Source organism: Rhinopithecus roxellana, chromosome 18, assembly GCF_007565055.1.
Source record: "Rhinopithecus roxellana isolate Shanxi Qingling chromosome 18, ASM756505v1, whole genome shotgun sequence".
In the NCBI taxonomy this organism is placed as follows: domain Eukaryota; kingdom Metazoa; phylum Chordata; class Mammalia; order Primates; family Cercopithecidae; genus Rhinopithecus; species Rhinopithecus roxellana.
The window spans coordinates 10325978-10470156 of NC_044566.1; the positions used below are offsets into that span (position 1 = coordinate 10325978).

The 144179-nt window shown below is 39.1% G+C and overlaps 2 protein-coding genes across 13 annotated transcripts; one reads left to right on the forward strand and one right to left on the reverse strand.

The window, feature by feature from the left end:
• The first annotated feature begins 1911 nt into the window (after positions 1-1911).
• On the forward strand, positions 1912-14028 carry METTL21C (methyltransferase like 21C). Of its 2 annotated transcripts, none has more exons than XM_010353088.1 (6): positions 1912-1952; positions 2566-2683; positions 4217-4355; positions 7787-7938; positions 12720-12837; positions 13355-14028. In XM_010353088.1, the coding sequence occupies exons 3-6, from the start codon at positions 4226-4228 to the stop codon at positions 13747-13749; spliced, it is 795 nt and encodes a 264-aa protein (XP_010351390.1). In that variant the 5' UTR covers positions 1912-1952; positions 2566-2683; positions 4217-4225; the 3' UTR covers positions 13750-14028. The 2 variants fall into 2 exon arrangements, with proteins under 2 accessions (XP_010351390.1, XP_030778140.1); XM_030922280.1 differs by having other exon boundaries at positions 2566-2660.
• Positions 14029-20262: 6234 nt separating this feature from the next.
• On the reverse strand, positions 20263-111343 carry TPP2 (tripeptidyl peptidase 2). 11 transcript variants are annotated; one of them, XM_030922066.1, is made up of 31 exons: positions 111077-111343; positions 103475-103603; positions 94245-94340; positions 91936-92040; positions 89607-89731; positions 85426-85589; positions 81614-81768; positions 80533-80609; positions 71621-71748; positions 71047-71146; positions 66386-66534; positions 64732-64847; positions 63729-63897; positions 62891-63048; positions 61811-61887; positions 59761-59867; positions 56291-56445; positions 54984-55100; positions 54646-54746; positions 53272-53368; positions 52358-52495; positions 50677-50921; positions 50333-50411; positions 48453-48491; positions 42176-42327; positions 35685-35781; positions 34497-34627; positions 31698-31823; positions 24949-25156; positions 23021-23140; positions 20263-21177 (listed from the first exon to the last, which is right to left on the reverse strand). In XM_030922066.1, the coding sequence occupies exons 1-31, from the start codon at positions 111239-111241 to the stop codon at positions 21088-21090; spliced, it is 3915 nt and encodes a 1304-aa protein (XP_030777926.1). In that variant the 5' UTR covers positions 111242-111343; the 3' UTR covers positions 20263-21087. The 11 variants fall into 11 exon arrangements, 8 of the variants coding, with proteins under 8 accessions (XP_030777926.1, XP_030777931.1, XP_030777927.1 ...); XM_030922071.1 differs by lacking the exon at positions 111077-111343 and adding an exon at positions 109789-109891; XR_004054661.1 differs by lacking the exon at positions 31698-31823 and having other exon boundaries at positions 34486-34627.
• Positions 111344-144179: the final 32836 nt, after the last annotated feature.

Sequence of the window (144179 nt, forward strand, 5' to 3'; positions counted from 1 at the left end):
TGGTCTAGCTCCAGGCAATAGAGCTCTGATTTGTATCTTAAAGCAGCTATCTAAAAGATGGCTTTGAAGAAAGTATTAAAAAGGAACTCTTTTTACAAGTTATTTATTTATTTATTTTTATTATACTTTAAGTTCTGGGGTACACATGCAGAATGTGCAGGTTTGTTACATGGGTATACATGTGCCATGGTGATTTGCTGCACCCATCAACCCGTCATCTACATTAGGTATTTCTCCTAATGCTATCCCTCCTCTAGTCCCCCACCCCCCAACAGACCCCGGTGTGTAATGTGTCCCTCCCTGTGCCCTTATGTTCTTATTGTTCAACTCCCACTTATGAGTGAGAACATGCGATGTGTGGTTTTCTGTTCCTGTATTAGTCTGCTGAGAATGATGGTTTCCAGCTTCATCCATGTCCCTGTAAAGGACATGAACTCATCCTAAAAATAGGATGCTAGGTTAAAGAGGTACATGTTTCTATCAAGTCACACTTTCAGTAAAATAGCTTTTAAAAAGTTTATGCAAAAAAAATAAAAAATAAAAAGCCTAGAGGTTGATGCAAAAACAATGTTTGTGAGGTTTCCTTCTCTAGATAGTAGAATCAAAGGAGATCAACATTTTTTCCTTTGTCCTTTGCTTAATTTTAAAGCTTATAGAATGAATGCGTATGTGTGTCTATGAGTGTGTATATATGTATATAAATATATACACACATATTCACATACATTGCCATCAGTTTTTAAAAGATTTTTGTAAAATTGTACTGATGAACATCTTCTTGCTGTTTCTCTTAGGGACTGATGACACCTGGAAGAAATAAGTCACAGAGATGCAGAATATGATCACAGAACTAGAAGCATTTGGGGAATAAGAAAGCATTAGAACGATAGAGCTAGAACAAATGCCGGGTCATCCCCCATCATTTAGGAAAGTGGGAAAGGTGATTTATATGGGACCACAGCACATCTACATGAACATCCTGAGTGAAAAGAAACTGACATAAAGAACACAAAATAGTGACACCAGAGAAACGAGTACCAAGGGTGGGTACACAAACAAAAAAGGGCTTTTATATCTACTCAAGTTAAAACACCATTCATCCAACTCCCTGGCTGAATGCAGCCTATCACAAATGATTCTTTAATTCCCATTTGTCTGAGGCTTTACTTTACATGACCTATATTCTATTTTAAGGGTTTTTGAGCTTCACAAATGAGCACATGATTTTCCTCCTTCCCTTTCGACTGTCCCTTATTTCAATTACATAAATCACAATGGCTTACTTTTTCTTGGAAGAGGTTTTCTGATTTCCTCTTCCCTCTGCTCCTTCTAAATCCCCCGGATTCAGCATTAAGCCTTTGACTCCTGTCCCTTCTCATGGATAGACGTTCTCCTTTCTTCCTCCCAAAAGCATTCCCTTCCTCTTGGTAGATCCGTGAGTTCTTTCTGGCTGCCAGGATATGGGTCCTAGGCAGAGCCTGGGTGGGGCATGTCCTCCCTGTGGCTACTAGAGTTTGCCAAATGAGCACAAAATTCGCAGGTCTGTGCAACTGTCCAACACCCACTTCTTTGAAAAGTGAACTGGAAGTCTAACGTTTCCAACCACATCGCAGCAACTGGATGCCACGGGGATAGCCTCTGTTATGTTGCAGTGATATTCCTGAAACTTTTGAAGGGAATTCCATTTAATGTTGCTAGGACTGTGTGTGTGTGTCTGTGTGTGTGTGTCTGTGTGTGTGTGTGTGTGTGTGAGACAGAGAGAGAGAGAGAGAAAGAGAATTCTAGCAAAGTAATGTGTCTGTGAGGACTGGTAGATAATGCTACCCTAAATAACTTGGGCTTCCACTGGCTGGCTTTTGTTCATAAAATGCTAATCCTTTCAGGTGTAGACCTATATAAAACATTGGGGATTAAAGGTGCACAGAAGCCTCCAATCTCTTCTGCTGCATAAGGTAAAGATATGTTTAACAATTCAAAATTATTTTGGGCTTACTAACAAGGAGTCATTTCCAATTCTTTATTAACTATGAACATGTGATGTAAATCATAGACGTGCTGAACTAATAACAGTCAGTCAGTAGACTACAGCAGTTCTTTTGCAGATGGCTTTTCAATGCACAGCTGTCTTTGGGAGAAGTTAACTTATCACTTCTACAGTGATGGAGAGGTTATCATTTCATTGCACAAGGAAAACTGTCCCTGGTATTTGACTGAAAATAGTTCTTTCCTTGCATGGAAAATGAAGATGCCTTAGATTTAATGTGCACATTCCTATGGTGACAGGCTGAAATTCTGTATACAGCTTCACACTGTGTATTTCCTCTGTAACTTTGAAGACAATAACAACAGTTGATATCGTATGAGCAGGAGGCTTTGCATGGGCGACCCCTCTTAATTCCCACAACCATAGTATGAAGCAGGTGTCACCGTCATCTACATGATTTACTTGGATTGTACATGGCACAGGCAAGAGTCAAAGGCAGGCAGGTTTCTCACTACAGTGCTGAGACGTCTACACTGCGGACCCTCCAGATACTTTCTAACAACCAGTCTGCTATTTTCTAGGGGGAACAATCCACTTCCCGCAGCTGTGAGAATGTTGGAAAGAAGGAGCAAGTGAACGCCTGCAACAGAAACATCCTCCTGTGAAGCAGAGCCTGGTAGAGCATTCTTGGCTGGCTTGGTGAGCTGGAAATTGGGGCAAGTAGTTGATTATTTGATTCTAGAGTCAATGAAAATGCCACATTACTTCCACCACAATCTCATTGCTTTGAAATCTGTTGTGCAGACATGTGTGGGGCACACAGCCTCCCCCAGGTGTAGACAGAATTACCCACATGGTGGGGGCCTGGCACTCTTTCTCATGCTTTGTTCCCTGAGGGCAATCTCGTGCCTGCACGGCTGGATTTAGTGCTGGTCTTAGGTGAGCTAGTCAGTCGTGGCGTGGCTGGTGTGTCCAGTTTCCACCCTCAGTTGGATGGAACCTCAATGTGATGGGCAACTTCTGTGTGTGAGGAATAAACCCAGGACAGTAAACACAGATGAGAACCATTTACATTTTGTAAAAGGGACCAGAAAATGTCACTGTGACGGTGTAGACTTCAGATACACAAAACATGATGAGAAATTTCAGGACAAAGCAGGCATGGAAAAACAAGTCAGAACCAAGGCAACCTGGGCTGTGTCCTGCCTGCTGAGTAAGAATGGAGACTTGGGCTGGATGGCCCATCCTGGCTCTGACTCCTGGCGTCATCCCTGGCCAGCTGTGCTTGGTCTTGTGCTGGTTTTCAATCTCTCTGAGCCTGAATTTCTCTCATCTGAGACAAGGCATCATGCCAGTGTCTACCTCATAGGGTTTTTGTGAGGATTCAACAAATACACATCAAGCCCTTCAAGAACTATGCGCAGCAACAATGTGAGAATTCCTCCAGCAATGTCGGGCATCGTTATTTTAGGACCAATCAATGATCCCAATAGCTACGTCTCTTGTTCTGGACCAGGTACCATTTCCTGCGCTTTAATAATTACGTTCACTCTTCTGTTTCTCACAGCAGCCGTAGGAGGTAGGCAGATATTATGATCGCCTTTTCGCTGATGAGGAAATGGGCCCTGAGGGACTGAGTGAGTTGCCCAGTGTTAGAGAGGGAGCCAAGTCGAGCTCCTGGCCCAGGTCCCAGTGCTTTCTACTGTCTTGCAATAGAGCCTCGTAGGAAAGCAGAGCAGCCTTGTGTTGGCTCCAAATCCCAGCTTCTAATCCATGATGTCATTAACCCCAGAATCCACACGTACCCCCAGTGGTATGCAAGTCTGGAGAGATTTTACAATTCAATTCCAAAAGTTATTAGAGATACAGTATGGAGTTCCAGAACTTAGTGATGGGCTACAATATTTGGAGTGGGGAGGAGGATGGCAAAGAATAACTTTTCAAAAGAACAAGAACTTGCTGTAGGCCCCTGAGCAACATAAAACTGGTTTTCAGGCCAAAGCTGCTGTTGCGGCATTTCTTCAGCACATAGGCTCGTGAAGAATGGTTTCTCTGCATCTTGCTCTGCAAAGCCAGGATAACAGCTCCTTGGGTGGCTGCTTTGCTCACTCAGGGAACTAAGCTGAAAAGCAGGCGTTCTTTTCAGCTCAGATAAGCTACACCTTTCGGAGCCCTTCGGGAATGTCTTGGGCTGAGCGACTCGGGCCTTGTCCAGCATTTTCCTCTCAGCAGGCTCCGGCTATGGACGTGTGTCTGAGCTCCACGCAGCAGCCTGGGCGCCTGGGGGAAGGACTGAGCTCCCCGGGTGGCTGGTTAGAGGCTGAGAAGAAGGGGGCTTCGCAGAAAGACAGCACCGGGGGAGCCCTAGAAGGTAACCTCCTTCTTCACCACTTCAACAGTTGACCTCAGTTGCTTTCCTGACGATGACATGTTCAAGTAAATTTCAGTGACAAGAATTTCCATTTCCTTTTAACACTAGATTTTTTACTATAATGAAGCTTAGCAGAAAAATGCTGTTTTGCAAGCATAAACATAATTCCTGTTTTTTCATTATTTGCTTATTAAAAGCAATTCCTGTTTTTTCATTATTTACTTACCAAAGTTCACACATTTGTTTTTATTGCATGTATAGATCTAAGCTTGCTATATTTTTGTAACAAGAACTTAAAAGAAGAAAAAAAAAATCTAGGTTTGTTTCTGCTTTTCCCCAAAATACATTCTTGGCAGCTTTGTCATATAGCGAATCTTTAGAAATCAAACTGTATTTTCCCATTAGGACAATGTAACAGTTTAGGGTTACATTTCTGAGCATGGATTCAGTTGTAAATAAATAATAGACATAACAAATAATATAATAAAAGCCAAGATGCAGCATTTACAGTGTTTATAATTAAAGGTGGTAAAAAAATACATCCCAATACTAATAAATAAGAATGTTGTCTATTTTTACTGAATTGTTTACATAAAAATGCAACTCTAACTTACCTGAAAATCTGATCTCTCTAAAACTATCAGAATAGCACAGATATAATAAATGAAAATATTTCAGGTGTAATGAACATACATTTCTTTATCGTTGTAGAACCTCACAGGGTCTTATGAGAGAATACGTGTATGTCTATGTTTCCTTGCAATGTTGATTGGAAAAGTGTAGCTGTCAAGCTTAATATTTGTCAGTTTATTTACCTGTGAAATGATGAGCCATTCAAAATCAGCCTACTTACTCTTCCTAGTCTCTAGAGAAAAATAAGTCCCCAGATGGTGACATATAGGAGGAGGGACAGGCATGGCCTGGATAAGAGTGGGGCAGGGCAGGGAAGCGGCAGGGGCTGGTATAGGTCCCTGATACTCTGAGCCACCACCCATCAGTGTGCTGGTGATGGCTTGTACTGGCACCTGAATTTCAGCAATTTTTGTAGCTGGTTGTTATATATAACCATCATTCAAATTTAAGTTAGAATCTTATTATTAAATAGATTATATTAAAGACAAAGGATATTAAAGACAAAGGTATATTAAAAGCGAAGTTGATACTCAAAAGTCATCATCAATTATTCTATTACCTCTTCCTAATATCTATGCTCTCGAGGTTAATTGTGCCTATGGTGTCTGTGCGGTAGGAACACTACACAGTGGCGAGGTACTGCACATCTTTCCCCAGCGACTCGTGCTGCTTCTCCGAAATCGGCACGGTGGGAGTATTCACTCCAGAGCAATAGTCAAAACCTGTCAATCAGCGCTTCTTCCCCTCTTGCCGAACTGGTTATTAAACATTAATCACCCTATTCTTCGGCCTTCCTCCTGCCTCTGAACCAGAATTCAGAGTCAGTCTCTCAGTTCTGTGTGGTAGGAGCTGGGATTCTGTTAGATGTCAGCGGCTTCCCAAAAGAGGTGGGGAGAGCTACAGGGCTCCCTCCCTTTCCTACAACCTCCCTGCAGCCTCCTACCAGGGCAGGTGACAGCAGAGGACAAGCTCTCAGGACTGAATTGGCTACCTCTATTAGAGGGGTCTTGCAAGTTCACTGAGGTCCCAGGGTTCTGGAAGCTCACCGTTTTTGTCAGAGCAGAGAATTCTCCTTCACAGTGGTCAAACATACTAAATCAAAGTCCCAGGCGAAAACACTCTGAAGAACTGAAGGCACCCGTGATGCTAATTTACAAATGAGTCATTTCATTCCCATTTTTTTCAGTGTGCTGCACACTGATACTTTTGTACTATACAACAAAAAACGAATTTCTAGATAAATTAAATGAAAATATATAGAGACATAGAAACTACAAGCTCCACGTTTTGTTCGTAGATTCAACAGACATTGTCAAATTGTTGTGACTGTTTCTAAAGGCTCACTCCAAATCCCTCTACTTACTGCGGAGCTGTTGCTAGCATTGGCAGAGCAGTGGCATGGAACTGTTCCAGGGTGTATGGAATGAGTGAGACCTGAAACACCCGGAGGCCCTGCCCCTGACCTGAGGGATGCTCTGCTGACCAGGTTTCTCCCAAGACCCACTTCCCTTTGCCTCGTATTCACCTCCTCCTGCCTTCCACCTTGAGTGCCTCGTTCAGATTAAAACACATCCAATGTTCAACGGCTGCCTCCTCTACCTTTGTCCAAAGCCCATGTTTTACCTCCTGTTAAACGTTTTACAGTCATATCCCAGGCCACAAAGGCAGGTTTCGTGCAAACAAAACTGACCTTCCTCCCCGATAGTCTCCGCACTGTTAATTCTTTCCCACCGCTGGGACCAGCACCTTTTCCTCTGCTCCTGGTCCTTCTTCTGCACACTTTGACTCGCTGCTCTTTTTATTCTCAAACACTCTGTAAAACCTGCAAACACTTGTGATCCCTTGATGTCGGCCCGATCAGATGCTCTTTTCCTCTCATTTTATGTCATTTGAGAGCTGCTAGCGTGGGTCATGGGTTTAAAGGAGTATTTAAAGCAATAGTAACTTAATAGCCAGAGCTCAGCTGACATCCTCCCCCAGGGGTGTGGGGCTGGCTGGGCTTGGGTGGCCTCTACCTTTTGAGCAGCAATTGTAGGAAAGATTGAAGGAACACGCTCCAGCCAACGTGGGAACGTTACTTCACTTCAAGACCTAAAAATAGGCAGGTCTGGCCGGGCGCGGTGGCTCACGCCTGTAATCCCAGCACTTTGGGAGGCCAGGGCATGTGGATCATGAGGTCAGGAGTTTAAGACTAGCCTGACCAACATGGTGAAACCCTGTCTCTACTAAAAATACAAAGATTAGCTGGGCGTGGTGGCACATGCCTGTAATCCCAGATACTCAGGAGGCTGAGGCAGGTGAATCGCTTGAACCCAAGACGTGGAGGTTGTGGTGAGCTGAGATTGTGCCACTGCACTCCAGCCTGGGCAACAGAGTGAGACTCTGTCTCAAAAAGGGGGGCGGGGGGAGGCAGGTTTGTGTTTACCTAGTTTCTCTGTATCCAGACAGCTCATTTGTGCAGTTTTGCTGGTAAGTTCGCCATTTTTCCATCAGCAAAACATACGGTGGGGACGGATCCACACCTCTTCTGTCCTCCCCTAAATAAAGAAAGGGCCCAGAGCATTCTTTGGCATTTTGTCATGTGATAAAAATGTCACATCCAAATTTCATCCAAATGTCCCCGTCATCCCATATAATTCAATTTTGTGCCAATTTGCAGGCGTTCTCCTTGATAGCATCATCCCCTCTGTTTATGGAAAGGTCGCTCAATCTAATGACGTCTTAGCAGTTGTACCAAGTGTGTCTTTGCACTGGATTTTAACAAATGATGAACTCCATTTTATTTTTCTACTTCACAGAATCCAACAGGATAGAAGCATCTCTTCACAGCCTCCAGACATTTGTTCCTACAGATTACGCCAGCTACACTCAGGAGCATTATCGGTTTGCAGGAAAGGAGATTGTCATCCAGGAATCCATAGAGAGTTACGGAGCGGTGGTGTGGCCAGGGGTGAGAGAAGTGTCACGTTTGTGATGTCAGGATTTCTGGAGATAACAATTCCGTACTTCCGAGTTGCCTTGGGCAATTTGTCAAGTTCCTTCATATCCTGTGCTTCTCAATTTGAGGTTCAATGTCTCGCCCCCTGGGGGGTGTTGGTGGTGTGCTTGGGATCAGCAAAAACAGTATTTCTTTCAGAAACACTGGTTTTACTTTAAGCTCTGTTTCTTGAAACATTATTTTTATATTAAATAAACTCAGCTATATGAGGAAGGGAATGCAAAACTTATATAATTTGTTAAGAAAAAACCCAGGGATTTAGAGTTTAGATATTGCAGTGGGCATCTCCGAGACACGCCCATCGACCCTCAGACATTCATCGCTCTCTCTTTTTTTAAATTTTGAGACGGAGTCTCACTCTGTCGCCCAGGCTGGAGTGCAGTGGCACGATCTCGGCTCACTGCAACCTCCACCTCTTGGGTTCACGCAATTCTCTTGCCTCAGTCTCCCGAATAGCTGGGACTACAGGTGTGTGCCACCACGCCCGGCTAATTTTTGTATTTTTAGTAGAGATAGAGTTTCACTATATTGGCCAAGCTGGTCTCCAACTCCTGACCTCAAGTGATCCGCCCGCCTCGGCCTCCCAAAGTGCTGGGATTACAAGTGTGAGCCACTGTGCCCGGTCACCAGCTGTTCATTTCTTTTCCATGGGGGCTGTGCCGGTAGGGACGTTTGGAAGCATGACTTTGTGGCATGTGTACCCCTGTCACAGCCCTGAGAGGATGGTGCTGAAATGAGGGCAGTCCTCTGGATTTTGAGTCAGAAAAGCTGCCATTTCCGGGCTGGGTGGTCACAAATGTTCACTTCACCTCCATTTGCCTTCATTTCCATGTTTAAAACCTAGGGTGGTGGTAATGTCTACAGCACTCCTGACACGGTTGTCAAAATTGTGAGAATTAATTTCAGGTTGTGAGATTAAATGAAGTCGTAGTGTAAGCTCAAATGAGCCGTCCTCATTAAAGTAATATTCTTGCCACCTTCAGCTGAGAAAATGGGGATGCAGGCCCGTCTGCCGGCGTGGTAAAGCTCCCGACTGGGGTGCAGGGCAGAGCCAAGTTGGGCAGCGGCCCTCGGAGCCAGCGCTGTCGCTTTTCCCACTGCAAACGTTGTCAGTGCTTAGAAAGGCTCCAGACCAGAATTTCTCAATCTGCAGTCTTGTTAAAATGCAGATTCTGATTCAGGAGTTCTGGGGTGGGGCGCATTTCTTACACGTTGCCGGGTGATGCGTATCTGCTGGGCCAGGGCCGCCACACTGAGTAGTCCTGGTCAGTGGTTCCATAGTGCTCCCTCAGGTCATCTGGTGATGACACAGGATGGGAGAAGGGTAGCCAAAGGGCTCCAGGCTCTTAGGATGTCAACCTCCACTCACTCCCAAACAGGGAGCTCTATTTTTACACCTTATGCATATAATTTCCTTCAACCAAAGGCTTTTCTTTGCCTTAAAAACAAGTTTGAAAATCATCAAACTACTCACAGCTTCCTATTGTACACCACAGCAGTGGTGTAGCGATAAAGTGGTGTAGTAAGAGATCAGAGGCCGGGCATGTGGTTTACGCCATAATCCCAGCACTTGGGGAAGCTGAGGCAAGAGTATTGCTTGAGCTCAGGAGTTTGAGCCCAGCCTGGACAACATAGTGAGACCCCATCTCTCTTTTTAAAAAATAATAAAAACGAAGAGATCAGAAATTGAAAAAAGAATATTTGTCCACCTGACTGTTTTATTCTGAACAAGGTATCATTCATGCACCAAACACTAGCCTCTCACGAAACCTGTTTCCTGAAAGCTGCATAAGAAGGGTATCTAGAGTGGGGATGGCACCCTTTTCCTGTGCGACTTCAGGTGCAACTCTGTGAAAAGATCCCTTCGGAGTTTGCTAACAGGACTAGGGGCTGGGGGGAATGTTTACAATGTCAAAAGACATAGCTGTTCCTGAGAAAAGCTCGGTCTCCAGATGACACCCTGGGGTCAGCCCCTCACAGGGCAGGGCACCAGGAAGGATGCCTGCAGCCATCCCCAGGAAGTTTCTCAGAGCTGCCCTCTGAATGGCTCTAGGTGACACTCTCTTCCTGATATTGACCTCCTCCCCGCAGCCCCCACTGCAAATACTACTCTTCTTTCCTTAAGGACCAAAGAACTCCTTTCTTTAAAACTTCCCTTCTAGACCCTGGAGCTCCTTGCAGTGTGCTGTGGTTGGTGCTGTTTATGTCTCACCCATGTTGCTATTTCACCCACCACCCTGGCCTTCCACACCAGCTGGCTTCTCCCCGGCCCATGAAGTCGGCCCTGACTCCTCGGCAGCTCTGCGGTGATCCCTCTCCCCTCAACCTGCTGTACGCTTCCTCTACAGCACTTACCTCCCCAGAATGCAGTTTGTAATTGGCTGACATGGCCCCCAAGCCCCACTACTGAGTTCCCAGACAGTAGAGATGACTGCGTCATATTCATCTTTGCTTGTGGCAGTTCAATATGAACAGATGAAGATGAAATGGAGTGACATACAGGATCAGGTTGGCTACTAAACCTACCACTGGTAATCCTAAGAGTGACACGTCTCAAATCATCCTGGTTGCCCCCACTCCAAACTGGGCCCCAAATAGAAAGTAGAGTCCAGAGGAAGATGGGGGCATATCGTTAGCTAGAGCCTAAATGTGTAAGTAAATCATAGAGTTCATTGTTTTTTTAAATCTCAGTGTTCACATTCCTCACTCTAGGCTATTTATACTCAAATTTAAGTAACGTTGCCATTTCTTCTCACAACTCTTCCTAATCTCTCCAATCCAGGGCACTGCTAGTTGATTCCTCATGGCCATAAATGTAAACACCTCAGCAATCAATGCAAATCAAATACCCTTTACTCTTTGTGGAAAGGTTAGAGGAAGGTGGAGGCAGAAGAGAATGAATAAAGAAGAAAGGGATGTTTGATTTCCTGTATAAAAAACTAACAATATTTAGTTATACAGTGTTATATATATAAATGTTGATATATAAAACATTTTATATGTATTATATATAAAATTTAGTTCTATACTGTTATATATACAACTAAATGTTGATATTTATATATATTATATATACAATTTAGTTATATATTAACATATATAACTAAATGTTGATATATAAAACATTTTATATATATTATATGATTATTATATATTTTTATATATATAAATGTTTATATATAAAACATTTTATATAATATATAAAATTTAGTTATATATATTGTTATATATAACTAAATGTTGATATATAAAACATTTTATACATATTATATATACAATTTAGTTATATATTGTTATATATATAACTAAATGTTGATATATAAAACATTTTATATATTATATAAAATTTAGTTATATATTGTCATATATAACTAAATGTTGGTATCTAAAACATTTTATATATATTATACATAAAATTTAGTTGCATAGTTATACATAACTAAATTTTATACATAATATATAAAATGTTTTATATATCAATATTTAGTTATATATTGCTATATATACAACTAAATGTTGATATTTATATATATTATATATAAAATTTAGTTATATATTATGATTGTTATATATTGTTATATATATAACTAAATGTTGATATATAAAACATTTTATACTGTATATAAAACTTAGTTATATATTGTTATATATATAACCAAATGTTGATACATAAAACATTTTTTAAAATCTCCTTGCTACTACTCAAAGTGGGTCCATGGGCCAGCAGATGAGCATCATGTCAGGGCTTGTTTAGACGTGCAGGATCTTGAGTCCCACTCTCGACCTACTGAATGAGGATGTGCATCTTTAACAAGCTATCCAGGGGATCTTTTTGCACACTGAAGTCTGAGAAGCAATTTCTGAACAGTCTGTTTCTTAGAAGAACCACTTTTTAAAAAGCCACTAACCTGTTGTTCAATACGGCAAAGCGCTAGCCAATCTGAATTTTGGTAAAGGAGTCAGGAAAGAGGTGTTCAAGTTTATAAAATGACATTTAAAAAAACTATTTCTATAATTTAAAAAACTGTCTTACAAGAAAGAATTCTAACATAAAACAATATTCTTTTTTTTTTTTTTGAGACGGAGTCTCGCTCTGTCACCCAGGCTGGAGTGCAGTGGCCAGATCTCAGCTCACTGCAAGCTCCGCCTCCCGGGTTCACGCCATTCTCCTGCCTCAGCCTCCCGAGTAGCTGGGACTACAGGCACCCGCCACCACGCCCGGCTAGTTTTTTGTATTTTTAGTAGAGACGGGGTTTCACCGTGTTAGCCAGGATGGTCTCGATCTCCTGACCTCGTGATCCGCCCGTCTCGGCCTCCCAAAGTGCTGGGATTACAGGCTTGAGCCACCGCGCCCCGCCAAAACAATATTCTTAAAGCAGCTGGAGACCCATGATTAAACCAGTGGAAGAAGTTGCTGTTTTTTCAGCCCAACATTGCCCTGATTTGAAAGAGCTAAGCTGATCTACCATTCTTCCTATGCTTTGGAGATTGAGCAAATCTGATGGAGGCAATTTTAACATATCTGTTTCCCCAGTTCCTTAGATGCAATTTATTATAACTTCTTTATTTCAGAGGTCTATATATGGCATTGAGTGTACATTTGGGTTCTTATGAATATAAACTGAACATATGTAATAACATGTCTTTTAGTATTTAAATTTGGGTGCCAGAAAGGGTTGCTACTGACTTCCAACGTTCCAATGCCCACATGAAAAGTTATAATTATTTTTCAGGCTACGGCTTTGTGTCAGTATTTGGAGGAACATGCCGAGGAACTGAATTTCCAAGATGCAAAAATACTTGAAATTGGTGCTGGACCAGGCCTTGTTTCCATTGTGGCCAGTATTTTAGGTTTGTTTATTCCTGACCTACTATCCAGACCTTTACTGTAACAATAGCAAGTACTTACTCTATGAGGGGCTGTGGTTTAGGTGCCTGGCCCTGACTTCACTCAGTGACTCTCCCAAAAATGTCATGCAGCAGGAATTACTGCTGTTATCCACAGAGATAACTGAGTTTCAGAGAGGTTAATAAACTCCAATCAACCAGTTTCCATGGGACGAAGTTGAGTCCAGAGGCATGACTCAGTCTCTGTTGTCAATTTCGGGGGTGGGGTGAGGTGGGGGAGCTACTGACATCAGGTGGTTGGAGGCCAGGGAGGCTGCTCACCATCTTACAGTGCACAGGACAAGACCACCTACAGGGAAGAATTAGCCAGGCCACATTAGGTCAAACATGTCCAGCCCACCCACCAATAGAGCCAAGGCTAAGGAATCCAGTTGTTTCTTGTGTTTCTCCCTGTGTCTATGTACACTGTGGTTGTCCAGATGTTTCCAGGTCATTGTTGCAATTTTTCTTTCTCTCTTAGGAGCTCAAGTCACAGCAACAGATTTGCCTGATGTCCTGGGAAACCTTCAATACAATCTTTTAAAAAACACACTACGATGTACAGCACATCTTCCTGAAGTGAAAGAACTGGTATGGGGTGAAGACCTGGACAAAAACTTTCCCAAGTCAGCTTTTTACTATGATTATGTCCTAGCCTCAGACGTGGTCTACCATCACTACTTCCTGGACAAGCTGCTCACCACCATGGTGTACCTTTCCCAGCCAGGGACGGTGCTGCTTTGGGCAAACAAGTTCAGATTCAGCACTGACTATGAATTTTTAGATAAATTCAAGCAAGTTTTTGACACAACACTGTTGGCTGAATATCCAGAGTCATCAGTCAAACTTTTTAAGGGGATACTAAAATGGGACTAAATCCAACAAAATGCCTTTCACAACGTTACTGTGTCCTTTGAGCAATGTGTTAGAAATTGCTTTGTTAATACAGACTTCTTTTATAGGATTGAGAAGGTAGTGCATAGAAACAACTTGTATACTTGGAACTAATGTAACAATACTGCAGAAACTTTCTAAGATAACTTAAGATTATCTGGTTAATCTAAATATCTAAAAAGAATAACTTTATAAAAACATGAAAAGTAGCTTTGTTGGTTCCAACGAAGTTACATGTTTAATAAATCTTACATGGATAAATTAACAAGTGAATTTCTTCCCTATTTCTGCTATAGAGCATATGTTTAAACTTGTCAATATACTGTTGTCACATGCTTTTTGAAACTGGGCTTGACAGAGTCATTATATCTTAGTTTGAAGACTCTACTTTTGCAGATTTTTAACTGCAGCAAAAAGAGGATATTGAATGATAGAAAACAGTTAATAGCCTTAAAGTTGATTAAAAGTGAAAAATAAAACTGCTGGAATAAGAACAATGTTGTCTTAAGAACTTCTTAATTTACAAAGACTCTCCCTCCGTGTCCATTATCTTAATAATTTCTAGTTAATTTCTATATTGTCTGCTTTTTTCACAATAAGTATTTTAGGCTCTCCGGCCACATACTGTTCTACATTATATATATATAATAATAATATATATTATATATATTTGCTTTTACAACCATTTATGAAAAGGTAAGAACCTTCTTAGCCTGCACAAACAGGCGAGTTAGATTTGGTTCACAGTTCATAGTTTACCAACTCCTGGAACTGCAGGCAATCCACAGTGAAATTATTGGAATTTGTAAGAGTTTAGGCAAGGTTGTCAAATGTCAATAGTGAAAGCTCAACCTTATTTGTAAATTCTAACTACAGATAGTTAGAAAATGAAATTTAAATAAAGATACCACTTACAATTGCAATACTGAAGACTGAGGAATCAATCTAACAAAAGATGGGCAAGAAGTTGATGCAAATGTATCTAGCATTATCGAGACAAATTAAGACTAACATAGGTAAGTGGGGAGACATCAAGTTTGTGCATTGGAAGACACTGTAAATATGCCAGTTTTCTCCAAATTGATCAACAGCTTATGTGAAATCATTGTAAAAATCCCAATATACTTTCCTGTGGAATTTGTCAAGCTAAGTCTAAAATCATGTGAAAATAAAAAGGCCAGAAGAATCAAGGTGCTCCTGAAGAGCCTGGTGGGAAGATCTGCTTCATAAGAAGTAGTACTTTAAAGAGGCAATAATTGAGACAGCAGTTAGTATGATTTGCTAATGTTAATACATATAGGTATTTCTTAAAGTGATCTTTAAATCTGCCTGTAAAACAAGAAGTATCTGTAAGTTTAAGGAACAAATGGGCATTCTAGCCATAATTCCAAAGATTTAATTGTCTCTATTTTCTCCTTTATCGATATTGCCTTCTGAGAATGAGTCTCTAAGGTAAATTTGGTGATGTTTTTAAATACTCTTCAAATTTTCTTGATGGTGATTAAGGTTTCTTCTTTTAAAATAAATAGTTGATTCATCAACAGCAGGATCTACCTGATACAAACCTGTTTCCAAGATTTTAGGACTAATTTCTTTTTAAAAAGGAAATCATGCTTCCCCCTACTCCCACATGTATGTGTGTGTGTGTGTGTGTGTATATATATATATATATATATATATATATATATATATATGGTGCTAAAGAAGTCGCCTTTCTCTCAAGCAAAAGGGAAGGAAAATGAACATTCCTTTTGCAATGTCCTCCTTTAGGATATAGAACTTACAAGATCAGAACCCCCAAAGCAGAAGATAAGTTTTAGGAAAAGGCAGTGTGTCTTCTACATCTGGATACTATGTGAAAAGCACAGGGTGCCTGCCTGGTGACTCCCAATTATTCCACCCAATTTTACTTGGAGCTGCTTCTCTGTCTTGTGTGAGCAAGATCAGGAAAGTCACTCAATCTGGAAAACGTTGATTTGTTAGTATGAAGCCTAGTACGCAAGTCAGTTGATTTCAGCTTAAAAATAGATGTATACATCAATTGAACAGAGACCAGAAACAGACTCACACATATATGGCTAAATGATATGTGACAAAGATGCCAAGGTAATGCAATGGGAAATTATAGTCTTTTCAATTAGTGATGTTTGAACAAATTGTACACACACGACCTTGACCCTTCTCTCATACTGTACAGAAACATTAAATTGAAATGGATCACAGACCTAAATATAAGAACTAAAGCTATAACAACTGTAAAACTTCTATAAGGCAACATAGGGTAAAACCTTTGTTACCTTAAGTTAGACAAAGATATCTTAGATATGATACCAAAAGTACAACTTGTAAATGAAAAAAATGCTGAGTTGGTCCTTATGAAAATTAAAAAGTTTTGCTCTTCAAAAGACTATTACACACACTGGGCCAGGTGCGGTGGCATGTGCCTGTAGTACCAGCTCCTCAGAAGGCCGAGGCGGGAGGATCACTTGAATCCAGCAATCTAGCTTGGACAACACAGCAAGAAACACACTGGGAGAAAATATTTGCATCACACACATCTAAAAAACAGCTTGTGTCCAAACTCTCACAACTCAAGACAGACAATCCAACAACTGAAAAAATGTGCAAAATATCAGAATAGAAACTTTATCAAAGAATATATACAAATGTCTAGTAAGTTCATTATTTACTGGAGAAATGCAAATTAAAATGAGATACTGTATCACAACCAGTAGAATGGCCAAAGTTAAAAAGGTGGTATCATCAAGTGCTGATGAGGATGTATGAAGCTTGTAACTCTCACACATTGCTAGTAGGAATGTCAAATGGTACAGTCATTTTGAAAATGGTCTGCTAGTTTCTTACAATATAAAAAGAAATATACCATGTCTCAGCAATTTCATTCCCAGATTATCTACACAACATTACTTGAAAAGATATGCCCAAAGACTTGTAAACAAACTTTCACAGCGGCACAGCGGCATTATTCCTAATAGCCTCAAATATAAACAATCCAAACATCCATCAACTGGTGAAGGAACAAAATGTGGTACATCACACAACACAGTATACACACCAGCAACAGGGAATGAACAGATACACCCAAAGTGGCTGAAACTCAAGAACATTACACTAGGCGAAAGAAGACACAAAAAATTTAAAACTGTGATTCCACATATATGACATTTCCAGAAAAACTTTAGGATTAGCAGTTCACCGGCTGTCTGGGGCTAGGGGTGAGAATGGAGACTGGCTACAAACGAGCTTGAGGGAGTTCTTTCAGATGATTCGGAAGTGCTAAAAACCCAGACTGTGCTGATGGCTGCATTCTAGACATTAAACTGCACACTTGAAATGGTTAAAGTTTATCATATGTACATTACACTTCAATAAAGCTGTTAAAAAACCCATGGTTTGTCCCAAATGTTATGCAAATTTTCTTTCAAATCCTAGATCTTTCAAATACACAGTGTAGAGGAATCTACTAAGAAAATTACAGCAATGAAACTCGTTCCTTTAAATCTTTTAAACTTTTCACATTTCCAGGGCAAAGGAATGCGATCATATGCTTATTTTGTAAATCAAGTGCCCTTTCAGAATGGCTGAAATGATTAGTTATCTTTTTCTTTACACTATTACAGAAAATTTTAAATAAAGTAGACAAACTGTATATTTTAAATATGTGCAGTTTATTATATGGCAACTATAGCTCAATATTCTGCTAAATAAGTGTATTTCAATTCATGGAAAACCATGGTTAATCTAAACCATTACTTTCTCTGCTCCCATGTTAATTTGAATCAAATCAGACAAATCATTCCTTTTGTAAATTCAGCTTGTATCTATACAAGATAATCACAATACTATCACATCTAAAATTTTATATTAATATAATACATTAAAATGTGCAGTGTTCAAGTTTCCAATTGTCTCATAAGTGTCATGACATTTATTTTTAGTTTCAATCAGAACCCAACCAGGTCCAAATTTGATTAGTTATGTCTCTTAAATCTGATCCTCCCTTCATCTTGCTTTTTTTTTTGTAGAATTTCATAGTACTGCATTATGCAGACTGCATCATTAGTGTGTCATTTAACTTGTTCCTCAATCCTCTGTTGTTTCTGTAAATTTTACATCTTAATGAATCAGGCTTGAAACCATCTAGCCCAAGCCCAACTTAGATCTGCCAAATTCCAGGCAAGTAACACTTACTAGTGAAAATAAATTATTGTAGACCAGCTGAGTTTTGAGGTAGCTTAACTTTTAAAACCACATATAAACTGAAATTACAAAATATATTTTCAGTTGTTTTGTATTCTATTTGCATTTTAGGTGAGACCTGGCCGATTCCAGAGTGAATTTGTTTGACATGACTGAGTAAGCAGGCAACCCTAGCTGCACAGTGAAAACCTGACAGCTGGCACTGACACTGGACCTGTAGTTATACGTGTTTGTCCCTCGAGAGGACTCGGCTTGAATTCATTACATACTTGCCTGATGTTTAAAATCCTCTCACAAATCAGGGGTTCTAAATGAAACTAAAACAGTACATTTGCAAAACTGAGTGCAGAGGCATTTTGCAGCAAAGTGCTGGCAGGTACTGCACCATCACATCCTGACCTGGCTCTCAGGGTATCAGGAGGACAGGTAGAAATTCTGCTGATTGGGATGCCCAAGAACCCTTCATGTTAGAGCATCACTCACATCTTCCTCTTCTGGTTTTCGGGATTTTACTTAGTCAGCTACCCTTTCTCAGTTTACCACCCATGACTACCGATAAATTTTTCTCCCCTTGGTTTACTATGTTAACACAGACTCAGGCTCATGAAGTTCAGTTTCTCACTTTTTCATTCCTCAGAAAATTCTCTCCATTCAAGTTTTCCTCCCCTTCCCCTTTAGGGGAGACAGCAAGGATCCCTCTTACCTATCTCCCTATGAAGGCTTCTCTTAGATCCTAAAGGGAAAGACAAAGACACATGTATTCTGAATGCTGGGTTGTTGGGAGGACAGAGAAGGAAACACAGTGGAGGCAAAGACTCAGTTAATTCAAATGAAATAATTTTCTAGTTGGAACAGTCACATTGATTCAACACCATGATTTTCTTAAGGAGATTCATGAGGGTCAAGTGATTTGGCTTGTCAGTACTTGAGCCAGGATGAGACAGCAGAGACCCAGGCTGTGGCTTCCAGTCATCCAGTCCCTGTACATTTCATTAGAGCTGGGGGTGGAGAAAGGGTTTGAGATTTGTGGTGCCTAAGAAGAGGAGCAGGTGGGGCTCTTCTGGGGTAAAGAGAAGTTCTCCCAGGAAGCAGCCTAACATGAGGAAGGAAAGAAATCCCATGAGATGGCAAAACTCCTCCCAGTAACAATTGGGAACTGCCTCTTCTTATTGGAAAGGGGCCACAGAACTAGTATTGGGCACATACTATGTACTGTCTCTAACGGTTCTTTAAAACGTTATTTTTACCTAGTTTTTTTCAATTGTTTTCAGTAGGTGTGCGCAAACATTGGCTACTACGACCAGAAACAGGAAAACTGCTTGACTTTTTGAAGTACCATCCTACTGCTTGCATTATTTTTAATGTAATCACATAGAAACAGTAATGATTTTACTGAGGACATCTTCTGGAGCTTACTTGGGTCCACTTGTCACCACAGAAATGCAGCTAACATGGCAGCTTTGTATAACTGCCTCCAGTTACAGGAGTCATAAATGAATAGGCATGGCTCTGTTCCAATACAACTTTATTTACAAAAACAGGCAGCAGTCCAGTTTGGGTTAAAGGGCCAAACGTTACTGATTCCTGCTGTATGTAGTACTTACCTGAAACAGCAAAACCTGGGTTGTAAAGCAAGGTCTGTAATTTAATTTCCAACAGCTGATCAGCAGTGTAACCTTGGGAAGTCATCCTACCTTTACTGAGCTTCTCCATTCTCTTACTGGACTAGACCTACACAAATGGGGACCTGTATGTCTGTGCAGGTGACAGTCTATGACTGTGTGAGAGAGAACATGCATGTAGCTGTTCATGGATGGACTTTAGACCCTAGATAGCCCAGAAGTTGTAAACAATATGCTTATACATGTATTTATGTTTCTCATAAAGGCTCTAACACTTTCACGAGATACAGCAAAAACAGGAATGACTAGACAGGATTACTGGTAGGCCTTTTGCAGCAGTAAATTTTAAGAGAACAAGATAAAAAAATCATACATACACACAATTTGCCACTAGATAAGGGATCATAAACTTTTTAATACTACTTGTGTCTGTTTATTTGGTGGAGGAATGACAAGAGATGCACATGTAGTAGCCAAAGATAAAAATAATAAAAAAGTTAATCACACAAGAATTGGAAATATATTCAAATACTTGTAAGCCTATAAGAAACATTGTAAAATAGATTACTTTATGTTTAATTTTTTGTCTATGTATTTAATGTATTATTTCTGTTACAACCCCAAATTTTATTTATGAAAAATTAAGACCAACTTTAAGAAGCTTCAATATTCACTTTTATTATTTATAAAAAAAAATTAAGGTACCAGAGTGCATATGGTGTACTGTGATCTTGGTTTTGCAAATTTATTCACGTGTTTTACATTATTTCAATTTTAATAAACATATCATATGTGTATCTTTACAATACCTGATAAAGATTCAGCTGTCTGGCACTTACACATGTATTCACAGAGTTCATTCTGATGCTCTGAACTTCTAGAGGATGTGAAAATGACTTGCCTGTAATTACCCCAAGATGAAGCAATTGCCACTCATTTGTGCTGGTTCTATTTTTCCCCTTAATTGAATGTAAACATTTGCCAAAAAGAAAAAAAAAAAATCTGGAAATGAAGTTCTGTTAATTTTTAGTCCAATAAATAATTTTAGCTACGCTTAATGTAGCTTTTTTAAGGCCTTCATACAATTGAAAAAAATTAAAGTTGAGCATGTTAAAACCCTGTTCATTTATAAAATAAAAAATAGAACTTTACAGGTTTGCAGTTAAAAGTTACCCTCCAAAACCTATCATGCATGTCATAAGCTGCAACCCAACTCGAAGTCCTCTGTGCTGGCAGGCAGGGCACATCCCCGTGCCAGCAATGTGAGGCATTAAGAAAACATCATGATGTCAGAGGTCTAGATTTACATGTATTAAGCCACACGTCAGTGAATTCTCTGATAAATACACGTCATTTTAATAATCAGTATTGGATAGTGGATGAAAACATGCATTAGACTAAAAATGCCACAAATTTGTTTTTATATCCATTCACTATAAAACTTCCTTTTTTAAAATTTAAAGTCTTGTTTCCTATTTTAGAATACGCAATAATCGGGAGGATACATGATGGGGAGCCAGTTTTCAGTAAAAGATGCACAATGGGTCCATCCAAGTAACTTCATCAGCTACAACAAAATACAATAATGTATTATTATAAAGGAAGTGACAGATTTTTAAGCTCAGTATTAGAATAAATTCTGTATTAAATATTTAGTAACAGTAAGGTAGTAGCATACAGAATCTTCCTTCTACCAACTGTCACCCACCCATTGATCTTTCTTCCCACCAACCAACTTTTCTTACTGTCAACCAACTTTCCTACTAACCAACCTATTCTTATCATCATTATCCCTACCAACTGTCCTTTTCCCTCTTTCCTATTAACCTGTCTTCCCTTCTTCCTTCCAACTTACTTGGTCCTTTCCTTCCTACCAACCTAACTTCCTTTCATTCATTTTTTCTGAGTAACTATCATGTCAAACACTGGGAAAACAGCATGGAACAAATTCACCTCCCACTTTCAGGGAAAACAAATAAGCAAATTAATAAATGAATAAACAAGTAATAAGATATTTATCAGGTGTACAGTAGATATAATATTTGATACAATATAAACTAACTCGGGAGTTAGATGAATCTCTATGGAGATTGAATCTCTATGGAGGTGACCCTTAAGTGGAGTTTGAATGACAAGAAGAAATTGGTGTGAGAATCTGGGAAAGACATTCCATCCAGCCGGAGCAGTTGGTGCCAAGGTCCTTTGGTAGGAAAAGGTCCTTTGGTAGGAAAAGGTGTAGCTGTTTCTGCTAAGCAGAGATGCTGGTGTGGCAGAAGCAGAGTTTATATGGGCAAGTGTGATATGAAATAAGTCTGAAGAAGTAGGTAGGGGCCTTATGGACCACAGGGGAGAGTTTGGATTTTATTCCAAATGTGACGGAGATTCAACAGCAGGTGTCAAAAGACATCTTTTCCAGCTGCTGTGTGGAGAACAGGCAGCGGGGGGGCGCCGAGTGGAGGGCACACAAGTTAAGAAACACTCCCTGATGTGAACGTCGGCAGGGATCACTGGCTTTACAAACCTAAGTGCTCACGGATCAGATTCCACATGATGAGAACCACATTAGACATATCAACACCTGGCTCCAGAAAGAGCTCTCTTAATCTAGTCAAAGATCTGGAGGAGCTCATTTAAAATGTCTTGCAATTTGGACTGGTGAAGGTAAACAAAAAGCTCTAAGAGTAAATATGAATATATCTTACTCTAATTATCAAACATTTTCAGAGGAACCTACTGGTCAGTTTTACATCCAAAGTGTACCTTACATATAAAGTATAATTAACCTGGACTTGCCCTTTAGCTGAATCTGGCACCACCAAACTCCCCTGCCTTAATGTATCCTTTAGGCATAAACCAATGATGCATGTACAAAGACGAGGTCAGACTAAACTAACTTCTGTAGAATTCAGCTAATTTTTTTACTTGACAACTAACTTGTGCAGAAAGCTCAACTACAGAATTTCTCTGCACATAATATGATACATGGTAAAATAATTTTAAAAATGCCTACCATCTCAAATGAAGAATAAAATCAAATATAAACTCCAGAAGTTCAACCATTTTAGAGTTGAGGCAAACGTGCATTTAAAAGGAATTGTTTCCTTCATAAAGAAAAACTGGCTTCTACTTTTACAAAATTCAAAATGCATTTGCCCTTGCTGAAAACATTTGAGGCTAGTATCAATTTTTTGGATAGCAGTGAAAAGTGTTTTTAAAATTTAAATAGCTTCTTGACTGTCTCTCATGTATTTATTCTATAGTTCACATTATGCTAATTAGTGTAATAACTGGTCACAATAAAACCATGATTTCTATATCACAATCCTAATCCTCTCTAGTCCTCTCTAGTTATCCTGTCACTATGCAACATCAAAGTGATGCTTAACAGTGACATTTTAAATATCACTTACTTGAATACAATTTTTCCAGTTTTCTTTTGTTGGTTTTTCTTCCACAAGTTTAGTTGCAAATTTAAGGCCTCTCCCATACATTTTATTTACTAATGCATGTTTATATGCAAATGTCAAAACCTACAATGTAAAACATGATAAAGCTTGTTTATAAAATAATTTACATTTTAAGGCATTAGCTTTAACAATAAAATTAAGGCTTTAACAGAAGTGTAGCTTTTGAAATGAATATGGTATATCGAGTACATTTTTAAAAACTTTTAAAAAGATAATCAGTGTCTTCAAAAGAGCTGAGTGTTCCACAGAATGAACCATTTGTTTTTTAGGAAGAAAACTAATAAGAGAAATTATTAGCTGTGGAAATCCACTTAAAAATACCTCTTCATGCATAAGAAACCAGAGCTAACATAAATAATTACAAAGATGCAAATCAGGATAGAAATACAAAATGCAGAATCAGTATAAACTGCCAAAATTGCAAATGAGGATAGAAGTCAAAAAACAAGTATTAGATTATATAAGCATGGTTTCTTTGGTACAAGTTTTTACCTGTAATTACTATATCTGTCAAATATACTTGTAATCATTTATATATATTTTTGGTCTCTACTTTGGAATGTGGAGAATGTACTCAAAGAAAATCCTATCACACTGATTTGTATTCTAAAGTTTTTAACAATTGTTGCCATAAACACAGTAAACTGGTAATAGAATGCATGGCCCCTAATATAGTAGTAGTATTGCAAAAATAGAATGATCTAAAACAATTTTATTATGATGTTCATCAAGTGTTTGTCAATCTCTGTTAGATTCCTCAAAGACAAAAACCAGGTTCTTATTCATCTTTATGTTTCCAGTGGTAAGCAGTGTTTGGCACATAGCAGGCCTTCAATAACTGTTCCCTTGTTTGTTCGCAGTAACAGCAAATATTGTTGGGGACACTGCAGCTACTTAACACTCACTCATCACAGCCTAAGGCAGGTCATGCAGATAAGAAACTAAGGTATCACAATTTAGTAAGTTGCCTAAGGTCACATATAAAAGTAGAGACAGGAGCCAAACTCAAGGGGTCTAATTTCAGATTCAAATTCCTGACCTCTGCTGCAATACTGACTCTTTCAGTTTCCCAAACATAACTGAGTACCTTCTATAAATGCACAACCGTACTGTGCTGGAAAAATCTGAAGCATATAAGAATTTTCTTCCCACTTCCAGGGTTCTTTACTGCAAATTACCAGTTAATTCTGAGAACAAGCATCTGTCTACTAAAACAAAACGATGGTCTGTGATAAGCGAAGGAAATCCTACTGACGCCATTTACTTTATTTTCAAAGGAAAAGAAGATTAATGACTTGTATAATCTCTATTGCAAGAATTATAGTAGAGATCTAAAAGAAATTAACAATGTTTTGTAACCAAAATCCAAAAAAGTTCATCAACAATGCTTTTCCGAATTGGGTTTTAAAACTGATTAGCTACAAATCAAGATGATAATTATTTAGAAGTTCAAGAGTTTTGAGGAAAATAAGTAACATCTAAACTAACCAGTATGCCCCCTCAACCTGCCCCCAATCTCCTACCACCAACAAATTAGCATATAAATAGAGAAGGGTAGGCCTGAAGGCATTTTCTAGAAGACTTTCTTAATTTAGCTACATACATAACTGATTTAACTAAAAGCCTACTACATATATTCTTAAACTGTTTCTAAAATTATCATGGTTTAACAGCCAGTTTGCAGGCCTATAAAATAATGTTTTTTAAAAAACGGTGAGACAAACATGAAGTACTATGCTACACATGTCATATTCGGAGCCCAGCTTAACTTTTTCCATTTACCTCTTCCTCTTGTAACCAGCAATGTGGCACAAGAGAGGTCTGTGGAGTAACCCCAAGAACTTTGCCGAAACAAGCAGCAGAAAGGTTACCTTATTGTCAAAAAGATCAGTCCATTTAGTAGTTTCCCAAAATGTTTCTGCCAGAGAATCCAAAGGACTTTCTCCTTCTTCCTCCTTTCCTTCTGCATCAGTGGAAATGGCTCCATCTTGAGCCTGGGTGTGAAGAAGATGGTCTGCCAGGGCACAACCTTTCCTACAAAGGGCATCTACGAGGGTGGATTTTTGTTTGTCCATGTCACTGTACAGCAAATTAAAAAATATTTCAGATATCAGTAAACTGTCTTTAAAAGTAAATTCTTATCTGAACTTAAATTCATGTATTCTTTTGCCTAAGATTTATAATGCAGAAATACTGTATATCCAGGTACATAATTTGTATTGTACATCAAATAAGATGCCTTATTAATAAACATCAAATGAGCTACTATATTACACATATAGAATGCCAGAAGCAACAGAGTTGAAAGGTTAATCACTATTCTAAATTCTTTTAGCTATATAACTCTTAATCAGGTCAATGTCTTCTGAGTTTTCAGATTTCTTATAGACAGCAATCATTACATATTTATCTATATATATACACAGAGGTCATGTCTTAAAACTTTCAGTACATGACTAGGACAACCAAATACAATGCTTTACTCTGAATGTGCCAGCAATTGTCTCAGCATTTTAACATGTTAATTCATTCACATTCAAACCATTCTGAGTAAGAGAGACTATTAATTACTGCCATGTTGCAAAGGAGGAAACTCAGGCCCAAAGAGACTATGCAATTTGTTCAAGGTCCTCCACTTAGGAAGTGGCAGATCCAGGATTCTAAGCTTAGCAGTAGAAATCTGTAATCTGTGCTCTTAATCACTATGGCACACTGCCTTGATCCAGGGCAGGCATCTTTGTTTTCTTCAATGCATTCCAAGTGCCTAGGATAGTGCCCGGCACAGAATGGAAACTCAATAATCATTGCTGAATGAAATACAACCACCACCTACACTCCAGGGGAAAGTGTTAGTCTCTGGAATGTATGCTTATTTGAGGCATTCTGTCCAACTCATGTCAGATACACATGAAAAAAATGTGGACTAGAAGTACTGAGAAAATGATGATGAGGCACTTAGCTGTGGAACAAACTAACGGCTAAGAGTGACTCTGAAAGACTCAGAGTGAAATGTGTAGCATGTGAAACCTGCCGGGACTACACCATCAATAAGGATCCGCAGTAGGAAAGACAGCCATCAGCCCAAAAACTTGACGGCTCCAGGGCTCACCCACATTAATCCTGTGCACCAAAGAGTCCTGTTAATCTAAGAGGCCGCATGGCAGGGAACATGAACGCTAAGTACCATGGAAAATGCTGTTGCTGAAGCATTGCCCGAGACTGGGGTATTCTCAGAGGTTCAAAGCCCATTTGATCTGGTACCTTGAAAGTGAGCAGGGAGGCAACGTGGATAGTAGAGCTGTTGAGAAATTCCTTCAGACTGGCAGAGTTCATCAAAGAGGACAATTCCCAACCCCAAAACATTTGCAATGTAAATGAAACTATGCCTAAAAGATCCCTCAGGGCTCAGCACAGCATTTCAAAGCTTTAAGAACCAACTTGCACTCCCTTTTTGTGGAGATGTTTCTGGGTACTGCTTGTTTACATTGGAATTAAGAAGAAAAGGATTTACAAGTAGACTTTTGGGGCTTCCAAGCTGTGGGGCATCTGCATGGCTTGTCACTGCCTGACCCACCCTCCTTCCCCTCCTCTACTCTTAGATGCCAGGTGCCATCCTTAAATGTCTTCTCAGCAGTCCTTTGTTTATGCCTTCCAATAACCCAAGGTGTCAGGCACAACTACTATTCTGATTTTGTGAAGCAGAAAAGGGGCTTGGAACAGCAATGGGTTGACAAGGCAGGTTTCCACACCCAGGCCAATGCTTGTAGGAGATCGATCAGGGTGGTGGGTAAAAGTTAGAGGGAAAGATGGAAACCTTCTTGGAAGGCTGGGAGGTTTTGCAAAAGCTTTGAAAGAGGATTTGGTTGAAGGCAGCCAAATTCTCTTGTCCGGAGCCTCAGAGCAAAGGGCAGATAACAGTGGAATGTAAAGAAACTTATCAGATAAATTTGTTTACTCCTGTCTCCAAAAACCAACCTTTGATCATTCACTCTACTTGGGGGTCGACAATGTTTATTACCCACAGATTGTGTTTGCTCCAAGCTTTTGTCATTAAATCTAAACTAAATAAATGTGAACATTGCTGGCTTAGGGGGACTGCTAACTCTCTTTGGTCCCTAGTGCTGGCAGTCCCCTAGCCCGCTCTTTCACTGGATACCTGTGCCTGAGTACTCCTTTCCTTTCATCTGTCACTCAGAGTCTGCAGGACAGACTTGGCAGGTGGTGCCCCGTGTGAGGAACGCTGCAATGGATCACAACGGAACCCTCAAAAATGAAGGTGAAGAGACTGCGCAGTCAGTAAGTCATTGGTGCCCGCTTGGGATTTCCAAATTCGAGGGAATTTTTCAGGCTAGGGTTTCATCATGGGGCAACAGTTATCAGCTCAACAGCAACAGTATATAAAAGTATTGAAACCGCTGCTTAAAGCTAGTGGAGCCTCGCTTTCACAGCTGCTTAAAGCTAGAGGAGCCTCGTTTTCACAGGCTCAATTAAGGGACCTAATGCAAACTGTTGTTTCCCATAACCCATGGTTCCTGGAAGAAGGTAGGCTAGACATAGAGCTCTGGGAACAAGTCGGGAGAAATCCTAAACAACATCATGCACAAGGGCAACAGGTCCCAGTAACATCTCTAAGGTTACGAGCCTTAGTTAGGGCTGCTTTGGTCCCCCTCTACACAAAAGAACCTACAAAGGGAAGGGAGGAGGAGCCATCATCTATCTACCTTACCACCTCCTCCTTCTCCCTCAGCCCCGCTGGGCAAAATAACAAAGACGGAATGGAGGTTTTGCCTGAGCTCCTTCCTCCAATAAATTGGAGAAAAGACAAAGAATATGCTACAGCTATGGGACCCTGTCTTAGGCAAGTGGCATTAGAAGGGGAGCTCTTGGCCTGCCTGGTAATGCAAAATCGGCAAGGCAATTAGGTGTATGAACCATTAGTTTTAACACTTATATATATATATATATAGGAAAAGCATTAAAAAAAAAAAATGGAGCCATTAGTCCATTTACAAGAGGGTTGAGGTCACTCTGCAGATCTCTAATAATGTTATTAGAGATCCACTGTTATTCCTCCCCTACCCCTGATGAGGCTCTCTCAAAATCTTATTTGGCTAGAACAGTGACCTTTAAAGGGAGAGAAATAACAAAGAGCCCATAAATTAGCTGAGGAACAATTAAAAGCCAGCCATATACAACCGTCAAACAGCACTTGGAATTCGCCCATTTTTGTCATTCCCAGAAAGTCTGGCAAATGGAGACTTCTGCATGACTTATGGGCTATCAATGCTAATTTGCAAGCTATGAGGCCCCTTCAACAGGGCCTCCCTTCCCCAGCGGCGATTCCTATAGATTGGCCTATAGTCTTATTGACTTTATTGACTTAAAAGACTGCTTTTATACTATTCCCCTTGCAGAACAGGACAGAGAAAAATTTGTGTTTACAATACTAGCAATCAATAGAGGCCAGCTTGCCAATTTCATTGGAAAGTACTTTCTCAAGGAATATTTTATCAGTATCATGTAAATCAGGCTTTGCTCCCCAGTAGAAAAGACTTGCCTAATTGCAAGATTATTAATTTTATGGATGATATTTTACTAGCAGCTTCAACAGAGCCAGTACTTTTAAGTTTATATGCCTCTGTCATAAAGAATACACAGTTAAGAGGTTTAATCATAGCACCTGAAAAAGTACAATTGTCTTCTCCTTGGAAATATCTTGGATACATTCTAACTTATCGGTCAGTAAGACCTTAAAAAGTTAAATTAAATACTAGCAACTTACACACCTTAAATGATTATCAGAAATTACTAGGCGATAATAACTGGCTTGGCCGCACCTTGGGCATAACTACTGATACATTACAAAACCTGCTTTCTATCCTAAAGGGCAATACAGCCCTAGACTCTCCCAGGTATTTAACTCCTGCAGCAAAAAGGGAAATTGAGGAAATACAGCATGCTATTTTTCAGAGGCAACTGGATCACACAGACCCACAATATTCAATATTCAGTTCAATTGTTTGTTTTTCCTACTAAGCATTACCCAACAGGATTAATAGGACAGATGTCCCCAGGGCTATGCTTCCTAAAATGGGTTTTTTGCTCACATACTAGAAATAAAACTCTATCTCCCTATATCCAGCTAGTTAGTAAAGTCATCTATTCAGGCTGCAGATGATGCCATCAGTTGCTAGGTTATGACCTTGATGTCATCAGAATTTCTTTAAGTAAAAAGCAATTCAAGGCAGTCTTGCCCTTATCTCTAGACCTGCAATTAGTACTCTCTGATTATACAGGCCATATAGAGGATGCCCTTCCTGCTGATAAACTACTTCAGTTCTTATCTTGTATTCCTGTAGTTATGCCTACAAAAGTGGTTCACCCTCACCATACCTAATGCTTTAATGCTTTTTACTGACGGCTCTGGTAAAAAATGGGAAAGTGGCTATTTGGTGGAGACTACACAATTCCCTCATTCGTTCTGGATTTAATAACACTCAGAGAGCTGAGGTTGAAGCCTTAATATTGGCCCTGGAGACCTTTTCTGCTCAGCCTATCAATATTGTTAGTGACTCTGTTTCCTCTGTTTATTTATTGCAAAACCTTGAAACAGCCCTCATTAAGTCCACTCTCGAGCCCATCCTGTGTGCAGTTTTTCTTTGATCTCAGCAATTGGTGGATCAACGTACACATCCTAGTTTCATTACATACATTCAGGCCCACAGCTCACTGCCCGGCCCCCTAGCTTATGGCAATGATCAAGCAGACCTGCAGATTATGATGTCACTGCTTGACCAAGCCACCCATTTGCATCAACGTTTCCACCAAAATTGGAGAAAATTAACCAATTTCAACTTACCCAAAGATGAAACACATTATCCTGCAATGCCCAAACTGCCAGCTCACAGGCACGTCCCCTCCTTCAACAGGTGTTAACCCTAAAGAACTAGATCCTAATCAGCTATGGCAAACAGATGTTACACAGGTCCCTAAATTTGGAAAACTAAGATATGTACATGTATCTGTTGATACCAATTCTCACCTAATTAGCACACATGCTCTTCCTGGAAAGTCTGCCTAATATGTTATTAAACATTTTAACTTCTGCATTTATGGAGTGGCCCACAAACATTAAAACTGATAATGGTCCAGCTTATGCCAGCTCAACATTTCAGCAATTTTGTCACACGTGGCACATCCACCATTCCACAGGCATCCCTTAAAACCCCCAAGGACAAGCCATAGTAGAACGTGTCCAATCTGCCCTTAAAAATACGCTAGAAAACAACAACAACAACAACAAAGGAATATGAGTAAGGACCCTGCAACACCAGTGGCACAAGCCTTATTTACCCTTACTTTTTAAAACTAAATGATATATTTCAATCAGCTATAGAAAAGCACTTTGCTAAAACCTCTCAAGACATTAAACCCTGCAGTTTTATGAAAAGATATAAACAGTAATGTATGGTATGGTTCAAATGAATTGTTAACATTGGGAAGAAGATATGCTTGTGTTCACACCCCCTCAGGTCCTCTCTGGATTCCAGCACGAGGCATCAAACCATACCATAGCGTGGTTAGGACCCAATCTGGTACCAGAAATGAATAAAATGACCCTGCAGGACCCATAGTCCTGGATGATGCGGCTTCTTCAGATGACACAAGCCCCAGACATTACCTGGGGGATGCTGAAGAAGAAAACTCAGGAAGCTAAGCGAATCCTGCTCTAGACATAGATATCATTCACTCCAGATAATCTGTTCCTGCTATACTTTCTGTTGTACACTGCAACTCTCATAGGGTATTAAACCTTCATATTCTCTCACTCTGCCTGCAACCTGTACCTGCTACCTTTACGGGGCTCATCTCTTAGATTTGCCTTTCTTCTGCCCTGTTACCTGGGCAGACACCACCTTCCCAGGCTCTAATAATGTAACTGCTTGGCTGGAAGGGGTTAACACACCCCCAGTAGGTTTCCTTAGTAACGGCACACATTGGACTGAGGTGCCAAGAAACACTAGATGTCACTCCTTGACTGGAAAAGCATGTTACTGATTATACTCATGTTTGTCTTATATTATTTACTAATTCTAGGAATGCAAAGCTGGAATACAAGCAGTAACCACTATGCCAGACAAACTGGTTACTGCACACATCTGTACTCTTCAATCAACAAAACCTGATGCAAAAAACAGAAAAGGGGGAGATGTAGGACACCGGTCAGGGTGGTGGGTAAAAGTCAGAGAGAAAGATGCAAACTTTCTTGGAAGGTTGGGAGGTCTCACAAAAGCTTCAAAAGAGGATTTGACTGAAGGCAGCCAAATTCTCTTATCTGGAGCCAGAGAGCAAAGGGCAGATAACAAGGGAATGTAAAGGAACTTATCTAGATAACTCTGTTTACTCCCGTCTCCAAAAACCAACCTTTGAGCATTTGCGTGCAGGACTGCTCTCTACTTGGGGGGTCGACAATGTTTATTACCCACAAATTGTGTTTGCTCCACACCTTTGTCATTAAATCTCTACTAAATAAATGTGAGCATCGCTGGCTTAGGGGGACTGCTAACTCTCTTCGGCTCCTAGTGCTGGCAGTCCCCTAGCCCGCTCTTTCACTGGATACCTGTGTCTGAGTACTCCTTTCATCCGTCGCTCGGCCAGAGTCTGCAGGGCAGACTCGGCAAATGCTGCCTGATGGATCCTGGCTGCCCAGAGAAGGGCTGGAATGATGCAGAAATCAGAAGGCAACCTGGGGGTGACATAGGTAATCTGCATTTGTCAGACCTGGGTTAAATTAGCTGTAAGATCCCTTTCTATTTTAGCATCCTCTGATCACGTACTCTAAATGCTACATATCTGGAGTATTCCTTTCCTCTCCTTAGGTTGTATACTGACTGGCTGAGATTGAATACCTTTTTAATACATGAGGCTTTTTCCACTCAGGAGAAAGTCAGATTTTCTTTCTACAGGTTTTTACAATTTGAAATATTTATTTAAAAATACTTGTATTTCATTATCTCTTAATAATTTCCTATCTGGCAATTTCATCTTCTATATTAGATGATAAGTCTCCTAAGAGTAGAGACTATTTTGTTCATTTTTTAAGTCCCATTCAGTGATGCCTTACATGAAGTATTTGCTCAATAAATACCTTGAAATCAAATTAACAAAAAGTTAATATCATTTTTAAGATTAGAAAATGGCATTTTATAATATTCGATGTTAGTGATTTAAGAGAAAGCAATTTTGCATGGAAATGAGAAATTAATGCTTAAGTTGGCTGCTACTTGCCCACAGATGAGATCTGTAAGAAATGTTAAGTATTTCCTGATAGCATCTTGTAAAATATTTCAACTCCGAATATTGTCTTTTGTCCAAACACAACCTGGCCAGAGTCTATTTCAGTCAGGCCAAAGCAAAGGCCTGGAGAGAAATTCTTTAATTACAAGGATAGACAAGTTGACCCAGTGTTGCTAAAAACTTAAAGCAGCTCCACTCTCAGCATTTTTACAAAGTTTTATGGCTTCTTTCTAGTTTTATCAAAGCTTATTTCTAATAGCCATGATAGTCAATGTCTAGTAATCTCCAAAGAGTAGAAATTAAAAAAAAAAGAGATTAAAAACAGTAATTAAAAAAGACCAATAACAAAATAACACTAATCTTGTATTAGTTTATGGCTCACGGTAATCTAAGATTGAGTTTCTTCTGTGGATGGTAAAATTGAGAAAACCATATGTGTTCTTTCATGTAATACCTGAGTTTGAGAAAATCATGTTATTTTCAGAAAGTATAAAAAATAACAAAAGCTAGAAAGTATATGGGATAGTTAATGTCAGGGGCTGCAGAGAGCTCAAGGAAGACTCAAAATGGGCCTTCTTTTTTAGCAACTGGTTATCACTGGTGATCTGCAGAAGACAGTTTTAAAGTGACCAAGGCCAGCCTCCTCTTGTAATAAGATGAACAATGATCACCCTGAGACAGAAAGGAACACAACGAGGATGGGTGGGAGGCAGATGATGCTCCTTTTTCTGTGAGATAATAATGAGTTATGTTAACCTTCTCAAGAAGGCAGTAAGAATATACAGAGAAAAGAAAGGGCATGGGCTGTGGAGGCAGATCCTGATTTGACTATGTGCTTTCCGACTTCCTAGCAGTGGCACCTGGGCCAAGTCATCTAACCCTTCTGAACTTCAGTTTTCTCTTCCTTAGAAGGGGGATACAAAGGCCTCTGCCTTTCATGTTGTTTGGAAGACTAAATTTAAATAAAACAATGTATTTAAAATGCCCTCAATAGTCCCTTGTACACAATCGGCACTTAATAAATGGCGGCTGTATTTTCTATTATTATTAACAACAACAAAATGGCAATGTTTTGAGACTATTCTTTTGAAAAATATGAAAAGGTAATAATAGTGATCAAAGAACTAATTTTAAATACATTCTATCCCACTTGCAAATTATTGCTTGTAAGATTCATAAGATCCTATAGTGTCAATATAAATGATATAATGGAAAGAATTCTAGCAGTTTAGAATCTAACTATTTTATGTAGAAAAAAATACTGACTAAAACTGATAAAATTTTTAAGGAAAATTTAGTATTTTCAGGCAGCCTGAATAGTTTTGGTTTATTAGTTATAATAACCACAAAAGAATCAGGATATTTCTACCTAGTTAACGATCCTGTTATGTTGAAAATGAACCAAAGTGATAAACAAGTAACTGACATTGGGAGAGCTACCATGAGGTGATGGTTTAAGAGTTCATGGAAGGGTGAAAGTGACCAAATGGTAGCTTGGTTCAGAGTCACTGGACCATTATTCCAACATGGAAATCATACTCTTGCATGGAAGGAACCATACCAACCAGTCATAAACCCAGGGAAGCTTCTCTATTTACACACAGCATTAGGTTTTATAAAGGCAAAACTATAAATTCTCTCCTTCTATTCTCCCTAAGTAATACTATAAAGCCAGTTTCATAAAAGTTGCCAGATAGTTTTACCTAATTTTATTTTTTATCATTTATTTCACTACAAACCAAATATTGGTTTTTTCATGTTATTGGACAATAAACATTTTAAATATTAATTTTACAGTGTTAATTTTTGTCTTCCTGATATGGTCCAATTCACATAAACCCTCAAGTGGTTGGACTGCTTGATCACAGATACTCATATCTCTCCACCTTGACAGTACTTAATAGCAGAGAAGGCAAACTACTTTTCTTGGGCTTACTCTTAAAAAGATTGGACAAAATTATTTTAAAATTTCTAAAGAGAGAGTATCCAAATAGTGATAATTCCCTTTATAAGGATATAACAAACATCAGAAAAGCAATATCCTCTATATTATTAGTCCCTACTTTTAAAACAAGTTAACTAAGAAATGAGATGCAAGAAAGATTATTTACTGGTTAGGTACTTTTTTATAGTAGCTGCATCAGGCCTGGGATCAGTCTTCATTGCAATATAAACTGCTAGGGCTGTTTGATCTATATGAGAAATAACAGCATTTGCCGCATCAACAATTTCATTAAGTCTTTTCATTCGTTCCTGGAGATGAAAAAAAAAAGTAATAAAAAATAGGTACATCAATGAGCATACGAAAGAAATTTCACTTCTGCTGTCTCAACCATGAGAGCTACAACTGCAATGTCAGTAAACTACGTAATTGAACCCAGGGGCTCCATGCTCTCTCCTAAAGTGATTTTTCTAATTGCTGATATCTCTATAAAACTTGAGCTCAGATGTATAATAAAAATACCTTATTTACATTCCCTGCTGGAGTACAATGGTAAAAGTAAGCAAAATATAAACTTCATAAAAATGTAAAGTTTTTTTTTTTTTTTAAACAAAGGTAACTCCTTTTCTATATTTCTTACGATTCTAGAAATGTGATTGGCTATTGTTATTACTCTAGTTGCACACTACCTGAAAACAGGGAGGAAAAAAAAAAAGCCCTAGCTGATGAAACCAGTTCTTTCTGATCCATCATGAAAAACACAAAGATGAGAGTAAACATTAAAATCAACAGTCTAACTGTGATTAACATGATGTTCCCAACAATTTGCCTCTTTCTTGTTAAAGTCTTTTAAGAAATCTCCTTTAAACACCCTCTGGTTCACTCTGAACCCTTGATGATTTTTATCTGATTAGGACAGCACTTTCCCACTGCTTTGATGACTAATGAGAACTGGTCCACCTCATCACAGACTAGAACTACAGCCAACTCTCACAAATGGGAATCATTAACAAAGTTAATGCAAAGTAGGAATCCTTTCAGTGAAGGTGTTCAGATTTCCATCTGGCCAGGATTACTACCTTCTGCCCCTCACCCTTTAGGTTAAGGTCATGAAAACAGTCCTTAGGGTATCTTCTCTACTACTAATCTCACTGACCAAGCATGAGCAAGAATCCTAAACTAAATTCACAGTAGTGGCTAGGTCTTATAATAACCTTCATGAAAACAGCTTAATACAACATTCAATTTGAGAAAACATGTTTTGGTTAGCAAGAACAGAAGAGAAAGATAATAATGCACTTTTCCTCAAAACACAAACCTTATCTAATTACAAACAAAATAAGATGTATTAGAATGAACATGTCTAACCTTTTCAGCATCCAATTGATGAAGTCGAGCAACGTACAGAGGAAGATAATTAGGATATGTTTCTTTCAATTCGTTATAAATGTCACTAGAATCCAGCCTATGTATGTAAGAAGGAGATAAATATTTACTTTTTCTTTTAAAAAGAGTATTTCTGTCTTCTCTATTATTTAACATTGCTTGGAAGTTTAAGCCAATAAAATACGACATTAATCTGAAATACAAGTATAGTCATTGACAAGGATTATCATTATTGGCAGGTAGTATAAATGGTTAACTAGAAAACAAAATAAATCAAACTGGGCTGGGTGCAGTGGCTCACAAGGTCAAGAGATCAACACCATCCTGGCCAACATGGTGAAACCCCATCTCTACTAAAAATACAAAAATTAGCTGGGCGTGGTGGCACACGCCTGTAGTCCCAGCTACTCAGGAGGTTGAGGCAGGAGAATCACTTGAACCTGGGAGCCGGAGGTTGCAGTGAGCTGAGATTGAGTCACTGCACTCCGGCCTGGTGACAGAGTGAGATTCCATCTCAAAGAAAACAAAAACAAAAAATAAAATAAAAACTGAAAATTATTTCAATTAAGAGTTCAATAAGATATCCAAATAAAAATATGCATTAATATCTTTCTTACATACCAGCTATTATATTTATTTAAAAGGAAGAAAAGCACGTTCACAAATAGCTAGAAGGATGAAAAGATTTAAAAATGTCTAAGATCTATTAAACTTTTCTGAAAATTCTAAAAAAAATAAAAATTTAAACTTTTCTGAAAATTCTAAAGTCTTGAATGAATAAAGTTATTCTACGTTCCCTGATGCAGAGGCTGAATAAAATTCTCAATTCTACCTGATTATATGTATCAGGATAAAAACAAATTAACATACAAATGGTAAGTAACTAGCACCAGAAGTGGGTAACTTATATTAAAGTCACTTACTATATTAACAAAACTCCACAGTAGCATAAAAATAAGGTTGACTGGGATCTTGATACTATAACTTTCCATGAAAATAAATTTAACTTGTAGACAACAAAATTTACACTAATTCTTAGTACAAAAAAAATTAAGTCCTGTTTTTCTCTTTTCCCTAACAATTATACAAGGGCAAAATCAACACTTTCATTTTAGATGTTAAAACTACTGCACCTTAATTATAATTTTTTTTTTCCAAAAAACGTTGTAAGGTTTTTTAAGTTTTGTAAGGGAATGGTAATAATTTTTTGCTGTTTTCTTCTAAAACACCTATTAGGTAAACCTTTTCAATTTTTTCTCCACACAATTTTCCCATTTTAAGTGTGAATTTCAATGTTTTCTAGCATAGTAACAGATATATGCAACTATCACAACAGTCAACTTTAAAATATTTTTCATCAATACAAAAAGAAACTGCCATACCCTTTAGCTATCAGATCTCTCCAGCCTCCCCAGCACTAAGCAACCCCTAATCTACTTTCTGTCTCTATAGATTTTCTCATTCTGGACATTTAATATGAATAGAATCATATAATACATGGTCTTTTGCGACTGGCTACTACCACTTAACATACTATTTTCAAGGTTCATTCATGCTGGAGCCTGTACTAATCCTATTCATGGCTGAAGAGGAGTCCCCTGTATGGATACATCACATTTTGTTTGTCCATTCATCAGCTGATGGATATTCCACCTTTTGGCCATTATGAATAATGCTGCTATAAACTGTCATGAACATGTTTTTGTGTGAATATAGGTTTTTATTTTCCTTGGGTATATACCTGGGAGTGGAAATGCTGGGCCATATGGAAACTAAGCTTAATCATTTGAAGAGCAGTCAGATTGTTTTCCAAAACGTCTGCATTATTTTTGTATTCTTTACCATCAATGTCTGAGGATTCTGCCTTGTCCACATACTTGCCAAAACTCATCATCTGACTTTGTGATTCTAGCCATCCTAGTAAGTGTGAAGTTGTATTTCCTTGTGATTTTTATGTGCGTTTCCCTGAAGACTACTGATTTTGAGCATCTTTTCATGCACTTACTGGTCATTTGTATATCTTTATAGAAATATCTATTCAGATTCTTCACCCATTTAAAAAATTGGGCCATTTGCCTTTGTATTACAAAATTGTAGGAATTATTTATGTATTCTGGGGGCTGGGTGTGGAGGTGGCTCATGTCTGTAACCCCAACACTATGGGAAGCTGAAGCAGGAAGATTACTTGAGGCCAGGAGTTCGACTAGCCTGGGCCACACAGTGAGATTCCACCCCTTAAAAAAATTAGCTGGGCGTGGTGGCATGCACTTGTAGTCCTAGCTATTTGGGAGGCTGATGTGGGAAGATCCCTTGAGCCCAGGGGTTCAAGGCTGCAGTGAGCTATGATCGTGCCACTGCAGTCCAGCCTGGGTGGCAGAGAGAGAGAGAGACACTGCCTCAAAATAATAATAATAATTATAAAAAAGGTCAGCATTCTTTACATATTCTGCATACAAGCTCCTTAAAAACACATAACTTGCAAATAGGCCATTTTTTGCACTTTCTTGATGCTATGCTTTGAAGCACAAAAGCTTTTAATCTTGATTAAGTCCAAATTATCTATTTTTTTCTTATGTTACTTATGCTTTTGGTATCTTTAAAAATTGTTTGCCAAATGTAAAATCATGAAAGTTTACCACTATGTCCTCACTGAGGAGTTTTATAGTTTCAGCTCTCTGATACATTTTGAGTTAATTTGTATATATGATGTGAGGCAAGGGTCCAACTTCATTCTTTTCACATAAGGCTATCCAATCCCAGCATCCTTTGCTGAAAATACTATCCTTTCCTCATTAAATGGTCTTTGCATCAGCACCCTTGCCAAAAATAAAAATCAGCTGACCATAGACACATGGTTTTATTTCTGGACTCTTAATTCTATTCCATTAATCTATATATGTCTTACCCTCGTGCCAGTATAACACTGTCTTGTTTACTGTTGCTTTGTATTTAAGTTTTGGAATCAGGAAGTGTGAGGCCAACTTTGTTCTTCATTTTCAAGATTGTCTGGCTATTCTGAGTCTCAGGAAATCACATATGACTTTTAGAATCAGCTTGTTAATTTCTATAAGAAGTCTTCAAGGATTCTGATGGGGATTCAACTGAATCGTTCGATCAATATGAAGAATAGTGTAATGATATTAAGTCTACTAGTCCACAGACATGGAATACCTTTTCCATTTACTCAGGTCTTTTAAATTTCTTTCAACAATGTTTTATAGTTTTGATGTATAATTCTTACATCTCTTTTGCTAAACATATTCCTACACATTTTATGTTTTTCAATGTTATTGTAAATGGGATTCTCTTAAATTTCCTGTTAACTTTAAATTATTGATATATTTGGACTTAGGTCTTCGATTTGATTTTTTGTTTTTGATGTATCCTATGTCTTTTTTTGTTCCACTGTTCCTCTTTTATAGTTTTCTTTTGTATTAAGTGAATACTTTTAAATGAACATTTAAATTTATTTAATGATTTTTTTCAGTTTATTTTTAGTTTTCCTTAGTGGTTGCTCTAAGGCTTACCATATACATCTTAACTTATAAGAATCAGCTTCAGATTTTTCCTAGCTTCACTTCAGTGAGATATAGAAATGTTATCCATTTATAGCTCTACTCCCCTCTCCTTCCTTCTGTAGTATTATTCTATCTGTTGTATCTATTACTGTTATACACCAATCAATTGTTATAATAATTACTTTACTATCTGCAGTCATTTCTTTAGCCCAATACAGTTTTGCTCCTTTGTGCTATCAGTAAATATATATTACAGAATATTACATTTAAATATTACATAGGCCTAATATATACACAACAGGTCATAGAACTGCTTTTTAAATTAGTTAACAGGAAAAAAAGGAGAACTTCATGCTTTTATAATTTCATAATAATTAACTTTACCAGTGTTTCTTTCCCCACTCTCACCGATGTAGATTCAAATTACTGCCTGAGATCACCTGAGAACTTCTTTTAGTACTTCTTATAAGGTGGGTTTGCTAGCAACAAATTCTCTGGTTTACCTGTGAATTTTTAATTTCATTTTCATTTTTAAAGGATAGCTTTGCTGGATATAGGATTATTGGTTGAGATTTTTGGGCACTCAGAATCCCACTGCTATCTGACCTCTACTGTTTCTGCTCAGAAGTCAGTTGTTGACCTTACTAGTATTTCTTTATAAGTGATGAGGAGTTTTTGTCTTGCTCCTTTCAAGATCTTCTCCTTATCTTTGACTTTCAGTAATTTTAACATGCTATGTCTGTTTGTGGATTTCTTTCCATTTACTTTGAGTTCATTGAGTTCCCTGGATATGTAGGTTAGTATCTTTCAATAAATATGGGGTGTTTCCAGCCATTATTTCACTGGATATATTTTTGCTTTCTCTCTGTTCTCCCGGTACTCCTGTTCCATGGATTTTGGTGCACTAATGGTATCCCACATTTCTCTGAGGCTCTGCTCTGTTCATTTTTTTTCATTCCTTTTTTCCCCGTTTTTGAGAGAACCCTTAGGCACATGGACTTCTCTATCTTCTGTTGCAAATGAAGTCAATTCCTTCAGGAAGAAATTAGGAGCTATCAGTTTTATGAACTCCTTAGGCCCCACTGGCAAAATCACTAAGTCCAAGCTCTGGAACAGGGAGTGGAAGAATGGCATGTTTTTCTTTGAGTCACACACCCACTTAAGGAGCTCAGCACTCTCCTGTGGTCTTCTCAGTTTGCCTCGTGTGGAATGGAACCACAGCCTCCTGGACATTAGGGCCCCAGTGTTCCCAACAGTACTTTACAAGTAAGCGTTAGCAGAAGAAGAGAGTCCCCACCTCTTGACAGCACTCAGCTGGAACTGAGCCGCTGCAACTGGCAGTAGGTCAGGATGAGAAATGATGACATCCTGCTTCTCCAAGGAGGAAAGCCTTTCCTCCCCCAGGAGCTGGAGCTCCTGAAGGCAAGATCAGAAGTAAAGTTTCTGGCTCACTGAACTGGGAGAGGAAAGGGAGGCAGTGGTCTTTGCTCAAATATCACAGACTCTTGCTTTTCTTACCCAATTTTTGTAGGTATTTTTGAATAGATGTTTCTTCATTTGCTGTATGTCCTTTGGACCATTTCCAGGGGCTTTTAAAAGTTGTTTTGTTTTGTTTTTAAATAATTTTCACTAGTTTTACTGGGGACAAGCATCATGGGTCTCCTCAGGCTGTCATGCCAGAAGACAATCTCTGCAATTTCACTTTTGAAGAATTTATATTGTATTGTCAACTGTTTACGACATCCTAAAATCAGGCAGAGACAGACCTGAAGACTTTGACTTCCAGTGGAGATACAACTTAGTTTTAAGTGGGAAAGGTATATTTGCATGTGAACTGACATTACAATGGGTCAATCTCTGGGAAATATTTTCACATCATGATGACTTCTATTCCCTCTAAAACCATGTAACTGCAAGGATGCATACATAATTAGCTAAAGAGGATTCCCATAAAATATCAGCAGTAAAAGAAATATTGCACAACAGATGGAAAAAGCAACTGACTTGACTACATAGGATAAATTTCAAGTAAAAAGTAAGCCCAAAGTCAAAAAGTAAACTAGAGTAAAATCTGTGGCAAGTGCAGAAAAGCATTAATATCTTTTATGTAAAAAGTTTTAATAAACCAGAAACATCTAATGTCTGAATAGGAAAAAAAGGTGAAGAATATGCTTAACTGTCAGAAGCTACACTAATAATGAACGATACCATCTAAAAAGCTCTCCTTTAATAATAACTAGAGATGTAATTTAAGACAGCAGTAATGGCCCGTTTTTGCATTGTATAGTAGCACACATACATGGCTAGATGAGTGTAAATTATTATACTCATCTCAGAAAGCAATTTGGCAAAATATAGCAAGACGATTTTTACTTTTACAATGCCATATGATGGAAATTTTAAAAAATCACCTTTATGTATAAAAATGTTTATCACAGCATCAGGAAGAAAAGCTATAAATATATATATATGCAAAATAAAATGTTTAAATAGATTATGTTGCATCCATAGAACCATATACAACACAGACATTACAAACGGTATTTCATAGGGCTGTTAAATCATAATAAAAAAGTTACTGAAAAATGGAAACTAATTTTATTCACACTGCTACATGTACACACACAGAGGAAAAAAATAATATGAGGACAACGACTATTTATGAATTGTGGGCAAAAGTGATTTTTCTTTTTTATACTTTCCAATATAATTATCTTCCAAGAACAAATTAGAGTGATTAAAATAAAAATTAAAACATTTAATCACAAAATTACAAATTTATAATTTAAATAAATTACACATTTATATAAAAAGAGGAAAATTTAAAAGCACCTATAATCCTACCATCTGCTGTTAACATTTTAAAATACGGTCTATGTATATATACACAATATTGTTATAGTTGGGAAAATAGAACTAAACATTTAAAGAATTAAAATACATTTAAAAACCTACTTTGTCATCCACTGAATTTTAAGATCTCGTAACGCTTCAGTAAACTCTTCTTTCAAATCTTTCTCTTTTTCTGAATCTTTTTCCTTATCTTTGCTGCCATTCTTAGTCTTTGTTGGTGGAGGTATTAAGTAGTAATGAACAGGGATTACATCCTATGAATGTGGAGAGAGATTCTTAGATAAATATGCTTAATTTTACATATGTCAAAATCATCTTCAATAGTTACATGTCATGTAACATGGGCTGCACCTGAGTTGTACTACACTGTATTCTAGATTCTAGGGGTCACAATACACCAAAAATTCCAATCTCTGGTCACAGTAATATTCTCACAAACTGATGCTGAGTACTGATACTTCAAATATCTCCTTTAAAATAAAAGAGATAAGAACACACTTTTCTCCATTTGAGTATATTTGGTATTCTTGGCTTTACTTGGCAGACAGATGACAAAAGTACACTAACCTTTCACATTTTATATCTGAGAAGGGGATGAAATAAGTTCAAAGTAAAAAAAGATCCTCTAAGTAAATTTAAGGGGACATTTACACATTCATTAAACCAACAGGATTTACTGAGTCCCCGCGATGTGCCAGGTAATGCTCTAATAGGTAAAGAACAGACCAGATGCTGACATCTGATATGAAGAAAACAAAACAGAATAAAAGGATAGAGTGACTGTCAGGTAACAAGGGGGAGCCGATGTACACAAAATGGCTACGGAAAGCCACTCTGAAGAGGTAATAGTTTATGCAAACGACCCTAAATGAACAAGGAGAAGATGAGCAAGTGTAAAGACCTGAGCTGGGTATAAAGCAAGCACAGCTGCATCTTCTGAGAAAGCAGGCAGCAGCCAACTTAAGTAGGGCTTGAGAGAATATGGTTTAAAAAAGAAAAGAAAAAATACTATATATAGTATTCTAAGTGCACTAAGAAGCATACCAGAAGAGTTTTACAAAAGACAGTGACATGATTAAAGATTTCTGCTTTTTGTTTAATGACTCTAGTTCCTGTATGGATGAAAATTTTGGTTTGTGTTCTATTTGGAAAATAGATTATAGAGGGTAAACATGGAGGCAGGAAAACAACAAGTTAGGAAACAAACCTAGGAAACCCTATGCAGCGCCTTAGACTAAAAACAAAATTGGAGAAAATGAACAGATTCGAGATCTTTAAAGGTAGAACCAATGCGTTTGCAGACAATGATGAAAAATATGTAGATGAATAAGGTTAGGGATGGAGAATGGAAAAAGCAGCTCTGTAAGTGAGAAAGGGAAAACAAAAAGCACCTGGGATCATGGAAGCCTTGAGGAAAAACCAGCAAGAAGGAAAATGATCAACTGCCCACCTAGCTGAGAGGCAGTGTACGATGAAGTAGGAAGGAACTGAAAACCTGGCAGCATAGAGTCTGCTGACCCCCTTGGACAAGAACAGTGTCAGGGGACAGCAGAACAGTCCAGGCCAGAGAAGACAGAGATGAAAAGAGAATGGAAGTCAACATGTCTGTGGGTCTTTTGAGAAGTTTTGCTTTGAAGACAGCAGCAGAGAAATGGAGAGTAACCGTATTGATTTTATTCACAGATAAATCTTGACTTGTGAAAGGTAAAGCATTATTTGGGAAATGAAATCACATGCTATACCTGCTAGATTTGTTTTTGGCACAATAACTGGGTGTCCTTAATTAAGTTATTATTTATTAAGTCAGTTCCTCAATTTCTATCTTTGGGTTTGTGTTTAAAATGGTGCTAAATTAAAACACTATATTCATTTTAATTAACAAAGTTCATAAAATTGAAACAAATGTTACCAAAAAGACATTCACTGAAAAAGCTTTACTCTGGTTGAGTAAAAAAATAATATTGCAAGTCCCCACCTCCCCGTAAATAGGATGTTTAGGAGCATATACTACACAAATATTCCCATTTTAACAATTTTCACAAATAAACACAATTTCAGGGTATAAAATGATGTAACAGTAAACACCAGGAACTATGGTTGTAGTTCTAATAGTATTCCAACACAAAATAATAACTGCTATCTCCATACTGATTCATTTAAAGCACAGAAAACCACTTTGATGTCAGATAACCATATAAATCCATTTGTAGCCACTGGCTGTCATTCTCCCTCTGAGGTCAGGGAGCCAGACTGAGAACCTGTAAACAAAGTCCTTATGTGAAACATGAGACTGGGAAAAGGAAACAGGTCTACTGCTTGGGCTAGCTCTTTCAGGACCCAGCTGCCTGTCCTTCTCCTCTCCTCAAGGTTCACTCTCTGGGCAGGCACTGCCCTGAGCAAAGCCAAGGTAAGCGCAAAATCTGAGCTGATCTTCTACCAGCAAGTTCTTATGAAAACAGACTTAATCAGTGTCATCAGTACAGTAAAGACAACACATCTAGGAATTGAAGGGGCTAAGTGGCCTCCAATATTTACTTTCTGTTAATATAGCTCCATTTTCCATGGAATTGAGCTTCTTTGCCACCTAGTGTGCTAGAACGAGGGGTCTCCAGTCTTTCTCCCTGAGCTTCCCACACCTCCTCGCCATATCAGGGAGAGAGGTCTGCTGCTCTTAGGGAGGCAGCCTATATGTTGTGAGGCACTTCCTCCTCAGACTCAGAGATATTTGCTATTGTTTTAGTACAGAAGAGAGAAAAGAGAACTGAATTTAAAATGAGCCATCTTCAGGAGAATGGCGTAAACCCAGGAGGCGGAGCTTGCAGTGAGCTGAGATTCGGCCACTGCACTCCAGCCTGGGCGACACAGCGAGACTCAGTCTCAAAAGAAAAAAAAAAAAAAAATGAGCCATCTTTACAATTAAATTAGGATTTACAATTAACTCTAACAAAGACCTATCAAAAGTAGGAAAGAAGATATCCTAGCAACCTCAAACTATCATTAAAAGCAAAAAAGAGACAAAGAAAGTTTATGATGAATTATCTCAGGGAAACAAAAATCAAGGTTTTGTAATCAGCATTTTATGTATTAAATATATCAAATTAACTATAAAAGTTAGTGTAATCCTACAAGATGTTTCAGGACAGGGAATTTTTTTATTAGTAAAAATTATAAACCTGGTAGTTTTAATTTATAATCAAAAGAAAAATGGCGCTATTTGTCACTTGCTGTATCACAATAATTTCTTCTTTGTGCCAATATTTTTATGACAATTCTCAAGGGGGTTAACATAGTATCAATTTAATAGAAATAATTTTGTACCTTTAATCTTGAGAAATCTTGATTATGGTTTAAAGAGACAGTCAAGAAGAATCTTCAGAGCAGAAATGCTATGAAGATTTCTCTACAGTATGTATTTAATGGTTAAGTTTAGAAAAAAAGCATTCCAGCTATTTAAGAAGTATTTCAACAGTGTTCAAACTGAACAGTGTTATTCAGAAAGTCAAACTCACCTGCCAAACCAATAACTACTCTCTGGGCAACACAATGCACTGTAAGTTAAATTGTGGTTCCAAATAGCAATTTCTTTAGTTCTTAAAATTATTAGTAACTGAATATTCAACATTTTAAAAGTTTCACATAAACCATTTTAAAGATGTGTATCATATTTGAGTACTATTTATGATCTGTTAAAAGTGACAATATTCAGGTTGGGTGCAGTGGCTCATGTCTGTAATTCCAGCAATTTGGGAGGCTGAGCCAGTAGTATCGTCCGAGGCCAGGAGTTTTAGACCACCTTGGGCAATAAGACCTCTCTCTACGAAAAGTAAAAATTAGCCAGGCATAGTGGCACATGCCTGTAGTCCCAGCCACTCCAGGGAGGCTGAGGTGGGAAGATCGCTTGAGCCCAGGAGCTGGAGGCAACAGTGAGCTACGATTGTGCCACTATAATCTAGCCTGGAGTATAGAGTGACACTCTTTAAAAAAAAAAAAAAAAGTATATTATTGCATTTTACAAGGAATTTAAAAAAGGGTGACATACTTTTTCAAATCAAGTCACTGAAACCCAGAGAAAAAATCTATTAAGAATTATATACAAAATGCTATTTATCTTCATCAACCGGGAATCATACATGTATTTTTTTCTTCGTAATGTGACTATAAAACTGTAATACTAATTATTTCTAAAATAAGAGCTTTATTGTGTACTTGCATTGAAGACAGAAAGGAAGAAGCAGAGATAACTCTAGCTGCTAAGTTCTTCACATGAAGCTTTACTAATCATCAAGTAAATGCCTTTCTATTCATTCAATGTTTTCTTAACTATACAACCTAATTCAAACAAAATCCACCAAAACTTGCAAAAGGTCAACTAAAATAAGAAAAATAATTGCTATGGCTTTCGTGAAAAGTGCCTTCTATTTTTAATAGATTCCTAGAGTACCTTTTCCTTGTTCTCTAAAGCAGTGACTTGCAAACTATTTTCACAATGTCCCAAAGATATACACATTAATACACAAAATGAAATTACAATTTTATGAGTCTGATGAACTGACATTTCCTATTTTTTTAAAAATGTTGTTTTTATCCCATTACGTGGCCCCCAAATCGATCAAGACACCCAGGTGAGAAATACTGATCTTTAGATCTTTCTCCAGAAAGATGATTCTTAGTTATGTGTATTTTGTTTGGACAAATTATTATTATTATTATTATTATTATTATTATTATTATTTGAGATGGAGTCTTGCTCTGCCGCCCAGGCTGGAGTGCAGTGGCTGGCTCTCAGCTCACTGCAAGCTCCGCCTCCCGGGTTCACGCCATTCTCCTGTCTCAGCCTCCCGAGTAGCTGGGACTACAGGCGCCCGCCTCGTCGCCCGGCTAGTTTTTTTTTTTTTTGTATTTTTTAGTAGAGACGGGTTTCACAGTATTAGCCAGGATGGTCTCGATCTCCTGACCTCGTGATCCGCCCGTCTCGGCCTCCCAAAGTGCTGGGATTACAGGCTTGAGCCACCGCGCCCGGCCGACAAATTATTTACTATTATGTAATAATATGGACATTTCAGAAGACATTTTAATAAAGGAATTTAAGCTGTTTATAGAATGGTGATTCCCCAGTTCCATATCACTATGAAATAAGAAATATAAAGTTATCTTTTGTTTATACATTAAGACATTACTGATTTTCCCACTGTAATTCTTTCTGTTTAAAAGGAAATCATGAAAATGCTGAATGAGGTAGCAGGTCTTCACCAGAAAGTGTATTAAATATGCAGTCCCTTTCATACATACATACACACACACACACACACACACACACACACACACACAAACATATATATATATATATATATATGTATGTTTGTTTTGTTTTGAGACAGGGTCTCACTCTGTCGCCCAGACTGGAGTGCAGTGGTGCAATCTCAGCTCACTGCAGCCTCCGCCTCCCAGGCTCAAGCGATCTTTCCACCTCAGCCTCCCATAGAGTAGTAGCTGGGACTATAACTGTGTGCCACCACGCCTGGCTAATTTTTGTATTTTTTTGTAGAGATAGGGTTTCACCATGTTGCCCAGGCTGGTTTCAAACCCCTGAGCTTAAGGGATCTGCCCAACTTGGCCTCCCAAAGTGCTGGAATTACAGGCATAAGTCACTGTGCCTGGCCCTAAAATATATTTATAGCAGAAATTTTCTTTTCTGAGTTAAATCTGCCCCAGCAGTAAATCGAAGATTGCTTAATATGCTGCAGAGAGGCTCATCAGACCACTTAGTAGCGATGGCTTTAAAATCTGTTTGGCCTTAAAATCTGTTTGTGGTCTTAGCGTAAGCTTTAATTGTCAGTGAACAGTCCTTATTTCTGTTCCTGCTACGTCCATCGCTCTTTCTTGTTTCTGTTCTTTCAGAACCAGAATGGATACAAGAGCAGGGAATAAAGTTCACTTTAAAAAGCTGCAATATTTTATTAATCAAATCACCCAATTTAAAAGTGCTTTTAGACTTTAAAAATAATTAAGTGCTTTAGCTTATATGGCTAAAAAAAAACTATCATATCCATCTCTCTGTAAAACTGTAAATATGAAAAATTTCAAATATTGTTACTTGTTATCATATCTGTAGCAAGAAATGAATAGCACTAAAATTTCTGTATACACAGAGAAAATGAGTCTTCCAGGAATTTATGGTGGGGAAAAAAAAAACCCTTTAGAAAAGCAGTATGTCAACAATGCTTGTAAGTAGAGCTAACAGCACTATACTTCAGAATGCAAAGAAAGGAAACTAAGGGAGACTTATTTAAAAAAAAAAAAGTTTATAATAGTGACAGAAAAAAGTTTAATACGCAAATAAGGCTTTAAGACATCTTTTTTAAGAACTGACAATCAGTACCTTTTTAAATTTTCCTTGTCGTTTTGCTGCAGACTGCCCCTGGGAGTTAGAACGACATTCTGTAAGAAAACATGCATAATCTACACAGGATGGAGACAGAACCTCTGTCTAATTGTCCTTCAGTTTATGTTCCACCTGTGTCATACCACTTAGAAGGCTCAGGTCTGTGATCAAGATGGCACGCTTTTAAAGAAAGCAACATTGCCACTTTCATTTCTTAAATAAGAAAAAGTACTCAAATATGTTATTACTAAGAGTACGTGTCAACTTCTTATTGAAAAATTTAGATCAAAATCCATTCCTTATGAAAGCATTTCTTAAAATAGTAAATTTAGTTGATGGTCTAATCTGATTAAAGGGTACCACAACAACCCCACAGCCTATGCATTCCTATAAAAAGCAACAGTTACTGTGAAAGTCAAAGTGAAGTAAAAGTTACCTTCCCAACTACCAAAAAACAAGAAATGCTAAACCACTGAGAAAAGATTACATAAACAATGTGATGGAAGTTACTACGAACTCAACAGCTTTAAGTTACTGCCTTCTCCCAGGAAAGTCTCCCTTGATAAAGAGCTACCATAGTTAACACCACATATTTGTAATTTAATTTCACAATTGTCTTCTAAAACAATATAGCTGGGAAGTAGTAACTATTTCTGAATTGCTAAAAGCCCATTATTTTACTAATAATGCTTTTCTGTTATACTCTTCACAAGTAAACAGACTCTTCAGAAGTGTCATCTGAATGAAAATTCACAGCTGAAGCCCAATAGCTGAAGCAGCTATGCTTCCTGTGAAATGAAATCTACAAAAAAGACTACCAGGGTTTCTTAAATCAGTGCATGTATTAATTGCAAATCATTAACTACTGATTTACTTCAAATTATACTAAAGTATGTATGTATAAACAGTATAAACTGAAACGAGACCCAAGAAATGTCAGGGTAGGCAACTTTTTCTAAGCACAAACTTCCCCAATTATGCTTCAATGACAGTAAATAAATGCCCTTTGATTCAATACTGGCAAGAAATAAATATAATTCTTAAGATATATGAGATCGACTCATTTTGATAATAGCATTTATGTAGCAGCCTTACTCAGCTCTGTAAGAAGTAATAGTAAAGAGAGATACAAAACTGTTAAGAATGACAACTTTTACTGGCATTGAGCAAAAATGATTTTTATGACAAAAGGTGATAGATCTATATAAACACCATTCTCCTAATACATTTTTAATGAAAACACAGAAGGAAAAAACAAAAACAGGTAGGTACTTGTAAAATTGTAAGGTTTATCTCTAAACAACAAGAAACATATTTCTAACAAAAAGCATCATTTTGAAATTAAAAAGTAATACCAAAAGAAGTATCTCATATTTTCCTACTTAAACATGTGAAATTCCAATGAGAAAGGTCTGTAGAAGTGTGAAGAAACATGTTTTAGCGTAATAATTGTTCTACTTTTTAAAAGCACCCCAAGATAATCTGATTTATTCCTATGTCCATAATCTTATATTGGTTAAATTTCTATAACATGTTCTAATCTTAAACATCATATTTTTTAAAGCCAATTTTGATTTGTATTTATGTGTTTCACGGGAAGTTCAAGTGCATTAGCCACAGGAGGTAAGATAAGTTCAGGGCCTGAGTACTGCCGGCTTGTGAAAAAGAAGCCTAAATATTTCAAAAGTAGGATACATTTTAAAAGACAACTAAATATTAACTGACCTTCACTAGTAACCTGGGAAAAAAGGATTAAATTTTTTTTCCCAAGAGTATCTTCTCTTTTACCCATTCTGAAATGTAGAATTAATTCTTATCTTTAAAGAAATGGAAATTTTATAATAGGTAATTTCAGTGTTTAAAAAACCAATACTTACAGCTTTCTTTCCTAGTTCAGTCTTTGACAATGTTAAGGATCCTGCAAGATAGCATCCAGGTCCTGCCCCTTTAGGTATTCTAAACAAGAGAATTCAAAGAGAAAAAAAGCAACAAAAGAGAAAGTTTCACAAAGACAAGTAAGGAGAAAAACATGAAAACAATTCCACATTGAATTCATTCCCATAGCTAAGACTTCAAAAATCAAAGGAAGAAATGACTTCAGCCAAAAAAAAAAAAAAAAAAAGACAACATACTCCAAATTTAGCCTAGATGTCATAAACTTACATTAAAAGTACTACAGTGTATAAGATGGGCAGTAAGTATAAGCAATGTTATCACTTACTTATCGTCAGGTAAGGAAGTAACAAAGAATGGCTGGTTATATTTGGGTGGTAATGTCAAGTTGCTCGATTTCTTCTTCCCTAGAAGTGCAAAACTATGATTTTCATGAATATCTAAGCTCAAGGTATTTGACAATCTATGAGAAACAATAAATGGAAGGTCTTTAAGGCGTTCCAAATCACTGATTTGCTCATGGCGAATTTGCAGTCGAATTGTATAATCTCCTTTCTCCAGTTTCAAAGAATACTAAAAAAGAAAAACAACATTTGGGAAAAGTTAAGTTTAACCAAGTCAACGGAAATCACTGAAAGAGGATACAGTGAAAGTTACCATTCACAGACTTGCTTATAATATGTGAGGTACAGTGCAAGGCACTATCCAGACTTCCATATACACACAAAGTCCCTAGTATGCCGGTGAGCAGACAGGACCAGGGACATCAAGTGACTTGCCTAACATCACACAGAGTAAACTATAAGAGAGCTGGAGTCAGGTCTGACTTCAAAGCCCTTATTCCTTCCAAAAACGTTAGCAAAATTGGGGCACCACAGAATATCTAAGACAAATACACACACACACACACACACACACACACACACACACACACACACACGTAACTTATTTACTTTTAGAGATGGGTAATCCTTATTTACTTTTAGAGACGGGGACTCACTATGTTGCCCAGGCTGTGAAGTGCAGTGGCTGTTAACTGGTGCAATCATAGTGCATCACAGCCTAGAGCTCCAGGGCTCAAGCGATCCTCCTCCCATCTCAGCTTCCTGAGTAGATGGGATCAGAGGCATGTGCCACCATGCCCAGCTGATCTTCAAATTACAAGCAAAATGTCACTCCTTTATTACAGACTTGAAACAAACAGGAAACCAATAGAGATCAAGGAATACAAGTTTATTACCCAGTTAACTGGTTCAAGAGGATGAGACGCTGTATCCTGTGTCAGCCACTTTTTCTGAGATTTAAAAAGTAACCAAAGTAATAGCACTGCAGTAGGCCATTCTGTAATGAGATGTGACTGCTACTTGCTTTGAGGAAAATAGATATCATTCCTTTAACAACGAATTGAAAAAAATCTCCATAAATTATTTTCATTTGTCATCATAAAATTATACATGTTACAGGAAATGTCTCATTTCTTTGCAGTAATCTCTAAGGGATAAAATATCTATAAATTATGTGATTTTTCTCTTCAATAAAACAGCACAAAGCATAGTGCCTGGTATGTAGTAAGTGCTCATTACAGAGTTGTCCAGTGAGGTAGCAAATTTAAAAGTACAAATCAACTGAAGACACGTGGCCACTGCTGCAGTGCTCTCTTTAGCCCCCTCAGACTTAGGATCATTTCAAGAGGTTCACATATCTTTGATGTATGCTTTGATCTACCTTCAGATAGGTAGAACAGTGTATAGGAAGGAGAAACACTACACACATCAAAAGTTATGCTGGCCAATGTGGCAAGCTTCACCTTTGTCCTCCTCTAATTCAGCGCAACTACATGGTGAAAGAGTTGACACAATCTGTTCTTCACCAACTACAACAAACAGGCTCTTGTGGTTTGTGAAAGTACTAAATGCAAAGCTATCATTTTCTTTTTTTAAAGTATGAATGTTACCATAACAATAAACCAGGATTTTGTTAGTTCAGGAACGAGCTTCTGTATTTTATACCTGATGTGGATAGGCATCACCTGAACCCATCTGTCTTTTGTTCTGGTCAAAAATAATCCACAGTTGGCTGTCAAATTCAGATTCATATAATAGTTCACAAAGTAGTGGGCAGCTTGGAGTCACTTCCCCACTCTTGGGCTATTAAAAAAAAAAAAAAGGATTACTTTGCATGATTTGCATATAATTTGATACAAATTTTTAATATTGTTATTGACATGAGACTTTTTCATTTAAAAATGAAAAGTACGTGTGGCAAAAAATTTTGAAAATATAGAACACATAGTATTTTGGCACTTAGAAAAGTCACTGCTCTCTTACAAACTTCTGAAAACACACACCTGGCTATGTGTATTCATTAATAAAGCAATATATACATATTTCAGGACCTCTAATTACTTTATAAAACTGAAATCTGAAAACTCACTGAAACCAATTCATTTCCCTAACATTATAACCAAACTGATGTGTGTTTCAGTAACAGTTTTATTGAAATCTCATTGATCCAGCATTTACACTGGCCTCCATTACTTCCGCCACCCATTCCACCTGGGAGCTACTCTGATCTTTTCCTGTTCCAGTGCCTTCTTCACAGAAAGCAATCAGGCCCAGCATCATCAGAAGACAGATGATATTTCTGAGCCTTCTAATCATCCCTGGGTCAGATGGACAGTGATCAGTGATTTTATCAACTAAGGCTCAAGGTTAGGTCACCACTCAATTACGTTTTGTGACTTTACGACTGAATGGCATTTAATTACAAATTATAATTTCCTAAAGAGTAATTCCAAATTAACCAATGTTAATCACTTGATTCTGTTTTATATATATACACCATATACACTGTCCTTCCATTTTTGATTTTATGAATCATAAATAAAACACAAAAGTTCATCCTTTACTAGGCAAACACTTACTTGATGAAAGTTGTATGTCAGGACCATCTCATAAAGTTGACGGTTATTTGGCAAAACATCTCTTGATCCTAAAGGTTTTGTTTTTGCACTCACTGGGCTGTAATGAGGAAACTACATAACTGGTTTGATTCAAGAGTTCATTGAAACAGACAAATAAAATCATAAGCAACAAAATCTGTAACATATTGCAAAAAGTGACAGATGAACCTTCCTGAGAGCTATCCTTCTCAGTATACTCTACAGTATTTTAACCATTAACTTACATAATTCTTGGATTGAATCATATCAATACACACAGTTTAAATTTTGCAATAAATATTACAAAGGCAATCTTTTTATGGCAAAAACATTTTCAAATACCAACAAATAGCTCTTAACACAACCAAATCCCAACACTAGGGTGACAACTAAAAGTGTGGTAAGACAGGTTCTGATTTTGACCCCTTGTGCAAACTATTGACAGTACTGTGTTGTGCAAAGCACAGACCTCCCCAGACCCCTGCTGCTCACCAGATAGCAGGGGCCACACTCAGCCCGCCTCCTGGCCGAGGGAATGGTATTTCACATTTTTAGTAGTCCTCTGAAGGAAGATGCTAACATACAGATTTTATAAAGGAGAAAACTGACATTGAAGAGCACGTTTTAAATAGAGTTTAAAATGTCAGTGAAACATAATCTACTCCTTTAAATTTAGCTCCAATTTTTTTAGATTTAGGAAGACAACATTAGGATGATATAAATTGGATCTATCTTCAAAAGCTGGATGTTTTAATTTTTATTGATCATTCTAGGAAGTGGTGTATCTTTAGACATTACCATGTCACTGACTATTGTCCCTAAATGGTTATTTTAATGCACTTATGACTAGGCTGCATGCCGATGAGTTAAGGTCAGATTAAATAACAGAAACCAGGTATCTTTATAACACAGTGAGTATGTGCACACAGGTCACAGTGCCCTGCTTTTGTAAGGGGAGGTGCTGAGGCACAAACAGCAGGCTACAGTACTTAAGTTTCTACCATTCAATAAAAAATTTCAGTATTGCAGTTTCTACAAATGATTGCACTAGGACTCACAAAATAATATCAGAGAGAATGTTAACTTGCTCTTTTGCGGCAAGAAATAAAAAGGTGAATGTCCACTGATCCTAACCAGTCATGACAGGGATCGGCTACCCACCATCTTTGACTTTGCTGGTCAGGTGGGACAGTGAGGCTGGAAGCTGATACTGGGGCTGCCTTGCAGAGATCGGCAAGGATAAAATTCTCACCTCCAGCACGCAGGTGGGTTTAAAAAAAGGCTCTTTTATCAGAGTGTAAGAGATCCCCCCAATCTCTATTCAATATTTGTAGTCCCTTAAATATTAAACGATACCGTAGTGTTTGGACCCAGTTCTTTAAAGTTATGCAGGGAGCCAGATCTTCGTATTTCAAGGAGGATTGAACATCAAAACGGTTGATTCCTTCCGACGCATGCTACAAAGGATATTTGTCAAATTACTTTCTCAAACTTTATGAAAAATAAGCAATATTTTGTACCGAAAATAAATGTGTCCAATATAAAGTTTATAAGTACCCACACACAAAGCCTACTGTTATCTTCAGAACCACAGGTAATTTCCCCTCATTAAAGTTTAAATCTAACCAATGAAATTACTCTCCAATAACACAAGTAACTGACATTAAAAATCATGAAAATGTTATGGAACTTACAATGTTTAACTGAGGAGCAGTACACACTATCCCATGGAAAGAAATGGTATAATCAATGTTGACATCACTGAGACTTGCCCACCAACGAGCAATGCAAAATTCAATTGCTTTTCCACCCTGCAAATAAAAGTAAATAAAATATATCTCTTATTTTTCTCAAATTACAGAATATAAATACTAGATGTCTCAGAGCAATTCCATGTTTTCAAACTTTTCCTATTTGTAGCAATAAAACTCAAAAATTTGAACAGCTATGCTAAGAGTTAGACAAATCATTTGCATGTATATTTGCAAAGATGTGGTGCAAGTATTTAAATATATATAGTTATTTACTCATAACCCTATGCTTCTTGTCATAAAAGATCCTAGGCAGCTTCTGAAAGCACATATAATAAAGCAAATGTGATTTGTTTACTTCAAAGTGAAATAAAAAATTAGGACCAAAAGAAAAATAATCAAGTATAATGACACAAGAAAGATACTACAACTTTGTAAGGCATACTCAATAGGCACAGTTGAGTTTGGGCTCACAGCTGCCTGGCAACCAAAACAAAATGACATTACGGTCATTTACATCTTTCTCCCTGTTAAAAAACAAAGATAAGAAAAGAAAAAAAAAATTGCTCTTAGCACTGAGTTTTAAAGTACGTTTTCTAGCTATCAGTGAATTTAAAAGTTTAAAAAGATGAATCATGCAACACTGATCCATGGAAGAACACAAATGAAAAGTAACCAGAAACAGAGAGATACTGCGAAAATCCCACAACCAACTGAAAACACAAAGGAGCGAGTTGAAGGAAGAACATCAGTACTTTCACCTTCTGTGGAAGAAAGACTAGTCATCATTTCCAACACCACAGATAAGAATGCAGTGCTGCCATCATTTGAGATAACTTAGACATGAAGCAGTAGCAGTCTTCCTCTAATGCAAATTAGCCTTATAGCTTCTTAACAACACAGCATTAGTAAAATAACTTAAGTGACATGCAAACAAGTCTTAAAGAAATTAATCTACTGTACAACAAAGAATAATCTAAATCAGGGTCCAAACTACAAGACACCAGAATCTACCAGACTAGTATGTTTCTTTAATTAAACTATTCAAGAATTACAGAGATAATTACCTCCAACTTGATTTCAAGTACCCTAATTAGATTTTCTATCTTCCTACTTCATTTTTTTTGGCATTAAAAAATATCCCAATGTGCTAAATACAAAATATAAAATGAAATGCAAATACTTAGTCTTAGCCCATACCAAAAAGGCAAATAAATTGTTTTAGGATTATAAACTGTAGTTAAACTTACTAGGACAGGAAAAGCTTCAGTCAGTGTTCCTTTCTCTGGAAGAGAACAAAACTTATAGAATTCATGGCTTCGATATGCTCTTTGCTTCACAAGCTGGACTGCATGAAGAACAAACTTTGCTGATACCTCAGAAGAACACGAACACACTGTCACTTCTAAAATAAGAAAGAAAGAAGCAAAGCTTTAAACTTACAAGACCTAAAATTGACATAAGTGGCTTTAATAATGCCCACTTAGGGAATAATTCCCATGTAGGGAATTAATAGGAATCAAAAATAAAATGATACACTCAAATCTGCATATTTCCGTAAAAACAAAGAATCAATAAAATATTAATAAAGTTAGAGGAGTAGATTTTCTATGGGAAAGAAAGAAACTGGTATTAAAATGAACCACCACCATGATGCTGCAAACACCTGGAAACAGCAGGCTGTCCATAGATGCATACACAGTTATATTAATTGGGTACCTTTTAAAATCCCTCCTCGTTTTAGCTGCAAACCAATCAATTCCAGATAAAGGTAGGTAGGTTGTATTTTTGGAAACCTCTATTTGTTATCATGCCTCAATTCCTCATTGATAACTTTTCCTAATCTCTCTTCTTGGTCTACTTCTGTGCTGTGTGCTTCTACAAAACCTGGCAGGACTACACATGCTTAACTTTACTCTGAGGCAGCGCTGGAGGTAAGCCAAGATCACCGCAATGCCAGATTGGCAGCTTTTCTAAAGAATACCCAAGCTAATTCAAGGGAACTGAAGCAAGGCGCAATCCCGTGGCTCATAAAACCAAGTGGGCACAGAGCTCTCAGGACCTAGTCAGTTGCTGAGAATACAAAATCCAGTGTTATGACAATATTTCTAATTATTTGAAATAAAACTAAGACTGTTAAATGCTCTGAACTACTTGCATTCTAGATTACTGGATAATTTTTATTCAAAAAATAAATTCTTTTCAATACCGACCTAAGCCAATCATAATTCAGTGCCATTTATCACTAAACAAATACCCAATTCAGTATTATAGATTTGTATTCTTTTTTTTTTTTTTTTTGAGACGGAGTCTCGCTCTGTCGCCCAGGCTGGAGTGCAGTGGCCGGATCTCAGCTCACTGCAAGCTCCGCCTCCCGGGTCCACGCCATTCTCCTGCCTCAGCCTCCCGAGTAGCTGGGACTACAGGTGCCGCCATCTCGCCCGGCTAATTTTTTGTATTTTTTAAGTGGAGACGGGGTTTCACTGTGTTAGCCAGGATGGTCTCGACCTCCTGACCTTGTGATCCGCCCGCCTCGGCCTCCCAAAGTGCTGGGATTACAGGCTTGAGCCACCGCGCCCGGCCAGATTTGTATTCTTTAATTTACTAGTGCACAGGTTACCAGAGCCTGGAGCTGTACAACTCCAAGGGGCCCTATGAGAATGGTACCCCAGAAATGTTGAACACAGCAACTCTGAGTCCACTCCCTAGAAGTACTGTCAAGTGTGAGCGAAATCCCAACGAAGACAAGCTATGTACCAAGTACTCTATAAAATCCCTGATCCTTACAACAGACAAACAACTATATTTATAGTTGAAACAGAAGTTCAGAAAATTTAGAAACCTGCCTTCAGGTAACCATTAGTGTATGGCAGAGTGTGGATCCAAACCCAGACCACCACCCTGCTTCCAGAGGCCTTAAGAGCATCTAGTCCAAGACATTGTAGTTAAGAGAACTGGATTAGAGGGAGACAGCACAGAGTAGCGGCAAGGCCATGGGCTTTGGAAATTGAGAAGTCTGGGTTTGGATCCACACTCTGCCATACACTAATGGTTACCTGAAGGCAGGTTTCTAAATTTTCTGAACTTCTGTTTCAACTATAAATATAGTTGTTTGTCTGTTGTAAGGATCAGGGATTTTATAGAGTACTTGGTACATAGCTTGTCTTCGTTGGGATTTCGCTCACCACCTTAGCCCGTTGAAAAGGGCCTGGCACACAGATGGTACAGAAAAATATTCTTAACGAATGAGTCTAGTACAACCCCTGATTATCCTTAGAAGCCTCTCAATGCTGCAATAGCTCCATTATAACCCAGTATGCAAATTAACAGGCAATATTGGGTACTGTTTAATTCATTGCTTTAGCTCTCAGCTTTTGCTATTATTTTGCCCTTATCTAGTTACATAAAACAAGGAAAGTCTTGTATTTCCTTTGATACCAGGTAACAAACAGATGGACTGCATACAGATAGATGACCACAAGATGGTATGGGGAACCAAATACAACCAGTTATTCCCAAACCAGGTCATACATGTGTGGTATCAATATTGTATTTTCAATAAAGTCTCAGATGTAAATATATTTTTGTACTTTCATACAAATACAAAAAACACACTCCTGAGTAAAATACAAGCCATTTTTACTAACGACACCTATCTACCTTATAGGGTTCTGATGGGACTAGACAAGATAATCTCTGTAAAGTGCTTAGCAGAGGGGCCAAATCCAAGAAGTATCAACAATGCTAGCTACTAATTTAAATTGGGTGACACTTGCTTGACTGCCCATATTTGCTTCCTTCTATCAAAGTGAGTGAACTCTGACAACTGACACACCCCTCCATACTGACTGTTAAATTGTAAATTTAGGACATATAACTTGTGAAGGAAAATATGGTATACCCACAGCTCTTGTATAAAAGAATGACATGAGCACTCTCACAGGACTATAACATGTTAATTCAAGAGCTTTGTGTTAGGCAATCATTTACTCTCAAAATTTTGGAGACACTGAAGTGAAAATCTCTCATAAACAGAGCTTCAAAGATTAAAAGCTCTATTTCTAAAATTCTAAGAGTTTAACAGTTTGAGGTTTAAGCAACGCTGCATTGTTTAAAATGATTTGTAGTATTTTAAAAATTAGGCTGGGCACAGTGGCTCATGCCTGTAATCCCAGCACTTTGGGAGGACGAGGCGGGTGTCTCATGAGGTGAAGAGATCGAGACCACCCTGGCCAACATGGTGAAACCTCGTCTCTACTAAAAACACAAAAATTAGCCGGGCGTGGTGGCACATGCCTATTAGTCCAAGCTACTTGGGAGGCTGAGGAAGAAGAATCGTTTGAACCAGGGAGGTAGAGTTCGCAGTGAGCCGAGATCATGCCACTGCACTCCAGCCTGGCAACAGTGAGACTCCATCTCAAAAAAAAAAAAAAAAAAAAAAAAATTATTACCAGACAAGGCATTATTCTAAACTAAGCTCAAACCTTAAATATTAAAAACATCTCAAGATGCCTTAATTTGCTGTATGGGCCAATGCAAAATATTACTAGATCTTAAAAACGTTTTGAACTTTACAGAAAGTCTAAGGTGCCCAAATACATATATATTAGTACCATTAGTACCAGGGAAATACATGTTACAGATAAATGAACCTCATATAGCTATAGTCATTAGAATGTAAACAGAGATAAGTGGTCACGTGGATTTTAATTTTACCTACCAGCCCATGTTGCACCCTCAGGAACCTCAATAAAATGCCTTCGAATTTGGCCAGGTTTAAAGTGTACATCTGTAAAGGCTAGATCGTAATGTGATGATTCATTTACTCTGAAAATTAATAAAAATAATTAAATGTATATATTATAAGACCACAGATACTCTGGATTTTATTGGATAAATGCAAAATTTATCCAATTCATTAGAAATAAACACAGGGACTTAGAAGCTGGTTATAAAACAGTATGTACAATATTCAATTTCTGCAGTAGGTTAGCAGAGATAACCTCTGAATAGCAGAGTATAGATGATTCTATTTTTTGTCTATTTTATGATTTTTAAGATACATTCACACACACTATTTAAAAAGCATTCTTTTTTGTTAAAGGCATTCTACAACATTCACAGAATTTTCCAATTACCAGATTCCAAGCTACAGTGAGTCCTAGATATTAAAATCAATGACAAAGTTTTATGTCACTGATATTATAGCTATGAGACTAATGTTAAATTAAGCTCCTCCTGTAGCTTCAAAACACTCCCATGATGTAAAATAGTAAAGAAAAGGCAAACTACTTTCAAAGCATTTTTGTCACAAATCAATGAAACAAAGTTTAAATTCATAACTACCCACCATGGAAACAAATTTTATGCTAGAGACAAATTCTTGTCAGTAGGACAGTTAAATGAGTGCCTACTACATATAAGGCCCTGTTATTAGGAGCTAGAAAAGGTAACAAAGAAGAAAATATGATTCTTTACCCTAGACAGTCTAGCATGGAGAGAATCATCATCAGAGACATTGAACATAAGATGCTCCAGACAGACAGGAAGAGTTAGGGAGCCTGGGAAGCTTCCTGAAGGAGATCGCATGGCAGCTGACTCCTGAAGGTCTTACATATTACCTTGTCTAAATTACTACTGGACTTTGAGGGAATATACGGCTGAGAATTTAACTGCTGCACAATTTTCCCATGTGTACACCACTTTTTAAATTTATTCTCCTCAATTTCGTCCTGTTTCTCATGGGCAGATATCTGTTGCATACTTAGTATTTACCAGAGTCAGTAACAGAACTGTTAGTTTAGAATTTCCACTTGGCTTCCAGTACTCTCACAATCCCAATCTCACCTTCATCCGCTAGATAATTTATTTCATACATCCTGTATAACAGTAGTCCCTGTGCCTTCAGTGGGCTCACAGTCAAATAGTATAAGTTAAATAAAAAATTACAAAATATTGGCTAACGTCTGTTCAGGGGCATGTAAAATGTGCCACGAAGCAGAAAGAAGGTGCTCCCTTCACCCAGGGATGACCAGGAATGCACCTGGTCACTAACTGAAGAGACAGGAAACTGAAACCAAGTTATCAGCTGTGCACATGCACAAATCCTGAGAAACCTGGAGTGCCAAAATCAGTGAATTGGCCAAAATGTGTAATTTGTGTACGGAAAGGCAGGAAACACTGGCTACAGCTATAACTGTGAGGGAGATTCTCTGCTATTTTAAGGAGCTTGAACTTGATCCTTGGAGGTGCCACCGAAATATTTTAAGCAGGAAGTAATATAATCTGCTGATTTTTTCCCTGGTTCTCGGGGAATAAGATGGAAAGTTAAGAGTTTCTTAACTTCTGTTTCTACAGTAGATAACTAGAAAAGTGGGAGCATTAAGAGAAGAGAGTAAATCCCAAACATGAAGGAGACAAAAAGGACAGGAATGGAGGGGAATGAAGTAATATTATCAAATACTGCAGTAGGATCAGGTCAGATGAAGGCTGAGTTAGCCTCTGAACTGGGCAATGCAGAGCTCAGAGTGACTCTGGTGGAAACAGTTTTGATGCAGAGGCAGGGGAGATGCCAGGTGCCATCAGTTACTCTCAGAGTGCACAAGAGACAGCATGGCTGACTACATGACACCTAAAAATGGGAGCAGAACTAAGACAAAATCCCCATTACCTGGTTCTGTATTAGTGAACCCTTAAAAGTTCACAAGACTCCATGAATAGCCATTAAAATCTTAGAAGTAACAGTAAGCTGTGAGTAACCTGTTACTTACTTGGCTGCTATAACTGCAGTGATGGGAACTCGGAAGAGCGGACCTGCATTAGGGGATGCTATATCATAGCCACATACCTTGAAAAAAGAATTGGTAAGTTTCAGTATCCATAAACAAACATTTAAAAGAGGAGGAAGAGGTCTAAACTATTGACAGAATAAATCAATCTGCTCTTAATATGTCAAGGTCTTAACCACAGGTTGACACCAGTTTCCTGACACTAGGTCACAGAATTAATAGCAAACAGCCCAAACAAATGTATAGCAACATTTGACTAGTTCAAATGGGAAAAGGAGACGTCAAGTACAAAGTAAGTGCATTTTAATTACTCCCAACTGAAAATCAGCTCAAACTAGTACTATAGATAACTTCAGATGTGGAGATACTGTTGTGATACTATTCTATGCCTGGTTTACAACTATTTGTTTAACAGATGCTTTCTTCATCTGAGTACTAAAAGGTATAACTAGCTGGGTGTGGTGGTTCACACCTGTAATCCCAATGCTCTGGGAGGCCAAGGCAGGAGGATCACTTGAGGCCAAGAGTTCAAGACAAGCCTGGGCAACATAGAGAGATCCCATCTCTACAAAAATAAAAAAATTTAGCCAGGCTTGGTGGTGCACGCCACTAGTCCTAGCTACTCAGGAGGCTAAGGTGGGAGTATTCCTTGAGCCCAAGAGTTTAAGGCTGCAGTGAACTACGATCACACCACTGTACTCCAGCCTGGGCAACAGAGCAAGACTCTGTCTCTTAAAACAACAACAACAAACAAGAAGAAGAAGAAGTAACTGCAGCTTTGTGTAGCTGACAAAAGACCAGTTAGAGGAAGACCTAATTGAAAGGTTCTGCTGTACCTCTTCTTTCCTTTTACTTATTCATACAAGGACAAAAGATATTCTTTAGAAACTTCACTGCTTAAATGAATATAGACACACCAGAAGAACTGCATAACCCGGCAGGTGGATAGGTCTAGTTATTTCTTAGCAAGAAAGCAATACGTTGCAAATATACTTTGGATTTTTTTTAACCTTTTAAATATTTTAAAGAGTGAAGAAAGTAAAATTGAAGATATATCAATACCTCTGTATAATGCAATCCTTCTCTTAAGCCCCTGGGATCCACACGTATGTTTATGTGTCTACATTGATTCATGAGTTCCAAATGGCTAGGACACTGAACCCAAGATGAATTTGAAGTCAGAGCTAAATGAAGCTGAAGGGATATTTTTTCAGAGTTTTCTGGCACGAAAAAGACCAAAAATTAAAGATGAGTATTTTTTTCCTTTTAAAAATGTTACATCTTCCCAAATAAATTTAGCGACTTAGTTTGGTTGGCGGTAAAACGCATCCAAAACACAGCTTAAATAAAACAGTCAAACAATCTTCCTTACAATTTAGATTACTCATGATTCATTTATACTTTCACCAAGCACTGGTATGACCTTAAAATAAAGAGTTTAAGTGAATGTTTTCATTACTGTACACAGGTAATAGTATTCCACTGAAATGAAGACAGCCAGGTAATAGTGATGACTATTTTTGTTCACACCTAATCAAGCTGCAATTCTCCTAGAGTGCTTCTACTTCTCATTCTTCAACTGAAAGCTCTCTCTTATACCTAAGCAGGTAAAGTGGAAAAGGAATTTGATGTTTTATCCACAATTTAATAAAGCTGTGGGTCACGGAGGCTCATTCTACTGTTTTCTTTGGTAGTTTAAGATGCTAACTAAATTGCCATTGTACAAGGACCCCCAATTGCTCTAATATTTTCTCTTATGACTATAAGATTTAAAATAATCATACTGGCAATTCACGGATTCTCTTAATAACACTGGCCCAAACAGCAATTCTTTATTATGATACCACTCATTCAAATAGCAAATGCGAATACTTCAGCTTACTGCCAGCCTATTACTGACCTGTGTTCTCTGGAAATACAGGTTCAATGCCAACGCCATGATCTGAAGGTGCAGCCACCTGAACAGGATCTCGGAGGTAGATGCCACGGTTATTTCCAACAGTAACAGTAAAACCTAATTTATTAGCAAATGATGTATTCTGAACGAGGTAGTCATAGGCTTTATCAACCTAGTGAAAAGAATATACATGGTAAGATATCAACAGTTGGGTCAAAAAATATTTTGTTGCAAATTACCAATCAATTTGATTTCAGTTGTAAAACAAAAAGTTAGTGTTTATATTCACTTCTCAAAACTACTTGGTACCCCAACTAAGAGGATAATTCTACATTTTTAGAAACAATACCAGTCACATCTTCCACTCCACCCTATTCACACTGTTATTCTCAAGTGACCAAATTTAGGAACTAATCCCTATGCCATTATGATTGGACAGTTTTTGACCTCGATTTCTTTGCTTTGAATTTCTAACCTCTACATGGCCTCCATCTATTACATTTCCTGATCTTAGTGCAACAGATTTGTCTTAACTACAAAATTTGTTTGTGTATCCTTTTTGCTTATAGTTATATGGCCATATAATCTATAATTCAGATACACTGAATCGCTGTTATAAAATGAAATATTACCCAATAATACCTAAGATATTATCTTTTTTTTTTTTTTTTTGAGACGGAGTCTTGCTCTGTCACCCAGGCTGGAGTGCAGTGGCCGGATCTCAGCTCACTGCAAGCTCCTCCTCTCGGGTTCACGCCATTCTCCTGCCTCAGCCTCCCGAGTAGCTGGAACTACAGGCGCCACCACCTCGCCCGGCTAGTTTTTTGTATTTTTTTGTAGAGACGGGGTTTCACCATGTTAGCCAGGATGGTCTCGATCTCCTGACCTCGTGATCCGCCCATCTCGGCCTCCCAAAGTGCTGGGATTACAGGCTTGAGCCACCGCGCCCGGCCAGATATTATCTTAATGATACTTTACAACCCATTTCTCATATAGGTAACAATACCTGAATAATACCATGTCCTTGAGCAAATACTTCTATATTGTCAGCCTTCACTGCAGTGTTTTCTAGAGCTCTTCTGACTGAATGAACTGTGTAGTCAATGTTATTAGCTTTCAGACCTAAAATTAAGAAACAAAAACAAGTAGTGTAGCACTCACTATCTGAAACCTTAGCCACCCACCAGTATGATCACCTGTAGACTCTCTGGTTTTAATGTCTTGTGTTTTAACACTCATTTTAAAATCTTTTTTGAAGACCTGAACTAAACAGTCTGACTCAAACTGCTTGCATCATATGAAGGTTTCATTCCACAAAAATCACATGTTCTCATTATGTGGTGGGCAGAGAGACTCTGGTGTGGGTTTTGTAGCGTAATATAAATGTACAAAGCAGATACCTAAAGGCATGTGAATGACATTTTCTTTAAAACACTGCTGGGTTAAACTAAACAAGATGGTTGTTGGCTATAAGCCCCAGGGGAACTCAAGCAAAAAAGATGCTGAGGTCTCAAGACAGACCAATAAAATCAGAATCTCTGAGGACTGTCCCAGAGATTGCTATTTATTAAACACCTCTCAGATGATTCTAGGGTACAGCCAGGTTGGGAATTATTGTTTTATGGGAAGAATATGGAGGCCACCAATTCGTAAGATGAGTGCTATATCATTCTTGTCCTCTCCAGAGCTCATCACACATATATACATGGATGATACTGTCAGACACAACGCAAGCATGGAAACACTATGAAGTTATAACAGCAAATCAAAGAAATAACCAGTTTTGTGAGAATCCAAAAAAGGTGAAGCTCCATCAGAGGAACTGACACATGAGCCGCCTCTTAGAGAAAGTACAGGAGTCTTCAAGGCCACAACATGGCAGAAAGGACTTCTAGGCAGAATGCAGTACACCCAAAGATGGAGGCCAAGAGGCCTTGAAATATCTGGTGAGGCTGAAGAGAACTAGAAAGAGGGTCATGTTAGGATCCATCCTAAGAGTGTGGGCTCAACCTAGAAAAGGATGGTAACACTTGACAGTGGTATATCATCACAGGTTTATGCTGGTAGCACCAGTGTGGACAGGCCATGCTGAGGAGATGTGGTCAGCAGAAGAAACTGTGGTGTGGGTCAGAAAAGGGGTGAAGAAAGGAGGCAGAGGAGAGACAACTTAAAGAGGGACATTTCTGTGGAGAGAGTTTCACAGTAGCCTGGCTACTCTAAATGTGAGTCCTGGCTAAACCCAGTGTCACTCTATTTAATCCTGGGCACCACTCTAGAAACCCCTCCTTCTCTACCTCATTTTGGTCACAGCATCCATTAACTTCTAACATGCAACATCGACAGTTTTTTATTTTGTTCAAAATCTGTTTATCCCAACCATAATATATATGATATAAACTCCACATAAGCAGGTATTTTTGATGCTTTGTTAACTAATTTAGCCCTGGAGCTAAAATACTGCTTGATAGTCGTTAACAAATATACTACCAAATGAATAAATACACATTCAAATTGTCATTATCACATAAGTTACTTGTTACCTTAAATTCTACTTTGTGCCAAGGGAATTATCAATTCTACCACATGTTCTTACCATGAGAGCTTCAGAAAACAAAAATATCTGTCTGCAATAATGTAAGGACAATAAGGAACATGGTTACCTGAAAGGATCAAGGCAATGCCTCCACATGCATTGGGGGAAGACATAGATGTTCCATTCATTAGCTGCGTCCCTCTCAATGTCCAGTTAGGAACAGAAGCAATGGCTCCTCCTGGTGCACTGATACTCACACCAAGGGCTCCGTCAGCACTAAATGGAAAGCCATTGAAGTTTGCTTAGGATGGTGAAAGCTCAACATACACGGGCATTTTTAAGACAGCCACTGGTTAAATCCAAAGTATAACACTGTGTACTAACTGCACTCATTACAAATAATGACAAAGATATTATTATGAAGAATCAATGGGGGAAAAACACCCAGCATAGCCATTTTCCCACAGGCAGCATTTATTTTTTCCTTATAAGCGTACAGAAATGTCTGTGTGTATATACATATCTGGGCATGTGTGACAGGCCATAGTGTCAGGTATATCTAGAGAGAGAAAACAAATGTCACTGTTCTGACTCTTTGATGAATGTACTTCTCTCTTATCTGTAATAAGAAACTTTCCTTTTGTTCAACGTCTAATATAGCACTGTACAATAGAAATATAATGTGGGCCATATAAATTAACATTTTCTATAAGCCACACATAAAAAAAGCTAACAAGACACTAATGCAATTAATTTTAATATGTTTAACTAGACAGAGCAAAAATAATAGCATTTCAACATGTAATAGAAAAAAAAGAAAAATGAATTAGTTGACTTTTTTTTTTTTTATACCAAGTCTTTGAAATCTGGTGTACCTTTTATACTTATAGCACATGTCAATGCAGAGTAACCTCACGTCCCTGATTGCTGCAATACTGGATAGCTCAAGTCTAACAGTACTGCCCAGCTGACGGCTTCAACCAAGCAAAGTCTGATGAATTAAAGCCCTTAGAATTCATAATCACATTATCATGCAACATGGCTCTGTCCTCTGCCCCAAGTAAAGAAGGAATGGCACAGAATAGCACACTACTTCCACCTTCCTGGCAAAGTGGCCATACATTCCCCCACAGAGGCTGCCAGACTCTCCTTATACCATTCTCCCAACTGAGTAACTGTTTTACTCAGGTAAAAACACTAGGGCAATTTGGCTTTACATTTTTATAGAGAACTGAAAGCAATACATATATATTCCTCTTGAAATGGGCTGATGGCACCTCTTTTAGGAAATATCTTAGAACGATTATTATTAGGGAAATATCTGTTGACCTGTGAAGATGTTCACGATGTAATACTGAATGACAAGTAGGTTACAAAAGTGCCTGAACAGTGTCATCTCCCACTAATTCATGGGAGAATGACTAAAAGGATGTTCACCAAAATGTCACCTGTACATATCACAGATAACAAGGTTTAGGGTGATTTTCTACCTTCTTGTTTGCACTGTATTGACTAATGGTGTTCAAAATGAGCATTGGTATTGGATAGCATTAGAAAAAATAACTTGGAAAGAATCATGAATTCTGACTACTTATTGCTCTTTATTAATTTTCCACTAGCCTGTTAAAGTGGTAAATGATAAAGCATTTCTGGGTGTTTAAATCAGTATTCTAAAAATGAGTCTCGGCTGGGCGTGGTGGCTCAAGCCTGTCATACCAGCACTTTGGGAGGCCGAGGTGGGCAGATCACGAGGTCAGTTCAAGACCAACCTGGCCAACATGGTGAAACCCTGTCTCTACTAAAAATACAAAAATTAGCCAGGTGTGGTGGTGGGCGCCTGTAATTCCAGCTACTTGGGAGGCTGAGGCAGAAGAACTGCTTGAACCTGGGAGGTGGAGGTTGCGGTGAGCCGAGATCATGCCACTGCACTCCAGCCTGGGTGACAGAGCAAGACTCCGTTTCAGGAAAGAAAAAAAAAAACAAAAGTCTCATGAAACAGAAATGTTTCCTTAAAATTCAAAAAAAGCCAGTAATATTTTTCTTCTCAATTTATATAATAAAACTTCACGACCTGTTTATGTAGCTGTGATTACATGTGCCTGCCACCATGCCCGCCTACATTTTATATTTTTAGTAGAGATGAGATTTCACCATACTGGCCAGGCTGGTCTCAAACTCCTGACCTCAAGTGATTCTCCTGCGTCGGCCTCCCAAAGTGGTGTGGTAGGATTATAGGTGTGAGCTACTGCACCCGGCCCAGACATTTGGGAATACGTCTTGAAGAAATACGCCACCCGTGCAAACGCCTGGAAGTAGCAGATGCTGTGTGTCTCAGTCAATGCTGATGCGAGATGCTGTGTGTCTCAGTCAATGCTGATGCGAGATGCTGTGTGTCTCAGTCAATGCTGATGCGAGATGCTGTGTGTCTCAGTCAATGCTGATGCGAGATGCTGTGTGTCTCAGTCAATGCTGCCGCGAGATGCTGTGTGTCTCAGTCAATGCTGCCGCGAGATGCTGTGTGTCTCAGTCAATGCTGCCGCGAGATGCTGTGTGTCTCAGTCAATGCTGCCGCGAGATGCTGTGTGTCTCAGTCAATGCTGATGCGAGATGCTGTGTGTCTCAGTCAATGCTGATGCGAGATGCTGTGTGTCTCAGTCAATGCTGATGCGAGATGCTGTGTGTCTCAGTCAATGCTGCCGCGAGATGCTGTGTGTCTCAGTCAATGCTGCCGCGAGATGCTGTGTGTCTCAGTCAATGCTGCCGCGAGATGCTGTGTGTCTCAGTCAATGCTGATGCGAGATGCTGTGTGTCTCAGTCAATGCTGATGCGAGATGCTGTGTGTCTCAGTCAATGCTGATGCGAGATGCTGTGTGTCTCAGTCAATGCTGATGCGAGATGCTGTGTGTCTCAGTCAATGCTGATGCGAGATGCTGTGTGTCTCAGTCAATGCTGATGCGAGATGCTGTGTGTCTCAGTCAATGCTGATGCGAGATGCTGTGTGTCTCAGTCAATGCTGATGCGAGATGCTGTGTGTCTCAGTCAATGCTGATGCGAGATGCTGTGTGTCTCAGTCAATGCTGATGCGAGATGCTGTGTGTCTCAGTCAATGCTGATGCGAGGCAGTGTTTTCCAAAGATAACAGAACATGCTCTGCTCAGCGACCATGAGTCAATGTGTTCTATTTTGTACCATCTAATGTAACAATTAAAGCAAATTATTTCTAATAATATTTCATGTTTATGAAAAATGAAACAAATTCAATTCTTAGAACATCTGGTTTGTGAATCAATATCTACTTTAATCCAAGTTTCCCCATAATTCATGAACTCCTTAGTGTTTTCTTAAAATAATTCTTTAAATGCTCTATGGCAAATATCAGCAAAGGCTAGGTTTAAACATTCTCTAATACTTTGTTTTTACATTGACAATAAGATAGAACTTAAAATTCCAAACTCAGTTTTAGAAGAGAGTAAGTTTAATAATTTTACACTTGTATTAACTGAACATAAAACACATCAAGCTTTGCTGACTTTTGGCTCTTATCCTAAGCCACTCTTACTGAGTGTCTTCAGCTGGGCTGGCAGGGGTAGTCTACAATGACAGTGCAAAGCAAAGCTTTTTGATCCATGTGGATGCCCACAGCCTGGTTGTTTTCAATGACATTTTATAATAAACTACTAAGATTAAGTTTATTTTTTAAAGAAGAATCACCTAGAGAAAATGAGGAAGGTACCTGTAACTCAAAGAATATAACATTATTATATCTCACCTGAGCCCAATTTTTCTAATCTTATCTTCCAATATTCCCCACTAATCTTATACTTCAAACATACTCAGTTACTAGTTATTTCCTCAAAAAACTTTACTCTAAAACCTGCTCATCTTTGGGTTCATGGTATTCTTGGCATATAGAACTCCTTTCTTCTGTCTCTCAACCTCCTATCCATCCTTTAAGGCCAACTTCAATACCACCTCCTCCATGAAGGGGTCAAGTGATTGCTCCCACCTCTGGAGTCCCATCATACTAAAATGGCATTTGAAACTCAGATCACAAACTATTCATTTATGCCTTGCCCACTGTAGGCACTAAGGTATTTGCTGAACTAAATTCAAAGTCTATTCTTTTTATAAATTAACTCCAAAGAAAGGAATTAAAATAGGCTTTATTTTTCATAAGGTTTATGTACCCGTTGATGGTATAATGAAGAATTACATAAATTAGGACTTAATACACCTCTTGAGAAAATTAGTTCCCAGAATCAGATAAATATAGTGCAGAGGGCTTCAGGGAACCAAAAGAGATAAACTTCATTTCTCAATCAGAACTTGTTTACTTATGGATCTCACCCAAAATTGCTCAAAGTAAGTTATAACTTCAAAAACATGAGCCACAGGTATGTGGGCCCTATAACTGTGATGCTTTCTAATAAAAACTCAGGGCTTTTGTTTCACCAAAGTTAAAATATCAAAAATTACTTAAAACAAGGCCATCACTACTATATAAAGATAGCCAAGTCCCTACTTTTTCTTTAGATTCTTATAAATGAAGAATTATGGATATAGGAATAAGAATTTATACTCAGAATAGTGATGTTCTCCATGTAACAATGAAACTATTTATTTTAATTATCTGTCCTTGAGATGAGACTGTTAATCAAAATGAAAATACTGAAAAAAAGTAAAAACCAACAGAAAAAAACTAGCAAACTTTTCTAAAACTCTGCCCTTCTCAACAATGTAAAGTTTAACCAAATATACGTACTGGTCCCGTGTTCTACCTATACCTACCTAGGTCCTCTAGAAGACCAAGTGTATTGATTTGCAGGTAATTTCTCTCTCAGTGAATACTCAGCAACCATCATATCAGGAGAAACATAAGCACCAACACCTATGGGACGGATTTAATCATTAAGAAAAGAAAACAAATGGGGATTCTGATTCTAAACCCACTGTTGGCTTGAGTGAACTGCCTAATCTCTCAACACCAGTCCTCTCTCTAATACAATGAAAGAATAAAATTTAATAAGGAAACGAGGAAAGTCTACTATGTACCAGACATTTTACTAAGAACTTTGCTTTTGGATACAAAATACCTATCTCCCAGGATTATTTTACAGATTAAATATGCTAATGCACCTAAAAGCATGCGTTTACATTTCTATGAAACAACTTATTTCAGTCCACTTTAAATTACAGTCAGTTCTAGATGTGCCGGTTCCCCTACTAGACTGTAAGTTTCCTGAGGACATACTTAAAGTGTACAGTGTCTTACATGTAACAGAGATACAGGTAACACTTCATTAACTATCGTTTTTTGTTTGCTTGTTTCTAAACAAATCTATTTCTAAAACAGGAAACTAACCTATCACACTTGATGTAGTTCCACCTGGACAACCAACTGTAGACAGGCATGGACCATTATTTCCAGCACTTGAAACATAAATTATATTATGCTTCCATACTGCTTCGTTAATTACTTCACAAATTCTCCTGAAAAAGAGATAATTCCTTTGAATATATAATTAGCCTCTATTCCCAAAGTGTATATAGTACCAAAACCTTGTTTAAATATATGGTTACATAAATTTTGGTACATCCACTTTTAGTGGGACATGATACAGCTATTCTAGGTGATATACCCTACTTGGGCTTTAGGGTAGGGAAGCAATTATAAGGCCAAATTAAATGTGGGAAAAATGCTAGATGTAAAACAAAAATATATGGGAAAATATACTACAAGGTAGTAAAATATTAGTAGTGACTGGGGCAAAAGGTGGTTCTATTTCCATTTCCCAGTTAACATACTCCTGAAGACACACCTCAGAAGATTTGTACATACAATTATGAGCAGAAATTGACCCAAAGAACTAGTATCTTTTGTGGCAAACGTAACTAAGGCCCTAGGAAGAACTTAAGAGCAAGATTTTAAAGTGTAAGAAACCTGCTTAGAGCTTGATAGCAAACAAGAAAAATCTACTGACATTAAGTAAAGGAGATGAGGTTAGACCATTAAGAAGAAAATGAAGTTAACATTAAAAAGCTACAGGGCCATGTACAAGGCCCTTCAAAGTTGTAAGTGTGAATATCTGAGAAAGGAAAGAATATTAGCGAAAGAGGACTTCAAGAGGATGAAAGTTAAAGAAGTAGAGAAAGAAATACACTTAAGGAAAAGAAGTGAGAGAAGAGGGAAGAATGAAATGACTGATGATAACAGGGTGCATGTTACAAGGACGGTAAAGTGATGTCTCAAAAACCAGATGATAGCTTGGTGATGAGAATGGGGGAGAGATGATCAATAAGTAAGTAAATACTCAAGGTAATTTCAAATAGCTACTACTGTGAAGAAAAAAAAGGAAGGTAACATTAAGGTCAAGGCCATGATACTGGATTCGGCAGCAAAAAGACAATGAAGGCAACGAGGAAGGAGGGGAGTGGGGGTACATCCTACACACACTAGAATGGAAAGAGGAGATGTGAAAACTGACCGAGTCAGTGAATATATGACACCAACAGTAAGTTTTGCCGATGAGATGCAAGTTACTAAAGAGAACAGCAAAATTTCAGCAATTCTGTGGGTCTATTGGGTATGTATAAACAACTGGGGATGGCTTCAGAGGGAACTGGGTTCCCACATGCACTTGGGAAAAAGAAAAAACCACGTTGGTGCGCCAGGTATCGGGGGAACCCATCCCCGATAATTCAACATAGGTTCTTTTCTATTTCCCTAAGTGTCGGTCAGTCTGAGAAATAAAGAGAAAGAGTACAGAAGAGAGAGATTTTACAGCTGGATATCTGGGGCACACATCACATCGGCAGGTTCCGTGATGCCCCCCAAGCTGCAAAGCCAGCAAGTTTTTATTAGTGATTTTCAAAAGGGAAGGGAGTGTATGAATAGGGTGTGGGTCACAGAGATCACATGCTTCAAAAGGCAATAAAATACCACAAGACAAATGGATGCAGGGTGAGATCACAAGACCAGGGCAAAATTAAAAATGTTAATGAAGTTTCATGTCCCACTGGGCACGCACTGTCATTGATAACATCTTACCAGGAGACAGGGTTTCAGAGCAGATAACCAGTCTGACCAAAATTTATTAGGCGGGAATTTCCTCATCCTAATAGGCCTGGGAGCACTACGGAAGACCAGGCCCGGGCTTATTTCATCCCTTATCTGTAACCGTATAAGACAGACATTCTCAGAGCAGCCATTTCAGAGACCTCCCCCTAGGAACACATTCTCTTTCTGAGGGCTGTTCCTTGCTGAGAAAAAGAATTCGAGCGCGAGCGACACAGAAGACCGGTGATTTCTGCATTTTCAACTGAGGTACTGGTCATCTCACTGGGGAGTGCCGGACAATTGGTGCTGGTCAGCTGCTGCAGCCCGACCAGCGAGAGCTGAAGCAGGGCGAGGCATTGCCTCACCTGGGAAGTGCAAGGGGGAAGGGAATCCCTTTTCCTAGCCAGGGGAACTGAGACACACAACACCTGGAAAATCGGGTAATTCCCACCCCAATACTGCGCTTTAAGCAAACGGGCACACCAGGAGATTATACCCACACCTGGCCGGGAGGGTCCCACGGCCACGAAGCCTCCCTCATTGTTAGCAGAGCAGTCTGCGATCTAACTGAAACGGCAGCAGCGAGGCTGGGGGAGGGGCGCCCGCCATTGCTGAGGCTTAAGTAGGTAAACAAAGCTGCTGGGAAGCTTGAACTGGGTGGAGCTCACAGCAGCTCAAGGAAACCTGCCTGTCTCTGTAGACTCCACCTCTGGGGACAGGGCACAGCTAAACAACTAAAGGGGAAGCAGCAGAGGCCTGTGCAGACGCGAACGACTCTGTCTGACAGCTTTGAAGAGAGCAGTGGATCTCCCAACACGGAGGTTGAGATCTGAGAACGGGCAGACTGCCTGCTCAAGTGGGTCCCTGACCCCTGAGTAGCCTAACTGGAAGACATCCCCCACTAGGGGCAGTCTGACACCCCACACCACACAGGGTGGAGTACACCCCTGAGAGGAAGCTTCCAAAGTAAGAATCAGACAGGTACACTCGCTGTTCAGCGATATTCTATCTTCTGCAACCTCTGCTGCTGATACCCAGGCAAACAGGGTCTGGAGTGGACCTCAAGCAATCTCCAACAGACCTACAGCTGAGGGTCCTGACTATTAGAAGGAAAACTATCAAACAGGAAGAACACCTATACCAAAACCCCATCAGTACGTCACCATCATCAAAGACCAGAGGCAGATAAAACCACGAAGATGGGGAAGAAGCAGGGCAGAAAAGCTGGAAATTCAAGAAATAAGAGCGCATCTCCCCCTGCAAAGGAGCGCAGCCCATCGCCAGCAACGGATCACAGCTGGTCAGAGAATGACTTTGACGAGATGAGAGAAGAAGGCTTCAGTCCATCAAACTTCTCAGAGCTAAAGGAGGAATTACGTACCCAGTGCAAAGAAACTAAAAATCTTGAAAAAAGAGTGGAAGAATTGATAGCTAGAATAATTAATGCAGAGAAGGTCATAAATGAAATGACAGATGAAAACCATGACACGAGAAATACGTGACAAATCCACAAGCTTCAGTAACCGACTCGATCAACTGGAAGAAAGAGTATCAGCGATTGAGGATCAAATGAATGAAATGAAGCGAGAAGAGAAACCAAAAGAAAAAAGAAGAAAAAGAAATGAACAAAGCCTGCAAGAAGTATGGGATTATGTAAAAAGACCAAATCTACATCTGATTGGGGTGCCTGAAAGTGGGGGGGAAAATGGAACCAAGTTGGAAAACACTCTTCAGGATATCATACAGGAGAACTTCCCCAACCTAGTAGGGCAGGCCAACATTCAAATTCAGGAAATACAGAGAACGCCACAAAGATACTCCTCCAGAAGAGCAACTCCAAGACACATAATTGCCAGATTCACCAAAGTTGAAATGAAGGAAAAAATCTTAAGGGCAGCCAGAGAGAAAGGTCGGGTTACCCACAAAGGGAAGCCCATCAGACTAACAGCAGACCTCTCGGCAGAAACTCTACAAGCCAGAAGAGAGTGGGGGCCAATATTCAACGTTCTTAAAGAAAAGAATTTTAAACCCAGAATTTCATATCCAGCCAAACTAAGTTTCATCAGTGAAGGAGAAATAAAATCCTTTACAGATAAGCAAATGCTTAGAGATTTTGTCACCACCAGGCCTGCCTTACAAGAGACCCTGAAGGAAGTACTAAACATGGAAAGGAACAACTGGTGCCAGCCATTGCAAAAACATGCCAAAATGTAAAGACCATCGAGGCTAGGAAGAAACTGCATCAACTAATGAGCAAAATAACCAGTTAATATCATAATGGCAGGATCAAGTTCACACATAACAATATTAACCTTAAATGTTAATGGACTAAATGTTCCAATTAAAAGACACAGACTGGCAAACTGGATAAAGAGTCAAGACCCATCAGTCTGCTGTATTCAGGAGACCCATCTCACATGCAGAGACAGACATAGGCTCAAAATAAAGGGATGGAGGAAGATCTACCAAGCAAATGGAGAACAAAAAAAAGCAGGGGTTGCAATCCTAGTCTCTGATAAAACAGACTTTAAACCATCAAAGATCAAAAGAGACAAAGAAGGCCATTACATAATGGTAAAAGGATCAATTCAACAGGAAGAGCTAACTATCCTAAATATATATGCACCCAATACAGGAGCACCCAAATTCATAAAGCAAGTCCTCAGAGACTTACAAAGAGACTTAGACTCCCATACAATAATAATGGGAGACTTCAACACTCCACTGTCAACATTAGACAGATCAACGAGACAGAAAGTTAACAAGGATATCCAGGAATTGAACTCATCTCTGCACCAAGCGGACCTAATAGACATCTATAGAACTCTCCACCCCAAATCAACAGAATATACATTCTTCTCAGCACATCGCACTTATTCCAAAATTGACCACATAATTGGAAGTAAAGCACTCCTCAGCAAATGTAAAAGAACAGAAATTATAACAAACTGTCTCTCAGACCACAGTGCAATCAAACTAGAACTCAGGACTAAGAAACTCAATCAAAACCGCTCAACTACATGGAAACTGAACAACCTGCTCCTGTATGACTACTGGGTACATAACGAAATGAAGGCAAAAACAAGGATGTTCTTTGAAACCAATGAGAACAAAGATACAACATACCAGAATCTCTGGGACACATTTAAAGCAGTGTGTAGAGGGAAATTTATAGCACTAAATGCCCACAAGAGAAAGCTGGAAAGATCTAAAATTGACACTCTAACATCACAATTAAAAGAACTAGAGAGGCAAGAGCAAACACATTCAAAAGCTAGCAGAAGGCAAGAAATAACTAAGATCAGAGCAGAACTGAAGGAGATAGAGACACAAAAAACCCTCCAAAAAAATCAATGAATCCAGGAGTTGTTTTTTTGAAAAAATCAACAAAATTGACAGACCGCTAGCAAGACTAATAAAGAAAAGAGAGAAGAATCAAATCGACGCAATAAAAAATGATAAAGGGGATATCACCACCGACCCCACAGAAATACAAACTACCATCAGAGAATACTATAAACACCTCTATGCAAATCAACTAGAAAATCTAGAAGAAATGGATAATTTCCTGGACACTTACACTCTCCCAAGACTAAAGCAGGAAGAAGTTGAATCCCTGAATAGACCAATAGCAGGCTCTGAAATTGAGGCAATTATTAATAGCCTGCCCACCAAAAAAAGTCCAGGACCAGATGGATTCACAGCTGAATTCTACCAGAGGTACAAGGAGGAGCTGCTACCATTCCTTCTGAAACTATTCCAATCAATAGAAAAAGAGGGAATCCCCCCTAACTCATTTTATGAGGCCAACATCATCCTGATACCAAAGCCTGGCAGAGACACAACAAAAAAAGAGAATTTTAGACCAATATCCCTGATGAACATCGATGCAAAAATCCTCAATAAAATACTGGCAAACCGGATTCAGCAGCACATCAAAAAGCTTATCCACCATGATCAAGTGGGCTTCATCCCTGGGATACAAGGCTGGTTGAACATTCGCAAATCAATAAACGTAATCCAGCATATAAACAGAACCAAAGACAAGAACCACATGATTATCTCAACAGATGCAGAAAAGGCTTTTGACAAAATTCAACAGCCCTTCATGCTAAAAACGCTCAATAAATTCGGTATTGATGGAACGTACCTCAAAATAATAAGAGCTATTTATGACAAACCCACAGCTAATATCATACTGAATGGGCAAAAACTGGAAAAATTCCCTTTGAAAACTGGCACAAGACAGGGATGCCCTCTCTCACCACTCCTATTCAACATAGTGTTGGAAGTTCTGGCTAGGGCAATCAGGCAAGAGAAAGAAATCAAGGGTATCCAGTTAGGAAAAGAAGAAGTCAAATTGTCCCTGTTTGCAGATGACATGATTGTATATTTAGAAAACCCCATTGTCTCAGCCCAAAATCTCCTTAAGCTGATAAGCAACTTCAGCAAAGTCTCAGGATACAAAATTAATGTGCAAAAATCACAAGCATTCTTATACGCCAGTAACAGACAAACAGAGAGCCAAATCATGAATGAACTTCCATTCACAATTGCTTCAAAGAGAATAAAATACCTAGGAATCCAACTTACAAGGGATGTCAAGGACCTCTTCAAGGAGAACTACAAACCACTGCTCAGTGAAATCAAAGAGGACACTAACAAATGGAAGAACATACCATGCTCATGGATAGGAAGAATCAATATCGTGAAAATGGCCATACTGCCCAAGGTTATTTATAGATTCAATGCCATCCCCATCAAGCTACCAGTGAGTTTCTTCACAGAATTGGAAAAAACGGCTTTAAAGTTCATATGGAACCAAAAAAGAGCCCGCATTGCCAAGACAATCCTAAGTCATAAGAACAAAGCTGGAGGCATCACGCTACCTGACTTCAAACTATACTACAAGGCTACAGTAACCAAAACAGCATGGTACTGGTACCAAAACAGAGATATAGACCAATGGAACAGAACAGAGTCCTCAGAAATAATACCACACATCTACAGCCATCTGATCTTTGACAAACCTGAGAGTAACAAGAAATGGGGAAAGGATTCCCTATTTAATAAATGGTGCTGGGAAAATTGGCTAGCCATAAGTAGAAAGCTGAAACTGGATCCTTTCCTTACTCCTTATACGAAAATTAATTCAAGATGGATTAGAGACTTAAATGTTAGACCTAATACCATAAAAACCCTAGAAGAAAACCTAGGTAGTACCATTCAGGACATAGGCATGGGCAAGGACTTCATGTCTAAAACACCAAAAGCAACTAAAGAGCTTCTGCACAGCAAAAGAGACTACCATCAGAGTGAACAGGCAACCTACAGAATGGGAGAAAATTTTTGCAATCTACTCATCTGACAAAGGGCTAACATCCAGAATCTACAAAGAACTCAAACAAATTTACAAGAAAAAAACAAACAACCCCATCAAAAAAAGTGGGCAAAGGATATGAACAGACATTTCTCAAAAGAAGACATTCATACAGCCAACAGACACATGAAAAAATGCTCATCATCACTGGCCATCAGAGAGATGCAAATCAAAACCACAATGAGATACCATCTCACACCAGTTAGAATGGCAATCATTCAAAAGTCAGGAAACAACAGGTGCTGGAGAGGATGTGGAGAAATAGGAACACTTTTACACTGTTGGTGGGATTGTAAACTAGTTCAACCATTATGGAAAACAGTATGGCAATTCCTCAAGGATCTAGAACTAGATGTACCATATGACCCAGCCATCCCACTACTGGGTATATACCCAAAGGATTATAAATCATGCTGCTATAAAGACACATGCACACGTATGTTTATTGCGGCACTATTCACAATAGCGAAGACTTGGAATCAACCCAAATGTCCATCTGTGACAGACTGGATTAAGAAAATGTGGCACATATACACCATGGAATATTATGCAGCCATAAAAAAGGATGAGTTTGCGTCCTTTGTAGGGACATGGATGCAGCTGGAAACCATCATTCTTAGCAGACTATCACAAGAACAGAAAACCAAACACCGCATGTTCTCACTCATAGGTGGGAACTGAACAATGAGATCACTTGGACTCGGGAAGGGGAACATCACACATCGGGGCCTATCATGGGGAGGGGGGAGGGGGGAGGGATTGCATTGGGAGTTATACCTGATATAAATGACAAATTGATGGGTGACGAGTTGATGGGTGCAGCACACCAACATGGCACAAGTATACATATGTAACAAACCTGCACGTTATGCACATGTACCCTAGAACTTAAAGTATAATTTAAAAAAATATATATATATAGAAGAATTCAGCGATATTTCTCCTGTTCGTTTTTGAAAGAAGAGAAACAGGGCTCTGTTCCGCCTGGCTTTCAGGCAGCCAGACCTAATGGTTATCTCCCTTGTTCCCTGAACATTGCTGTTATCCTGTTCTTTTTTCAAGGTGCCCAGATTTCATATTGTTTTTTTCAAGGTGCTCAGATTTCATACTGTTTAAACACACAAGCTTTATGAAAAACGTGTGCAGTTAACGCAATCGTCACAGGGTCCTGAGGTGACATACATCCTCAGTTTATGAAGATGACAGGATTAAGAGACTGAAGACAGACATAGGAAATCATAAGAGTATTGACTGGGGAAGTGATAAATGTCTATGAAATCTTCACAATTTATGTTCAGAGATTGCAGTAAAGACAGGCGTAAGAAATTATAAAAGTATTAATTTGGGGAACTAATAAAAGTCCATGAAATCTTCACAATTTATGTTCTTCTGTCATGGCTTCAGCCGATCCCTCCGTTTGGGGTCTCTGACTTCCCGCAACAGTAATTATAATGATGGATAGACTGTCAGACCTAAATTGCCTGGGAAAAGAAGTGAGGATGCAGTGAATCTGACAGTGAAAAAACACCAGAGGAGTCTGTGGGTTGCACATCTCAGAAGAACTGTGAGGGAGACCTAACCAAGGAAGAGTCACAAAGGACAGCACAGGAACGCTCAGAGTTGAGACTTTAGGCATGGTGCAGTGAACGGCATTAACATCATCACAGATGTGACCACAGGAATGGGGGCATGAGGCCTACAAGACCTACAGTTACCATCTAACCACTCACTGCAACTGTTCTTTCTTCCACTGTGACATTCAATCCGCTTATGAAAAACATCTAATGCTCTTCACTGGCTAAGGTTCTATGGCTAACAACTGTCAAGGAACACTCACCCAGAGTTTGGCCAGTGAGTTGCTTCTCCGTAACTGTAGTTGACAAGATCACACTTATGATTTATAACTTCTATCATCTATTAAAAAGATTAAAGAGTCTAGTTTAGGCAACAATTTATAGAAACAGATTAGCCAGTAAAATAAGGGCATATATATAATCCTATAGTTTCTTAGCCAATCATATTCTAATTTATAAGTTACCTCCAGGCATATCACCATATACCTGGACATATAAGTACATAAACACAAAAAGGTAGGAGGAGACACATAATAAAGTAGTCAATGAAAAAAAAAAACTAGCATTTCTAGAAAAGAGTGGGGTTAGAGGGGGAGAGTGGTAGAGGGAATGGAATGGTCCTTCCTAGGTTAAAAAATCACTAAAATTGGGGCCGGGCGCGGTGGCTCACGCCTGTAATCCCAGCACTTTGGGAGGCCAGGGCGGGTGGATCACGAAGGCAGGAGATCGAGACCATCCTGGCTGACACAGTGAAACCCCGTCTCTACTAAAAATACAAAAAAAAAAAAATTAGCCGGGCGTGGTTGTGGGCGCCTATAGTCCCAGCTACTCAGGAGGCTGAGGCAGGAAAATGGAGTGAACCCAGAAGGCGGAGCTTGCAGTGAGCCGAGATCGCGCCACTGCACTCCAGTCCAGCCTGGGTGACAGAGCGAGACTCCGTCTTAAAAAAAAAAAAAAATCACTAAAATTAAATATACTTTCCTACGTTAAACTGACGTACAGAATATTAGCTGAGGTTTTTAATTCCTCTTAGGCTGGAGAAAGCTGGCTAAGAAGTCTTTCTTTTTAAGTATCTCAAAATTGCTTGTTAGGAGATTTGCTAGAAATGACGAGTATGAAGTAAGTAATTTTTTCACAAAGGTTAGGCCAAATAACTTACTGTAATAATATTTAATAAAAATAATTTAAAAATAAATTAGTAAATATTTTTGCTTTGTTAAACAAAGTCCTGTATAGTATATATATTTCAACGTATTCTTGGTAAACCAGGAGCACTTACAAACCTAAAAATATCCAAGATCATTAATCATTAATCTTCTGAATCAACAACTCACAAACACTCACAGCTCTTATGAGGCCTGTGCCTGTTTCCATTGTGCTTAGTCTTGTATCACCAATCTTGATGGAAAGAATCTGAGCACCAGGAGCTACCCCATTCCGTTCAGGTTCTTCTGGAAAGTGTCCAGCAGCTATACTAGCTACATGTGTCCCATGAGCTCCTAGAGACACAAAAGGCGAGGAAATGACAAAACATTCTCATGGACTGAAAGGTCATTCAATTCAATTTGTATATTATTAATCATGATAAAAAGAATACACATTACTCTGCTACCTTGTTCATGGAGAGCAAAAACTCAAGTCACAAAGGAAAAGTATGTGCAACATATATAGCTGACAAAGAGCTTATATCTGGAATATATAAAAATCTTTCAAATTCACAATAAAAAAAGGGAGAATCCCCCTTCAAACATTTGAAAAAGCATTTTATAAAAGAAGATATCCAAAGGGCAAATAAACACACGAAAAGATGTTTAATTTCACTCGTCATCTGGGAAACGCAAATTAAGCCACAAAAAGATGCTTCTACATACCTTCTAGAATTGCCAAAATATTAAAGGCTGACAAAAGCAAGTGTGGATGGAAGTACATACCACAAACTGCTGGCTGAAGTGAAAGCTGAACACTGCCAGAGCCTATGAGCCAGCCATAACTACCTCCAGCTACACACAATACAAAAATGTGTGCACACGTAACTAAGACACCCGCAAAAATGTTCATGGCAGCACTGTTTATAAAATTCAAAAACTTAAAAACAACCACAATATCCATTAATAGTACATGGTTACATGTATATCAATTCATAGAACTGACAATTATACAGCAATAAATATAAACTACTACTATGTACTATCAGATAAAGCTCACAAAAATAAGGCTGAACTAAAGAAGTCACACACAGAAATGGATATATATTGAAATTGCATATAAATGAAAAAAAGGCTGAACCATCTGAAACTGGCACTATTTTATCATTTCCGATCATAAAAAGAGCAACATCATATGGTCCAAACTAATGTGGCAATGGAGATCAGGATAGTAGTTAACTGTAGGAGGTGGGAGGGTAGGTTACTGATTAGGAAGGGGCACGATGGGAGTTTCATTATGTTTTATTTCTTGACCTGAGTTATGGTTACAAAGAAGTGTCCACTTTGTGGTAATTCGAAGAGTTGTACAACTTGTGATTTGTAACTGTTTTTATACATGTTATATATAAAGTAATACTAAAACAAAAAACTAGCCTTTTAGTGAAAAGGTTTCTTAAAAGACATGAATATAGAGAAATATTCCACTACTCTCAGAAAAACAGTAATACAAGCTTAATGATAAATGACAACTGGCACTGGGCCTTAACGTTTGGGGACTATAGTGTGTTAGAGCTCCGGGGGAAGTAGGCAGGCATCTCTATGTGGCTTTGAATGGGGTCTGCAGCAATGCTGAGTCTCCTCTGCTCTAGCCAGATACTGTCATGCAAGAAAACATTCACCCAACGTTGCGGATTCTGGCTTTCATATTTTTTTCCCCAAACAAAATTGGGAAAGCACAATTTTAATGTGACTTTTTTCCTCCAAAACACCTTACACCAGTTAGAATGACCACTATTAAGACTGACCACAGCCAAGTGTTGCTGAGGATATGGAGCACCTGGAATTCTCACACACCGCGGTGGAAGTGAAAAGGGTACAGTCCCCTTAGATAACAGCTTGATGTTTCTTAAAAAGTTAAATGGCCGGGCATGATGGCTCACACCTGTAATCTCAGCACTTTGGGAGTGCAAGGAGGGCAGATCACAAGGTCAGGAGTTTGAGACCAGCCTGGCCAACATGGTGAAACCCCGCCTCTACTAAAAATACAAAAACTAGCCAGATGTGGTGGTACGCGCCTGTAATCCCAGCTACCCAGAAGGCTGAGGCAGCACAATCACTTGAACCTGGGAGGCAAAGGTTGCAGTGAGCCAAGATCCCAAGATCGTGCCACCTACACTCCAGCCTGGGTGACAGAGTGAGACTGGCTCAAAAAAAAAAAAAAGAAAAGAAAAGAAAAAAAAAGGTAAGTACCTATTTACCATATCCAACTGGTTCTCTCCGCTATCAGCCCCAAAATTAATAAAAATATATGTCAACAGATACCAAAACAATCTAAACGTCCATCAATGAGAAGCTGGATAAACAAACTGTGGTGTAGCTATATAAAGAACTATTACTCAGAAATAAAGAGCCAACTTTATAATCATAACATGAATGAATCTCAAAATCATTACGCTGAGTGAAGGAAAGAAAACCATATTTTTTATTCCACTTACATAAAATTCTGGAAAGTGTGAAATAATCTGGAGTGACAGAAAACAAATCAGTGGTTCCCTGGGATGTGGGTGGAGAGAGAGAGGCTGGATAATAAAGCGAGCAAACTTTTGGGGGTAAGGAGTATGTTCATCACCTTGATTGTGGTGGTTTCCTGGATATATTTATATATTTACATAAAAGTTGATCAAAGTATATATATGTATGTATGTGACATTTTTGTACTTAAGCCATACCTCAATGAACTGGGAGGTGGCAGGGGGGCATTAAAGAGTTAAAGTCATCCCACTTCATTCTCCTTTCTCCCCCCACCCAAGGAGGGAGAACTTCCCCCAGAAGTAGCCATCATCCTACTTTGTGCATAATCTTTCCATCTATATATTTAACATTTTCACCATACAAACACACATATCCATAAACACTGCACAGTACTATTAGGCATGTTTTAGAGTTTTACATGTTTTATCATCAATATAATTTATGTATTAGGGGTTCATACACACAGCATTTTGATTGCTATATAACACTTCAGCCCTCTGGATCCACAGGTTCCACACCAACTAGATGCAATTTAACCAACCACAGATCAAAAATATAAATATTTTAAAAAATAGTATAACAACTATTTATATAGCACTTACATACTATAAGGTATTAGAAGTCACGTACAGATGACTGAAAGCATATGGGAGAGCATGTGTGTAGGTTATACACAAACACTACATCATTTTATATCAGGTACTTGAGCATCTGAGGGACATTCTAGAACCAATCCCCCCAGATACCAAAGGATGACTGTATGATAGTAAGAATAACACACAGTTGTTGAAAAAATCTGTTTTTTTGTTAATAGGTATTCAGTTTCCAACTTTTTGGAAATCACACAACGCCATAGTGAGGATTCTTTTATCTGATTCTCTGTACTCATGGGTGAGTTTCTCAAGAGTTAAGATTTCGAGGCAACACTGCTGTTCATAAGATAAATTCTACTGATGGATTTTTTTGAGATGGAGTTTTGCTCTTGTTGCCCAGGCTGGAGTGCAATGGCATGATCTTGGCTCACTGCAACCTTCGCCTCCCAGGTTCAAACGATTCTCCTGCCTCAGCCTACCAAGTAGCTGGGATCATAGGCATGCGCCACCACGTCCAGCTGATTCTGTATTTTTAGTAGAGACGGGGTTTCTCCATATTGGTCAGGCTGGTCTCAAACTCCCAGCCTCAGGTGATCCGCCCGCCTCGGCCTCCCAAGGGATTACAGGCGTGAGTCACCACACCCGGCCTATTGATGGATTTTCTGATGTTGGACCACGCTTATATTCTTGGACTGGATCCTACATGGTTATGACCTTAAAAAACAACATCTTGCAGGTGAATTAAATCACATTTATGATTCTGGACCTAGTCCTTTAGCTGGGATCTCTAGCTTAAAATTCTCTAGAAGGTTGCTGTGGGCTATTGCAAGGTACCACTTATCACCTCATAAATCTATATCTCATTGGTCAATCTGAAATGGGATACCTCCGCTGGTCACAATGGAGAGCAGGTTTCCATCATCGTATATATTAACGGAGTAATTCAACATCTCAGCTGTGCCAAAAGAGCCATATTCTTGGGCTTCTTTGTAGTTTCTCAATACGGTAGATTTACTCAAGTCCCCATCTTCATTAGAATCAATGCAGGCTCTGTTAATTAAAAAGAAATGGAGACAGTAAAATTTATTTTCTTATCTTTTTAAAAATCATGTAATACAGTCTCTCTGCTATTTTACTACATTACTACTTCTACCATAACAAATATAATGACTACCTGGTTTAGGCTGTTTCATAGAGTGGGCAGTAAGGATTAGGTAAGATAGCTTACGGGAACCAGTTCTTACATCATGCACAAAGTGCTTTAAAAATACTGTCCTTCACAAAACTTTAGGTTGAAAACCACCTGAACTCTTAAGAATTAGAGCTAAAACTTGGCTTAGAGTTTTAGAGCAGTTTAGGATAGTTCAGACACATGGCCTAGGTCTAATTTCCAGCTGCTTATTTTAGTAACGGCTTCAAGAATCTAACAGCTTACACAAGCTCTTTGAAACTAGGTGAATTTTACTGAGCTTCAGTCCTATACTTATAACAGACTTACATTTATTTCTCACAAAAGCACTTTCTACATTATTTTATGGTTGTCTTCCTTCATGTTTTTTCCATTTTACTAGCATTTTAGTTTTTAAATTATATTCCAAACACTTTAGAAGATAGCCTGATTAAAACAAAATACACTTTACATTCAAAAAGTCATAAATGAAACGAACATCATTAAAAGTTCAATATTATGTTTTTAGCTGTAAGTATGTTTTAGCTGCAAGAACTGTTTTAACAAGCTTTGCAAGTCAGTCAAAATTGCCAAGTAAATTAATGGAAGCCTATTGGCAGAGCACAGAGAGAAGATTTATCGTAAATACTGAAGCATATTTCATTAACAAATTACAGCACTTTGGAAAAAAGGATTCTTAAAAATTTGTTTTTATGCATGCCCTAATATGACCGATGTCATTTCAAATAATACAGAATATACCAACGTATAGGAAACTAAACACTTATGGGGAAAATGAAGCAAACAGCAAACAAGTCACATACTAAAACAGAATCAGGCTTGAGACTGGTTGGTAAAATGCATGTCGCCAAATCTTCCATATGCTACAGAAAGTAGCACTTGTCTCCAAAATGTATGCAATCGGCCAGCATCCATCTGGAAGTCATCTATGAAGTCCTCCCTCTGCCCTTGCCCTAGTCCATCTAACTGCACAGTCCCAGCTCCACAATGTGTCTGCCTGTTTCCACTGTCTCTTCCTTACCTCTGTTGCCTGACGAGCTGATGGCCTGCTCTGCCTCTACGTTTGACTCCTGCTTAAAACCTTCCATGTCTTCCAACGGCTTTTAACATTGAAACTCCAGAGCAAGGCCCGTAATAATCATCTGGTCACCTCCCTTACCTCTTGCTCCCATCATATCCTTTGTGGCCACAACAAACTTCTCACAGTTCCTCCAACATCCTCCGGATCCTCCCCCCACCCTTTCTACCTCTCTGCTTAGTTTACTGTGATGATCCTTCAAGTCTCAATTTAAGATGTCATTAATACTTTTGGGAAATCTTTCTCAATGCTTCCTAGACTGGTTCAGACGTTCCCAACACTTGCTTCCATGGAGTCTAGAGTCCATGGAGTAGCTTCTATAGTGTCAACCTGATACAAAGAAGGTACTCAATAAACATCTGCCACATGATTAAAGAATTAATGAAATCATCATCTTTAACAACATTCTCACAGGAAATACAGTGACACATTCCATAGGTCAGTTTCCTGTAAACACCATCACTGGAGTGACTCAACAATACAACCAACACATCAAAACATAAATTACTACTGACTTCCCTAAATAACTCCACAGGAGAAGTATGAATGTGGTGCAAGGTCATAACTTTCTGAAGGTCTAGTTAACTGAATTCAAGTAGTAGTTAGAATACAGAGAAAGGATATGAAAATGAGGCTCATACACAGAGCAGCGTACATGTAAGTGGGGAGGATGATGAGAAAAGACTTGTTTTACGTATTTCTCGACATTTTCACACATCTCTCAATTTTCTATGGAAAGAATCTAGAGCTTTCATCAAGAATCTAAAAGGAAACATGACATAAGCAAGGTCAAAATCCATCGTAAAGAAATCAACTAATAGCTTCTCCTTTATGTAATCCTCTGTAAACACTGCTTCTCTCAACCAGTTTTTGTTCCATTTGGAGTGACAGTGAGTCTGAGGCTCTGCGTCCTGACAGATGCTCAGAGCAGAGTCATCTGAGGCCACCCGTTAAGTGCAGAGATATGCACTTAACAATTAGCAGAAATGTGGAAGGGAGAGCACCCACTGGACATTCGTCATCAAACAAAACAAAACAAAATACCCAAAGTACTTAAAGAAAAGGTCACTTTACCTCCCTTCAGAAATGGTTGGCATTTTTGAAATGTGAAATGAGAACATCTGCAGACAGGACTGGATTAACCTTATGTACCCTGGGATCTTCAAGGTTCTCTTCAAAAAATTTTGATTTAACCTGGAAATCAAAGCCCTACAGGATATACTGTATTATGCAAAGAAGTTACATTTTATCTAGTACCACCTGAAAGTATAATTATGCTATATTTATTTATTATAATAAAATGTTCTAAAATGTTATTCTAAGATTTCAGATTTTATTTCATTTAATGTTAGATTAAATTTCATTTCTAACTCAAAAATTCTAAACAAAACCCTTAGAATAGTTATCAACAAACTGCTACAAGTGAGTCACTTTATCAAGTACCGTGAAGACCAAGGAAACCTTGTAGAAACACACACTGGCACCCTGAACATCCTGACTCCGGATTCCTTTTCCTAGGACAAAGTAATCTGCAGAGTTTTCAGAACCTAGAGCAAACACTTTAAATGAAAACACCTACTGCCTCACTACTCAATCCCTGATAATATTTTAGTATTTGTCTAAGTCCTTTTGTCATATATACCTTCCTAAATATACTGTTTTGTATTTAGCATTTTCCTTGAATTTAACCTTGCCTCCTTTCCCACACTAAAACGCACCTAAGGCTTATCACTGAGTGTGACTGTATCATGTTACCCCAGATGGTGGATGTATCAAGGTTTATTATTCTTTATAAAGCTTCTAAAAAATAATTTTTCAAAACGTGTATGCATGTGCATACATCAAAACAACATATGTGAATACACATAAAAGTGCATTAATATTTAATATCATCTAGATTGAAAGATGTGCAGTTATTTTATTAACACCATCATCCCCAAATTGAGCAGAAATTTCTCATTCACCTGAACATTGTATACACCCTTGATTAAAGATGAGATAGTACCCGCACACGTGGGAGGAGAAGGGTGCATTGTGAAGGTGAACAATTGTGAGAGCAGTGAGGAAGCTGTCATGGCATGATCTGTATCTGCCCCACCCTGTGATGCAATTCTTTGCATATAAGCAGGGACGCAGACTACAAGTAATTCATGACTACAAGTTTAAGAAATAGTCCCTGTTTTTTATTTTGCAGCAATCATAAAGCACACATATGGCTAAATATGTGTATTAACACGTCTTCCTGTTTTCATGCAGATAGTAACTCAAGAAAGCAGACTAACCAACTCCAAGAAGCACATATGCAGTGTATAAGGCACTAAAAAAGAAACTGAAAAACATACATGATAGGTAACTTGGTATAAATCACATTATTATTATTATTATCAGTTTTAGTAATAGAAACAGCAGCAGCAATAATAGCATACACTGATTGCTTACTATATCTAGAAACATCAAATTAGAAACATCAAATTTAGTTTTCTCAAAGCCCTGTAAGTACCACTATCTCAAGTAACAAATGAGGAAACATTTACAAATACACAGATGGTCAACATACTAATAAATTATTAATGAAATAGGTTTATTTAAATCAGATAAAATTCAGGTTTAGTGTCAAAAATCATAACTAGAAGTTCAAGGGGCTTGTCCAAAACGACCCAGATTTGGCCCTCAAATGATTCTGCTGAGTGATACTGTCACGAATAAACCAAAATTCTGTGCAGCTCTGAGCATTTAATGTTTTTCAGAGTAGATAAGAAAACATTTGTAAATGAAGATCTATAAAATACATGAAGTTTACCTCCAGACTTCGCCATCATGCCATACCAAGCAGTCATATACAGGGCCAGGATCACTGTATTTCTTCTCGAAAGAATTCAGCAATTCCACTTGACTTTGAAGTTCCTCCTTGATGAGTTTATTTGCCTAGTCAATTGGAAAACTGATTAACATTAGTACATTATGTCCTTCTGAAAGTTGTATTAACATACAACAAAAGAGACAATGTTAATCAATAGTAAATTTATTTTACCCTGAAAAAAACGTAGGAAAATTTTGTTCTATCTATGCAACTTGTCGTTCAATTCAATGAAGCAGATATCCATTCATACAGTAAAGATCTAAACAACAGTTACTTAATCTCATTTACTCACTCAGTAGGCCTGCTTTGGGAAATACATTGTGCTACAGGTTGGTGATTCCCTTTAGCCAAGATATGCTTGTTACATATTTCTCATCTAACTCATTTCCAAAAGCAACTCTAACACTGCTACAAAATAGGTTATCTATTGACTTTCAGGTTTTTATATAAGGATCTTTTCTATCTCAAATTTATTTCTTAAGAATCCAAATAAATAATAAAATCCATGAATCATCTCATCTCTTTTAGAAACTGCTATGTTAAATAGAAACACTTAATGGGGGTAAGTGAAACCTTATTTTAGCTCTGCGGTCATTAATAACACCAAGTACTTTACATTCGATTATGTACAAACTAGACAACAACTGGCACTAGCATGTGTTACCTCTCCAAAACATTTCTCTAACCTGGAGTATATATAAAAAATAAGTTAGGTACTCAAATAATTAGGGAAATGACTGGTTTAAACAGACATAAGCTGGGAGATAGAAAGGCATATAAATACTGATATTGAGACGAATAATATCTCTAGACTAACTATGTTACTATATTAAGATCCAGCAGGGGTTGACAAATCATGGTGCATGGGCCAAATCTAGCCTGTGACAAAGTTGTGTAAATGAAGCTTTACTGGAACATGGCCTTCCTGGTTCAGTTACATATTGCCTATGTTTTCATGATACAAAGGGAGTGTTGCGTAGTCATAAGAGAGTACTAAAAATATTTACTACTTGGCAATTTATTGAAAAAGGTAGCAGTCTTTGATCAAGAGCACCTAATATTGCTTAAAATCAATCTGCCTTCTATAAATAGTGTGGTGTGAGTATTAACCTAGAGGGAAGAAATACGGATTCAATTCAGAAACTTAGCTGTGCAATCCTGAGCAAGTTATTCGTCCTTATGATAATCTGAGGCTGTCACATCAGAAACTAGTAGGATAGCAAATTATCTTGGCCAATGATTACTAAATTCCACGCAAATCACAATCATGTAAAGCCTACCACAAATATCAATGCTATTTCTCATCCCACTTAGTAAATCAGAATTATCAGGGGATAAAGCCCAGAAATCTTAATTACTTTTAAAATAATTCAGGTGATTTAGAAATAATCAGTTTATCAGTATCAGTTCCATAAATCAGTATATGGGAACCAAGGACTATACCCTCTCATGTTTTGAAACAAGGACCATGAGGTCTAACATATTAACTGAAAAATGAAGTATTTTGAAATCCCTTTTTAGAAAAGTGACAATAACACATATAATTAGAGAATACATAGGCCAGGCACGGTGGCTCACGCCTGTAATCCTAGCACTTTGGGAGGGCAAGGTGGGCAGATCACGAGGTCGGGAGTTCAAGACCAGCCTGGCCAACATGGTGAAACCTCGTCTCTACTAAAAATGCAAAAAAAAAAAAAAAAAAAAAAAAAAAATTAGTTGGGTGTGGTAGCACATGTCTGTAATCCCAGCTACTCAGGAGGCTGAGGCAGGAGAATAGCTTGAACCCGGAAGGCGGAGGTTGCAATGAGCCGAGATCACACCACTGCACTCTAGCCTGGGACAGAGTGAGACTCCATCTCAAAAAAGAAAAAAACAAAAAACATACTATATGGTTCCATTTTACACAAATCAAAATAGGCAAAATCATCTGCAGTGTTAGAAGTCAAGGTGGTGATTGTCTTTGGGAAGAGAAAGGGAGCAGTGACGAGGAAGGGGCACAGGAGAAATTCCCAGGTGCAACTTTCATGGGAGAATTCATAACTAAACACAATTTTTGTACTTTTACCCTATATGTATCATATGTTAAGTTTTAAAAATTCATACATATATACATTGACTCGAGGATAAAGGAAAAATTAGTAAAATTAACCAACTTAAAAGAAAATTTGTGAAAAAAGAAAACTTGTGAAAAACAGTCTATGAGTTCTCTAAAAACTCTATGGGAATATGGTTCTAGGGTAATGTTTAAATGAAATCAACTAGCACCAACTTGAGAAGAGCCGTTGTTGGCAACATCAAATTCTTCCTGTTTTCTACAGGCTTCTGCAAGGGCCACTCTGTGAACAGGGTCCCAGATCTTTTCCTTCCGTTCTTTCTGCAAAGAGAGAAAAACTGCCTTATAATTAGGCTGACAAATGCTCAGGTAAACCTAGACAGGCATTTTTATGTGAACTTTGTTGTTACAGCTGTGGTGCTACAGAATTCTCATAGAGAGGTTTTAAAAAATCATTTCTGGCTGGGCGTGGTGGCTCACGCCTGTAACCCCAACAATTTGGAAGGCTGAGGTGGGTGGATCACCTGAGGTCAGGAGTTCAAGACCAGCCTGGCCAACTTGGTGAAACCTTGTCTTTACAAAAATTAGCTGGGTGGGGTGGCAGGTGCCTGTAATCCCAGGTACTTGGGAGGCTAAGGCACGAGAATAGCTTGAACTCAGGAGGCAAAGGCTGCAGTCAGCTGAGATTGAGCCACTGCACTGCAGCCTGGGCAACAGAGTGAGACTCTGTCTCAAAAAGAAAAAAAAAAATCATTTCTAATGAAGAGGATAAAGCCACAGATCACTTATTAAAAACTGGTTAGTCAATTCATTGTACCTACAGTTTAAGAGAAGTTTACCAAGACACATCCAGATGTATTGTTATGTGTCATATTCCCCAATTTAAAACCTTCTCTTCTCCAGGAATACCTAATACTACCTGAGAAAACTGACTGAATTCTCAGTCATTAAAAGGAAGAAAATGTTGTATTCTGGGCCCATACAAAATTGGGAAATGCCATAAGCCTAGCAGAGGACTAGACTAGATTAAGACTACAGCTGCACTTTGACAGATAATGCAGGCTTCCTCAATTTCCTCCCTCTCTATTTTTTTTCCATCCTCTTTGACTTGATAGGGTTCTGTATTACTGAAATTGGTTTTAACCTTATCTCCAGTGTCTTTAACTCATGGTATGTCCCCATGCAGCCAAAGGAACAGTCCACTTTACTTTAACACACTATACTTGCATATAAATTATATCCTATCAACACAGCTGATTAAATGTAATAAACTATATAAAATGTGGTCATGCAATGGTTCACACCTGTAGTCCCAGCACTTTGGGAGAATGAGGCAGATGGATCACTTGAGCCCAGGAGTTCGAGACTAGCCTGGGCAACATGGTGAAACCCCATCTCTACAAAAAATACAAAAATTAGATGGGTGTGGTGGTGTGTGCCTGTAGTCCCAACTACACAGGAGGATTGCCCAGGAGGTTGAGGCAGTTATTAGCTGTGATCATGTCACTGCATTCCAGCCGAAATTTTAAAATAACATATTATGCAATAAAAGTTATATGCATTATTCTTGTTTATTTTGCAGAATGATTAGAAACTGACAAATAAGGTGATCTGAGTAACTTCTTATGCTTCACAGGCCCTTGGGGAAATAACACTACAGAGGCAAGGGCCCACACATCTTATTCATCAGGCTCCCAAGATTATACTTTATTTTACAGCTGCAACTCTAGACTTGTATTAGGTACTTGTATCAGTTACTTGTACCAGCATTCTCAATACAGTAGTCACTAGCCACATGACACTATTTAAACTTAAATTTTAAAATATGACATAAGATAAAATTTCAATTCCTCAGTCACACTAGACATATTTCAAATTCTCAATAGCTACACGGTTAGTGACTACCATAATGGTTAGAGCAGAAACTGAACATTTCAAACATTTCCATTATCACAGAAAGTTTACTGAACTGTTTTAAAGTAGGCTCTTTATCATTCTGCTTACCACTCTTATTTTTCTAACGGCACACTGGTGCTTCTTAACACTTCAGCAGTTTTAGGTCTGATTAACACTTACCTTAATACTAAATGATGACTAAGTGGGGGCAAGAAGGCTAGTTAAACAGGGGAGGGACATTATCACAGAAACTACAGGAACAGAAACGAAAAGGTGGTCTGGACTTTGAATTCACTGTCTTTAGCCTTTTTCAAGTAAAAAAGTCCTTCAAAAATCCAGCGAAAGCTATATCCCATCTCCCAGAAAAAAACACAAAAATCTGAATATAATTTCAGTGTATTCACAGATTCCCTAAGCTTATCCATGTACTCAAGAATAAGAATCACGACTTTACATGGATGACATTCCATTGAGCAGAATCTTTAAGCAGTCATTGTTTGAAAGCCATCAACCCCCCAAAAAACTAAGAGTTAGTGAGATTTTATGAAATATTTCTTCAGTAGGAATAAAATCTGAGGAAGAAGACAAGTCAGAAGAATACAAGTCATTGGTACCAGATTGTACATTACCTGTATCCTTTCCTTGAGAGCCTTAGGATAGAAGTCATAGCCATTTTTTATGCCAATATGATATTTGCCTGAGGGATTTGTCCAGCTTGCAGGAATCTACAGAAAAAAAAAAAAAAAAAGGGTAACCTGTTCATTCACTAAATGCTTTCCAATTCCAATGATACACTACTGAGCAAAAAAGTATATTACTTCTACTCTAACAAGCTTAAAGGATAAGGATGCTCATGTATGACAACAATGTGTTTAATACTCTAAGCAGTTAATGTCTTTATCACTTCTTTTTTCTCATCCATAAATAATTCAACTAGAATAATACCTTTCATTTATACAATGTTTCATAAAAAGTGCTTTCAACATACACTGTCTCAATAAACCACTAAAATCTTGTAACAATCTTTTAAACTATCTCAAAGTATTTTAAAACACTTTAAACTTTCAGTAGAGCGATGTAAACAGTATGCTTAGTCTACAAATAGAGAAAGCAAAGCAGCAGAGAAATCAAATCACTTGCCCGAACAACAGGAAAGTTGAAAACTGGAGCCTAGTTCTATCATGGAAATCAAAAATCCTGTATAAAGGATATGGGATTTAGAGTCAGATAAATCTGGCTCTGAATCCAAACTCTATCACTACCTAGAAGGAACCCACAGGCTTCTACTTCTTTATCTGTGAAAGGAAGAAAATCTCTACCTTATTCTTGTGAACAACAAAGTGAACTGAGCGTCAACCAACATGAATGATCAATCAAGAAAATGTAGGGTATTTATATTCTTTGCAATCATGGAACTGTGGTCATCAAAACCAGCTTTTAAATATGTATAAATGACAAGGTTGAAACACGCATAGCTGGTAGCCTCATCAATCCTCACTTGTGCAGTATCTTTAACTCATCCCCATGTCCTTCATCCAATTACTTCCCAGGCAGAAAACTTTTGGATGAAATTTCCTCACAACTAAATAGAGGAAAACAATCATTCACAGAGCTTCAAGGAGCTATTAATACTACGTAGTGACCTTTTGAAGGCCTATGTGCCATTAATCACTTCCAAATCAACTGGATGTCTGGAGAATGTGTAATTTCAAACATGTTGGCATACAAGCTAGCACTTTTCACTCAAAACTTAACCTTCTTTAGAGAACAGGAATTCTGAACTTTAATGTTTTTGCAACAGCCCATGGCAAAACAGTAAAGCACTGCAACAACAAAATGGGAAGTAGTCACTAGCTTTTAAATTCAGGGTATTTAGTCACCAGTGTCCCCTACACAGGTGGCTTTGTAACCCTCGGCAAGCAGCAACTTCTTTGTACAAAGACATTACAGAAAACCATGAAATGCCAAAAGATTAAATGAAGTAACTAATTAAAATAACTGCAAAATAGAAAGGCATTAAGTTATATATAATCACACAATAAAAACAATCCAACAGAATTTATATTTAAATATAAATGAGATCCAAGTCTGCACGTTCATGGAAACAGATGCTTCTCAAATTACAACTATGTATTTTTCCTTACCATGAAGGCAGACTAATTACAAAAATTACACCAAAAAAAAAAAAACAAATAAAAGTTATAATCAGGGCTATCTAACTTTAGCCGAGTAAGAGTAAAGCTAACTTTATGAGGCATTATGAAATTTTATTTTGCATATTTGAGTATTCTACATAAATAGTTATTTTTTATTTCTAAGAACAAAATCTTTACATTTGACCATTTTAAGTTGGTATCTTAAAAATGGTTCTAATTACACAGTAACTACAATGTATTAAGACTGATTTTCATATGATACAAGTAATCTTTTTAATTACCAATTACACCTCATTTCTCTGACTCTCTTAAAGAGAGGATGCCTAACAAATCGAACATTTTCCTTAACGGGCCAAGCGTCACCTGAGTATTAGGGTACCGTGTGGTGAAGTCCTCTTAAAAGCTTTTTTTGCTTCCAAATGATTTCAGTCTTGCCAGCCTCATCACACAGGCCAGGGCACATACACACTGTTTCCTTTGGCTGTCACTGCATCTAAGTACCATGCTGAATCTGGCCAAGTCATTCAATATGCCTGGATTTATCTTTATTTATTTAAAAAAAAAAAAAACCAAAAACATTTAGGACTAAGTGTTGATTTTTAAAATGACTTCCAGTTAAATGTGGTAAAATGAAAAAAATTCCAAAATGCTACTAAAATTAGACTAAAGGAAGTGGGAGAAGCATCCAAAAACAAAGGGACAAACAGAATATGAAAGAGACTTTTGAAGCTCACCACATTTTGAAGGGTGCCAAGTAAAAAGAAGGCACTAAAAATTAGAGTGAAAATTGTGGAATATATATATAGTGCTGGGTGAAAATTGTGGAATACATGGTGCTGGGACAACTGGGTCTTCTTACAGAAAAAAGGAAACAACTCTTCAAATTAAGCATATAAAATCAATTCCAGGTGAATTCTAGAACAAACAAGAGAAAAGCTGTGAAACTTCTTAGAAATATAGGAGAATATCTCTATGATCATGGGGTCAGAAAACACTTGTTATACACAGCTAGTGGAAATGTCCTTTTGTAATTTTTTTGAGAAGGAGTCTTGCTCTGTCGCTCAGGCTGGTGTGCAGTGGTGCCATGTTGGCTCACTGCAACCTCTGCCTCCCAGGCTCAAGTGATTCTCCTGTCTCAGCCTCCCTAGCAGCTGGGATTACAGGCACGCACCACCATGCCTGGCTAATTTTTGTATTTTTAGTAGAGAGGGGGTTTTGCCATGTTGGTCTGGCTGGTCTCGAACTGCCGAACTCAGGTGATCCACCTGCCTTGGCCGCCCAAAGTGCTGGGATTACAGGCGTTTGCCACTGCGCCCGGCCTAGAAATGTCTTTTAATACAAACTCTTGGTCAAGGAGATGTCCTGTCCAATTAAAAAACACACAGTTGGAAAAACTGTTTGGCATGACCTAGTGACGTATCTCCATGATTCAGCAATTCTCCTAAGGACACATCCTGGAGACATCCACACACATGTGCACAGGATACACACACATTACAGCAGAACGGATAGAATGTGGTAGGCATAAACCATGGCATACTGCACAGCAATGAAACTGATAAATCATTGCTGCCCCTGACAACATGGGCAAATCTTACGAAACTGAAATCTCACAACACCAAGGGAAAAACGATGTATGATGAAATTTTATGAATGAAATGAGACTGTTCATGTAAAGTTCAAAATTGAACAATATATTTTATGTAGCCACACAGATGTGGTAAAACTACACACAAAAAAGCAAAGGACTGATTATCACAAAAGTTGAAATAGGCTGTGATGTAGGAGGATGCAGGAAGTTTCTGATGTACGGCAATACTCTTCATCTTGATCTGGGTGGGTACAATGGTGTTAGCTATACTATTCATAAAACTGTATGTATGTGTTTTATGTACTTTATGTATGTATATTTTACAGTAAAAGGTTTTAAAGTTATATTCCCCTTTCGTACCTTCATCTGCTCATGGGAATACCATAGGCCATAAGTAGCTTACCACTGGTTTCTCAAGGAGGCCTAGGAATGTCATTCTTAGAGAATGAGGCTACTGAAGTGTTCAAAGCACCTAACAGTTATCTTAAACTGACAGAAGAATAAAAAGTCTGTTAGCAGTTTACGGGCTATGTGAAAAAAATAGACTATAAACATTTAATTCATTTCAAAGCATGTTGGCTGGGTGCGAAGGCTTACGTCTGTAATCCCAGCACTTTGGGAGGCCAAAGCGGGTGGATCACCTGACGTCAGGAGTTCGAGACCAGCCTGGCCAACATGGTGAAACCCCATCTCTACTAAAAATACAAAAAATGAGCCAGGCTTGGTGGCGGGCGCCTATAATCCCAGCTACTTGGGAGCCTGAGGCAGGAAAATTGCTGGAACCCAGGAGACAGAGGTTGCAGTGAGCTGAGATCACGCCACTGCCCTCCAGCCTGGACGACAGAGCAAGACTCTGTCTTAAATAAATAAATAAATAAATAATAAATGCATGACTACATCAAAGAAACTTGAAGACTTCATTGTGCTGCTTCCTAAAAACTGTGTACTAAAGAGTTGCAGAGATGCAAGTAGAATCCCAGTGATCAATAATTTTTCCTTTTATTGACTACTGTAAAATATCTAAACACCTGTACATCTCTGAAAAAATCATGTGTGTGAGTACACTTTATGGATGGATGGAGAATACAGTTCTAAGAAGACTGGTGGAAAATTTGTGTAAGAACACTCCCATTGCCCCATCTCACATCCCACCCAAACTTCACCAACCAAGCAACTCTCCATAGCTGAACCGGAGAAAAGCTGATACGTCAACTTTGTCAACACAGCAAAGAAGAGGTGATATGGCTTGGCTGTGTGTCTCTACCCAAATCTCATGTGGAATTATAATCCCTTCTTGCCAGGGGAGGGACGTGCTGGGAGGTGACTGGATCATGGGGGTGGGTTTCCCCCTGTTGTTCTTACGGTGATGAATTATTAGGAGATCTAATGGTTTAAAATTGCATGGGGGCCAGGCACGGTGGCTGACACTTATAATCCCAGCACTTTGGGAGGCTGAGGCAGGTGGATTACCTGAGGTCAGGGGTTTGAGACCAGCTTGGCCAACATGGTGAAACCCTGTCTCCACTAAAAATACAAAAATTAGCCAGGCGTGGTGGCAGGCGCCTGTAATCCCAGCTACTCGGGAGGCTGAGGCAGGAGAATTGCTTGAACCTGGGAGGCAGAGGTTGCAGTGAGTCAAGATCACGCCATTGTACTCCAGTCTGGGCAACAAGAGCCAAACTCCGTCTCAAAAAATAAATAAATAAATAAATGCATGGCACTTCTCCCTTTGCTGGCTATCTCTCCTGCTCAATCATGATGAGAAGACACGTCTTGTTTCCCCTTCACCTTCCACCATGATTGCAGGTTTCCTGGGACTCCCAAGTCATGCTTCCTGTTAAGCCTGTAGGACTGTGAGTCAATTAAACCTCTTTTCTTCATAAATTCCCCAGTCTCAGGTAGTTCTTCATAGCAGTGTGAAAAGGAACTAATACAAGAAGGATGAGACATAAAAATGAGTCTGCATGACATCACTCCAGACCCCTTGCATGGTGTGGCTACCTGCATACCTACGGCCAGACTTCTTGCTCATTCCTCCCCTAAACCCCAGGCCAAATGAGCTAAGGATTTCTTTAAGGTAACAGGGCATCCCAGTGGAAAAAATATAGTGTATACTGATATTACGGGGGTCCCCCTAAATGTTATCATTACCCTATAGTGAAACCCACCAAAAGACCCCACACAAGCAGAGGAGCTTCCAATCACTTTTTCTTGTGCCTTGCTAAAATAAGACAGCCAGGGATGATTAGACACCTAAACAAAATATCTAACGTTAAAAGCAGAGAACAAGGAAAAGGAGGAGGCAGAGAAGGAGGAAGGAGAGGGTGAAGAAAAAGGGAGAAAGAAGAGAAAGCAGAATAGGAGACTAAGAAAGGAGAACAGGAGGAAGCAAAGGGAAAAAACAATGAAATAGAAATAAATTAAAATTTTATCTCAGAGATAAAATGTTGCATACATGATACAAAAATATGCTCCCAGTGAACATGAAGGGGCTTTTGCAATTAAAAATAGGCAAAATTTAAAAAAATTCACACAAGGGTTACAATGTTGAGAAAATGCGGGAAATCTCTTGGGAAGGAAAAAGATAAAGGCAGTGAAGAAAAGGAGGGTGGAAAAGAATTTAAAAACTGGAGGATCAAGTCAAGAGGTCCAATGTGCAATTAACCAAAAACAGCAAAACAATGGAGAGGAAGTTACCTATGAGAAAATGCAAAAAAATTTCTTGAAAATAAAGGACCTCAGAATTAAACTCTCTTCTTCCACATATTAATTCTACAAATAAAGACTAAGACTAGAAAAAAACAATCAGGAAATAAAAACTATTAGCAAGTTATTTTAAACTGAAGAGAATGTAATGTATCAATGCACTGCTGAAGTAGAAAACAGTAGGGAGAGGTGTTACGGGGATTTAACTCTTTTTGTTAGAAGCCTTGTAAAAATATTTGTCTTCTTAAACTATTAAGACATACTGAACACAATTAAAAATTAAGTTTAAAAACCCACAATGAAGGGCTGAGAATACTTAATAGTAGAGCTAAAGAAATACGTCGCCAAGCTGAGAAAAGACAAACCTTATAACTTTTTTGACTTTGATATCAATATATGATACATGTATAATTCTACCTTTGAACACTAGTGATATTATTAGTTCATGTGGTTCATCTAAAGCAGGGATTACTACAGCTATTGAAAAACAAACGAGGCCAGGCATGGCGGCTCATGCCTATAATACCAGCACTTTGGGAGGCTGAGGCAGGTGGATCACTTGAGGTCAGGAGTTTGAGACCAGCCTGGCCAACATGGCAAAACTCCATCTGTACCAAAAATACAAAAAAAAAAAAAAACTGGCCAAGTGTCGTGGCGCATGCCTGTAATCCCAGCTACTCGGGAGGCTGAGGCAGAAGAATCACTTGAATACAGGAAGCAGAGGTTGAGGTGAGCCGAGATTGCACCACTGTATTCAGCCTGGGCAACAGAGTAAGACTCCATCTCAAAATCAATATAAATAAATAAATAAATAATCGAGTAATAATTTTATATGGCTCTAAGCCTGCAGGACTTACTGGGAATTCTCCCTAGTTTCCCAGAGTGCCATAACTCACAAGAATCCCAAGTTTCCCTTTGAAACATATTCTAATAACAAGGTTGACTTGGTGGAAGATGGGCCAAGCTCTAGAGTAATTCAGATGGCTGAGCATTTGTAATCCGAAAATCTGAAATGCTCCATTTGAGTGTCACGCTGGCACTCAGAAAGTTCTGGATTTTGTAGCATTTCGGATTTTGGATTAGGGAGGCCCAACTGGTATGTACAATGCAAATATTCCAAAATCTGAAACCTAAAACACTTCCGGTCCCAAGCGTTTCAGATAAGGGATTCTCAACCCGCAACATAAACTGGATGACTCTGACAACTGAAACTTATTTTTTCATAGTTCTAGTGGCTGGAAGCTCAGCATCAGGGTGCCAGCATGGTTGAGCGCAGGTGAAAGCCCTCTTCCTGGCTTACAGAGGCCACCTTCTTGCTGTGTCCTCATATGCCCTAGAAAGAGCCTGCTCTAGAGAGAGCTCCCTGGTGTCTCTTAAGGGTACTAATCCTATCCTGAGGGGACACATACTCATAACCTCATCTAACCCTAAATACCTCCCAAAGGCCCAGCCTCCAAATACCATCACACTGAAGGATAGGGCTTCAATGTATGAATTTTGGCAGGGGGTAGGGACACACAGAATCAGTTCATAACACACGGAAAAGGAAGTATAACCTGGATTATTAATGGCTGCCATCTGCCCATGACAGCCAGATTTCTAAGAAAAACCAAGTCCCTCCACTAAGTGAAGGGAGGACCTAATGAGATGTCACTCCCATGATTACATTATGGTATGTATAGAAGGTGAAGGGATTTTGCAGATGCAATTAAGGACTCTGAGCAAAGCAAAGGGGAGATGATTCTCAGTGCGCCTGAACTAATCAGGTGAGTTCTTTAAAAGAAAGACTGGAGTCATCACCAAGGTCAGAGATTCTCTTACTGGCCTTGAAGAAGCAGCAAGCTATCACGAGTTTTACAGTTGCAATGAAATGAATTTTTCCAACAATCATGTAAACTTGGAAAAGAAGCCTGAGCCTCAGCAGAGCCTTTAACCTTGACTGCAGTCTTGTGAGACCCTGAGCAGAGACCCACAAAAAGCCATGCCTGGACTCCTACCCCATGGAATCAGGGATATAATAAATACAGAAATACACAAGGTTTTAGGCTGCTAAGTCTATGGTACTTTATTACAAGGCACAGACAACCAATATGCTGCCACAAAAAGCTTATTCGAAAGACAAGGCCTAAGTACAATTCAGATAGATGGTAAAAGGTGGGAAAAGCTAACTAATCATAATTTTATATTCCAAACTAATTCTGCTTATTGCTTTAAATGATAGAGTACAGGATCACAAATTCTTGCCATCCTTCGTGCTCCTTAGCTCATGAGCTGCTTTGTGCTTGCTTTATATTTATTTTTCATGTTTAGCTTACCCAGGCCTTTCTACCAAGGACATAGAATAAGACAAAGCTGGTAGGCCAGGCACCATGGCTCACGCCTGTAACCCCAGCACTTTCAGAGGCTGAGGCAGGCGGATCACAAGGTCAAGAATTTGAGACCAGCCTGGCCAGAATGGCGAAACCCTGTCTCTACTAATAATACAAAAATTAGCTGGACGTGATGTAATCCCAGCTACCTGGGAGGTTGAGGCAGGAGAACTGCTTGAACCCGGGAGGTGGAGATTGCAGTGAGCCAAGACAGAACCACTGCACTCTAGCCTGAGCAACACAGCAAGACTGTCTCGAAAAAAAGAAGTTTTTAAAAAAAAAAAAAAGACAAAGCCGGCCATTTAAGTTAACAGCTACTATAACCTAAGTATTTCTTCAAGTTCACTGAGAATACTATGAAGGGACAATAAAAGATGAAGGCAAAGCTATGATGTGGTTACTTTCTCCACCTTTGTATTCAAAACAAAATTTGGCAACCTCATTGAAAAATACAGCCCAATTCTAAGCACCTCATCAAACAACAAAATAATGGCTTCTTCTAAGGCAGCCCCAATGATTCACTTCTTGTGAAACCCCTTCCCCTTAAGTGTGTGCTGGATTTATCAACTCACTTCCAATGAGCTGAATATAGTCAAGTGACCGGTGGTCCCTTCCAAGATCACTTTTACAAAAAGTCTGTGGCTTTCATTGTGGGGACTCTCTCGGCTCACTCCCCCAGGGAAGGTGCTGCCAGGTATTGCAGCACTGTGGAGAGGCCCAATGGCAAGAAGATAAGGCCTTCGAGTGACCCTCCAGGCATGGAAACAAACTTCCCCCTCCTCTCCCAAGCTGAGCCTTCAGCCATGGCTAACCATTGATTCTGAACTACAGGAACCCCGTTAAGCCACACCCAGATTCCTCACTCACAGAAACTCCAAGGTAATAAATATTTGTCATTTTAAACCAGGAGGTTTTGAGGTAATCTGTTATGTGGCAATGGATAACTAATACCCCATCACTAAATGTAAGGTAAAAACATTTAGATGCTTTGAGGCAAGAGTAAAAAAAAAATTCAAAAAGAAGACAAAAACTCTGACCTTAAGCACTCTTCCTGAAAGACCAACAATTTCACCATCCTTCGGCTCTACTTCCGCAGCAGTATTCACATCGCCACTTCCTGTTGTATCGATGATATCAATGATTTTTGGTTTTCCATCAGTTGTAACCTGAAAAGTAAGAAAATTAAAATATGAATGGTAGATTTTAGGTTTTTATTCCTAAAGAAAACAATGCAAACCCACACATATATACGTGTGTGTATATACAAAATCTGCATTCACTTAAAAAAGAGAACTGAATTGTTTTAAGCCAAAAGCCTGGACAAATACTAATAAGAAAATTTAATCGTGGAAACACTACAGAATCCTTCAAGTGGTTTCATATATTCAGTTAACAAATATTTACTGAGCATGTACTATAGGCGACACCCTATTTTAGGTGCTGGGGATAGGGCAGTGATCCATACGCAAAAATCTCTGATGATCTTATAGTGAGGAAGCAGTTCAGTTAATTACAAAGTAAAATAAAGAACATGTCAGATGTGCTATCACACTGGGTATTAGGGAAAAAAATAAAAAGAACATGTCAGGTGGTGAGAATTAACTACACAAAAAAATTAAGCAGGGAAGGGAGATGGGTGATGTGGGGTTTTCAATGTAAGTTTGACTGGTCAAGGAAGATCTTGCTGAGACGGTAACATTTGAGAAAAGATCTGAAGATGGTGAGCTGTGGGTTGGACAAGTATAGAGCTTTAGGGAGAAAAAATGTTTAGTAATCATGGTGCCGTTTATTGGATGCCACACTAGCACCTCAAACGCAACGAAGTTCAAGCTTAACATGCCCCCCGCCACCTGATTTTCTCCAGGCTTTGCCATCCCAGGAATCCCCACACCCAGCTGTTCACCCCGGAAATTTACAATCCTCCTCTGATTCTTTACTTCAGTTGACTCCTCACAGTGAAGCTAACAGGAAATCCTGCTAATTCTTTGTCTAGAGGATAGCTCAAATCCATCACATTTTCACTACCACTATCCTAACACTCCAAACCACCACCATCTCTTGCCTCCATGAGGTGAATCACCTCCTAGGTGGTCCCTCAGTTTCCACTCTTGGCCCCACCAAAAGTAACACAGGCTGAGACCCTAACCTGAAAATTCCAAATGCTCCAAAATCATCAACATGAAGCTCAAAGGACATGTTCATTGGAGCCTTTCGAATTTGCGATACTCAACCTGTATTAAAACAAGCTGTAATTTATCGGTCCTCTCCTTTAAGCCCATCGATGTATTCACGGAGCCCTCAGAATACTTGCATAAAAAGCCTCGCACCATCTGATCCCTGCCAACCCGTTACTCAGGAGTCTAACCACACCAACCTCCTTTCAATTCCTGAAACATGCCAAACTTTTTCCTGCCTCATGACTTTTTAAACAGGTTCCTTCTGCCTAGAATACTTTATCTCTTCAGTCATTCCACAGGACTCCATCTTCTCTCAGTTTTCTATTAAAGTCCCTCCTGCAGAAAGGCCTCCTCGATGACCTCCTTTAGGTAGCTGCCATCCTGAACTTGATTATTCTTTCTCATTGTACCTCATTTCCTTTACAGAACATAATTCTATTTCTAATCATACAGGTAGGTCATCTTCATCTGTTCCCCCTATTAGAAAGAAAGCTCCATGAGGGCAAGAGCCATGTCTACTTTATTCACCAACATATACCCACTACCTAGCAGTGCTTGTCAGGCATTCAGTGAATATTTAATTACTGAATTACAAGACCAAGTTACTCAGCACTAAGACTGATTTTCAAAGGTTTGATTTCTTGCCAGTCCACAAATTTTCATTTGAGCCATAACATGATTGCTATAAGTAACAGTATATATTTTCACACATTTTTGTGGAAAAAATAATTTCTGGGCTCTTTCTTGACTAGCTTTCCAAAGGAAGTATGTTGTATTTGGGAATATGTACTGAGTTACCAGTAGGAATCAGACAGAAAACAGAGACACAAAGACTGAAAAAAAAACAAAAAAGACACCATCCTCAAGAAAGAAACAGAAACCTAAAAACCACAGAAACTCAGTCAAGTGGAAGAGCCCAGTCTTCAGACTCCAATTCCACCTGTGAATTCACACTCTTTAAGAAAAAGCTTAATGTCTACTGCTCCAGGTCTTCCTGACCAACACCAAGTATTTCCTCTGCGATATCCTCCAAGCTCTGTCATTAAGGTACATCCTAAAGAAGGAGAAGGAAATTCACGATGTGGAGAAAACAAAGGCACACATTTTTTTCTTCTTCCTTTACCAGACAAAGCAAATGGGTGGCTGGTGGACCCCAAATCTCATTTCAATCTTGTTGCCATGGAACAACTGAGGGCCTGATAGCTGAAGGGGCCATAAAGGTCTCCCAGGCAGAGCTGTTATTTTCATGTATGGTAATTTTCAAGTTGGATGTTTACTTCTTGGGAACCGTCCTATAATCGTAACAAATAAGAATTCTAATAACTCAGAAAGCTCAAAGTCATAATTCAAAAAAAATCACTGTGGGAATCATACCAAACCCTGATACAACTATAAAACTTAGATACTGATTCTGAAGAGATAGGCGATGTGTCTCAAAAATATAATTAAAAAAGAGAAAAATGTAAGAAAATCTACCAAAATAAAAATGGAAACAAAGTTGATACTACTCTATAAAATTAAAACTAGCTAGGTCATGTACTAATCATATAAGAAAATAACCTATTTAAAAATGTACCCCAAATAAACACGAAATTTGAAAGATATACAGTAGGACTAAGAACCCAAATCACCTATCTTCACCTCAATAAGCAAACCTGAGTGACTTGAGATCAAGAATAACAAGAGAGCACTAACAGGTCAGACAGATCCCTCATTAGAAACCTCGTTATCAATATATGAGCAAAGGAAAAAAGTCTATTGGGATTTAATGGCTTATTTGTCACCTATTTCCACACGCTTATAAGGATCTCTCTCCCCCCCACACAAATTTTCATTACAAATTATTATACGTGCAATTATTCTATCCATGAATTTCTTACTTTAACATTAAAGAAAACCACTTCACTAGAAATAAAAAGACAAAAACAGAAATGTAGGGTCAGAGAGGGTTTTAAAAAGGCAAATCCCCTGAGGATTTTGCCATGGTGTTTTCGGAGAAGTAAAGTAAAGGAGGAAGGTGAACTGCTAACAATGGAACTATATCCCTCATCTCTGAGAATGGGGAGGCTTCACATGAGAAAGAGGGACTGCAAGCATGGGCAGTTAGTATGGGTAGAGCTTCAGTACTAAATCCTGGGTCCTGGAGTGGAAGACTGGGAAATGCTTACTGGGCTATGTTGGCTGGATGAAACAGAAATCGCCCAAAGCTTTTCCCAAAATGTCAAGAATCTTAGTGTATGTCTCCACTGTAACCATTAAGGTAGAGGAGTTAGTGAAGGTTGGAAGATTTGCCAAACATGTACAGAGAGGACCAGAACACACCAGAACACACCTCGGGAAGTTTGTAATCTACCATAAACAACAGAAAGCTAATGAATTTACTTAAAATTTCAAGAAAGATACTGAAAATATTCTTTTAAGCAAATAAAGATTTAATAAATATTAACCAGTGACTTTTATTCTGAGAATATAATGATTAGCATAAATAAGACAATCTTTGCTTTCAGAAAGGTTATTGTCAGTTGGAAAGAAAAGTAAGTAGAGAGATGATCACAAAACAGGACAATAAATAGAGGTCAGGCCAGTCTGGGTAACACAGTGAGACCCCGTCTCTACAAAAAAATAAAACAATTAGCTGGGTGTGGTGGCACATGCTTATGGTCCCAGCTACTGCAGAGGCTGAGGCAGGAGGACTGCTTGAACCCAGGAGTTTGAGGCTGAAACGAGCGGTGATCCTGCCACTGTGCCACTGTATTCCAGTCTGGGTGACAGAGTGAGACCGGGTCTTTGAGGGAAAAATAATAATAATAATAAAATAAAAGAGGTTAGGACACTATCTATGAAAGCATATAAAAACATGTAAGAACACAAAACCCAGCTTGGGGGGAATGAGGGAAAGCTAACTGAAAGAGAGGTAATAAAAATTTTAGTGAATGTAAAAATAGATTTTTATGAAACTAATTGTAACCTCCTCAAACCTTTTTTTTCCCTCCATGAGGAAATTATATTCCTTCATTATGCACACACATATTTTTTCCATTCAACAAAAACATTTAACATTACAAGCACATTTCATACAATTTTGATAGATGGTTTTGAAGATTTTTAAGTTAACCAGGAAAAAGTTATCTAAACAGAAATACTAAAATAAGTATTTCAGGTGCTATTAAGGGGATCTGAGCAAATTGCTATAAGAACAAAGGGACAAAAAGCCTAAATAACTCTTAGGAGGGATCGGGCCTCACCTCTGAAGCTGCAGGCCCTAACACAATGGCAAACACACACATAAATATGAGGTGGGGTGGGCACAGAATTAAATCAGTTGATTTCCCAAAACATAACAGTGTCAAGACCCGCCTGGATCTTAAAGGATGAAGCAGGAGTTTACAGATGATGGATGGTAGAAGTCTGACGGAAGATGAAACGCCACATGCAAAGGCATGTATTGGCAAAAAGACCTGAAACATCTGGGTAAGTGAAAGAGTGAAATGTTCAAGGAGAGGCAAAAGATGAAAGATGGGATGAAGGGGCTGTGGACATAAGAAATGATGAGAACTGAGGCTACATGAGGAGGGCAGAGTTGGATGGCAAATGGCCTCATATATATACCATTCAATTTTTTTTTTTATTTTTACACAAAAGCAGTTGAGATTCCAAAATGGCTTTGTTTTAAATGAGGGTATAATACAAGGTTTTTTTTTTTAAGGAATATAACTCTAGAAATGTGAAGGATATATCAAAGAGAAACAAGACTGGTGGAGGGAAGACCTTCTGGCTGCTGTGTATATATATTCTGGACTAGTCCAAGTTCCATCTGGTCTGTGAAACCTGACCAGCCCAGTTCTTACTGGCCAGTGCTCCCCACCAATCCCCGCCCCATCCCCCCAATAACCCCTGTCAATCTCTGTAACAGTGACAGTTTGCAAGACTCTATCATTTAACACAAACTTAGCCACCTAGTAGGTGCCTGAATACCTGCTGAGGAAATATGAAATCAGTTATGTAATTACTACTCTTCTCATGCCACCCATCCTCCACTTTATCATGCCCACAGAGCTGTCACAAAAGAATTGGGACCAAGGAAGTCACCAAAGACTGAGACAACTCACTGTGTTCTTTCAAGTTTTCACTTTGCCTCTAGTCCTTTACTCAGACCCCACCTGGCTTTCCAAACGGCCTGTTCAGCCTCATCCTCCTCCTATTTCATTCTTTCCTTCCTTTTTATTTCTATCCATCCTCTAATCTGTACACATATATCTACAAAATAAATCTGTTAAAGGTACAGGAAAAAAAATCCTCCTGTTTGTAAGCCACCTTACCCAACTTCTTTTAACTGGCTATGTTTAGGTAAATATCTGAGTCAAGGTTGTTAAAAGAGAAGAGTTATGCTTTCATTTGATTTCAGTATTTTATTATCTGAATATTTATTACATGCAAATATCTAACAGATATTTACCCTCCAAATAGTTGGTGATGAAAGATCCAGCATAAACTTCTATTCACTTATGATGGGAGCTAAACACTGGGTACACATGGACACAAAGATGGGAACAATAGATACTGGGGATCCCAAAGGGAAGGGGAGGAGATAAGGTTGAAACACTACCTACTGGGTACTATGCTCACTACCTGGGTGACAGGATCAATCACACCCCAAACCTCAACATCAGGCAATATCCCCATGTAACAAATCTGCACTTCTACCTTCTGAATCTAAAATAAAAGTTGAAATTACATATAAAAAATAATAAAATATTGCGAAAATAGTTTAATATTTTTCTTGAGCATTTAAAAAAGTCACATGTAATTAGTCCTCTTATAACCAATTTTCACAACAACGCTGTGGGGTAAAAATTATTGTTACTTTAGAGAGAGAAACACAAGAATGTGAGAAACAGATCTGGAAATTCTACCAACAAATTCTACCAAGCAGCACCTCTCCAGCCTTTTCTGACCCTCTTATTATCCTGACAAAAGAACCGGTGAACCACTTATCCCAGCTGTTTTCCTCCCACTCATGCTATAAAAAGTAAACACACTCCACAGCAGAATGGAAAGCATTACTACTTTGTAATAAAGCCTCAGTGAGTTGATCGCTGTCATTGTTGTCAGTCTTTAAGCTATTAATACAACGACAACTATACAACGCCAGTTACTGGGAGGGAATTCAGTACCTGCTCCTCTTCTGATTCATCAAAGGTGTGCAGTATTCCAGAGTGGTGCTGAAGAACACACGCCAGGAATCAAGATTCCCAGGAGTTTCTAAGTAGATTCGGCCAGACTCCCCCTAGTTACTTCCAAAATGCTACCTCAATAATGAGAAAGCACGATAAAGGATCCAGAAGGGAAGCGATATTGTGGGGAGCAGGATGAGTGTTTAGTGTAGAAAGGAGGATAAGATAGCCTGAGGCTGATCAACGAGAGATCAGCATACAGTAGGATTAGTCAGGGATGCTGGGAGATGGATCTTGAACAATAGTGAAATTTATTACTGGATTTCAGCAAAGGGCTAAATGTACAAAAGTTAAACTTTACGGACTTTAAACAGAATGCTTTCAACGAGAGACAACACACTAAAAAAAAAAACTACCTTCTGGTATGACACCCTGAATCTACAGATTTTAAAGTTGCCTAAGGCAAAACTAAGTAATTTTTTTTTAAAACCGTCTTATGCTTTCAGGTTTAAAAAAAAAAAAAAAAAAGTCGCATAATTTCATAAGGTCTGAGAGGCTCACCAAAACCAAATCTAACTGAATTCTCCTTACGTAAACGAAGACTAAGCCACAAGATTCAATGACCCTAAGCAAATACGCTGCAGAGGATCGTTTAAAAATAGAATACACAAAACTACCACAGGAAACAATTCCGGAAGCGGACTGGGTTATCTTCTGGAAACCCAGCTTTCGTGCTTAAAGACAAACTATTCTTCCCCCAAACCAAAGCTCCCGATCCCTAAACATTAAGTTCTCATATGTCACTTGCCTATCTGGTGTCCCCACCCCACCCCAATGATAAAAGATGTAAAATTCTCTTTAAAAACGTCAGGCAGGGACCAGTGTCCGAGGCACGAGGGGTCTGCAGAGGAAGGCGGCGTGGAGGGAAGAAGACTTTGGGGGTCCGGCCTGGCAGCGCCGAAGCGAGAAGGAAGGGGCGTCCCTGGGGTCAAAGGCGAACCCAGGCTCCCTCCAGCCAGTCGCGCCGGGCACGCTGCTTTTGTTGGGCCGGGAACACGGCCCAAATTGGGGTCCGGGCCCTCGCCCGCCCAGCGACCCTGGCATGGTGCGCCGCTGAGTCCCCTTGGCGGGCGCCGGTCCCTCCATCGCCCGGCTCTGACCTCTGCCCACCCAGGCCCGGACTCGGCCGCAGAGCGGGGCTTTGGCATGCCGGGCTCCGAAGCTGTGTCCCCACCTGCGTCCCCGGCCGCCCGCGCCCCCGCGCCCGGGCCCTCGGGGGCTGCCTCACCTGCATGCCCGGAGCCCCCGGGTCCACCCCCGTGTCCAGGACGGCGATGAGTACCCCCCGCCCGTCATACTCCGGGTAGCGGCAGAGGAAGGAGGCGGCTCCGGTCTCCTTCTTCGGCAGGAGACCGTGAAAAGGGAAGGGCTCCTCAGTCGCAGCGGTGGCCATGGACGCAGGATGGAGGACGAGGAAGCGGCAAACTGCCAGGCTGCGCGCGGACTAGCAGCGCGAGGACACCCGTGCGGCCTCGGGCCGGAGGCGGGGGCGAGGGGCGGGGTCGGCCCGTCTCCCACCAATCCCGACCTGCCAAGGAGCGGTGGCCAATCACGTACTACTACGTAAGCCAACGGCGCCGCTCTCAGGAGCTAGGCCCGAGTATTGCCCGGGCTGCAGTGAAGGGGGCGGAGTCTGAGGACATTACTGGAGGGTTCGGATCTCGAACCTGGGGTCCTAAAGAGGCCCCCGCTTGGGGTTTTTAGGCAACAGCAGGCCTTTAAGCAAAGAGTCCTGGTGTCCCGGACCGAAACACTCCCCGAGAGACGGGCAAGGAGATAGACCGCCAGCCAGGAGCCCTTCGCTGGGCAAACGATAGTTTCCAAACTTAAGGTTGTGGATGAAACTTTTTGGTGCGGCTGCTGCAGGGGCCCCAGACCCGGGGTGCTGACCCGAGGCAAGGGAGCCGGCGCACGCACGTTAGCTGCTAAGGCGCCTGCGGTGTCGGCGAAAGCTCCGGACATGATCTTGGAAGGTCGCAGGTTAAGGAGTGTAGGCTTTGGGTTCCCCTGTGTTGTTATGCCCCTTTGATGGGGGTGAGGTGGTGAGGGGGAGCGATAGGGTGGAGACAGGCAATAGTTTCAGTCAACAGGAAGTGGGTTGTTGGCCATTCTGTCGCCTTTGTAGCCAGTAACAAAGCACGAGACTGAAATGGGCCCCTCCTATCTGCTGATCCTTACCTTCCAGGATTTCTGAAAAACATCTTTTTTTTCCCTCTTACACTGAAGTTTCTGATTGCTCGTTACGGCTCTCCACTCAATTATAGAGCCGTAATTTGCAGTTTTCCAAACTCACAATGCCTGCTGTCAGTTGCTGCAAGCTGCACAGTGGTCCTCTAATGATCTTTATGCTCATGCCAGGGTAATCTTAGCCTTCTATTGTGCCAAAGACCCCTTTGGCAATTTGGTGAGGCCTGTTTCTCAAGCAGTGTTTTAAAATGCATACAATGAAATATATAGGGTTACCCAAGAAATAAATTATATTTAAATGCTGTTATCAAAAATAGTAAAAGCAATTTTGTTATATAACAATAGCTTTACATGTGTGTATATAGTTACAGGTGTGCTTCTTTTTCATTAAATAACAGGAGCTAGGGCCAAGGCTAATAAACTACCATAACTTCAAAATAATGAAGAATATAATTATTTGGAGATAGCGGTGAAAACTGCACTATGATGAACTGATTTTTATTGGTAACGTAAGAGCGAGTGCTACCCTGGTTTTACCTATTCATACTTGATGTGAAAAAAATTAAGAGGTTTGTATCTTTTTTCTACAGAAGTTTTTGAACCCCTTGGATTCTGTCTATGGACACCAAGTTAAGAATACCTGGTATAAAGGAAAGCCTTATTCATGTGGTTTCCAACCCACAGAATTTCAGAGATCCTCCATGAAGTCTCAAAAATTATTCTCATGGCTGTGAGTTTCATGCAATGGTTTCAGCTGATTCCTTGATCATTTATTCAGTTCATAAGTCTTAGAGAAGCATGTTCTCTTTAGTGCAGAGGAAAAAGAGAAAAGTTGAATGTTTTTCTTCTTATTCCCAATTGTTTCCATTACCTCTAGAAAAGAATTTCAAATTAACACAGAGGAAAACAGAATAACAAACTTGCAGAAGACATTCAATATAGAGCTTACAGTGACAGAATAGATTGGCTCCCAGTTTCAAATGAACCGTAGTCCCATCACTTCATTTTACAGATGAAGAAACAAAGTTAACTGACTTTCATGGCTTACAAAACAGGTTAATGAAAACAGTGGATATGTCTTCTCACATTCTCTCCCCAGTATGTTCTGCCACACCGTGTGCGTGACTTTGCCAGAGTGTCACCCAATTAATAAATGGGGAATGAACAGTTCCTTATGAAACCTAAGTGGCAGACTTTTCATTAGACTGCTGTAACCATGTTCTTTAGATTTTTCTTTTCTTTTCCTTTTCTTTTTCTTTTTTTGATGCAGAGTCTCACTCTATGGCCTAGGCTGGAGTGCAGTGTCACAATCTCCGGTCACTGCAACCTCTGCTTCCTGGGTTCAAGCAGTTCTCCTGCCTCGGCCTCCTGAGTAGCTGGGATTACAGGTGTGCGCCACCACACCCGGCTAATTTTTGTATTTTTAGTAGAGATGGGGTTTCGCCATGTTGGCCAGGCTGGTCTTGAACTCCTGACCTCAGGTGATACACCCACCTCGGCCTCCCAAGGTGTTTGGATTACAGGCATCAGCCACTGCGCCCAGCCAGATTTTTCTTTTTTTGCTTACATATCCCATAAACATGTTTTTAAAAAATTTATGTATCCCTTTGTACAGCTGTAAAATGAAGTCTAAATTTGTCTTCTTTTTTTCTTTTTGAGACGGAGTTTTGCTCTTCTTGCCCAGGCTGGAGTGCAATGGTGTGATCTCGGCTCACTGCAACCTCAGCCTCCCAGGTTCAAGTGATTCTCCTGCCTCAGCCTCCCTCGTAGCTGGGATTACAGGCACGTGCCACCACACCCAGCTAATGTTTGTATTTTTTTAGTAGAGATGGAGTTTCTCTATGTTGGTCAGGCTGGTCTCGAACTCCTGACCTCAGGTGGTCTGCCCGCCTGGGCCCCCCAAAGTGCTGGGATTACAGGCGTGAGCCACTGCACCTGGCCTGTCATAAATTTTAAAAATTATAAAGGATGTGATTTTTGGCATAGTATAAATATCGTCTTTCTTTAATGAAACTTTCATGTTTCTCATGTAAATATACCCAGTTGAATGTAACTCTGATAGCTACCATCAACTATTTATAAAATACCTGAACATTTAAAATCAGACATTTTACCTCACTATTTCTTCTGGAAACTTTATTTCCATTCTATACAGAATTTTTTTCCAATATAACTTGCATTTATGATGGAAAGGCATATTGAGAATTTATCATCTGCAAAAAAGATATTAATTTTTAAAATTTTCCTGGAAGAAAAATGTTAAACTTATTCTTTTGGGTTATCTTTCAGTTATTACAAAGTTGATTACAACAACATGAGTAAGTCTTAAGCTTTGATTAAAAATTATAGGACAAAAAATTTTTTATTGAAAATAGAGCTCTTAAAAAGATGCTTGGTGTAAATAACTCATGCTTCCATTAATGACAGGACTAGTTAAAAGGATAAGATTTGTACGTCTGTGTCTCTTGTAAAATTGAATCATTGATTCTCAAGAAGCAAAACCAGGATATGTAAGTATTACATAATATGCCCAGAAAGGGATGTGAACAAAATTCAGACTTACATTGAAGTTCCCATTTTAAGAATCACTCATGTGACAAATGTCATCTTTTGCTTAAATTGGAGAAAAGATGGATTTAATGAGACAGGTGAAAAGCGGTTTAGCGTGGCACACAGCAGGGCATATGCTACTATGCTTTGCTGTTTGTTCCCTAGCCCTTGTTCCTCATAATAGATTCTGGGATGTTTCAAAAATGCTGTAACTTTTTTGCTAAATGTGGTCTGAACAAAAATTGTTCTTGATTAAAAAAAAAAGATGAATAGAACTGGTTATTGGACTTTGATATTAAATAAAGTTTTACTGATAGTGTTTCAAATTGTCGCTTAATTTGATGTCCCAGACGCTATTACACCTGCAGGTGGTACATAATAGTAAGATTCAGGATGTGTTCCTTTTCCCTAAAAAGGTGCAAGAGATAATCACGTCTTTCTACCACAAGCACGCTCTCAGGCAGATAAGCTTAGAAAAAACTGGATGACTTCAAGCATCTAGAAATTGATTTCATTGAAACTATCTATTACTTTGTACCAGTTTGAAACCCACTATTTTATATAACCCCTGAAATCTCAATACAGTCATTTACTGTTTTTCTTCAAGCCAAGTATTGTACATAATATATGTGCTTACATTTTTTCCTCCTTTGATTTAATGACATTATCACTGGGGGAAATTTTTAATGCTAAGTCAGTTTGTGTGACAGTTCATTGGAAACAAATAGAATATAAGTAGAGAAACATGGATAATCTGTAATAATAGATAATAATAAAACAAGGGCTTAGACAATAGGAGGAGGAGGAGGAGGAAGAAGAAGAGGAGGAGGAAGAGGAGGAGCAGCAGCAAAAACAAGGTCAGTAGGCCTAGGCGTTAGTCACCTTATGGAGGGTAAAGTATTAATAATAGGCTGGACGCACAGCAACTTCTGTCACCCAGCATTGTTCAGAGCAGGAAGAGCTGAGTCAGATGTTTTTCCTATCACCTGCCCCATTCAGGCTGCAATCCAAGGCACAGGTGCGGTGGAAGGCAATAGCTTTCTATGAATTGCCTTCTTTGCAACTATTGCTGCATCGTATCGTTTAGAGAATATTTTAACATTTAATTTCCCAAGACTCTAGAGATTGCATAAGCATCCTACATGTGCTAGCCGCTGGGCTTTAAAATCTTCCTCAGCATTGCAGCGAGGCCGCACCTCCCGTGGGCGTCTCCCAGCCTGTGATTGATGCGGGAGGGATGCTGGAGCATATCTGTTCCGGGAGGCCGGCAACTTCGTGGACAGCTGTCTCAGGCTCCAGGACTCCCCAGCAGGCTTTGCCAAGTTGGACTGCGTGGACCTCGTGGTGGTCCAGGGCGCTTCCACCCAGCCTCTCTGCCTCTCCTACTTACTCGGGGTCAGACTTGCATCGCGGCCTTATGCCTCTCCCAGCTTTTTGTGAACCCTTGACTACCTTACTTCGCGCAGGCACTAACATGAATCCTTGCTTCTTAGAACCCATTTGCCCCCACCCCAAGGACCCGAAACTAAAATAGCTCATGCCAAAGAAACAGGTTCGGATGCATGAAGCTTCGCCACTGCTGCCGCCCAAAGGCAAAAGCCGTTGTTACCATTTCTACCAGAGATACCGGAGTCCAAAAGCCAGGGCGACCTGATCAGCAAAGTTTCAGTCACAAGGCTGTGCCTGGCTGTATGGAAGCCTGATCAAGTAGTTCTGATTTCTTACCTGGAGAGCAGAACTGAAAATGTGGGAAATTCCATAAACATAGGAAGGACTTTCCAGTGATGCCAGCAAATCGTAACAAATACCCACTTTGCTAACAGATATACCTCCAAACCAAAGTAAATTATACAACATCAAGTTCCAGGTACTCGAGTCTCCAGTAATAAAATGGTAAACTAAGCAATTTGGACCAGGTCTTCTGGTGAAAGTGAGAACTGGACAATGTATAAAAAATATCTGCTTGAAATATACCTCCCTGAAGGATCAGAGAGCTAACAGCGTGGTGAAGAGTTTATGTAAAAGACATAAATTCAGAGACTTAAGCTTCACATTTGAGACAGCTTTGGCTTTCAGGGCTTTTGCCAGTGCATAAAGAGGTAGCTGAGAGAAAGATTTTTGTCTGTTTGTTTGTTTTTTACAGCCTTGCAGGGCTATGGGTACAAGGGTGGAGGCTAGAGCCTGCCAAGAGTGGGAACAGCATGAAAAACCTATATTTTGGGTTGAGGCTGCAAAGTCCACACCCGAGAAGTTGGAATAAATGGAATGTAAACTTAGACTGGCCCCCAGAGGGATATCACATTATAAATAATATTAAGTCCTGAACTTGGATCAAGGTGATTATTCTCAATGGTATATGTTCACTGGAATCATCTGGAGAGCCTTAAAAATGTTGCTACTTGAGCCCACAGATTCCCAGAATTCCAGATATTCTGAATTAATTGGTCTGGGTTTTTGCCTGGGCATTGAGATATTTTATATCTACCAAGATTATTCTAATGGGTAGCTAAGGCTGAAACCCACTCAGCTGGTGCTACTTGGCAGAAGCAAAATACTTCAAAATACCTACATTTACTCCATTCAGGAAGATAAAGATATAATTGAGCATTTGGGCGGAAAATCAGAAACTTAAAAAAGACAAACCAATTTAGAAAGAGCCAAAAGGAAATTTTAGAACTGAAAAGTACAAAAGCAAAACAAAATTAAGAACTCAGTTTCTTAATTAAGAATGAGTTTCATAGTTACTGTCATTTAGCCAAAGAGAATTCTAGATTGGAAGAAAATACCAAAAAATACCTGGAGAAATAAAAGGATGAAAAACACAGAGGAGATGAAAAAAGTGATAGATGTAATAGTGGGAAGTTCTAACAAACTTTTAGGAAATGAGAAAGAAAATGCTTTAGAAGCAATATCTGAAGAGATAATTTATGAAAATTTTCCAAATTGGTGAAAGCCTATATATTCAAAAAGTTCGATGGCCCTAAAGCAAGATAAATTTTAAAAAACTACATCCAGGGACAGCATAGTGAAAAAAAAAAAAAAAAAAAAATGAAAAGGCAAGAGTAGCCGGTGAAAAAAGATTATTTTCAAAGGAGCAGCAATTGACTGACAACTGATTCCAAACAGAAATGAAGAAAAGCAGGAGACAATGAGACGGCAGCTCACCCATGCTGAAAGAAAAGAATTGCCAGCCCAGAATTCTGCAGCTAATGGAAACATCCTTCAAGAATGAGAATGTGATCAAGTGATCTTCAGAGACACAAAGGCTGAGGCAATGTGTCACCAGAAAGGCAGCAAAAAATAAATACTAAAGGATAGTCTTTAGGCAAAACAAAAATGGGCTGGGCGCAGTGGCTCACACCTGTAATCCCAGCACTTTGCGGGGCTGAGGTGGGCGGATCACGAGATCAGGAGATTGAGATCAGCCTGGCCAACATGGTGAAACCCCATCTCTACAGAAATACAGAAACTAGCCAGGCATGATGGCGGGTGCCTGTAATCCCAGCTACTTGGGAGGCTGAGGCAGGAGAATCGTTTGAACCTGGGAGATGGAAGTTTCAGTGAGCCGAAGTTGTGCCAGTGCACTCCAGCCTGGGTGACTGAGTGAGACTCCATTTCAAAAAAAAAAAAAAAAAAAAAAAAGACTCAGACACCCCAAAAGCTATATCAAATTTGAATCAATTTCAAAATGGTATCCTTTATTGTCAGTTAATGCAAGAAATTTTTTAAAATGCCTTCCTAGGCCAGAGATGGGGAGATGTACTTTTAGCATTATAAGGTTAGGGTTATTACTTTACACAAAAAAGAGCCAATGTTATGTAAATAAGAGAAATGTGATTTTTTCATACAGAAAAAATAGGTGCTTTTGATAGCAAATTAATACTTGGAGTGGTGAGGTGTGTTTAATTTCAGGTATCTCACAAAACACCGTGAAATCTCTCACCATTTTCCTCTAATCTGTGGGACCAGAGCTGCCTTTTCTCCCTTTCTCTCCAACGGCTCTGAACAGCTATCCCAGGGACCAGAGGCTCACCCTTCCCTCTGCAGAACCAGTAGAAACTGGGCAGAACGGTGAATTCATTTACTTCCAGAGGACACTAGAGACTGTAGGTTTAAAGACATAAGAGAATTATGTGGCAGATGGCCTTATTTGTGTAGGGCAGATGGTATGTACGGGGAAACACAGAGGCTTAGGCAGGGGCTTCCCTTAGTGGGCAGCACAAACAGATGCAAGCTCAATCCTGGGCATGAGGCCCACTTCTATGCTCCTCTCTGTTGCCTTCTCCAGTTGTGAGACATTCACTGGAATTTTCAGTAAATAACTCTTTGGGACCTCTGTGTCAATCAGGGATAGTCCAGGCTATGCTGTGGCAGAATATAAGCCCAAATTCCGGTGAGCTGAAAAACATTGCCCATGTCTACTCATGCAGTATCTCCGCTCCGGTTGGCTGAGAGCTCTGTTCCAAGTTGTCACACCCTTGGATCCAAGTAAGGGCTGCACTGTCTGGAATGTAGCTGGTCACCACGGCAGGAGAAACAAGAACATGGGGAAACAGGCATCAGCTTCCAGACCTTCCATCACTTCTGCTCACATTTCATTAACCAAAGCAAGTTTCATGGCCACGGCCAAGTCAAGGACACAGAGAAGAGCAGTTCTATCATGTGCCCATGAGGACAGTCTTAATCCATTCCGGGTACTATAACAAAGTACCGTAAACTGAATGGCTTATAATTAATAGAAATTCATTTCTCACAGTTTTGGAGGCCGAGACATCCAAGAGCAAGTTGCAGGCAAATTCAGTCTGGTGAAGGCCCATTTTCTGGTTCCTAGACAGCTGTCTTTTCACTGTGTCCTCACAGGGGAAGGGGTAAGGGAGGTATCTGGGGCCTCTTTTATAAGGGTGCTAATCCCATTCTTGAGGGCTCCACCTTCAAATACCATCACTTTGGGGGATTAGGTTTCAACACATGAATTTTAAAGGAACACATACGCAGCCCATAGCAGGAACAATAACTCAGACTTTTGGATGGTCCTGATTGCCCCCACACCCTCACTGGTGTCCACTTTGTTTTCACTCTAGTGAGCATTGGTCGTGGAGGATCTGTGAGGTGGGGGACTGGCAGGACTTATTTCCTGGTCCCAATGAATGAGGTGAAGAAACTGGTAGGAACCAGCAGATGGTGACAACAGTGATTCCTTGCTGCCCTCATTGCTCATTAACATAAAACAGTCCCACCAGTGCCATGACAGTTCTCAAATGCCATGGCAACAACCCAAAAGCTACACCTCTTTCCATGGCAACTACCGGGAAGTTACTTCCCCTTTCCTAAAAAGTTCGAAATAACCCAACCCTCAATTTGCATTAGCCCGCCCCTCAATTTGCATGTGATTGTAAGTGGGTATAAGTGAGTATAAACACAGTTGCCAAGACCCTATATGCTGCTGACTCTGGGTGCACTGCAAGGAGCAGTGCCGTTCAATAAAAGGTTGCTGATACGACTGGCTTGCCCTTGAATTCTTTCCCGGGTGAAGCCAAGAATCCTCGCAGTTTTGGTGCTCTCTTGTCCTGCATCATCCACAACAGGAAATGCCCCCCTCCATGGTTAGTAACCTTGTGTGAACTGCTAGACAGACAGTGGGAGGCTTCTACTCATGGATAACCCCCTGGATAGAAGAAACTACCCCAGGTCATCTGAGAGTCCTATCTTCCCAACTATACACCCCCCAGCACTTGAGTGCTTCAGAAATAGTGATTGAACTACACTATGTCCTCCCTGGCAGAAGAATGGTGTTCTACGATACCCAATGATGTCTCACACTGCTTCTAACTCAGAATAGGTTCTCAAATCTTTGTGCACTCGCGCCATTTATTTTACTATCAAATGTTTACATTATTTGTAATTACTGATTGCATAGTCTCTCTAACTTACTACTTGGTGTTCTTAGAAGTGAGAAAAAAGAATAATACAAAAACAGGATAACATTATGTGTTGTAGTATCATAGAGAGAAAGGAATGTCCAGAAACATTGCAGCCTGAAGAGTGGAAAATTCTCTAGACTTCAATTTCATATCCTTCCAGAAATGTCATATGCATACAAAGAATATGATGTATATATTTCTTCTTTCCTTTTCTACGCAAACTATAGTATACTATACTCACTGTCCTGCACTTTATTTTTTTCTTTGCTTTTTGCTTCACAATATTTCCTGATGAATATTCGTACATAGAATTTTATTCTTTCTTTTTAGTCATGCGTACTATTAATTTGTTCGGATATATCTGTTTATTTAACTCTATGTGTTTGCTTTTAAATCTCTTGAGAAGCTGGAAACGGGTACTTTCTTGCAAGTACGGTTGTTTCCAAAACATAAGCCTTTTGGGTAATAAAAGTCTTCATTTACTTTAGTTCTGACATAGCTGCCTGTATATGGCTTATATAAGTTCCACTCCCATCCTTAGAGGCATTCAACCCACAGTCCCTGCTAAGTGGGCAGGAAGAAAGTAACCCACTTACCTTCTGGCCACAGATGATGGACCAGGAGTAGAGTCCTGACCTGAGGCAGAGAAGAAGCAAATGGGTATGTAGTGTGTGATGGGGGCTTACAGTGAGCTTCTGGTCCAATCAGCTTCTGCTTTTGGGTTGACAGGTGATTCCTTTGTATCCTTACATTTGACACTTTTATTTGACATCATCTGGGATTTTCCCTTACTTAAAGCAGCTTTTGCTAGAACAGGGCATGTAGTACTTATTTTGTTTCCCTTCAATTCCTGCTGTATATTAATCAGCAAAAACATTCTCTCACTGAATTCTATGACAATAAATCACCATGAGGATGGCAGACATGTATTAAATCAGACAGTGAAGCCATTGTTCAAGGTGTAGTTCCTGCCCTGTGGTGCTTCACTCAGTGGGCTCATGCCTGGACTTGCCTAACTGGGACTGTTGTCGTTTGCTGCACCTGCATGGGACTTCATAAAACCTGTCCATCTGCCCACATTTGGAGTGTCAGGAAAACTTGCCAGGTTTAGGATTTCAGTAAAAGGCGAATCTCAATGATGATCCCTAGCATCCTGAATTGAACAAGAGAAGCCAACAATATGGTAACAAAAGCATCTAGGCAGGAGTTAAAGGGTTTTGTCTTCTAGGTCTAGGTCTGCCACTAATTAGCTACCTGACCTTAGCAAGGCCTCTGTTTCCTGTGCCATCCATCTGGAAGTTATATGAGTTAAATGAGGCTGGGAGTGGTGGCTCATACCTATAATTCCAGCACCTTGGGAGGCTGAAGCAGGTGGATCCCTGGAGGCCAGGAGTTCAAGACCAGCCTGGCCAACATGGTGAAACCCGTCTCTACTAAAAATACAAAAATGGATGTGGTGGTGCACACCTGTAATCTCAGCTACTTGGGAGGTTGAGGCATGAGAATTGCTTGGGCCCAGGAGGGGGAGTTGGCAGTGAGCAGAGATCATGCCACTGCACTCCAGCCTGGGTGACAGAGTGAGACTCTCTTTCAAAAAAAAAAAAAAGTTAAATAAGAAAAAATAGCTTCCACGTGCAAATAACTATTTGCTATTAAAATTTGGCTGTATGCATAAAAAAGGATGAGTTCGTGTCCTTTGTAGGGACATGGATGCAGCTGGAAACCATTATTCTCAGCAAACTATCGCAAGAACAGAAAACCAAACACAGCATGTTCTCACTCATAGGTGAGAATTGAACAATGAGATCACTTGAACTCGGGAAGGGGAACATCACACACCGGGGCCTATTGTGGGGTGCAGTGGGGAGGGATAGCATTGGGAGATATCCCTAATGTAAATGATGAGTTAATGGGTGCAGCACACCAACATGACACACGTATACATATGTAACAAACCTGCACATTGTGCACATGTACCCTAGAACTTAAAGTATATATATACAAAAAATTTGGTTGTATGTAGTAGAGACTCAATAAACAAAACTAAAACTGGTCAGATTTAGCATTCTACCACCTTAAGACTTACTAAAGTTACAGAATTTTTTTTAAAAGAGAACTTTTTAGTTTGCAAGAAATGTTTTTAAAAATCAGCTTGGCCATATAGTAAAGGGACCTGTTTTTGAGGTAAATCATCAAAATTTACTTTATAATTTGTCAAATATTTTATGGACAGATATGTTTATATTGTTTCTAGAATCTAATTTTTTTTTTTTTTTTTTTTTTTTTTTTTTTTTTTGAGATGGAGTCTCACTCTGTCGCCCAGGCTGGAGTGCAGTGGCCGGATCTCAGCTCACTGCAAGCTCCGCCTCCCGGGTTTACACCATTCTCCTGCCTCAGCCTCCCGAGTGGCTGGGACTACAGGCGCCCGCCACCTCGCCCGGCTAGTTTTTTTTTTTGTATTTTTTTTAGTAGAGACGGGGTTTCACCGTGTTAGCCAGGATGGTCTCGATCTCCTGACCTCATGATCCGCCCGTCTCGGCCTCCCAAAGTGCTGGGATTACAGGCGTGAGCCACCGCGCCCGAATCTAATTTTTTAAACAACATACATGTCTGATCTTGCAGCAGTATTCTTTTTTCTTTAATAAAAATAATGACAAATAGAGAATTGGTTATAAAAATCACTTTGTGTGTGTATTCATGTGAACTGGGGTGGTCACATTTTGGGGTGCCAGATAGAATTCTCTGAAGTCTTCTAAAACTGACTGTAAGTATTCGTTTACAACGAGCCAATTCTCAATGAATTCATAAAGCTGTTTTTTGGTGTTTTGGGGGTAGTTTGGGGAACATAAAAGGAATAGGGAGAAGGTAGAAAGGAAAGAGAAGAGGCTTTATAAAAAATTAAATAATTAAAGTCTTTTTTATTAATTGATTTCTTGAAGATTTTGTACACATATTTTTTAAAACAAAATGTTTAACAAAATTACATTATATATGCATGTGTGTATACAGTATACGATATATAAAATACACTCACATTTACACATGCACATGCAGACCCTATATGCATTTTAAAATCAGCTGCAGATATCTATTACTTGAATGCTAAGACAAATATTTCCTCAACTAGTGTCTCCAAACCTGCCCAAAGATCTGAATCACCCAGCACTCTTGTTAAAAATACAGTTTACCTGGGTTCCAAATCAGACCTACGGAATCAGAAGCTCTCGTACAAACGCATCATAATTTGTGTTTTAAACAAAGATTCTGGGTGATTCTCGTCGTCAGGAAGTTTGGAGAACACTGAGCTAAACTGTATTCATTGGCTGTACTTAGTTCTGATATAGCATTACAGTACAGAGAATTAAAACCGGGAAGTTTCTCTAAGATATTTTTATGCCATGGGGCAGTGTGCCAGTTGTCAACTTCCTGCCTCTCCCCTTCAAATGCACCTTCTTTGTTCTGCTTTTGATACTGGAGCTGGACCCTGTACACTTGTCTCCCTTCCCAGATGGCACAAGGTTAAGCTTTGCGCACTTTTGACTTGTGTTTTCTCTAATTTAACGCCTCTTATTTTCTTAAGAATCTACTAGGATGAAGTTCACCTTTGAAACTGTCTGTTCAAGGACCTCCACAGTGCTGACTCCGAAAGCTGAGCCTCATCTTTTTACTTGACCGTTGTCCATAGCATTTGACACAGTTGAGTGCTGCTTCTTCCTTGAGAGACTGTCTTTGGTTTTGAGAACACTGCTGTCTCCTGGTGTCTTCCTGTTTCATGGCTTCAGCCTCCTTTGCTAGTTCCTCTTTTTTTTTTTTTTTTTTTTTTTCTGACCTCTGAATGTCAGCATGATCTAGGACTCAGTCCTTGAATCTCTTCTCTTTTCTGCCTACACTTACGCCTTTGATGATGAAATCTAATTGCCTGGCTCTGAGTACCATCAGCATCCTGAAGATTGTAAAATGTGAGTCTCCAGCTTGACCTGTCTCCTACAGTCTAACTCCTGTTTGGTATTTCCACTTGGATATCTAATAAGTATATCACACTTCACATGCTCCAAACTTAACTACTTGTCTTCCCCAGATCTTTTCTTCTTCTAGTATTCCTCTTCTCAATTATAGGAAACTTTAAAGCTTCTACTTGCTCAGTCCAAAAATCTTGTCTTCTCAACTCTCTTGCCATCCATCCAATCCATCTGCAAAACCTGTTAGCTTGATCTTCAGAAAACGCTCAGAATCTGATTACTTTTCATCACCTCCACTGCTAACGTTTTCATCCAAGCCAACACGATGTTTTGTCTGCATTATACTGGAGCCTTCTCTATCAGGATAGTCTGGGTAATGTTGTAATCAAATGACCCCCCAAATCCCAGTGACTCCAAACCACGTGTTCTCTCTCTCTGGCATGATCATCACTGATTTATTCCCTGACATCTTCTGTCCAGGCTCTGGCTCATGGAGCAGCTGTAGACTAGAACATTGCTAGACGACCATGTGGTTAATGGAAAACAGAGCATAGTGAATGATATAGTGCTCTGAACACTCTGCCTGGACGTCCAACATGTCCCCTCTGCTTCCATTTCATTGGTGAAAGCATGGACGTGCCCGAGTTCAACATGACAGGGAGGTACAGGTGATCCTTGTTAGTCACAGTATTTATATTCTATAAGGTTGTAGCAAACATTGAATTAGCAAGTACTGAAACATTGCTCCTACGCTAGGAAATACAGGATCAGGTTCCTGTGAGCTTCTGGCTGAAACATTTTTGTCAACTGAAATGCCATCCTGTTAGGTAGGTTTATTTGCCAACTACCTTGTAAAACAACCCAGCCTCACTGATGTTCAAAACCTCTTCTTCCACACAATCCTTTTCCTGCACAATACTTAAATACTTAGCAGGCATTTTTAAATATATATATTGATGGAGTAGAAAAGATATCAGCCTTGTCCTGGGACTGAGTCAATGGCAGCTTCTTGTTCCGCAGGGTTGGGGAAAACTATGTGGAAATACAAGTTGTTTGGAAAAATCCAGGTGACATTGATTTGTATGTTGTGATGGGGAGAGGGCTGAAGTGAAGTGTGAAAGCCCCTCACACCCTCCATCTCACCTCAGACTGTGTCCTGGAACCCTGGGCAGAGAAGCCCCACTCACTCTCCTGCCTCTTGGGATTACTGGTGGCCGTGTAGTGATGGAGAATGACAAGTAAGAAGAGCAAGCCGCCTGGCATGTGGGTGAAGACGGCGAGCTGCACTGTTGTGGTTGTCCTGGTCAGCTCTGCTGGGCACTGACACTGTCTGAGCACACACTGGAGGCAGGATACCTGGACAGCGTCTTTGTAGGCCAACTGAGTCCCAAGGGAAGCACTTCGGCCTCGTGGTCAAATCAGAGTGGCCTTTCCAGCCCTGCTACCTCACCTGCTCCAGCAGAGGTTTTAAACATTCTTCCTCAGCCTCTTGATCTGCAGACCCTGCCTCAGCTGCAAGTTCAACATCTCATGCCATCGGGTCTTTTGAATGAATGAGTGAGCCAGGCAGTAGCTGAGAAAGGTTTAACATTTTCCTTGTCCTAAGGAACATGACATAAATGTCTTTGGCTTTCAGCCTCGAAACAATGCTGTCCATATGCTTTTTAAATCAGTAGTTATCTCATCAATCCACGTTTTCCATAGTGATATGGTTTGGCTCTGTGTCCCCACCCAAATCTCATATTGAATTGTAATCCCTTCATGTTGAGGGAGGGATCTGGTGGGAGGTAATTGAATCATAAGGGCAGTTTATTCCATGCAGTTCTTATGATAGTAGTGAGTTCTCAAGAGATGTGATGGTTTGAAAGTGTGGCATTTCCTCCTCTCCCACTTCCTGCTACCATGTAAGACATACCTTGCTTCCTTTTAGCCTTCCACATGATTGTAAGTTTCCTGAGGCTTCCCCAGCCACGTGGAACTGGGAGTCAATTAAACCTCTTTTCTTTATAAATTACCCAGTCTCAGCTAGTTCTTTATAGTAGTGTGAAAATGAACTAATACACACAAGTTTGTCATACACTATAGACATAACTCCAGCACTTTCTGGAGTGGCCTTGTATACAGACTGATGAATTTCCACTTCCTTTTCCTGAATGTACCATACTGTTGATTCATTAACATTGAGGTCGTGGCCAACAGCACTGAACTCATGCCTGAATGAAGTTTCTCTGTGTGTTTTCTCCACAAGAGCACATTACAGTCTTCTTGTGCTTAAGAACGCTAGGCAGCACTTCTACTTGGGGACCATTTTAAACAGCACAATTACCAACAAAATGTGAAAAAAAAAAAAAAAAAAGCAAAAAAAAAAAAAAAAAAAAAACCAAACCAAAACAAAAAACTTTGGCATTAAATAGAACCTGAAAAAGATGTGGATTGTTTTCCTACTTTCCTATTTGGATAGCTCATTATGAATTCAGATCAAAACTGGAATTCAGACAGACATTGCTGCATTTGTAGCACTAATATAAGCGAAGGAAAGAGAGTGATGATGGGCAGCATGTGGTCTACTATGGAGTTAGAAGGGAAAGGGGAGAACCAATCTTGCAGGTTACATTGAGCTTTGCTCAGAGTGGAGGCAGTAGGTGGGGGTGATTTGGCCCGTGGATCCCTGATGTGTGCTCATGTTGAAGAGTGGGATTCCTCCACTGTCCTGTTAGAGTAGCCAAGGAAGGGCTTCTGCTTCCAGTGGGAATGAGACATGATGACTTTACAGTTCCCTCTAACTTTCAGAGGTTTCACACTGCAGTGGTTAAGTGCACAGAGTGGAGTTAGCCTGGATGGGTTTGAGTCCTGGCTCTCTCACCTATCAGCTCTGTGACTTGGGGCCAGTGACTTAACGTCTCTGTGCCTCAGTTTCCTTATCCAGAAAAAAATAGAGATGCTAATCCAACAATAATACCAACTCCATAGGGATGCTGCAAAAATTAAATGACTTTGTATAAAATATTCAGAACTATCCCTAGCACATCATGAGAGTCAGAAAAGCCTTTTTGCTTAAACAGCTGTGATATTTACAACAGGCCACAATCGATAACTGCAAATCTACATATTGTAAAGAAGCATGCTGTCCTGATAGTAAACTTTTAAAATATGTGTTCAGTTTTACAATTATAATTGCACTGTAGTTATCATAAGCAGGAGTACACATTTCTTTATTCTTTTATTGATATACAATTTGATTCAATATTTATTTTTTGTGTATAATTAAATCCTAGAAAATGCATCTTCAAAGCAATTCATTTAAATTTTTTTTACAATAGCATTGGCTTTGCAATAGTGCCACCTTCTGGTTGAATTCCTTATTTACAAGCCAGCAACTTGTCTAGACTTATCCTACCGTGCTTGGTATATTGTGATTTTGTTCTAGGAGATACTTGAGTGAGGCATGGTAAACCAGTCCCAGCAGACCACTCCTTGAAGATGTTGGCTTGATATGTGCTGGAAGATGAAAAAGCATAAAGAATGCAGGACAACATGAAGAAAATAGAACCAAGAAGTTATGCTAAACATATAAACAAACCAAGAGTATGGATTGGAATGCTGTTTTCTTTGAACTGATCAATGCTCCTTTGGCAAAGATACAATGAAGCTGAATAAGTTGCAGAAAAAGTCAAATAAAATGATTATGTCCAAAAGACTAGGGTTTTCCTACAGTTTGGAACAGACAGAGGCAATGCAGTGTTTCATGACTGTTCTGAAAAAGTAATTATGATATTGTGGGATGAAGGAGACTCTCACAGTCAAAAGTTATGAAAGAGAGCCACATTCTACAAATTATAGCAAATTTGGGGACATATTAGGGTGAAGGGAGAAGGAAAATAAAATGCGAACATACGATATAGTAGGTATTTTACCTATATGATCTAAATTTAATTGTGTAGACAACCAAGCCTTACAATTGGTCTTATCATCCTTTCAGATATCAGAAAACAGAAGCTCAGAAAGTTAAGTATGTCGCCGGGCGCCGTGGCTCATGCCTGTAATCCCAGCACTTTGGGAGGCTAAGGTGGGCAGATCACCTGAGGTCAGGAGTTCAAGATCAGCCTGGCAAAACCCCATTGCTACTAAAAATGCAAAAATTAGCTGGGCATGGTGGCGGGCACCTGTAATCCCAGCTACTCCAGAGGCTGAGGCAGAGAGAGCTGCTTAAACCTGGGAGGCGGAGGTTGCAGTGAGCTCAAATTGTACCACTGCTCTCCAGCCTAGGCAACAGAGCAAGACTCTGTCTCAAGGGAAAAAAAAAAGTGTTCAGTATCTTGGTCAATTTCATAGAATAACTGACAACTGTGTCTCTGATCCCAAAAGCTATGCTGATGCCAGTGTACCATATGTTCCCCCATTTTCATTTTACTCTAATTAAATTATTTATTTATTTATTTTGAGACAAGGTCTTGCTCTGTTGCTCAGGCTGGAGTTCAGTGGTGTGATCATAGCTCACTGCACCCTCAAACTACTAAGCTCAAATGATCCTCATGCCTCGGCCTCCCAAATAGCTGGACCATACCACCAAGCCTGGTTAATTTATTTTATTTTATTTTTTGAGATGGGGGTCTCGCTTTGTTGCCCATGCTGGTCTCAAACTCCTGGCTTCAAGTGATCCTCCCACCCTGGCCTCCCAAAGTGTTGGGATTACAGGCGTGAGCCACCACGCCTGATCTATTTTACTATTATTTTTTAATTTTTAGAGAAAGAAGAAAAAAGAGGTAATATGAGCTAATATTCTTTCAGTATTTACTTTGTACTATGCACTACACTAAATTCTTTTACACTTATGGTCTCAGTTACATTTATTTATTTATTTATTTATTTATTTATTTATTTATGGAGACAGGGTCTTCTTACTCTGTAGCCCAGACTGGAGTGCAGTGGCGCCATCTTTAAAGTTCCAGGTATTAAATAAATGTTCAAACCTATAAAAATCCTCTCCCTCATACTACCTGATCTCAAAATCTACCGAACTATAACAATCAAAACAGCATGGTACTGGCACAAAAGCAGACATACGGGCCAATGGAACAGCGTAAGTAGCCCAGAAATAAATCCACCCATTTACGGTCAACTAATCTTTGACAAAGTTGCCAAGAACACACAGGGAGGAAGAATAGTGTCTTTAGTAAATAGTGTTGGGACAACTGGATATTCACACCCAAAAGAATGAAATTAAACTCTAATGTCACACCACATAGAAATATCAACTCAATATGGATTGAAGAGTTAAATAGCCAATGGGATTACATCAAACTAAAAAGCTTCTGCACAACCACGGCAACACTGATCAGAGTGAAGAGACAATGCACAGAATGGTAGAAAATATTTGCAAGCCATACATCTGATAAGGGGTTAATATCCAAAATATATAAGAAACTGAAACAACTGAATAGCAACAAACCCAAATAACCAGATCAAACAGTGGGCAAAAGACCTGAACAAACTTCTCAAAAGAAGATATACAAATGGCCAATGGGTATGTCAAAAAATGCTCAACATCACTAATTATTCAGGAAATACAAATTAAAACCACAATGAGATACCATTTTACATGTGTTAGAAATGCTATCATCAAAAAGATGAAAGTGAGTATTGGCAAGGATGTAAAGAAAAGGGAACACTTGTACACTGTTACTGGGAATGTAAATCAGTACAGTCATCGTGGAAGACAGTATGGAGGTTCCTAAAAAAATTAAACATAGGATGACTATATGATCTAGCAATCCTACCTTCTGGGTATATATCCAGAGGAAATAAAATCAGTATGTTGAAGAGATATCTGAACTCCCATGTTTATGGCAGCATTATTTACAATAGCTGAAATATGAAATCACACTAACTGTCCACTAGTGGATGGATAAAGAAAACGTGATATATATAAACAAGGAAATACTATTCAGTCTCAAAATAGAAGGAAATTCTGTCATTTGTGACAATGTGGATGAACCCGGAAGTCATTACGCTAAGTGAAATATGCCAGGCACAGAAGACAAATAAGGCGTGATCTTACTTATATGTGAAATCTAAAAAAGTTGAACTCATAAAAGTAGAGAGTAGAATGGTGGTAACCTGGGCCTGGGGCTGGGGAGATCTTGGTCAAAGGGTAGAAAGTTTCAGTGAGAAGGAGTAAGTTTTGGAGCTCTATTGTGCAGCATGGTAAGTACAGTTAATAATAATGCACTGTACACTTGAAAACTGCTAAGAGATATTTTAAATGTTCTCACCACAGAAATGGTAAGTGTGTGAGGTGAAGTTATTTGACAAAAGCTTCTTCTCTTTTTATTTTGGTAAAAATAATGCAGCGCAATAATTTGTATTCAATATAGCTATTAAGGTTCAACAGTAATGATTATTTACTGCTAAATTCGGATACAAGATACGTATAATTCCCCCACTTCATCATTCTCTTTCTCCCTCAGAAAAGCTTATTAACACGAGTGAGAGTTTCTTTGTTTAAGGAAAACCTTTATTTCCCTCTGACATGTAAAGCTCAATGACTTTGTCACTGCACTGAACCTTGAGTCCAGTCTCACCATAAGAACCACCCCCCGCCTCCCCCTACCTCACCTCTCAAACTGCTCCTGGTAACACTTCATTAGGAGCAAAAACTTTCTCGAGACAAATCTCACAAATGATCAAGAGAGTTTCTATTGAGACATATAGATCTCTGATCTAAATGTCCGGAACTCAATGAGTACAGATGCACTCTTTATTTTCACTTACTCAGCCTTTCAAAATGTACTTAAAATGTCAACATTCTTACAGCAAAGGCCACTAGCGGCTTCCTCAATTAATGTCTGGATGCATGAAATTCTTTGTCATACTTTGATACTTTTAAGCAAAAAGGGCACGCTAATTCTCAATTATGGAAAATAATAAAGGGTTTTTTTTTTGAGATAAAAATTTGGAGACAAAAATGGATACTGCAAAAGAGTTAACCGGTAATTTTTGTTGTTGTTTCTAATGTTGTTGAACTTCTCAATAGAAAAAAAGCAGGCAAAATTTCTGCCTATCTCACTGTGGGGCACACAGACTTGAAATTTAGTCTTGTATTGATATGTAAATATTTAAAAATGCATATGATTTTTTTTCCTTTATTCCTTCTCCAAATCTGATGACAAGCAAAGCTCTTAAATTGTATGCACATATTTATGTGTCACATGTGAAAACTGTTCATGTCATCTGGATATCAGTCAGTCAGCAAAAGGAAAAGTAGGTTTTACTGGCCAGATCTGGCGGCTCATAAATGTAGATTTCCTTCAAAGAACAAAGACCTGAGCAGTGTTCCTAACAAGGAAGATCCCGTAGATGTCTCCAGTTTATCTTCTATATTTGCACTTGTGAGATCATTAGTCAACTGCATTATTTATCTCCTACACAAAAGTATTTCAAGGTCTGTGGGAGTTTTCTCCAGTTAAGGTTAATCAATCTTTATCACTCTCAGTTTACAGCTTCCCAGATGCTTAAGTTGGTGAAGACTTTTTTGTTTTTAATTTAAGAAAAGAGTTCTTTATTTGTCCCCTTTCAACCATTCTTGAAGACTTGAAGTCACATGACTATTAAAAATGATGAACAAAGAGACTTAGATTTTCATTGAATGTCTCTGAGAAACATCTGCAGCATAGTATATCATGGTAAAGCAAGAATAAGGGAGGAGTGTTAACAGGTTTAGGCTTTGAAACTTAGTATGTTTCCCCTGAACCTTTTGAAAACCCAGAAGCTCTACATTTTTAAACTGAGGAGAATTACAATGTAATTTGTTCAACTAAATAAATCATTTATACAGGAGGAATAATACTTGTGCTAAGCTCTAATTTACCATGAAACAAAGATATAGATTTAACATAACTGTGTTTCTGCATAAAATAAAATCTATACATATATTTTGTCCAAAAAATAAGTTATTAAGGCCGGACGCAGTGGCTCACGCCTGTAATTCCAGCACTTTGGGAGGCTGAGGCAGGTGGATCACCTGCGGTCAGGAGTTTGAGATCAACCTAGCCAACACGGTGAAACCCCATCTCTAGTAAAAGTACAAAAATTAGGCAGGCGTGGTGGCACATGCCTGTAATCCCAGCTACTTGGGAGGCTGAGGCAGGAGAATCGCTTGAACCTGGGAGGCAGAGGTTGCAGTGAGCCGAGATCGCACCATTGCACTCCAGCCTGGGCAACAAGAGCAAAACTCAGGTTCTAAATAAATAAATAAATAAATAAGTTATTAAGCAAGCTTCTGGGCTTCCATGTGACTCTGGCTTGCTACTACGAATGCTCCAGACCACTAAACTGGATTCCTTTTCTAAAATTGCAGATCAGATTTCCCCACCTTGCCTTGGTATCCTCAGATATTATCTTTTCCAATATTTTCTTCATTGTTTCCCATAAATCAATAATGCAACTAACATGATCTGCAATTTTTTCACCAACAGAGGAACCATCCATCTGCATGTCTTTGCTGCGTCCTCCCAGGGCCCCCAGGGCCTCATGGCTTCTGTGGATTGCTTTCTGGCTCCTCCTCTGGCTCCTGAACGGGTCCTGCCTCTGTGCTCCAGCTGAAGCAGTGCCATTTGTCTTTTCCCCTGCTCTCGCCAATCCTGTCTCCAGCAGGTCCCTTTCAGGATTTTGTTTTTGTTGTTGTTATCAGCCAGCTCCAGCAGTGAAGAATATAGATTTTGATATCTATGCCTGCACTCTAATTCCACTTTGCAGCAAGTCATGGGGGTTTGCCTGAACTTAACTTCTATATAAAACTACTTTAATTTTGTTAAAACTCACGACTTGCATTTAAATTGATTCTGTCAGTCAACAAACATTCCCTACATACAGCATTTAAATCTTCCTGCAAATGCAATCCAAATGAAGAGTTCAAGTTAAAAGGGGCTTTCAATACACCATCTCAGGCGACTCGGTGGTAGAATCTCATGGGATACAGGCATTCATACACAGTCTGTGGTCATAGTTTCCTACTGTGGAGACTTTTCAACATCTTTCGATTGAAAAAAACCCATCTTTATATATAAATATCATGATTTTTTGCATGACTTTCAAGGAAAAAGGAATGGATGATATTTTTTATTAGCTCCAAGCCTTAATGGGGGTGACGTAATGGAGAGGGTATTTTCTTTGACACAGTAGATGAATTAGGAAAGTGTTACTCACAGGTACGTTCAAAAACATGAACATGCAGAAACTTGCAAAGCAGGTAAATACATGAGAGTTAGAGACTGACAGAGAGAAGAAATGAAAGCAGGAGATAGAGCAAGTGTATTTTTATCTTAGTATTTAGCAAGTATAATCAGGCAGTGCAGGTGATGGCACTGAACATAACGCCATCATCAGGGTGCTTCAGGATCTTCGTGCTGAGCGAGAGGGAGGAGCACAGCTGTCAGGAACAGCTGGAACAAAATAGTCCTTGAATCACGTGACCACCATGTAACGAGATTGGCATGTATCACTTTTTTTTTTTTTTTTTTTTTGAGGCGGAGTCTTGCTCTGTCGCCCAGGCTGGAGTGCAGTGGCGTGATCTCCGCTCACTGCAAGCTCCGCCTCCTGGGTTCACGCCATTCTCCTGCCTCAGCCTCCCAAGTAGCTGGGACTACAGGCGCCCGCCACCTCGCCCGGCTAATTTTTTGTATTTTTAGTAGAGACGGGGTTTCACTGTGTTCGCCAGGATGGTCTCGATCTCCTGACCTTGTGATCCGCCCGTCTCGGCCTCCCAAAGTGCTGGGATTACAGGCTTGAGCCACCGCGCCCGGCCGTATCACTGTTGTACATGATCCTTATTAAACTGTCACCCACAGGTCCCGTGTCTTTTCCATCTTTCACAACTCTTCTTTGCTAGGGATTGCCCTCCCTCTCCCCCAGATTGGACCATTTAACTGAATTCCCCAGGATGCAGAGGTCCTTAGTTGAGGATTAAGGAGTGCAGTCATGCTGGGAGGCATGCCTTCCAGGGCAGATGTCAGCACAGTCAAGACCGTCTTCTTTGCCATTAGGCAAGGCATGGACTGTAGTAATAGCTGCTGCGTGTTGTTAAAACATCTTTGATACAGTAGATTCTCTGATTTTCTGAGCAAACTGCCTTGAGCAGAATAGGTACTCCATAAATATTCATGGTTAATGGTTTCTGGGACTTTCATTATCAATGTCATCTTTGCAGCTCACCATTCTGGCTAGAGAAATGGAAATTCAGAGAAAACAAGCAGGCAGTCCTGTCTTTCCTAGTATGAATATACCTACAGAAATGAGCTAATCATAAATTTCTTACCAGACTGCAATTTCCCAATTGTTTATGCTGAATTCTGTTGAGCATACATATGTGATGACTGCTCAAATGATTCCCTGTGACACCCCCTCAAATGAGAAGGCATCTGTTTGGCCTCAGTTGGGAAAGCATGCTAAAAATGTCTCCACTTTGGCATTAAATCAGCTTATTGCAACAGTGTACACTCCCAAGTAGATGTTTCTTACTTTTTCCCATTTAGAGAAGTTATTTCATTTATAATCTATTTCTGGGTAATCCAGGGACTTTACACATTGCATTTGACCTAAATGCTAAGGTAAGGATAAGTTTCTGCTAGTAAGAAATGATAACTGTTTTTCTCTTTTTTTCTTAAGAGTCTCGTTCTGTTGCCCAGGCTGGAGTGCAATGGCACAATATCGGCTCACGGCAACCTCCGCCTCCTGGGTTCAAGCGATTCTCCTGCCTCAGCCTCCCAAGTAGCTGGGATTACAGGCAGGCATGTGCCACCACGCCCGGCTAATTTTTGTATTTTGAGTGGAGATGGGAATTTTACCATGTTGCCCAGGCTGATCTTGAACTCCTGACCTCAGGTGATCCACCTGCTTCGGCCTCCTAAAGTGCTGGGATTACAGGCATGAGCCACTGTGCCCGGCCTGGTGGCTGTTTTAATTATAATATAAAGCGATCATAAAGAAGAGCTTCTTAATGTTTGGAAAGACTCCTGAGATAAAAATCATAATGACACATGGATATATTAGTGTAGCAGAAAAATCACTTGTCATTCTAAGCCAACAATATGTCATTTAACAAAATTCAAGCCAAAAGTGGGACTTTCATAGGTGATTTTAAATAATAGTTGAAAGTTTACTTCTAAGCAATAATAATTTAAGCTTCTTATCCCTCCCTAAAGTAATGAAATCACTTATTTAGTTAGGATAGCTACAACTTCTATGATATGGGTGAATTAACAAGTTATGTTTTTTAAAATTATTTTATTTTATTGAGATGGAGTCTTGCTCTGTTGCCCAGGCTGAAGTGTAGTGGCATGATCTTGGCCCACTGCAACCTCCACCTCCCAGGTTCAAGAGATTCTCATGCCTCAGGCTCCTGAGTAGCTGGGATTACAGGTGTGTGGCACCATGCCCAGCTAAATTGTGTATTTTTAGTAGAGACAGGGATTCACCATGTTGGCTAGGCTGGCCTCGAACTCCTGGCCTCAAGTGATCCACCTGCCTCGGCCTCCCAAAGTGCTGGGATTACAGGCATGAGCCACCACACCCGGCCACAAGTCACGTTTTAATGCTTTAGTGACACCCTAGAATTTACTCCTTAATTGATAGCAGCGATGCTGGAGTTTAGTGATAGATGAGAGTGTATGTTGATGTGACAAGAAGAATGTACATGAACATGGTGACATTATAGGTATACATGGTGACTAAAGGATTGCAGTGTTGGAATAATAAATATCTTCATAGTAGAAGAAGGTCTTTCTCCAAGACAGCCCTGGTAGTCCTCCAATTTTGTTTGCCATCATGAGAACATTTATTACTTTTATACACTGACATAAAACTGAACTCATATTTCATAATTTGGTAGGTGATTTCATGCCCTTTTGTGTTTCTGCTGAATTTAGGGCAGTTACAATTCCCTCCACTGGACAGCTGTGTTCTCTCAACACCAGGTGAGCGGTCATACTGATGAGGGTTGAGATGTGGGGACAATGGACAGCAGAAAGTAAGCGCTCAGGGCAGAAAGCAGTCATTGGTTGGGGACAGAGAGTGCCTGCAGAAAAGGGGAAGCAGCACCGGAGCCTGTGGAAGAACCTGGGAGAGGCAAGAGGAGCTTCACTACAGCACAAGCAGCCTTTGCAGCCAGTGGTGCCTCGGACCATTCCTGATTTCCCTGCCACTTTAGGGGTGTCACCATTATGGCAAGACACCTCAGGACATGCCTCTGTTTACTGAAATGTGTGCAGCTAGGCTGTGTTACTTAGGAGATTGATTAAAGATGCAGCGGCTTTCACCTGATTAGGTGAGAGCTGTCAGCCTCAGAGGGTATCCTCAGAGCTCAGGAAGCATTGAGCTTCCAAAGCTCTTATCAGGGAAGAGATAGAGCAGAGTCAGAGAACTGATGGAACCAGGGAAGCAAGTATCACCAGGGCCTTTGGCCCAGGTATTGCCTCTATGTGTCCACTCAGTAGGTGGGCTTCCTTCTTCCTTATTTCATGCACTTTCTGCACATGACGGGACACGTGTCCACTGAATTCTTGAGTTTTACATGTCATGGTTTCACTAATGAAAGACTGCCCTTTTTTTTCTCCATAATCAATTCAAAAGTTTTTTTTTTCAAATTTTAATGCCAGAGAGGAGTTAATTTGGATTTCTGGGTCAGAAAGTCAAAAATTCCAAGGAAATCCCATTGAACCAGCCTAGCTCAGGAAGCTAAGCCTGCATAAATCAACTGTGGCCAGAGATTTGGGGTCAGTGAGAGAATGGAGCTGCCATTCTAGCCATGGGGCGAGCAGGCCAGCTCCTCAAAGGAAGGGGAAGCATTGGGAAGAGGCATCACCGATTTTTGGCTATAGGAATAGGATCAGTCCATTTGGTCATGATGTAGAAAGTTAATTTTTGTTATTACTATTATTGTCATATGAATGATCCCAATTTTATTTTCACCAAATTCTCAGTCCCATCTTTTGTTTCTCTTGTTCTTACCAAAACTCAAGGTGCATAGTATGTGCTAAAAAGATATTTGCTAAATTGAACAAGATTTATTTTCATGTCAATTATAACATATACATATTGTTTACAATTTTCAATTAAGAATTACAGGAATTCGTATTCTAAATTTTCTTTCAACATCTGTTACAAAAAGTCTCTTTTGTAAGGAGGCATATTCACTATCCTTTGTATTTGTTTTACGTATACCCATGAAGTTTAGAGATTAAGGAGGGCATCAGCCTACTTTCTTTTTGACATTTACAGTAAGGTGACCTACAGTTTGCAAAGTGGCTATTTTTTGTGTTCCCTGCTGGGCTGGATGGTGGTCCACGCAGGGCACTAGCGTCACACATCAGGGCTGAATGCCAAGTCCTATGAAGTAGGCTTTAAAGAGAATGGAAAAACAAGGCAGAATCATGAAGAAGAGCAGTCATGGATCCCCCTCCCCACCTGCTTTGTCCGGAGAGGAATGTTCTCAAGTCTCCTGGACACAAAACAGGGGTTGAATTTCAGCAGAGTCCCCTTTTTATGGGGTAAGAGTTAAAGCATCAGTAGGGAACACAGCATCAGTTTGAAAACCAGGCAGTCTAGATTTGGGTGCCAACTGAAGATAGGAGTCTTTCTGAGGAAACAAACTGCTCAGAACCTGGTGACTTTGGGGACCTGGGGGAATGAGGCCACCAGAACTATGGGAAGATGAGATTGGGAAAAGCTCTTGCATGGGGAGAAGAGGATGCTTATGCTACTTGCTTAAGCCAGCTCATTGTCAGGTCAACCAGTGTGGGACATCAGTGTCATGGTGGGGGCTGAGGAAAATAAGGGTGTAGGTGAAAAAAAGACTGTTTCTAAACAGAGGGACCAAGGTGCACTGAATATTTTCCATTTACCACTCCAGGTCCAGTTTCTGTCCTTCTTCATCCTTCTCTTCTCTCTGAGAGAATGACCTTTCTCATTAATGGGTTTCCTTCTTTCCTAGCTCCTAGTCAATGGGAGGCCCTGGCAGAGATGGGATGGAGATAAGACAGGAAGGCCAGGGTATTTATTTCCATAGCTTCACCCTTTAGGGGTATCTGTGGTTGGCTTCATCCTCCCACCAAAAGCTCTTGTTGGTTGTCCCTCTTCTATTGTGACTGTGACTGCTCCCTCTGGTTTCTGTACATTCTCCCTGACCTTGCTCCTTTGCCTGTAGTGATAACTGCTATTGAAGGGGCTGACCCTGAAGGCAGCTGCTGGGCTATGGGTCACTGTTGTGGGAACCTAACTGGCATGTCGCCATGTCCTCTGCACCCTTATGGCGTCTACATCTGTATTCTACTTCCCCCATGGTCTTAAAAGTCTTTTCTAAATTAAAATGTCTTTGGTTCTAACTTTAACTTTTTGTTCATATTTAGTAAGCTAAACTTCTACTGTTAACCTAAAAAAATGGTATTTATTGAAGGCCAACTATGAGTCCAATAGTATGTTAAATGTTTCCATATGTTGTGCCTTTTACTTTTTTCCACAATAACTATGTAAGATGTGTTGTGGGAAGTCAGGGACCCCTAATGGAGGGACCAGCTGAAGCCATGGCAGAAGAACATAAATTGTGAAGATTTCATGGACATTTATCCCTTCCCCAGTCAATACTCTTGTGATTTCCTATGCCTGTCTTTACTTTAATCTCTTAATCCCGTCATCTTTGTAAACTGAGGGTGTATGCCACCTCAGGACCCTGTGATGATTGTGTTAACTGCACAAATTGTTCATAAGGCATGTGTGTTTAAACAATATAAAATCTGGGCACCTTGAAAAAAGAACAGGATAACAGCAATGTTCAGGGAACAAGGGAGATAACCTTAAAGTCTGGCTGCCTGTGGGCCAGCCAGGACAGAGCCATATTTCTCTTGTTACCAAAAACGGATAAGAGAAATATCGCTGGATTCTTTCCCCGTAAGGAATATTAATAATTAACAGACCTGGGAAAATAATGCATTCCCAGAGGAGACCTCTGAAATGGCTGCTCCGGGGGTTTCTGTCTTATGCAGATGTAGATAGGGATGAAACATGCCCTAGTCTCCTGCAGTGCCCCCAAGCTTGCTAGGATTAGGAAATTCTAACCTGGCAAATTCTAGTCAGACCGGTTCTCTGCTCTTGAACTGGTCTGTGTGTGCACGGCAGGACAGGGAAGTTCATTAGTGAATCTAGTTTTGCCGTGACCTTCTGCCTTGTGATCTTTTGTTGCCCTTAAAGCATGTGATCTCTGTGACCCACACCCTATTCATACACTCCCTCCCTTTTGAAAATTGCTAATAAAAACTGGCTGGTTTTATGGCTCGGGGGCATCATGGAACCTGCTGACATGTGACGTCTACCCTGGACACCCAGCTTTAAAATTTCTCTCTTTTGTACTCTTTCCCTTTATTTCTCAGACCAGCTGACACTTAGGGAAATAGAAAAGAACCTGTATGAAATATCGGGGGCTGGTTTCCCCCAATACCTGGTGCCCAATGTGGGAACCTCATGAGGAGGCTCAGAAAGATTGAGTTTAAGACACATGTCTTTTTGACTTGGATACCTGCACACATAAACACTACATCATGCCTCTTCCACCTTTCATGAAACAGGCAAAAATACCTTACTATAATTAAAAACAAGGACATAACTAACTCTGTATTTGTCAGTACTGAGCACTGGAGGAAGAATGCCATGGGAAGTCAACACCAAACAACCAAACAACCACGTTAGAACCAGTGAATTTAAGTTACTCTTTAAAAGATGCGATTTTTTTTTCCAAAATTATTTTGGGTTTTAGCCCTAGAGAGACTTTATTGCTTCTGACTGTCTTGCTTCTGTCCTTTCACATATTCAATTATCTTAAATTAATCCACCGTGGCATCTGAACTTCTTGTTTCTTCATCATAAGCACCCATCTATTTGCCTTTAATTCCATCCCCCATCTCTTCCTTGGCCCTACTCTGCTCTTGTAACCTTAGTATTTCAGATCTCACGTAACAGCCAGTACCTCCTCTAGCTTTTGAGTGAAAGAAGTCACCTCATAGGGGTAGATGTGGTTTCCTTGGCACTGGGCTTGGTTAGAGGATGTTGTTGTCCTTGTAGAAATTAGGATACAGTCCTGAGCTTGGATGGCACATAGTTTGGCTGAAAAAGCATGGGCTGAGTGCCTGTCCCACTTCCCATCTTATTTGGGTGTCCTTGCTCAGGGCCATACAAACTGTACCACCTTGTATGGTGATCCTTGCACCAGGCAGCCCTAGCTTGGATCAGCCACCTAATTTTCAGGGTTTCTTTGCTGCTCTACTTCCTATGGTATCTATTTGCTTATTTCTCTGAACCTAGAACCTAGTGATCTTGTGAGTAGGCCAGGTAGCAAAATGCCTCTTGTACCGAAGATTATCCACTAGTCCTTTTCCAGTTGTCTGGTATTGTTCCTAAACGTTTTTTCATTATGTGCCTGATACGTTTATTATAATTTTCTTTGTAAGAGTAAAACAATGGAAACAAACTAGCTATCTGGCTATTAGAGAATAAGTAAATGATTCACTTGATGTCATGATAAAATAAGAATTTTGAAGTTTTTGGATAATTGTTAATGATAAATGCTAAATTAAAAAAATTCTTTAAAATCTATGTTATACTATGATTGCTCCTATGTAAAAATGTGTGTATAAGGTGATTTGAAGGAAATGCTTAAATTATTATTAGTTGTTGTATTACATAGTTATGGGTGGGTTTTTCTTCATTCTCTAACCTTTTGTTTGGAGAACATTAGAAAAAAACTTAATGTTTTGCTTTTTCCAAAAAAGCTCCTTTTGGAATTTAAAAATAAAGTATTTACTTTAAATTACTTTTCTTATTTTTGAAAAGGCTCTATTAAGTTGCATATCTATTACCTGTCAACATAATGACTAATGAATAGTTGTTCATAAGCTATATCAAGTATAGAATCTCATAAAATATTGTTGTATTAGTGTTGCAACTCCAACTTGAGGGTGTGGAATTTAGTGTACTCAATTCAAACTGTAAAAGTATAAGTTGGATTTGGATAGATATTGCAGAATCTTAACTTAATCACAAAAAGCTGTGTAAGTAAGAAGTTACGTCTGCTAAGTTATTTTTCTGTAAGAAGCTGCTCAGGGAATGGGTCACATTGAATCACCCTGGAAGAAGCTCTCAGCCCTTGACAAGGGATTAATACCTAAGAGGTTGATAAAGATTATCCTCAATGTCCACAGCCTCTACTGGGCTTTCTTCCTCTCTAGTATTTCCCTGCACTTACCAGGGGACTTGTGACACCCTCTCCTTGACAACCCCACCCCCAAGGATGCTACTTATTGGGTTCTTCCTGGAGACACTTCTCATATCTCTTGGCCCTTTATCAAAATGTGCCTGTCCTGTGCCTACTTTTCTTAGTTATCTATGCTCCTAATACCTGCTAATGAGTTTTAGAAATATATTTTAATATCTAAATTTCTATTGTGTTTAGAAAGGATTATTCTTACTTGTGTTGTAAATAACATGTAACTTGTTAAAAGTTTAATTTTAAACTTTAAAAAAAATAGCCTTTACTATTTAAATTATTTAAACTCTTAGAAGTGATCAATTCAGTAAAGCTGCAAGATACGAAATCAACACAAAAATTAGTAGTGTTTCTATACATGAACAATAAACTAGCAAGAAATCAAGAAAGCAATCACATTTGTAAAAAATCTAATTAAATTTATAAAATCAAACTAGTAAATACTACAGAAAAATATGAACAAAGTTATTACTGATTCTTTAATGAATATTCAAACAATTTGTAAATACAAATTGATTTACCTTAGATAATCAACACTACTTCTGTACTTCAGACATTCCCTAAGATATTTTAAGTTACACTTACACAGGAAAAATTACGGTTCTCTCAAATTCTTCAAAAGACAGAATTACAAATCTAACAAGGAAGATTTTCTGAGGTTCTTAGGAAACGTCTATGTCTTTAATAAATCACACATGAAAATTCAGTAAATCAAATTATCTTAACTTGTTAGTTTTCAGACCTTTTGTTCTCAGGATCATTTTAACTCTTAAAAAGCTTTGAGAATCTTAAAGAGCATTTGCATTTGTGTGTTTTCTGTTGACATTTACTGTATTAAAATTAAAGCACAAATTAAAAATTTTACTTATACACTTAACATGAAATGAAGTTTTAATTTAAAAAAAACTATAGTTTCAAACACAAACATAATGCGTGAGAAGAGTAGCATTGTTTTAGACTCTTGTAAATATTTTTAAGACTGGAGTTCTGCAGCTACAGGCCAAGGACACCAAGGAATGCCGGCAACCACTAGGAGTTGGAAGAGGTAAGGAAAGATTTTTATCTAGAGCCTTCAGAATGAATGTGGCCCTGCAGACACCTTGGTTTTAGACTTCTGGCCCCCAGAACTATGAGAGAATAATTCTGTGTTATGTTAAGCCACCAAGTTTCTGATAATTTGTTACTGTAGCTTCAGGAAGGCCTCTAACATATGGTATTTTATTGGGATAAACTCTTATCCATACTTGTATGCCTCTTTAAAAACAGGGTCTAATTTTCAGGATTATATAGATCTGTTGCCATCAAAGCTGTATTTAGGAGGTATAGTCTGAATGCTCAAGTGATTTTCTTGATATGGATAACAAATCTCTCATGATGGTCTAATATTTAATCAAGCTTGAATGCACATCGTAAATTTTATATCTTCTATCTCTGCAAATATTTCAAGGTGGTAATGACATTTTTTCCAAATGAACTGTCAGGTTTTTGACCAGGTTTCATCTCACTTACTTGTAAAGTCTACTCATATTTCCTGTCAACATCGATCCCTTTCTTCCTAGTGTCTTGTCGTTTTTCAGTGTCTGAACTATGTATTTTGGCACATCAATCAAACTTGCTCCTGCTTTGTATAACACAGTACAGGTTAGTCATGACTGGGTAATAATAGCTACCATTTATAGAGCACATAGTATTTATGGATGCTTAATATACATCATTTCTAAATCCTTTAGCTATAGCAATATATCTATCTATCCCTATTTATTTATATATCCTCATTTATATAAAATATATATGGTATGATATATCTCTAGATGTATAAATATATATTTCTATATATCTGTAGATATATCTATAATCTGGACTTTACACACATATACATATACATAGCTATATATTTATATTACATATTATATATAAATATATATCTATATATTTATATTACATATTATATAAATATATAGCTATGTATTTATATTACATATTATATAAATATATATCTATATATTTATATTACATTTATATATAAGTATATATATTACATATATATAAAATATCTCTATAGATATATAAAAATATGTATTTATATTACATATATTATATATAAATATATATTTATATTATGTATATTATATAAAAATATATATCTATAGATATATAAATATATTTATATCACATATATTATATATACATAGATATCTATATATAAATTTATATTATATCTTACAAATATAGGTCTACATTTTATACTGTATCTATGTAAAATGCATCTGTATTTTATGAATAAGGAAGCTGAGATTCAGAGAAGTTAACTGACAGCAAATATAGGGCAGAATCATAATTGAAATTTACTGTGTCTTTGACGTCAAAGTCTCAATCCTTTCTACCAGGCTATTCTGCTTCCTCAGAAAT

Excerpts from the sequence above, each read along its gene's own strand:
- METTL21C (XM_010353088.1), top strand. The coding sequence starts at position 4,226 with ATGGACGTGTGTCTGAGCTCCACGCAGCAGCCTGGGCGCCTGGGGGAA. Across the intron at positions 7,939-12,719 it reads GAGCGGTGGTGTGGCCAGGG|GCTACGGCTTTGTGTCAGTA; the intron begins GTGAGAGAAGTG and ends ATTATTTTTCAG. Across the intron at positions 12,838-13,354 it reads CATTGTGGCCAGTATTTTAG|GAGCTCAAGTCACAGCAACA; the intron begins GTTTGTTTATTC and ends TTTCTCTCTTAG.
- TPP2 (XM_030922066.1), bottom strand. The coding sequence starts at position 111,241 with ATGGCCACCGCTGCGACTGAGGAGCCCTTCCCTTTTCACGGTCTCCTG. Across the intron at positions 92,041-94,244 it reads CTCTCAAGGAAAGGATACAG|AAAGAACGGAAGGAAAAGAT; the intron begins GTAATGTACAAT and ends CTCTCTTTGCAG. Across the intron at positions 48,492-50,332 it reads CTGAACTAGGAAAGAAAGCT|GGGCAGTCTGCAGCAAAACG; the intron begins GTAAGTATTGGT and ends TCTAACTCCCAG.